The sequence below is a fragment of the Nelumbo lutea genome, chromosome 3 (genome assembly GCF_056320005.1).
Source record: "Nelumbo lutea isolate HS-2025 chromosome 3, American lotus-T2T, whole genome shotgun sequence".
NCBI classification, from domain to species: domain Eukaryota; kingdom Viridiplantae; phylum Streptophyta; class Magnoliopsida; order Proteales; family Nelumbonaceae; genus Nelumbo; species Nelumbo lutea.
The window spans coordinates 54,270,771-54,397,944 of record NC_142686.1 but is presented as its reverse complement, the minus strand read 5'-3'; the positions used below and the strand labels follow the sequence as shown (position 1 = coordinate 54,397,944).

The 127,174-nt window shown below is 37.1% G+C and overlaps 4 protein-coding genes across 10 annotated transcripts; all 4 read right to left on the bottom strand.

Moving 5' to 3' along the window:
* Positions 1–5,830: 5,830 nt before the first annotated feature.
* Positions 5,831–14,285, bottom strand: LOC148865032 (glycolipid transfer protein 1-like). The gene is made up of 6 exons (XM_088976352.1): positions 14,069–14,285; positions 11,063–11,224; positions 7,334–7,500; positions 7,005–7,140; positions 6,469–6,600; positions 5,831–6,124 (listed from the first exon to the last, which is right to left on the bottom strand). Exons 2-6 carry the CDS (start codon positions 11,210–11,212, stop codon positions 6,089–6,091), a joined length of 621 nt encoding a protein of 206 aa, XP_088832478.1. The 5' UTR covers positions 11,213–11,224; positions 14,069–14,285; the 3' UTR covers positions 5,831–6,088.
* Positions 14,286–21,411: 7,126 nt separating this feature from the next.
* LOC148865031 (rab GTPase-activating protein 22-like) lies at positions 21,412–74,779 on the bottom strand. Of its 6 annotated transcripts, none has more exons than XM_088979768.1 (11): positions 74,303–74,779; positions 73,865–73,960; positions 45,539–45,645; positions 44,810–45,063; positions 44,508–44,630; positions 44,320–44,408; positions 40,266–40,371; positions 23,191–23,288; positions 22,778–23,032; positions 22,606–22,689; positions 21,412–21,709 (listed from the first exon to the last, which is right to left on the bottom strand). In XM_088979768.1, exons 1-11 carry the CDS (start codon positions 74,414–74,416, stop codon positions 21,698–21,700), a joined length of 1,338 nt encoding a protein of 445 aa, XP_088835894.1. In that variant the 5' UTR covers positions 74,417–74,779; the 3' UTR covers positions 21,412–21,697. The 6 variants fall into 6 exon arrangements, with proteins under 6 accessions (XP_088835894.1, XP_088835896.1, XP_088835893.1 ...); XM_088979770.1 differs by having other exon boundaries at positions 45,542–45,645; positions 74,303–74,777; XM_088979767.1 differs by lacking the exon at positions 21,412–21,709 and adding an exon at positions 21,900–22,251.
* A 13,759-nt stretch (positions 74,780–88,538) lies between these two features.
* LOC148865030 (uncharacterized) lies at positions 88,539–90,810 on the bottom strand. Its single transcript, XM_088979654.1, has 2 exons — positions 90,598–90,810; positions 88,539–88,899 (listed from the first exon to the last, which is right to left on the bottom strand). Exons 1-2 carry the CDS (start codon positions 90,736–90,738, stop codon positions 88,675–88,677), a joined length of 366 nt encoding a protein of 121 aa, XP_088835780.1. The 5' UTR covers positions 90,739–90,810; the 3' UTR covers positions 88,539–88,674.
* Positions 90,811–108,367: 17,557 nt separating this feature from the next.
* Positions 108,368–110,952, bottom strand: LOC148865029 (epsin-3-like). 2 transcript variants are annotated; one of them, XM_088974320.1, is made up of 4 exons: positions 110,534–110,952; positions 110,011–110,133; positions 109,615–109,776; positions 108,368–109,125 (listed from the first exon to the last, which is right to left on the bottom strand). In XM_088974320.1, exons 1-4 carry the CDS (start codon positions 110,638–110,640, stop codon positions 108,525–108,527), a joined length of 993 nt encoding a protein of 330 aa, XP_088830446.1. In that variant the 5' UTR covers positions 110,641–110,952; the 3' UTR covers positions 108,368–108,524. The 2 variants fall into 2 exon arrangements, with proteins under 2 accessions (XP_088830446.1, XP_088830447.1); XM_088974321.1 differs by having other exon boundaries at positions 110,749–110,952.
* Positions 110,953–127,174: the final 16,222 nt, after the last annotated feature.

Here is a 127,174-nt window from a genome sequence, read left to right as displayed (position 1 = left end):
TAGATTGCCAGGTTGGCGGAGGTAGGTCGCCGAGTCGGTGGAGGTAGGTCGCCGAGTCGGTGGAGGTAGGTTGCTAGCCGGGTCTCTATTAGGTCACTCACGGTTTGAGTGAAACCCTTTTCTCTAATCAGTCAGAATTTTCTACCCATTGGACTCTCCCCATAATATACTGCAGCCATACAACTCACCTACGACCACATCAATAACAACATACCAGTACCACGCTATTGGTAGTTGTAGGCTGTAGTGTCTGATTGGTAGTCTTGTGGATGAATTCACATTTGTGCCCCACAACATATCCCAACTATGTATTGGGAACATCTCCCACTGACAATTTTGGGAGGTGCTTCCAATGCACGCTGAGATGTGCATGTTGGGCATTTGTGGGGCATCCTCTGTGGGGTGCAATGTAATTTCCTTGTGGATAGGATATTTGGTGCCCTATCTTATTTGCACTGGTGTAAAAGTATGGAAATGCAAATGATTGAGTGTAAATTCTGGTTTCAGATTTTACCCTATTTTGTTTGTTGATAGTGCAGATGAGGTAAAGTGAAACATGAAGCAAAGTAAAACAAAACTCATAGCAAAAGACAAAAGTAAGCCCAAATTTGCATTGTTCTCATATGCACTTTCATGCATTTGCACTGATTCAAATAAAATTGTAGAAAGTCTCAAACAGAACAAACAATTAATAACCGTTCTTTTAGGAGGGAAAATACTTGACTTGTACCACATTCGAGCACATGCATCCTACCATAGTCATTTTATACACTAATTTGAAGGTTTAGAGGTTTAGAGTTTAGATTTTAAGATTTAGGGTTAGGATTTAAGATATAAACTTAGAGTTAATGATGCGTTTGAAAATGATGCAAATGGAGTGTAAATCCCGCTTCAGGGTAAACTTGCACTCTAATTCACTTTTGCTTGTGTTTGACAATATTACATTGGAATATTGCATTTAAGTGGGGTTTTGGTAAAAAAAATAATCATATGCTATATGGAATTCGTGTTTGCATCTATCATAATTAAAAGTCTGTTTGGTAAGAAGATAAATTTATCAATGCAAAACTAACCAAACTTTGTGATACCGTTTTACACTACATATTTACATTCACACATATTTGCGTGTTTCCAAATGCAACCTAAGCATTTAAGAGTTCAAGCTTAGATCTAGAAATCAAGAGGTGATAGGACAGGAGCCAAGTATTGCACTGACTAGACAGTTTTGCCCTTTACACATGCAATCTGCCACAAGCCAACCATGAACCATATCATCTTAGAGATTAAGACAAGTAAGCACACCGTTAATCTGATTATTTTCATCAAATGAAAGTAGATTTTGTTGGAGATACAATTGTGGGTTGTAATTTAACTTACTAGAGTTTCGATTTTTGTTTACTTATATTGATTGCAAGAATCCATGGGCAACGTGACCCACCTCTTTGAGCCTCCAAATCCGCATCAATTTGACAAAGTTTGCTTAACAGTTAACACAATCACAATACATTGTTCTAGTAGGTGCTTGGCATCAATGTCTTTCTTCAAAAAATTGTGCCACATCAGTGCCATGTCTAAAATCCGTTTTTTTCCCCAAAAATGCATGATGTTTGGTTAGTCCGGAAAATGTTTTCTTATACCACACATTGGAAATCAAGGAAAGGTGTAGGTTAAGAAAACACCCTTTTTATCAATATCTCATTTTTTCTACTGTTGCTAGCAATAGTATGCTAACATGACATTGAAAATGCTTATGCTTCAGCAAGGGTAATGGTATGAAATAAAAGGCCCCGAAAAATGTTTTCTGAGAAAACAACATGCCCATGCAACACCATTTTCTAAAAAAAAGCCTCTCAGGAAGCCACATTTATTCCAAACACCACCCTAATTGAAGATGGAGTTTCAGACCACCTCTCCAATTCTGATCAACTCTATATAAAACATATCAGATCACTCAATAATTAATCAACCATTTTGGGAGCCCTCTTACAAACTTCTTTTCATCGTTCAGAAGACTTGAAAGATCCAGTTAATAGATCTTGACATCTTAAGTTAATGCGCAACTTCAGAACGAATATAACTATACAACAACCCATGTTATTTCTCCTCCCCTTGCTTTCCTTTCATCCTCTACCATGTCATGCTTTGCAACGATCTTCCTGTTTTGAACTCTTCCCTCCACTGGAACTACAACTCACCAGATCACCTACTGGCACAGTTTGCACACAATGAGATGGTAATCTTCGCTACTATGGAGCTTCAACACAACATAAGTAGCGTTAATCAGGTATGGCAAGACCGCGAGAGGGCCTGCATTTGGCGAACAGACTAGTGCCTCGTTCTTTCTCTGGAGACAACACCGGATCAATGGGATTTTGAATTTCTCGTCGGGTCAGACGACAATGACTAGAGCAGGGGATTCAAGAATGTCATGGAAGATTGTTCATGGGGTTGTGAATGCAGTCACCTGTGGTACCATGATGCCAATAGGGACCAAGGCAGCGGAAGGTTTTCTAGTCTTCAAATCCACTCTGGTTCTACCTCCATCTCATCAATTGTCATATTTCAGTCTACATGGTGTTGGTGGGTGGGCAAGCGGCTTAAATGCGTAGGGATGGCAATCTCCCCCCCCGATGGCTCCCCGGGCTTCCTGACGTCGTGGTGAGGTCGGGTATGGGGAGTGCTTTGGCGGGGTTGGTGTCGGGGATGGGGATGGGGAATGTAATCCCCGATATATATATATATATATATATATATATATATATATCTATATTATTTGATTAAAAATAACAATTTCAATTATCAACATTACATAAATTACAAAATCTCAGAGAGTAAAAAAGTAAAAGACTAAAAGACAAAAACATAAAAAAAACTCTCGAGGGTCTCTTGACTCTTTTCGACTACCACTTGAGAGACAGACAAAGAAGATTAGAAGAAAGAATATATATATATATATTATTTGATTAAAAATAACAATTTCAATTATCGACATTACATAAATTACAAAATCTCAGAGAGTAAAAAAGTAAAAGACTAAAAGACAAAAACATAAAAAAAACTCTCGAGGGTCTCTTGACTCTTTTCTACTACCACTTGAGAGACAGACAAAGAAGATTAGAAGAAAGAACAGAGGTGGCGGATGAAACTCAAAACCCTAGTACCCTATTCTTCTTCTTTCGTTCTTCCTTCTTCATTTATCATCGCCGACTGCCGTTGCCCGTTGATACTCTCTCTCAGGTGAGGCAACGCCACAATTTGCAAGCCCGCAACCACCCAACGGTCCTCTCTCTCTCTCTCAACTCAATGCTTTCGATTTCTGATTTTTGAAATCTCAAACAGATTATAAATGTGAGATGTTACAGATCTCAATCTACCTTAGTACAGATTTGAATCTACTCGCAAGTAGCAAGTCTGAAGTCTCTCTCTCAAACATATTTGAATCTACTTCATTACTTCCAAAGAGCAACTTTGCAAGTTCCTGTAAAACAGATCTGAGTCTTTCTCTCACAATCGGGGATTTGGGTCTCCAACGGGTAACTCATCCTCATCGGGGTCGGAGATGGAGGATAATTTCTTTCCCCAATGGGGATGGGGGATGATTTGGAAATCAGGGTCGGGGACGGGGAATGTAATCCTCGCCCTGAACCCCCTTTGTTGCCATTCCTAATCATGCCTGGAATACAGTGCCCACATACATATTAGCACAATATATTTATCATATAAAATGTAAAAATTAGATGTTTATGATTAATTGTGTAGATCAAAATTTTTGAACCGCCATTGACCTGGATGGTTAGACCATTTGGCCTAGGAACCATCCAGGCAAGTGGTTTCATTTTACCCCAAACCCGGTTTTTGAAACCGTTGAAAAAGTCAACAACTTGTTGATCCAAGCGATCGAACCGTCGACCCGTTCAATGGTTTTTTACCGGTTTTTATTTTTTTAATTTGTTTGTCAGAATAGATCGTCTATTCGAATCGGACGGTCGAACCGTCGACTTAAAATTGGTGGTCATAACGGTTCCGTTTCTAGGTTGTTTTTTAAAATATTGGTGTAGATCATTCACAAATGCATATGAGATATATTGAATCAAAAAGTGTGGTATGAACTAGTTTATACCACACCTATAGAACGCCACTATGCACATAATTTGTCCAAAGTTCAAAACAGATATGGACTGTGGTGTGGTGTAAATTGGTTCTTGTCACAGGATGTGGTGTGAACCAGTACACATCCACCAATTTCTCATCCACACTACTAGACCTGTTCATGGGCCGGGCTCGGGCCAGGTTTTTAGTCCCCATTAATGAAAATATGCTAGGCCCGAGCCCAAACCCGGCCCAACCTACGAGCCTATAACTTATTGGAGGTACACATCCACCAAGGTTCTATTTGTGCATGGAGGGAGCCTCGACCAGAAACTCTTTACCATTGATTCTTAATCCTTGTTGGAGGTTTTGAATTATGCGACGCCATTGATGGCCGATTTTAGAAGTGGCAGAGATTCAGACTTTACTCCCTTGCACTAGCTCATCTCTTTAGACGCTGTGCTTCTTCAAGAGAAATTCAACGTGCCTTAGGGTTTTCCCGACGGTTTCCTGACCTGAGAGCTAACGTATTGGACGGACTTCCCATCTCCGGTGTTATCGAGGAACTCCTTGATGGGCACATGGACTTGTCCGATATCTTTATCGCCAAGGCTTCGATCACATCGGAGTTCAAAGACGAGCATCAGGCAGTTCTGCTTTGCTGCCACTTCATCGAGTTCAAAGACGAGCATCAGACAGTTCTACTTTGCTGCCACTTCATCGATAGTGAATTTCATTAGGAAATTCCAAGGGGGACTTGTGCCACTGTCTTTATGGACGGGGATTTTCTGCTTTGACTGTGAGTCACCGGAGAGGGAAATGACGGCATAAACATCCATTTTGGAGAAAAGAATGACGTCCTTGAGATGACAATAATATCCAGGGTCTGGTATTCCATATTTGGATAAAACTTCAGAGAATTGTCGGTGATATCAGCGAAAATAGAGGAGAATATTCGAGGAAATATAGATTGGCTCAGGTCCTCATTTGCCCAGTGAATATGAGAAAACAAGCTCCTTTTTTCAAGGGCGTAGAGTTGAACAATCTGATATCTCCTTTATTGAAAATTTTCATAAGTTCGAATTTTATTTTGAAAATTTGAAGAATAATAAAGAAAATTATCGATATTTCATTTTTTTCCATTAAGTGACCAGAATACGACATAAAACCCATTACTTTTCTCTTTACACCTGTCTTACAAAAGCCCAGATCAGCTGACCACAAAACACATTGCTGGCCACGTTTTATATGCTTGTTTACTGGCTGTCAATGTGCTACGCATATAGCCAATGAGCTAAGGTTCAAAAAATCTTTACATATCAGCCAATATATATTGCGTCAGGCCCTTCCCGATACACCCTTACAGGGGTTGTATCAGGCAAGGGCCTGGTTCAGATGGCATCTAGGACTTAAACCGGCCCCTTCAAATCAAAAGAAAAAAAAAGTAAAAGCTAAAAAAAAGGGCCGATACTGGCCGACAGTATCGATACTTTGAACCTTACATACAGCTGTGTATTACGATTTACAGGCAATGTAACCAGCAACGGGATTGATTGCAAGCAAAATCTCTGCACACACTCTGAAAGCAGGGGCATCCAATTGCACATTGGGAACATCTCCCATGAATGTCAGATATATATGTACAGGAGATATTCCTAAATGTTGTTGGATGCCATGTGTGCTGAGTTTTTGCTTGCAGGAGATTTGAGCTCATATAACCAATCACAAGTGAACACATCAGTTTTCCATATCCCGCCTCTATTCAACGTGCGCATAGAATGTGCTTACCATATCAGTGCTCTTTCCAAGCACAACCAACTCGTTAAAGGGAACCAGGAAAAGAGAGTTATGCTTATGGTTGCGAAATACAGGATTTTTAAAACTAAGGTCTCTGTTTATCTGGACCAAAAGGAGACCTCTTTTATGCTTGAGATTGCAAGAAATACAGGATTGTCAATGGTAAGACCTTTGTTGTTCAGGAGCAGAAAGACCTCTCTCATCAGGAAGCTTTCAGGTCGTCCAAGCCAACACTAGCCTGTAGATAGGTTAAAATAATTATCAATATGATTGTATCATACCGTGATTACAAAATTCGTTTTCTAAAAGCATGCAGATAAATTTGTTTTTTCTCTATTTTTTCTTTTCCTTCCAGCCAACCCCATTTAGTTGGGAAGGCTTAGGGGGTGTTCAAAAACATAGTTGATTTTATTTTTGAAAACAAAAACAATTGCCACATCAGCAAAATTATATTGTATTTTCTGATGTGGCAGTTGCTTTTGTTTTCAAAAATAAAATCGACCATGTTGTCAAACACCCCCTTAGATGATGAAATGATGATAGCAGCTAATCAATATCACTCCTTTGTGATATATATCTTACCAAGAACTTGTGATTCTCTTCAAGAAGCGGAGCAAAGTTAGAACAAAATTTCTCAATGTCTGCGTTGAGATCACCTTTTCCCCCTATTACCTCCATGAACTTCTTCCTATCTGGAGCAAGTTTCATGGCAACCTGCAATTTCAGTACATAATAAGTACAGCAAAAATATCAAGTAATTGAAACTTTCCTTGGAACAATTGTGGCTTCTACAGCATGTTCCAAATCCTAATTACATCTCATGCCAATTTTTTGCAATTAGTCAGGATTCACATTCAGATGTTTTTGACAAAGAGGTTCTGGACAGATGGCAGCCTGATCAAGACACCTCCTTTATCAAGGCTTTGGACCAACAGTGCAAGCCAAAATCTTGACACTGGTGGAAAGAGGGAAAAATAAAGAAAGATCATTTCCAAGATAAAAGAAGCATAGTAGTACATAAAGGTTAGTATGCATGAATAAATGGAAAAAAATATATCTATAGCAGTTAAGTATTTAGAATATTTTCATATCTTATTTTCAGGCATAAGAAATATTACAGTGAAACTGGAACTGGCAAGCCATCCATGCCATTTTTTCAAGGTTTTGTTATAGGAATCTGTACAAGCTTGAGGCATGGTCCAATCTGCATGCTCCAGTAAGTTGCGAAACAGTTCCACCAAGAAATCCATTGCCCTGAAGAAATATTCCAATCATTCTTTAATTAATATGACAGCTAAACATATGTCCTCTTGCACTTGCATTCATGTATGCATAATGGACATGCATAGTGACTTCACCTGTAAGATTTCTTTTCCCGGGGAGGGGGAGCAAAATAAGTAATGACATCTATATGCAGAAACAAGCAAATACAGACACTATCTCCAACCTTGTTAACCAGAGAAGACCATTGGTGCAACTGGATGAAGCTTTTGCTGTCTTAGCTTCGATCTCTACTCGAACCATACTGTACAACAGGTTGAACTCTGAAGGGTTCGAAGAATATTTGGATTCCAATCTCTGCAAGAAAAAAAAATAAAGAAAAAACAAGAGATACATTCACATTCAAGTGTCGTGTTAGAAGTTTACTCTAGATAGATTAATAACTGCAGATCACTCTCAGAAATCCAATTTAGTAATGCCATAATGCCACTCAATGAAAAATCTGGCCTTGTTGTACTGAGTTAAAAACGTTCTTGACAAATGGTTTCAACCTATTTGAGCACCTAAGCAGAGCATTAAACTTGCTAAAAATTGGACAGCAGTTTTCAACTTATCTGTGAAAAACTTCATTGTTACATTCTGCAAATATATAAACATAAAGCACTTCCCCATCTTTCTACCTTTTTTTTTTTTTGCTTTAATGTTTTGCCACACCTTCATAATCAATATCATTGTTACTGTTGTAGTCGACATCATCTAAATCCACATGGATCCTGATTGGCTACTTCACTCTAGCTTGGCACAACTTTGTCATCTTTGGAGTAATTTCCTTACCCAGCTTCTCTCAACCCTTATATGTTGTCATCAAGGCACCAAACTCTATGCTTACAGTGGGGGGTTGGAGTAGTACCTAGAAGTAGAGAAAACTCCCATAATCAGTTAATTACGAATGTGAACCAGATATTTCCTAACTGCCTCCAAATTCACAACATTTGTTTATGTCAGCAGTCTTGAACAGGATGCATTGACAAAGGGTCTAGTATACCAACTCTTGGCACTTGGCACAACACTAGTAGACTCTCATTGATGAAACTTAAGACAAAAAGATTTGGGGAATTAACAGTAGTAAAGGTATTAGCCATGGAAGGAATAAAACAGAAAAATTTTTGAGAACCAAGGTCACTTCCTTTGAGGGTCTTAGGGGAAGAGTTATGGCCCTGATCAATGCCTGGTTATTGACTAGCAAGAAATTTAAAGCTATTAGCTATGGGAACCTGGATAGAAACCTAATAGAAGTTCTGTACCTCTGGTTCTACTCCCTATCTCAGTCCTGTCACTGAGTCTAGGCCTCATGATTTAATCTTGAAGTTTGACATGTTCTCTTTTTCTTTTCTTTTTGAAAGGTAAGTATTGAATTGCAAAGACAGGGAAACCCCAAAATGCAGCCCCATCAAGAAAAGAGAGCTGGTCGTGTGAACTGTTCACTGTTCACATAATTTACAAAAAGAGCAAACAGAAGAAAATCAACCAGGATCAGGGAGGCCAATGATTTGGCTCCACTGGTTACAAATAAAGCAGATGGAATGGAAATCCACTGAAGTCCCTCTTAAGTGCAGCTCATTTTACAGAAGTACAAGTGTCCATTGCCATTTGGGGGCTGGTGTATAGGGGGATTAATTCTCAATTCCAAGGGCATTGTGATTTGGGCTTTTGATCGGTGAGCTGATGCCTCTGAAGCTGAAATTAGAGTTCTCCTTGTGGGCTTGTGTGCTGCTAAATTGATCCAAGTCAACTCTAGCTTCCAGGTTTTTTCGTTTCTTTTTTATTTGTACATCATCTCATGCACATCCCCCCTATGTACTCAAAGAGTTACATAGGCAGAAAACTATCACCGAATAAGTAATCCCTGTAAGCGCCAGATTTAGCTAGACTGTTAGCTTCAGAGTTTAGCTCCCTTGGAACCCAACCCACGTGAGCATTCAAGGAGGAGAGGATGTCTCTTGCTTCAGCCAAGTAGTGAGCTAAGGCCCAAGGCCCACTGTCAGGATTAGTGAGCCAATTAATGGTATTGGCTGAATCTCCTTTAATGGTAAGATTTAATAAACCCAGGTCTCTTGCAATCCTGATGCTGGTTAAAGCTGCCATGACTTCAGCCTTTGTTGAGGAAGCTATCCCAATTGGCCCACTAAAAGCCCAACTGATAGTACCATCTCTTCAAGGTTTCTAAAGATGGACCATGGACATGCCAGCAACTTGTGGATGCTATTAGTAATTGGCATGCATGCCACATGCCAAGGTAATAATGGCAGCAACACTATGACAGAAGAAAGAGAACATTGGATGCTGAAAGCCATTTTAAGTCAAAAGGTTAAGTACTGCTAAAAGAAACTGAAACAGAAGGTTCCATGGAAATGAGCCAAATGAGCTGAAAATTTGTTTAGACCACATTACTGTGCAAACTCAAACAGCAATTTCACTAAAATACAACATCCGGTAGGAATTATAAAGCAAAAAATATCTCGTAAGAAATTTTTTTGAAGGAGGGTCTCTTGACTAGGATCTCAATAGTGCACATTTATTGATTATTGTGTTCAAGTTACAAAGCTTGGTTATCCTTGTATATAGAATAAGAAATGATGGGTTCCAACTTCCCACTCTTTTAATAAAACCACATTGTTTTTTCTGCTTTACTTTATAGCAGGAACAAGCTTACGACGGCATGTTGTTCACACCACCTCGTCTTCAGCTCTGAAAATATCCAAGGATTTGTTTGAATTCCATGTCATTTTGCATTAATTGATGCTTGTAGAGTAACACTTAGTTGTGTTTTTGGCACCAGTGCACTACCATTGCTATAGGTTTGCATTCTTTGTTTCCATCATCAAATCCTGCCACAATACCATGCCATCTTCATATCTCTTGGTATCTGTTTGCCTCCTTGCCATGGTATCACTCATTAGAGTAAGCTCATATTTTAGATCCAGAGGATACTCAATGATAAAATTGTCCAAGGACATGATGAGATTTCCCATGCAAATACAAGCTTTGATACTGAAACAGTAAGTATGTGTTTGGAACCGTGGACGTTTATTGACTAAATGTTTTGTACTTGATTTGTTTGGAAAACCAAGAAAAGCAATGATGAACCCGTTTATTGACACTTAGGCGCCGTTAGATGCTACATCAACAAAACTGTGAATAAACGCCTACCCATTGGGGGAAGTGCTAAAATGAAGCTTCCCCCAATGGTAGGCGTGCACGTAAACTGAAGTCTACTTTTGCAAGTCCATATGCGTATGGATTCACATAGTGGGGGGAATGCTGAAGTGGCACCTATCGGCCTATGTGGCAGTGTTTATTTAATAAACGCCCATGGTTCCAAACACCCAATAAATCAGTGGATCCATGATATGTAATGAGCCCTTGCTACTTTTTCTTATTAAAGGGAAAAGAAAAACCTTGTCTTTCTGCAAATTGTTAATGGATAAAAGATTATCTACATACTTATCAAACATGGTGGCAAATGAAAGATCTCTCAACCTTCTTATGCACACTGTAACAGCATATTAGACATGTAAAATAGCATTGAAGGAAATTAAGAAAAATATGTTTGGATTTCCAATATTTTTACCAATTAGTCTCAGAAGATTTGTCAATTTAATATATGTTTTCAAAGAAAACAGATTGATTCGTGTTCAAAATTAAATATAGACATTGAGGGAGAAAAATACCAAAATATGGCCTTTAGAAAATTACTCTAAAGTAAGTACACGACATCTAAAATGGAAAGGAATATTCTAGTACCAACAATAGATTCATTACAAAACAAAGGAACTGAAACAGATTCACGCTATCATATAGCTCTACAGATAGTACATTAGAGGATTTGAGATTGTTCTCAAGTCAATTATAGTTATTTGGCTCTCTAAACCAGGAGAAGAAGTATGATTCAGGCAATTCTGAGAGGGAAATAATAGAAAATTATACCTATAACAGGCAATATCAGTTTGCAGACATCCAAGAAAGGCTTGGTCAGCATTTCCCCTTCTTCAGACTTTACATGCTTCATTCCTTCCAGGGAGGGTGTAAACACAGATCCTTCCATTCTTACAATTTACTGCATAAATAATGAACATTGAAAATCAAATTTATTATTCTAGCAAAAGGTTCTGACGTATATGCAAACAAAGCAAGAAGATTCTTTGATATAGGCTAGGGCCATTATGGCATTACCCAGCTATGGACTTGGCATGATTCAAAGTATCAATACGCCCAATAGGCACAAACATGCATATTGGGTGTTTCAAACCCACATAACTTTTTTTTTTTCATTCTTTTGGTTCCTGGCCATCTGGGGTCTTGACTCTTGAAAGGGGTGTAGACTGGATATAGACCCAATCTTTGGATTTTTTTTTTTCATTTTTCCCCCTTTTTCTTGGCACAAAGTGGACGCTCCCAAACCAGCATTGTCATGCTTATCAAATTGATATTTTACCAGTAATGTCCCCTCAAAAACATTTTTGGGTATGTATTATGTTTATGCTACTGCTTAATTTCCGTTTTTGTATGACAACATGTTACATATAAGCACCACCCTGTCTAAAAACAGAAAATGTGTAGAAGGCCAAAGCAACAGGGTGAAACTAAAGTAACTGCTATGGGCCCGGAAATAGGATCTCGTCACGGTCGGTCCACGGGGAAAACCTCCTGTTTTCCCTTGTCCCTTCTTGATGAACCTATTTTGGTGCCTTTGGTGATTTGTTCAAGAGATCACCAACTCTCCTAACTCACTTCTTTAACTGAATATTCGATATCCTCATTCAATAATGGTGTCTCCTTAAATAGGAGATTACAAGAGTCCTAATCTTAGAGAGTCTCCTTGCTGAATAGGGAGACTTCCAATTCTATCTTGCTAAGGATAAGATAAGCTAATCCTAATCTGATAATAAGATAAACTAATCCTAATCTGATAATAAGATAAACTAATAATTCTAATCTGATAACTTACTAACAAGATAAGATAAGAGCAATAGAATAAGATAAGAACAAGCAAGATGATCTAATCTAATCTGGCGGTGGGTCAGGTTCCTGTTGCTGCCGGCGGCAATGGTACGTCTTTCCGAGGAATTCGTCCATAACATTACTCCCCTCTTGGACTACGAGCTTGTCCTCAAGCTCGAACTCTGGATATGTGGCTTGGAACTCTATCAATGGGATCCATGTGGCTTCGGCCGATGGTAAGCTACACCATTTCACCAAGACTTCAAGAACTCCTTGATTGAAACGAGAGCGGATGATAGCTTTAGGTTGGGGAATCAGTTTGCCATCTTGTAGGGGTGGCAGGGAGGGGACTTGGTTCGGAGGAACTCCCCTAAATGGTTTCAGCAAGGCGATGTGGAAGACATCATGAATCCGGCTGGTCTCTGGCAGTTCCAGCTGGTAGGCCACACTGCCAATCCGTCGTAGAACCTTGAAGGGCCCATAGGACTTAGGGCCCAGTTTCGGGGCAACTATACTAGGACTAGTAATAGTTGCTCGGAGAAGCTGTTGTTGCTGTTGTTGTTCATGTTGTTGCTTCTGCTGCTGCAGTTGTTGCTGTTGTTGGTTGTCTGGCTGCTGTGGCTAAGGGTGTTGCTGCTGCTGTGGACCAAGAAGAGTTTGTTGCTGCTGCTGTTGTTTGCCGGACGGCTCCGTCAAGTCTGGTCAGAGGCTGTTTGTGGTTACAGCCCCTTCTGGATTCCTCTCCCTGTTAGAGAAATACGATTCCAGCAAGCGTCGCAGCAGCTCCCGGACATCGTCTTTGACCTCACGAACCTCCCTGCTGGTTTCTACGAGCCTATGCTCCAGTTCGTGGACCCTGGATGATAGTTGCTGCAGATCTCCCATGACGACCGGCTCTGATACCAAGTTGTTATGGGCCTGGAAATAGGATCTCGTCACGGGTCGGTCCACGGGGAAAACCTCCTCTTTTCCCTTGTCCCTTCTTGATGAACCTATCTTGGTGCCTTTGGTGATTTGTTCAAGAGATCACCAACTCTCCTAACTCACTTCTTTAACTGAATATTCGATATCCTCATTCAATAATGGTGTCTCCTTAAATAAGAGATTACAAGAGTCCTAATCTTAGGGAGTCTCCTTGCTGAATAGGGAGACTTCCGATTCTATCTTGCTAAGGATAAGATAAACTAATCCTAATCTGATAATAAGATAAACTAATCCTAATCTGATAACTTACTAACAAGATAAGATATGAGCAATGGAATAAGATAAGAACAAGCAAGATGATCTAATCTAATCTGGCGGTGGGTCAGGTTCCTGTTGCTGCCGGCGACGATGGTACGTCTTTCCGAGGAATTCGTCCATAACAGTAACACATATGTTGAGCGAAACAAGTCAAACGTTTAAGTTAACCAAAGAAAGCCAACGTAGACAAACTGTTCAGGTTCATACAAGTAAACGGGGAAGATGGCAATTCTTCAACTTCAAAAGGTTTTCTTACAGGAAATCCTAAATAAACAAACATGCAATCAGAGGTGGAGAGACATAACCAAGAAAAAACTACATGAACAATCAAAAGCATCATAAACCTATACTGGTTCAATCAGATCTAGATATGATCACCCAAGTGTCTATGAAAACAAAGCTTCCGCCAAAGCAGAGTATTGATTTATAAAAATTAGACAAAAGAAGCGAAAAAGAACACAGATCTTCAAAAATTAGACCGGATCTAGCCATTTTAATGATTCAAACAGTTTCAGTACAGAAATATCAAAAAATAATTACGACCCTTCATGCAATTCCTACAGTCAAACAAAAGTAAGCACCAGAACACCTCAGATATAATATTTTAAAGACGAGTACATCATACGATCTCTAGTTCGGAAATATAAACAACAACAACATATAACAGACTAAAGGAAAACAGGGGCAAAACTATATTATTATCTCAAAGCATGCAAACCAGTTAACAATTACAACTCTGCGTTCGTTTGTCCTGTAAGGAAAAAATGTTATACGAATGTTGCAGACGACGCAGAACGATCACGGTGTTTAACAGATCCAAGAGGCTCCACACGAAGAACAAATAAGAGAGATCGGACCCTTCAATCTAAATATAATATAGAATAAATAGACAAAAGACGGACAATTACCCTTGATATAACTCGATAAACGACAGTATGATTCGATTCTCAATGAGAGTATATGGACAAATGCAGAACAATAATGGGAAACCTTGAGTCGAGAGCCCGATGAATCTGATTCTCAGCCAATAAAGCCTGAAAAGAAAGGTGCTTTAATGGCGAACAGAGAGAGAGAGGGGGTGTCACTGTTGCCTGGTTTTGAGAATAACTGTAACGTTGTTTGGAATCGAGTATCGACGGAGCGCCACAGGAGGTGGCCCCCACAATTGTGACAGCAGATTCTTTAACGCCAGATTGGAATCTCTTGCACACCATACCCCACCTTGTCCTTATGACACGTTCTATCCGACACCAATCCACGGGTAAAACTTTTTCGGGCACCATTTTCATCAATTGGGACCCTATTTTACGTGTTTTATGGGTATTTCCTTTTTATTAAAGTAGTGAATTATATTTATTAATATTTTAAATAATTATTAAAATTTTACAAAATAATTATTTCAAAAAATAGCTTTTTATTAGAATATAGATAGTTTTCTTTTCTCAAGATACATAGAGGCTTAATGATTAATCGAAATTGATAGAATGTAAGCATAAGTGGTTGTGGATAACCATTTTTGTATTTTCTACATTTTTTAGGAATGGATTGAAAATGGTGGTAGTGGGTTATGGATTTTAGCAACAATTTCTCAAAATTTGCCATGTGTCTAGCTTTCTAAAAAATGATAAGGCCACTTGTCTGAACGATGGTAGTGGATTGTTCACTTTAATAGCAATTTCTCAGAAAAATTGCCATGTGTATAAATTTGAAAAAGCCAGGTGTCTGAATGGTGGGGGTTATAGCTTGAAAGCTTTTCTTTAATTAATTACCACATACAAAATATGTACATCTAATATCATCATTATCTAAAATTATTAGATGTACATATTTAGATAATGATGATATTAGATGTACATATTTTGTATGTGGCAATTTTACATCATTATTAGTAATAATGTGTAAATTCTTTTCTATTTTTTATTTTTTGTGTATAAAAATAATTATTATTTACTACATTTATTTTTGTTTAATATGATGAATATTTTTAATAGAGATGTGCTTAAATATTTTTCTAAAATGATTTTTGTTTTTGTAATTTTTTGTGATTTTTTCTTTTAATTTTTATTATTTAATCATGATATCATGAATTGACTTATATTTGAATCAAATGGTTGAATTGCTTAACTACCACCTACATGAAAAAATAGTTTATTTTTGCGTCAGTTCTAAAACGAAAAATTATGGGTTTTATATTGTTAAAAATATTGAATGTAAATCTAGTTAATAGAATTTATTGTTGAGAAAAAAACCTTAATAAAAGAGAATTGAGTAAATACCTTAAATAAAAGACTTAATGAGAGGGAATTGAATGAGGTGAAAAGTGGTGGCTCAAGTCAATGATTAAAATATTGGTATCAAGTATCATATCGGACCGCTCATATACAGATACTGATATGGATACGAATACAGATACGTTTTGGAATCGCATGGATACAGACAAAAAATATGGATACACCAAAAAATGCATATAAATTCTATAAATATATTAATAACACTATATTTAAGATTAAAATAACCATAATTAATGTATAAATATATAAAAGTATACATTCTAAAGGTATACATGAAGAAATATACTACGGTTAATAGAGTAGGATGCATAGAAATCATAAAATTTTTTTGATAATGTATCAATCAAGAATCCTAAAACATATCATATATATGTTTTACAATACATGAATAAAGCTATTATTATGTTATTTTCTACTGGATTTCAAGGCAAATAACATATGCAACTATTATACATGAATTATTATATTGATTATTTTCTATTTTATAATTTTAAGTTTTAATATTAACCAAAAAGTCAACTAAGAATTAATTCTCAAATGTTTAGTTAACAATATTTTTATTATAAAATGTAATGAAAATATCATTTAAAATTTTATAAAAATATATAATATTAACTTAAAATATATCAAATATATTAAATTTTTTAAGATACACATCATATGCAAATTCATAATTTTTAACTACTAAATTAATTATTCCATTATTAACATTTTTTCATAAATTTTGAGATAAAATATCAAATTTTTATATAAATGCCGAATAATGGATTTGAAAAATTCAATTTATATTATATTCTTGAGTATTTTATAAATAATTTTTTATTTTTGTAAATAATATAATTTACTTTTATTTAATTCAAATTAAAATAGTAATTAATAATTTATTCTATTATTAATATCTTTATTTGTATAAATTTCTTGAGATTAAAAACCACTTTTTGATATAAATGTGGATTTAAGAAATTATTTATTCTAGTAGTTTACAAAATATTAGTTTTGAATATTATTTTTTATTGAGTTGGACACAAATGTATTTTATTTGTCTGCATTACATGTGAACACTAAAATTGATAAAATAATATTCTATTTCTCTCGTTATCATAGCTTGAAATGTGGTATAGTGGATTAAGAATGCGGATGAGGTTTTAGCACTGGGTGATTTGGGTTTGAATCACTCCAGTTGCAAGTCATAGAGCATTCGACTATCCCCTATAGCCGATACCGATACGATACGCACTGTATCGGATAGATCATATCAATATTTAAATCCTTGGTTCAAATTACATTTTTTCCCTCACAAATAGAGAAAAATTAAATTAAAAAATAGGAGAATTTTAGTAAAAAGAAGTCCCACAAGTTCATTCATATTTTTATTTTTATATATATATATATATATAAAATTTAGTTTTGCATTTGTATATTTTGTGAGTATGAAGGGGTGGCAACAAGCCGAGCTTTTCACGACTGCTCGAGCTCGTGAAAATAATATATATAATAATAAAAATATTATAATTATTAATTTTTAAATATAAAATAATATATATATATATATATAATTTTTATTTTTATAAAATATAATACGAGTCGAGCCGAGCCGAGCTCGAGCTTATGAACTTTTGACTCAAGTCGAGCTCGAGCTTATGAACATTTGACTCAAGTCGAGCTCAAGCTCAAGCTTAGCACTATTCAGCTCGGCTCCGCTCAAATCCACCCCTACTTTGTACTATCTAATATAAAACTTGTACTTTTTGCCTCATTTGCATTCATTAGTAATGCAATTTTTGTGTCCAATTTGCATTTCTCTCTCTTTCAATGGGGCTAAACAATTGAGGGGATTCAATCCTAAGTCTCCCTTTTTTTGATAGATATCCTAAATCTCCACTGCAAGCCTACAACCAAGAGAAATACCAACAAGTCAATTGACATCTTTGCACCACTATCTTCCTATCTCGACTCTCGCTTTCCAATAAAACATATTCCAACACCCTACGAACATTATGGCACTGCACATCTCACTATGAGATTGGGACCACCATAAAAGTGAGACCCGTTATGTATAAGAAATGCGGTGTCAGATCATGTTGGTAGGTGTTGGAACGTATTTTGTTGGCAGTAAATCCATATTCATATAAAGTGGGGACTGCATCATCTTGCTTCCTACTTCACTCCCAAACAAAAAAAAACCCTTCTCTTTCCTCCATTTTCTTTCATAAATTGGGGACTTACATTTTACTTTAAGACAATCAAATATGGAAAACAAGAAAAGTAGAATTTACAGTCAGCCCATTTGCACTTCCTTACATTGTAAATGAAAATTATGTTGCAAACAAACTAAACCTTATGGTCACGTTTGTTTGGGGTGGAAAATCGAACCTGGGTAAACTTTACACCCCGGTTCGATCTTACACATGTTTGGAAAGAGTGTAATTTTACACCGTAAATTGGTGTAAAACTGATTTTTGATTTTTTTTACACCAATAATCAATGTAAAATATGCATCAAAATTATCGGTGTAAAACTTACGTCTCTTTCTTCCTCTCTCTCTCTCTCTCTTCGCAGATCTAAACCAGCCTGTGATCTTTCTCTCTCTCTCTCTCTCTCTCTCTCTCTCTCTCTCTCTCTTCTTATTCTTCTTCTTCTTCCCCTTTTTTTTCTTTCTCTGTTCCGTCACTGCCGCTGCAACTAGTTGCAGTTGCAGCGGCAGATCTGAACCCAGGGCAGCAGCGACACTGACGGTTTCTCTCTCTCTCTCTCTCTCTCTCTCTCTCTCTCTCTCTCTCTCTTCTCCTTCTCTCTTCCTCTTCTTCTTCTTCTTCTTCTTCTTCTTCCCTCCTTTTTTTCTTTCTCCGTTCTGTCACTACCGCTGCAACTGGTTGTAGCAGCAGATCTGAACCCACCTCCGACCTTTCTCTCACCATCTAATTTTTTTTTTGTTCTCTCTCTTTCTCTTCTCCTCCTACTTTTCTTTCTTCTTCTTCTTCCTCTGCTTCCCTCCTCATCTGTGTAAATTTTCACAGAATTTACACCTTGACAATCAAACATGGTCGGTGTAAATTTTCAAAATCTACTGGTCCCAATTTCCATCGACAACTAAATTGGTTCATATTTCCCATTAGTGTAAAACTGTATTTACACCTAAAACAAATGCAGCCTTGTGGAAAAAATTTGTTACTTTTCTCCATTTATTAAGGATGTAACTCGAGTTGGGTTGGATTGAATGGAGAATTTGTTAAATTTTGAACATGCCCAAAATCAAACCTGAGCTCAATGTAGTTTATTTTCTTAGGTTGCCTCTAGAATGATTCATCAATAAATATGGAATGTTTAGTCTGCATATGATTTTTCACTTAGTAGGTGTCTGGCATCAATGCCATTTCCTTAGAAATTGGAACCACATCAGCATCACATCAGGAATCCATTTTTATTTTTGGGGAAAATTTTGTTGTTTGGTTAGCCATTTTTTGAAAAATGTTTTCTCAGACCAGTCATACCTTGGAAATCAGGAAAGATGTGGTCTGAGAAAATGCTCTTTTTGGTGTTTTCCCGTTTTTTCTACTGTTGCTAGCAAATAGTATGCTGATATGGCATTGAAAAATGCTAAAATGCTAAAAATTGAGCTTTGAGGCCAAATGAGAGGTTTGTGGCAAAAATAGCAGGCAAGGTTATGGTCTTTTAAAAAATTACACGAGAATTGAGTCACCCCAATCATACAACTGAATGCAAAATTATGACTTCCAGAAATTTGAATAGATTTTAGTTTCTTACTTATGACTTAGTGACTCGATTGAAGGGTCAATGATTCAATTGCTTGGGTTGACTGGATTTAAACTAAGTCAACGATTTTTTGTCAAATCCCAGGTTTTAGAAAAATCAGACCAATAATGGTTCCAATGGTTTGACCATCCAGGTCAACAGTGGATTGCAAATGCTAGTATGAAATAGGTTTAAACAAGTCAACATTTCTAATAACTGAGCAGCCTAAAACCGTTTTTGGCCGCAGATTCCCAGATCATATGGTACAACCATTTGGTCCAGTCCAAGTCTCGCAATCCAAAGTTATGACTCGAGAATTGAGTCACCCCAATAAGCTCCATATTGGGTGTATTATATCTATCTTGGGTCACTGAAACGTTAGATGCATGAATAAGGTTAATATCCTTCTTAGAGATGTCCTAGTAACTGAGACCTAATTGTTTGTTTATTTATTTATTTTTACTTTTTAAGGCTCAGTTTGGAAAGACTACAAATATAAACATGTACAGTGCAAATTAGGGGGTGTAAATGGATCGAATATGAATATGATTAGAAAATTTGATATTCAAATTCAAATCCGATTAAATATTCAAATATTCGATTCAAATTTGAATTCGACTAATTAATTATCTTAGGTAATTAATAAATATATAAAATAAATATTTTATTTATATAAAGTTTATAAATTATTTATATAATTTAATTACTATATATAAATTACATAAAACATTTAAATATTTTTTATATTATATATACAAATTAAATAATTGATCGAATTCAGATATTTATCGAATCAAATCAGGTCATATCCGAATTTGACCGGTTAGATATTTGAATTATCTGAATTCGATTCAATTATATCAAATCTCGAATTCGAAATCGGATTTTCGAATACCGTGACACCTCTAGTGCCAATACAACCATACAAGGTTTAGAAATACAATATGCAAGGTTTTGAAGTATACATATTTGTATTTATACTCTTCCCCAAGTGAGCCTTGTGTATCATCAAGTTGAAACACATGCAATTTTTTTTTGGTGTATCGTATGTATTGATACTTTGAACCTTGCTACTATTTAAGCTTGATAGATGTCCCTAATTCCTCGTATTTATTATATCACTCGATTCAAAAACTGATACAATCGTACCATACTTTGGACCTTCTAAACATGGATGTGTTATAGACAATTGTTTGGACAGCCATCTCAAGTTTAACAAAAAGAGTCTGTCAAGCTGTAAATTGAAAGTGGAAGTCTGGTATTAATAACAACTTAAAGCGATAAAAGGAAGGCTTTGGGTCTAGGCTCATGAGCTCTATGACTGGCCCATTCTTCCAATACTGGAAGATTCAAAAGGTTCATCTTTAATAGGATCAACTTAAGCCAACTTCTATTGGTCCTCATAAGAAATGAGAATGCAAAGCAACATATTGGTTGATCTAGGAGTTTCAGTACCGTATTCCACCCTAATGGGTCTTTCTTTGTTTTCTTTTTGCACTGTAATTTTATTTGTACTGGTGCAAAAGTATGTGAATGCAAATAATTTGAGTGCAACATCTGATTTATTTTTGTTTCTGCTTTCTTTTGTTGCCTGGTTGCATTGCAAATGGAATAAAATAAAACCTCAAGCAAGGCAAAAGCCAAAGCCAAAATGCTAAGTGATCATGCATAGTGACCTATGCATGCTAAGTGATTCAGATTAGCTGAATGTGATGGCTGTCTAGTGATCTATGGAGCCAATAATAACACCCCATGCCAGCCATAGATGCTAAGTGAGAGATTGAGTGTTATCATTGGTTCCACGGCCCACTAAACATCCATGCATTCAGCTAACCTGACATGAAACCACTGATAATGCCCCATGCCAGTGATAAATGCTAAGTGAGAGATTGAATGGTTGTAGACCCTATGTATTTATGACTGCTATGGGGTGTATATCATTGGTTCCACAGCCTGTTTAACAGCCATTGCGTTCAACTAATCCGCTCCCGTGTGTGGGCACGCACACCTTTCATATGTAATAGAACTGTATTTAATAGTTCAGAGGAATACTCATGCACTAGTTAAAAAGTTAGAACTCTAGTCTGCACTTATAGAATTCCACCAAGCTGATCATACTTCATAACCTGATGAACCTTCCCCTGAGAACACTGTCCTTTTCTTTCTCAGTATCTTTACAAAGAAAATTTCTCACAGAAGCTATGACTCTTAGGAGAAGTTTTCGGATAGGGTTCTCTGACATCCACAACATGAACAATTGTCCATTCATCTTTCTCAATATTTGTCTCTTTGTTGAGGATCAATTACTGCATCATCTACACATAACCAGAAGACAGATTCTATGTATATTGACAATGAAAAAAAAAAGTATAAGCAAAGGCTATATGATTGTGTATGTACTAAAATTAAATTGACTTAAAAATGTGATTAGCCTAGCCTAAATGGATAAGAAAAATACTTGTGACTTTATGTTAGTTGACTCACAAAGGGCAAAAGACAGTCAAATATGGCAAAAGTATACCCACCATTTTGGGGTCAACAATCATTACCTACAATACTTCACAAAATTGAAAAAGAAAAATTCTTATACAGGAGCTTTGAGCATGCAGAGTAGAGAGTAACTTGTGTGAAAAAAATATTTTCTACATCTGAGATGAAGAAACTTTACAACAAAAATTTGAGGAAAAAGAAAAACAAAAGAAGAGCTCAGCTATTGGAACACTACATCTGAGATGAAGAAACTTTACAAGAAAAATCTTGGTGACAAGCTCTGGTTCACAAAGCATCAGCCAATTGGGTGTGAGGATCTGGTTGGACAACAAATTTATGACGTCAAGCACCATTATCATTTCTTAGTCTGCAAGAAAAATATATGCTATAAATCTTAGTGCCGCAATTCGTGCATATAGGGTAGGGTCATGGTCTAAGAGCATGGATACATATTTTCCAAAGAAAAACGTTATAAAACCATATTTTCAAAATCTCCTAGATCGCGAACGGTAGGTGCACTCAGCAATTTATATGGTCGTAAAGGGCCCATCAAATAGGAAATTATCAAAAAAAATAGTACTTCCAGAAATTTGTTACTCACTCTTACACAACACTCTACTTAGCTCTAAACATCATTGAGGTTACCATTTAAATAAAAAAGATGAATAAAAGAAAAAAATGTCAAAATATTGGCACTAAAATTCATAAAGATAAAACTTACCTTGCTCAAATATTTTTTGTGAATCTTCAAAGCTTCGTTGCATGCCTTTTTTGCATCTAATTTTCCAGTTAATTCATTCAAAACCTGGATCATAAAGTTCCACTTTGAGACTAGAGCACATATGTATGTACATACATATACTGATATGAAAGGCAAAGAGAGGTGATAGGACCTTGAGAACATTGTCCAGACCCCTTGCCTCTCTCAACAGCTGCTTCTTCTTGGACTTGAGGATACCTGCAACGACAAAAACAGATAGAGAGCTGCTTTTGTCACTGAATCCGGTCTTTAAATTTTTCCTCTCAAATCTTCCATACTGTTTTAGCAGCTTGTCATTGCCCTTGGGTGCATTATTCCTATCCATAGCTGCATTTGGGCCTTCATACAAAGAGAATAGGCTCGGGTTGTACTCCATGGCCCACATCAACTGAAACCAATCTTTGTCAATTAATCAAATATGTAGCTATAATGAGAGCTTGTATAGAACTGAAGTAACCACATCTTATAAAGTTATAAGAGAATATATATGAAAAGTCCTCTGACATGGAAAGATATGATTTTGATTAACCAAGGAGAATCTATTACCTCCCAAAGGTACAATGCATCCACAAATGAGAACTCTCTTCTGAAAAGTACCATCAACATGCGGAATGCAAATATATACTCTCCTCCATCTAGATTCTCTGCCATCAACAACTCTCCATTAGGAATGGACCATATTTCTTCAATCAATGAGTTTTTTTTTTTTTTTTTTTTTTATCAGCAAAATGAATTCATTGAATTAGTATGAAGTTAAAGCTAAGTACAAAAGTTGGAACACTAAACTTTACACTTTTCCCAGAACAATCAATATCTTAACCCCCTGTTTTTCCAGTACATCTGCCCTCCCATTTGCAGTTCTGAATGAAGGATAAGATACTCATAAATGAAAGAATTGGGTGACCAATTGGTTGGAAGGACTCTTTCCAGGCAGAGCTTTTGTCTTTATCAAGGTTTTAAAAGGCTAAATGCAGAGGTGGGGCGGTTGGTTCTTGAAGAGGAGAGGCATAAGCCTCAAGGCGGTTTGAGGTGTAAACTTCAAAGTAAAAAAGATAAAAATTATAGATACAATCAATAACAATAAAGGCATTAAAAACATGAAATTGAAGTTTTATGTAATTTTGTGTGGTCATCTGATCTATAAATGGTCCAATGACCATGATGGGATCTCCTGAAAGCAAAAACCCTATAAACACTCTGCAAGCACGTGAATCCAACCACAAATTGGGAACTGGAATGGTCTATTCCTCCTGCCTGTTTGGTTCAGATGGGAATTGGAATTGGCTGAAATGGATTCCCATTCCCAAGGGAGGGAGAGGGAATGGTCATTCCCTCAAATGGAGGAATTTCATTCAACCAGGAATGGGAATAGGATTCCAATTCCGCCCAACCAAACGGTTGTAATTGTAATGGACCATTCTGATTCCAATTCCAGACCCCAATTCATGTTAACCAAACAGACCTAAACTACTAACTAATTAATAATTCCTGCAAAACCATTGTGAAAACTAAAAAGAAAATGAATAAGGTCCATTAGAATACATGTTGTGGACAAAGTTTCATTAGAATACTAAAAAAAAAGTAATTTGTTTGCTTTGATTTTAAAGAATGGGTTTTTACCAAAGAAAAGTAATTTATTTTACTTACCAAAAAATTTAAAGAATATGATGTCTGCTAACAAAAAGATCCTCTCGAATACCCATTAGAATATAGGATTTTGAACTGTTGGTATTAATTGTATTAATTAATTAATTAATTTGGGCATACTTGCTTACTACAAAGTACATACAACATCAACCATCTGTCACCCATCTAAAAACATCAAGATCTGCACTCTCTCTCTCTCTCTCTCTCTATATATATATATATATATATGTATATATATAAAGCAAGGTTGTCCACGTCACCCACCCTTTTCTTTCTGTTGTCAGTTGTTTATGTTTATGTATTGTTTATGTTTATGTATTCAGGTTTAGTACCATAAGGGTACTGTTGTAATTTCCTCTTTGATTACAATGTTCGGCTGTACTAGTATAAATAATAATAGATCATTCTTTCGCCCCCCAAGTTCAATAGGGGCTTTAAGTCCTCTTGGCACTCCTCTCCTCTCTTCCTCTCTTCTCTCCTCTTGTCTCTCACTTGCTCTCGCTCTTGCTCAACATGGTATCAGAGCAACTCGTCCAGGCCTGAAGGGTGGTGTCAAGCAAGTAGCAGATAGTCTTTTCATCTCCCAAGGCTGTATTCATCGAACTGCTAATCAGTTGTATTCAGTTCGACCCAGAAGTTGTAGAGACTTTTCATCTTCCAGCCCAAAAGTGGTATTCATTGTCGATTCGACTGTAGAGAGGCTATCATCCGAGGTTCGTAGAGGGAGTTTTTGGCTTACAGAGAGGCTATCATCTGAAGTTAAAAGAGGTACTGTTCATTTACTGTTCGGCTGCCCTACGGATTGGCTGTTTATTGATTGACTGTTCAGCCGATTGATGGACTATTGAGGGACTGTGTTTTTTTGTTTTAACAAAGTAGTTGTATTCAACTTTGCTTTGTAGTCCTTTACCCCTTCGATGGACTGTTGATGTCCTAAAACAGATTTTTGTATTGATCTCAGTCATTGACTGTTTGGCTACCATACCTGCCGATTAGGGGTATGGTGATCTTCACCTGTCTTTTTTCTATTCTGTTGGAGGGTCATATGACATCTATACAACTGTAGGTCATACAGACCTGATTGTGTACTGCAACTGCAGTGTTCTCTTCTTGGATTCCTACAAGACCGTAGGTTATACAACCGTAGGTCATACAGACCTGATTATGTACTGCAACTGCAGTGTTCTCTTCTTGGATTCCTACAAGACCGTAGGTTATACAGACCTGTTCCATAGGTCAGAAGGACCTGTTTCTATAATAGCCGTGTACGGAAGTACTCCTTTGGTTGTTTTTTTTTAAACCAGGAATCATGAGTAGTGGAGATTCAGCCTCATCTAGAGTTTCCTCAATGCCGAATGGAATGGGTGGGGGTGACCTATCCTTTTCTATGGCTGTTGTCCCTCTTGATGGTTTAAATTACCTAGAGTGGTCAAGAGGGATCAAGTTATACATCACTGCAAGAGGGAAGATAGGCTACATTAATGGGAGGATAAAAGAACCATCCTCCGGGATACTCTGACTTAACATCTGCCTGGAAGGAGTTGGATCACTACCAGAGTGTGGATTGGAAGTGTGATGAGGATGCTAAGAAGTACAAACAGATTGTCTCCCAGCAAAGGGTGTTTGCATTCTTACATGGTCTGAATCCTATGTATGAATCTATCAGAGTTTAGATTTTCAGCTCTAAGGATCTCCCTTCTGTTCAGGAAGTCTATGCTCTTGTGCAATCGGAAGAAAGCAGGAGAAATTTGATGAACAGCCCTGGTGGGGATGCTGTTGTGTTAGTTGCAAAAGGGGGTGTATCTACTGGTGGGGGATCTTCTTCCCGGAAAGGAGATCTCCAGAAAAAAACAGAAGATAAGGAAAAATTGTGGTGCACTCATTGCCAGAAACCCCAACACACCAAAGATACCTGTTGGGATCTTCATGGGAAACCAAAATGGGCTCAAGATCTGACTAAGAAGCATAGTTCAGAGGTGAATAAGAAGTACGGGCAGCAAAATACAAAGAAACATCACATGGCCAACATGGCTATGGTAGAGCAACATGGCTACTGTGACTCAGACACATCTCACTGGACCTGACCCGAGGGAGGACATTATGAATTCCTTCCGTGACCATTTAGAGCCCTATGGTAGAGCAATTCGTCAGATGAATACTCCTCCCTCAACCTCATTTGCATCTACGTCAGGTAACCCTGCCACTGCTTCCATGTTGTTTCTCACACCCATGACTCTCCATGGATCATTGATTCTGGAGCATCAAAACATATGACTGGTACGTCCTCTTACTTTCAAACCTATCACCCTCTTTCTGGAAGAGACAAGGTGAGACTAGCCGATGGATCATACTCTTCCATAGCTGGTCAATGAACTATCTCTCTTCCTCTTGGCCTTACCCTCTCTGATGTTCTTCATGTTCCAAACTTTCCCATTAATTTGTTCTCTGTTAGTAGTGTTACTAATTCCTTGAATTGCTCAGTGACTTTTTTCCCTTCTCATTGTGTGATTCAGGATCTGGCCTCGGGGAGGACGATTGGTAGGTGTCGTATGGCTGATGGACTTTACATGCTGGAGAATAAGGCTGGTCTTCATGTTATAGAGTCTATGAGTCAGTCTTATAAGAAAAAAGTCTATTTATGGCATTGTCGTCTTGGTCATTTGTCTTTTGAGTCTTTGAAAGTTGTATTCCCATAACTGTTTAAGTCAATGTCTGTCTCTGACTTTTCTTGTCAAACGTGTCAGTTGAGTAAACATTGTAGAACTCATTTTCTTCAAAGACATAGTAAATCTGAATCTCCATTTCACATTGTTCATTCTGATGTGTGGGGCCCTGTTACTTTACCATCTGAGAGTGGCTACAAGTATTTCATTACCCTCATTGATCATTATTCTAGATTTACGTGGGTATACCCGATGCGAACCAGGGAAGAAGTACCAAAAGTCATTCAAGATTTCCAGCGGATGGTCTTCACTCAATTTCAAACTGAAATCCAAATTTTCCAATCAGATAATGTAAAAGAATTTTTTCATAGTGACCTCAAGGAGTTTTTTGCTTCGCATGGTTCCCTTCACCGTAGCTCTTGTGCCCGCACACCACAACAAAATGGTGTGGCCGAACGGAAGAACCGACATCTCCTTGAAGTGGCTCGAGGTCTACTACTTCATATGAATGTTCCCAAACGGTTTTGGCTTGAAGCTGTTCTTTGTTCCACTTACCTTATAAACCGTATGCCCTCTCGTCGGTTAGAGTACAAAGCCCCACATCAACTTCTCTTTCCTAAGGCTCCCCTTCTTTCTATTCCTCATCATGTCTTTGGTTGTCGGTGTTTTGTCCAAAATCTATCTCCCACCCGTGGGAAATTGGACTCTCGTGCTATACCTTGCATATTTCTTGGTTACTCTTTCACTCAAAAGGGCTACCGTGTTTTTGATCCTGTTTCTCATAAATTCTATGTCTCCATGGATGTTTCTTTCTTTGAAGATGAACCTTTCTATCCCGTTTCTCCTCAGGGGGAGTGTAGATATGAGGAGAAACTAGTTCAGCTTCCCTCTCTCCCTGACCCTCCACCTTTTCGTGTTTTTCTCGTCGTCGCAAAGGCCAGCCAAATCCAAGAGCTGTAGAGAATCCGGAAGCTGTAACTCCAGTGCCACCAGACTCCTCGAGGGAGGATCATTCTCACTCAGGTATTTTAGCTCTCAATGATGTCCTTGAATCTATTGAAAATGATTCCTCTACTGCTAATGATCTTGACCGTCCTATTGCTCACAGGAAGGGTGTTAGATTGTGCACCACAAAACATCCCATTTCCAACTTTGTCTCCTATGAGAATATTTCACCCTCATTCCGTGCCTTCCTTACCTCTATTGACAGTGTCCCTATCCCTAAAAATGCAGCAAAAGCTCTTTCAGTTCCTGAATGGACAAATGCCATGAGGGAAGAAGTTAATGCCCTTCACAAAAATGGCACATGGGAACTTGTTGATCTTCCCAAGGGAAAGGTTCCAGTTGGATGTAAATGGGTGTTCACAGTCAAGCATTAGGCTGATGGAATAGTGGAAAGGTATAAAGCTCGCTTAGTGGCAAAGGGATTCACTCAAGTGTATGGAGTTGATTATGCTGAAACTTTTGACCCCGTCGCCAAGATGAATTCCATTAGAGTCTTTTTCTCTCTTGCAGCCAATCTGGATTGGGTTTTACACCAACTGGACATCAAGAATGCATTCTTGAATGGTGACCTTGAAGAGGAAGTGTACATGATTCAACTTCCTGGATTTCTAGCCCAAGGCAATGAAAAGAAAGTGTGCAAGTTGAAAAAGTCCTTATACGGGCTGAAACAATCACCAAGAGCTTGGTTCGGTAGATTCCATGTGGCAGTTCAGCAGAAAGGATACAGGCAATGTCAATCAGATCACACACTGTTCGTGAAAAAAGGAGAAGGTAAAATTGCTGCTCTAATTGTTTATGTGGACGACATAATTGTTACTGGTGATTGGGAGGATGAAATTCAGAAATTAAAACTTTTCCTTGCAACTCAGTTTGAAGTGAAGGATCTAGGACCCGCCAGATACTTCCTTGGAATTGAAGTTGCCCGATCAAAGAAGGGTATCTTCATTTCTCAAAGGAAATACGTCCTAGATTTACTTCAGGACACTGGAAAGATGGGGGTGAAGCCAGTTGACTCTCCCATTGACCCCAACCATAAATTAGGTGACAACAGTGGTGAATCACTTAAGGATGTGAAACAGTTTCAGAGGCTTGTAGGGAGATTGTTATACCTTTCTATGACTCGCCCAGACATTGCATATGCTGTTGGTGTTCTCAGTCAATTCATGCATGCTCCTAGGTCTTCTCATCTTGAAGCAGCAGAGAGAATCCTCCGATATTTGAAGAAGTATCCGGGTACTAGTTTGTTGTTTCAAAAGCACGGACATTTGAAAGTTGAAGTTTATACAAATGCAGATTGGGCTGGATCCCAAAGTGACAGAAAGTCTACTAGTGGCTACTGCACATTTATAGGAGGGAACCTTGTTACATGGAGAAGTAAAAAGCAAAATGTGGTAGCTAGATCCAGTGTTGAAGCTGAATATCGTGCTATGGCCCACGGGGTTGCTGAAGGCATGTGGATAAAGAATTTGTTGGGGGAGTTGGGTTTCCCAGTGACCAAACCGATAACTCTATTTTGTGATAACAAAGCAGCTATAAGCATTGCTGCCAATCTAGTGCTACATGATAGAACAAAACACATCGAAGTTGACAAGCATTTTATCAGAGAGAGTTATCACAGGCAAAGTGTGTACCCCCTATGTCACTTCTGAGAACCAGCTTGCAGACATCTTTACAAAGGGTTTAAACCTTTCCAGACATCATGATCTTTGTGACAAGTTGGGCATGATTGATATCTATGCTCCAACTTGAGGGGGAGTGTTGTCAGTTGTTTATGTTTATGTATTGTTTATGTTTATGTATTCAGGTTTAGTACCATAAGGGTACTGTTGTAATTTCCTCTTTGATTACAATGTTCGGCTGTACTAGTATAAATAATAATAGCTCATTCTTTCGCCCCCCAAATTCAATAGGGGCTTTAAGTCCTCTCGGAACTCCTCTCCTCTCTCCCTCTCTTCTCTCCTCTTGTCTCTCACTTGCTCTCGCTCTTGCTCAACACTTTCATTCATTCCCCCTTCCTCGCTTTCTCTTTTAATGTTCTCTCATTCCTCCCTTCACCCTATCCTCCTTCCTCCTTAACTCTCTCTCCTTTTTCCCTTTCCTCTATTCAACCCTCCCATTAAGCCAAGTAATCAGGGCTCTCAACCATCTCTAATTAGCGATGTCATCCTTTATCACAAAGGTTTGAAATCCTGATACAGAAGGGAACTTGCTAAAACTGAGATTCTGTGAAAATATGGATGCAGAGATTCCTCCCCCATTTTGGATCATTATACTGAATTCCCTTATATGGAAAGTGACAGAGGTAGACTATCCAAAAAGGAGACATCTTTATTCCCCTACTTTGGATTGGTTATCGTTTGTTTCTACCATTGTTTTGGATTGGATTCTCTTATACCAAAGAAACTGTGGTAAGAAACATAGGTTTTGATTTACATTTTCAGCTCTCTTTTCACTACAAAAACTGTAAGTTCAGAAACCATTTTTGTTACTTTTAATCAAGCAAATAATAAATGCAAAAACATGTTTTTTGGTCATTCACATGCTGGTTTTCATTTTAAAATGATGACCAGGATATGTTTCAGAAGCACTGTTGCACAAATACTGACTCAAAAGGTTAGTTCTATTATGTTTTAGAAAATAGGGTTGCAAAAAACCCATATATAGGTTATGGGCAAAGAAGATGATTTAAAATGAATCAAATGAGACCCATTTTTGAAAACTACTATTTCTTAATTGAATGACCCAGTTTTGACCCATATTGTACGATTATGTATTGTAGAAAGGTCCCACCAAGAGTCTTTGACGTTTATTTGCTGTATAAGTAGTCACCAACCACTGATTGGGTCTAATAACTTTGGTATCCTTGGCTTCCTTCTAACTTTTAAAATGGGCATCAATGGGCCAGGTGATCTGGGAACATCCTTAAATTCTATAAATGAGGCATACACATAATCATTACCATAAAAAAAAGAGCCATGGAGTCACTTTGTTGTCTAATTGAGAGCCAAGTTTTTATTGGGTTTATGTATCAAATTTTTGTTAATTATTGTATTAATAGTAAATATACATTAAGAATAAATTAATCAATAATCATTAAAATATTCAAATTTTCTGTTAGTTGCAAACAGTAATTAACAGCAATTAATATGAACCTTAGTTGTCAAATTGAGCACCAAGTTTTTATTGGGTTTATGTATCAAAATTTTCTGTTAGTTGCAAACAGTAATTAACAGCAATTAATATGAAACTTAGTTAACAGAAATTCAATTTTCAAAAGATTTTTTTTTCTTCATTAGTTTCGAGAATAATTAATAAACAGATACTTAATTGTTAGTATATATATTTTTTAATTTGGTGTTAATTTAGTAGAACTTTCCTGTTTTAACTGTTTAATTTTTTTTTGTTAATTAGTGTTAACAGTAATTGATTAAAAAATAATTTTAGTATAGTTTTTTTTTGTTAATTTGGTATTGATTTAGTAGAAAATTTCCTATTTTTACTGTTTAATTTTTTCTTATTTTAGTCCCCACAGTAATTAAATAACAGAAATTTATTTTTTAGCATAATTTATTTTCTAAGTTGGTATTTAATTGGTAAATCCTTTTTACTTCACTTAATAGTAAATAAATATAGATTTCTATTATTAAAAAATAATTATTAAAACATTCAATTTTTTTTTATTTTTATTTTTTATTATGCAAACAATAACTAACAGAAAATTTCTTTTAATTTAGTTTTAAACTTCCTTGGTACTCTGACATCTTCTCCCGTGCATTGCATGGGGCCTCACATTATAGAAATACTTAACTGTCAATTTTTCATCCATGCCTAAAAAAATTTCATAAAAGTACAATTGGTCTGAAAATTTTGGAAGTACTGTTTCAAGCTTAACACAATAGTTTAATCTAACAAAAATATATACTATCATAAAAAGTATGAATGAGGGTGTGGAACTTTTCTTGACTAAAATGTCCATATTTGTGTATTTAGTCAAATTTTTCCGGTACAAAGTTTGGTCTCAGTCTCTCTTTTGGTCAATTCTATGGGTGAATTTCCAATAGACGGAGCATGAAGAAGAAGACCAGAGATATCTTCGCTGGTCATTCATGAAGAACAAATGTTTGTTCTCTGTTATCAAAAAAAAAAAAAAAAAACATTTTTGTTCTTATGAATCATGATTTCTCTCTTCGATTGTAGCTTCTCAAAAAATGCCTTTCCGAATTCCATTCATTTTTTATTTTTCTTGCTTGTCACCTTTCCCTGATTATTCATTTTCTATTTTGCAGTGGCAACTGGTTAAGGCACCTGCCTTGTAAGTTACAAGGCACAAGGTGGAAGGCATGTGCCTTGGCTAGTCCAAAGCTTAAGCTTTGGAGATGAAGACCAAGGCTATTGAGGCAAGGCTTTTTCCGGCCGCTTCGTCTTGAGGTGTATGCCTCACGTCTCGCTTCTTTAGCCTTTTAAAACTATGGTCTTTATTGAGGATCATAGATTAATGTATGCCCTAGGTTATTCTAAATTGGAGATGAAGGGGTGCTCTCAGCCTCTCAGGTAGTGATTAGACTGTGGAGAGATGGGGGACACTGGGCCATTGTATCAGAGATGCTAGACCATTTGCTTCCAAAGGGAACATCCCATTCCCTTGGATTAGGAGATCAGCCAACAATTGAGCTGACTCCCTAGCTAGAGGGGCTCTAAAGAGTGACAATACTGGGCTTCTAACCTGCTAGATTACATCATCATAAGTTCATCACCACCACTATCATCATCCAAGCCTTATACCAACTATATGGGGTGGCTAGATGAATCCTATTTCACCATTCCACTCTGTTTATTGCCCTATCCATCATTAAATTATTGACACTTAAATCATTACTATTACTCATGTCCATTTTGGTCTACCCATAGCCCTTCTAGCCCCTTCAACTTGAAACAAATTACTTCTTATAGGTGCTGTTGATGTTCTACGTACATGACCAAACCATCTAAGTCTACTTTCCTGTTTATTGCCTACTGAAGCTAATACTAAATTCCTTTGTATCATATTCTTTCTAGTTTTTTTCCACTGATCCATCTCAGCATACTCATTTCTACGATACTCATTTTTTGGACATGTTTCATAATTGCCTAACACTCTGCTCCATTCAGCATAGTTGGCCTTACAATTGTTTTATAGAATTTTCTTTTTAATCTAAGTGGTATTCTCCTATCACATCAAACTGGATGCACCCATACATTTTTTCCATCCTATTTATGGGCAACATCCTTCTCGATCTCTCCCATGCTATGAATTATTGAATCAAGGTACCGAAAAAAGGTCATATTGAGTTTCTCTTGGTCTCCAATCCTAAGTATACTGTGATTTGCACTCCTATATTAGTAAATTTATATATCATATATTCTGTTTTAGTCCTATTTACTTTAAAGGCTCTTGTTTCTAAGGCATTTGTCCAAAAGATTAAATTTTCATTTGATCATTCATTAGTTTTGTTAGAATTGTTAGAAGTGGTTAACAGGGGCAGTATTGTCTTTTTCATGTTATTCTTTCTCTTACATCTGCTGCAACTTTCCTAAGGGTATTGTAGTCATTTCAGCCTTAGTAGAATGCTAATACAACCCGGGTCGACAGTAAGGAGAAGTGAACAGATTTCTCCTTTCTAGCCTTCCTTCTTCTCATCTCCTTTTCTTCTCTTTCCCTTCCCTCTCTCTTCCTATTTTCTTCTCTTTCTTTCTTCTATTCTTTTCTTCACCTTTTCTTTATTAAAATTGGAACATGGTATCAGAGCCTTGAGGTCGACTGTACTGTTCTCGGCACTGTTCACTCAACTTTTTGTGCCATAGGAATAGAGAATATTCTCTATTCTTTGTTGGAAAGGAAAAGGACTTAAGAGGACTGATCGCCCACTTGGAAAAGAGGCTTTAATGCCTAAAGTTGCAGTATTGTGTGAGTTGCTGGGGTTTTTCTAAAAGTCCTCTATTTGGCAGTTCGAAGAGGGCAGCTTTGTGATGTTTCGAGTTGTGAGGTAGGTGCTCCTCAATGTGTGGTGATTTTGTAGTGGTTTGTGTTGTGGTGACACCTTGTGATAAGTATGCAACCTTTCCCAAGTGTTTCTAAAGTAAAGGGCTAATGATTCTTGGTGTTTTTCCTAAAGAAAAAGGTGTGTTACAGTAGTTGCATACCAGCCTTTTGACAGTTTTCCTAGGTGACAAATCAGTGATCTTCTCTCACTCATGGCTTCATCAAAAGGTAGCACTAAACCTATAGTAGTTGTGCAATCATATTTCATGACTTCTCAATTAACTACGGTGAAATTCAATGGTACTAATTATATCCCATGGGCCAAGTTCAAGTACATCAAGGAGGGTCCATTGAAAAGTGAATCAAAAGGGTACAATGAATAGGTACAAGAGAATGCCCAAATTATGACATCACTTTGAAAATAGTATGGAGAATCACATTAGTGTAAACCTTCTTTCTAGACATGGCCAAGGAGATTTAGGACCATGCCAAGCAATTGTACTCTGGACAAGACAATGTCACAAGAATTTACCAATTGTACCAAGACTATTTTGAAGACTCAACAATAACAACGAGAACATCTAGATGTAGCAAGATTTTTATTTGGGTTGAGTTTTGAATTTGAACCAGTGCGGGCCCAAATCTTAGGGACCAGTGATCTCCCATCCTTGTCTGAGGTATTCTCTTGCATAAGGAGAGCCTCAAATCCACATAGTGATCATCCCCCACATTCAGAGAGATCAGCTGTGGTGGCTTCCAGAGGATGTTTTCCTATTAGACATATGCGTGGTAGAGGTGGAGGAAATGTGAGGGGTTTTGGCCATGGACCAAGAGGTGCACAAGGAGGTGGTAGAGAGTTTGGTGGTGCAAGTGGTGGTGGTGGTCGTAGTGGTAGCGGCCGTGGTTCAGCCCGTGAGTGCTCACATTGTGGACGAGAAGGTCACATAGTCAACTTTTGTTATGATCTTCATGGCCCTCCATCTTCCTAGGCTAACAAAGCAATGGTTGAAGGCGATTTTGGGAGTCTTAGTGTGACTAAAGATGCTCCTACTTCCAATGTTGGTAAGGATAAACACACAATCTCTATCTCACTTGAGGAGTATAAAAAGCTTCGCCAATCTGCCTCTTCTAGTTCTGCCACTACTACACTTGTGATGTCAGGTATTGCTTGTCTTGCTTCTAGTTCTTCACCTTCACCTTGGACAATTGATTCTGGAGCTTCAGACCACATGATTAGCTCCTTAGATATGTTTGTATCCTTGTCACCACCTTCTACCTCTCAAACCATTACCTTAACTAATGATTCTTCTTCTGCTATTATTGGTACCAATAATGTGTCTCTTGGTTCTGACCTTAGTTTACGCTTGGTTTTTTATGTTCCCAGGTTTCCCTTTAGTCTCTTGTCTATAAGTAAGCTTACTCAAACCTGTCATTGTTCAATAACATTTTATCCTTCATATTGTGTCTTTCAGGATCTCAAGACAGGGAAGACGATTGGTGGAAGTCGTGAAGTTGGAGGGTTGTACTACTTGGATGATCATGGCCCTCAGAAGGCTCTTCATTCCTCTCTTACACCACATCAGTGGCATTGTCGTCTTGGTCATTCTTCTCTGTGTGTTCTAAAAAAGCAAGTCCCAACCTTGGAGTCTGTAACTCAGCTAGATTGTGAGTCATGTCAGTTGAGTAAACATCATAGAGTGTCTTTTGTTCCTAGGGATGATAAGAGAGTCCTGATTCCTTTTGCTTTAGTCCACTTAGATGTTTGGGGTCCTAGTCGTGTATCATCTTATAATGGATTTAGATATTTTGTAACATTTATTGATGACTATTCAAGAACGACATGGATTTACTTAATGATCATTCAAAAATGTTCTCTATTTTTCTATCTTTTCATGTTGAGATAAGGAATCAATTTGGTGTATGCATTAAAGGGTTTCGTTCAGATAATGCCAATGAATACTTTCATAATAATTTTCGGTCTTATTTTGACTCTCATGGTATTATACATCAGTCCTCACGTTCACACACTCCTCAACAAAATGGTGTGGTTGAGAGAAAAAATTGCCATGTGATTGAAATTTCCTTCCACCTCGCCTTTCTCTCTTCCTCCTCGTGTGTTTGGTTGTGTGTTTTATTCACAAATTGGGTCCAAGCCATCATAAACTTGATTGTTGCTACGGATTTTACCTTCTTTGAGAGTTTACCCTATTTCTCTTGACGTGAACCTTCTCTTGCCTACTATGGAGGAGCCTATTCAACCATATCTATTCACAGTGTACTCTAGACGTGATAAACAACCAGAATTGTTGCCAGTAGGTGATCCAACTCCAGCTTTTGACATGCCACCAAAATCTTTGCCATTGACAAATCCACCATCCTCAGATCTTGATCTTCCTTTTTTCCCTTCATAAAGGTAAGCGTACTTGCATAGATCACCCCTTTCTCGGTATGTCCTTGGCTCACTTGTCTCCACATCAACGTTTCATTTCCCTTCTATCCTCTATTTCTCTACTGTGTTCTCTACAGGAAGCCCTCTCATCTCCTAACTGGAAGAAGGCGATGGATAAAGAATTTCATGCTCTTCAGTCCAATAATACTTGGGATCTCACTTCATTACTACTTGGGAAGCAGGTCATTGGTTGTCGATGGGTATATACAGTTAAACACCGTCAAGATGGCAGTATTGAGCGGTTCAAAGCTCGACTTATTATAAAGGGGTATACTCAAACCTATGGTGTGGACTATTCAGAAACCTTCTCTCTTGTGGCTAAAATAGGTTCTGTGCGAGTGCTCATTTATTTAGCTGTCCACTTTGGTTGGCCCCTATTTCAACTTGATTTAAAAAATGTGTTACTCCATGGTGATCTTCAAGAGGAGGTATATATGGAGCAACCTCCTGGGTGTGTTGCTCAGGGGGAGTCAGGAAAGGTGTGTCAATTGAAGAAGGCTATCTATGGGCTGAAGCAATTACCATGGACATGGTTCAGTCGTTTTAGTAGTATGGTGCAAGATTTTGGCCTGAAGCAATGCAGTGTTGATCACTTTGTGCTTTGTAGAGACTCATCATCTGGGAAGATCATTCTAGTAGTGTATGTTGATGATATTGTTCTCATTGGCAATGATACACATAGAATTGATGAGTTGAAACAATTCCTACAGCAACACTTTCAAACTAAAGATCTAGGAACCTTGAAGTACTTAATTAAGATAGCTCAATTGAAGTGGGGAATCTCTTTGTCCCAAAGAAAGTATGTTTTAGATATGTTAGATGAAACTGAGTTGTTAGGATCCAAGCCAGTTGAAACTCCCAATGTAAAGATGACTGATACTGATAGTCAGGGGGAGCCATTAGAAGACCCTACAAGGTATTAGAGACTAGTAGGCAAGTTGATCTACCTTACCATCACTAGGCCTGACATCTCCTTTAGTGTTGGAGTCCTCAGTCAATTCATGTAGAATCCAACAGCTACTCATTGGGATGATGTTATGAGGATGCTGAAGTATCTAAAGGGTGCTCCTGGTTGAGGGCTTTTGTATAAGAAAGGGGGAGATATGTCTCTGGTAGGATACTCAGATGCAGATTGGGCAGAGTCACCAATGGGCAGGAAGTCTACTATAGGTTATTGTACTTTTTTGTGTGGAAATCTCGTTACTTGGAAGAGCAAGAAGCATAACGTAGTTGCTAGAAGTAGCATTGAAGCTAAATCAATGTTTTAAAATGCGGAGGCGTGACACAAGGCGTTCCACTACCTAGAAGCGTGAGGCGTAGTTCAAAACGCAAGAAGCGTAAGCCTCCCAAACACAAGGAGGCGTTAGCCTCCTTAAGAAGAGGGGGGTTAGGAGGATGAAGAGAAATGGGGGATCTCATTTTTTCTTTATTTTTAATAAAAATGTTTTATATTAAGAAGAATAAAGATGCATAACATTAGTTGAAGGGGGGGGGCTCTTTCCCTTCCCTTTCTTTTCTTTTCCTTTCTTTTCCTTTCCTTTCCTTTTTTTTTCTGTCTTTTTATATAAGATGTGCATGAGGCATACACCTCTAGCATGCCTCATGAAAAAGGCACATGAGGCGTACGCCTCTTGCACCTGAGGAGTACACCTCAGAGGTGTCAGCGCCTCTAGCATACGCCTCATGGCGTTTTGAGAGCGCCTCGCCTGGAGGCGCGTCTCCAAGCGTATGTCTCCCACGCCTTTTAAAACATTGAGCTGAATATAGGGCAATGGCCCATACCTGTGAGCTAGTCTGGTTGAAGCATCTTCTTCGAGAGATGAATATCACAATTTGTCAACCCATTAAATTGTTTTGTGACAACCAAGCTGCAACACATATTGCCTCTAATCCAGTGTTTCATGAAAGGACTAAACACATTGAAGTTGATTGCCATTTCGTGAGAGAGAGAGAGAGACAAGTGGAAAGATTGTTACTCCCTATGTTAAATTTGAAGACCAAGTAGCTGATATTTTTACTAAAAGTGTGGGTCGCTCAAGGATGGACTATAATTGTAACAAGATGGAACTTTATGATATATATGCTCCAGCTTGAGGGGGAGTGTTCGAATTGTTAGAAGTAGTTAACAGGGGCAGTATTGTCTTTTTCATGTTATTCTTTCTCTCTTATATCTGTTGTAACTTTCCTAAGGGTATTGTAGTCATTTCAGCCTTAGTAGAATGTTAATACAACCTGGGTCAACAGTAAGGAGAAGTGAATAGATTTCTCCTTTCTAGTCTTCCCTCTTTTCTTCTCTTTCCCTTCCCTTTCTCTTCATATATTCTCTTCTTTCTTCTATTCTTTTCTTCACTATTTTTTTTATTGAAGTTGGAACAAGTTTCATCAATTAAAATAATGTCATCAGCAAATAACATGCACCATTGGACCTCTTGCTAGATTACCCCATTTTTATTTTGATGGGTGTATAGGGGGGCTGATACTGGCATCAGCTTGAAGATTCATTTTTATGGGTGTACTCCTTTATCATTTCTCTATAGCTACTTGTTTTATCACTACAAAATGGAAAACGAAAATAAAAGAAGAATTGGATGACTATAAGAACCTCTTTTGATCCACAAATGCTGATGTTCCAAGCTTTTATTTTTACTGCACTTCGGATTTTCATGGATTTAGATGGCACTAGTTTTAGACTATCTCCAAAGCAGCCTTAATAATTGTGATGCCCATAGTTGTCAAGGCGACCCCTAGGCGACAAGGAGCCCTTTGAGGCTCGCCTCGCCTAATCGTCAAGCAATTTTGTACTATGTATTATAAAATACTTTTTTATTCTTTATTTTTTGACATTATAATTATAAAATAGGCATTATTAAACTAAAATATCCATTTTGTATGTTTATATACTAATTTGTTTTTATTATTTTTTTATTTGTTAGGATTTAATCAATACAAACATTGCTAAATGCTGTATTGAACCCTCAAAGACTTTAAAACCTGAACCAATAAGTAAGGAAGAACTTAAAATTTTGTCTAATCAACACATTTTCTATACTTTAACATGAACTCTATACTTTTCTTATGAAAATTATGAATAGTTATTAAGGAAATATGGCTATGGTACCTAGGTCTATGTTCTTTATATAAAATCCATTGCCTAGGCGACTAGGTGACAAGGCGCCCCCCCCTAATGCCCAGCCTCGCCTTGGCGCCTTGAAAACTATGGTGATGCCAATTTCAAAAATGCATATCCTTTCTTTTTTAAAAACAAAAAGGTTTCAGGAACATCACATATTTCATTTTCTCAGATTTCCTGTATTTAAATGGGCCCTAAAATGTTATAATAAAATGATATCAAGAACACGAATATTTTAATTTGTGTGTCAGACATATGCCAGACAGATTCTAATGCAGACTAAGCACAAAACTCAAGGTATCCCTTAATGTGTTGCAAGGATTTATGTTTTTGTTGTATTTCTATCATTTCTGGACACATTTTTTATTATCAACTATAAGGATGTTTCAGGGTGTAGAGAGTTAAGCTTATGATGGGTTTTTTTTCTCAATTTCAACGCAACAGGATATGCTCCAAGTTTAGCAAAACAAGGAATTGAAATTCTTTATCTGATCAAAGAAAAAAATGAAAAAAAAAAAACAGAACACTCCCCAAGAATTTGAGAATATGTGTTCTCTGTAATCTCAGGCAAGTAAGCTTTTCCACAGTTAGGCCAACAGATGATGATGAAACATTAAAAACTAATATGAAGCTGCAACTGGTTGCAAAAGATAAAAAAAAAAAAAAAGAATTTCATTTTGGCTTCTATTAGGTTAGAAAAAGGCATACCAAGGTGTTGATGAAGCTTTGGATCAACCATCTTAATTATTGCTGCAAGTGCGTTCAGCTGTGATTGAACACCTATTGAACTTGCTGTAGCCTTGAAGTTTTCACGCTTTTCAGACAACAATTAACATGTGAGTCATGGTGAGTACAAGAGGCAGTGTCGAAATATAAGCCAACCAGATGGCACAGTGAACTCAACTAAAGAAGCTCCAACTAATTATGTATTAGTATCATTTCACCATAAGAGTTCAAAGTCAAAATAACAAATTTGAAACGATGGCATGCCACTAGAGAAATTTGTAAAAAATATCATTTAAAACCATAGAAAGGAGTTCTTATAACTTATAAGACCATATAGAATAAGGTTTATATGCCCAGCCAAGAAGTGAAGCGACAGAATAGAGAACCGGTGTATTTAACTCTGGAAGACAATGCTTTGAAATCTGGACTGGACTGGAAGAATTAATTATGGAAAGTCAGCCTGTAGCCCGAACAGTTTGAGTACGTATTATTGCAATTTCTCTTAACACCTGTTGAAAATCCTTCTTTATTAACTTTTATTATGGTTTTGTCTTCCTAAATGCATTTCCTTTTTTTATTTCATGATCATGATGGCCTGGCAACTTAAACTGAACCGATAAAAAATACAGTTTTTCCTATTATGTCGACAAGATGTTGACTAATGTTGACAGAATGTCAACTAATGTACATTAAAAATATAATATATTAGTATATTAAATTAATATAGATTATTCCATTAATATTTCTATTTAATATTTCAAATAAAATATTTATAAAAAAGAATTCACAAAATATAAAAACAAAAGAATAAATTAATTACTTTATAATATAAAACATAAAATATTTTTCAAGTAATAAAATATTAACTAGTTAGTACTTTTTAAAATATTTATTAAAATCAGAAAATGTTTATTAAATTTTATAATAAACCACATTCTACATTTAATATAAAAAATAGAATAAACTTAATAAATTTTATACTAAATCATAATTTATTATAAATTTAGTATTAAAAATCATAATAAATTCATTAAGTTTTATAAGAAATCAGAATTTATCATAATCTTAATACTACAAAAAGGAGGATCAGTTCATTAAATTAATAATAAAACAAAATGTATTATAACTTTAATATTTAAAAAATCAGAATAAATGTATTTCTATTTACTAGTGTGAAATAAATATATTAGAATTTATAATAAATCAGAACTAAAAATAAGAAAAGAAAATATCAGATAACCTTGTAAAAACATCAAAATGCATAATAAATCAGTAAATCGTCATTTACTAATTTGTTATTGATCTTAGTTTCTTAGCTTTATATAATGGTTGGGAATAAGATAATAGTCTAGAAATATGTATTAATGCTTCTTTTATCATTTTACAAAATATCTTTGCATATTTCCACATATTTCATAATATTTCCACCATGTCTCTAATTTTTACAATATTTCCCCTCGACATTTCCGACATATGTCCTATATTTTGGTAAGCGACATTTCCATCGACATCAACATTTTAAACCTTGATCACAGATCTTCCATAAAAAAGCCATCTGAGTGAGCCTTGCACAGGGAAGCAATTGAATAAAACACTTCTGGCCTCCACAAATGAAAAGGGAGACCTAGCAATCGAACCATTAATCTGTCTTCCATGCTGAACTTTTGGAAATTAGAGGTGGGAGACCACCTAGAAACACTTACTGTACCTGAAGCCAGCTTAACACAAATAGCATCAATCCCAGCCTCCAACACTACTAGCTCCAATAGGGCTTTACAGTCCTCAAAGGGAGTAAGAATAATGGTGCTGCTCCACTTCAATTCTTTTAATAACTCCTCACCAACCTTCTTCTAGTCCCTCAGTGGTACTAAGGTAGCCAGTATTAGCTTTTTTTTTTATGAATGCCAGTATTAGCTTCTTTTCCCATTCCTTCTTGGAGGCAAGACAAACTATTCTAACATTATTTGTAGCTTGACCCACAGTCACCACTCCAATAGTCTTCTTGAGAGGCCACTGCTCCATCTTTGTCAAGCCTGTATTTTTTCTCTTGTTTTTCCATACAAATCTCTTGGTACCTTGCAATCCATCCACCAAGCAAGCATATTCATTCAAAATGCTTGACACTCATTTCTATCCAGTCACCAGCTTTCCTTTAGGGAAACACACCATTTGTTTTTTCCTACCTCCAAAAAATTCCACCAGTACCAGAAATCTACCCTTAGTGTTCTCTCTTCTCTCTGCCACATTCCTCCTATCACCTTCCTCTGTAGACCCCATGCGTTCCAGCTTCCAATTCTTTTGTATAGGTTCCTCACAAAGGCCTTGAACCAGCTGGAAACCTTTTCCCCTATCAAAATCACCATAGCCTTCTTCATCTCCCTAATCTTCAGTGCTGGTTTTCCTTTCACCCTAAAGCTCTCGAACGGGATCTGTTTGCTTCAATTTTCACTAGTCTTCTCCCAGCAGCAATCTGCACAAACTTACCTCCAACATCCTCACTGGTCTTTTCCATGGCTCCTTCCTTCCTTCATGCCAAAAGCTCAAAAATATCTCCCAACAACAATGCCCAATTAGTTTAGCTTTTCCTGAATCTTGAATGCAATCCTCTCTACTTCTATTGGTCAGTTTCTATGTTTTCTTCACTTCCTTAATGATATCCAATTAATCAGATTTTCCTGAATCTTTAATGCAATCCTCTCTACTTCTCTTGGTGAGTTTCTTCATTTTCTTCACTTCTTTAATGGGCCCGATTCCAAATAATCGCATCTTCAATCTGGCAAAAATCTTCCACACTTGGACAAATAAAAACTCCAAACTTTCTGGACCACCTTCCTTGGCTGCAAGTTCTGGTACTGGCAGCTCTGCCTCGAAACTTTGAATTTGGCTGCCAATGAAATTCCTATGGGGTTACAATCTAGCCCTCCAATGAACTCCTGCCCTCCTTCCCCTGTTATGTGCTCCATCAACCTCTCTTCCTTCTTCCTTCTCTCGAACTCTTCAAAGGCCCTTCTGGCAAAAGCCTCACCACCCCAAAAAAACAAACCCAAAGCCTTGCCAATCTCCATCTCTCTCAACCAACATCCTTAAACCCCCTTTACCATCTTTCTCCCCCTCTGAAGTGTAAACTTGAATCATCTTCTTTCCCCAACTCCTTGAACTCTCCCTTTCCTCCACAGCTCCATTCCTCTCCAATTCCCCTCCTGAAGGACGTCCCTCAGACCTGATTTGGTTATCACGGCAAACCCCAGAAAAATTCTTAATGGTTGTGGCTCTCGCATTAACCCTCTTCTCTTAAATACTCTCTTGCATTTATTACTGGGACCAGCCCCAACAAATCCCTCTTTTAAATGCAAAAAAACCTGGGATTTATTCACTCCTCTAGGCCTCTTCACTACTGTTACCGACTCTTCGGCTGAACCTGCAACAGCTGTCTCCAACCTCCTACCCAAATCAACTCCAATCTTTCCAATGAAAACTTCTACTAAATGGCCACAAGCTCCAAGGTTGCAGTTGCATCATAGCTTCAAGCTTCATACAAGTTATTTTCAATTAATTTAATTCATGATATACAATATCAGTTCAATTTCAGTTCGTTTTTTAATAATATGTAATATTTTGTTCAACCTTAGTTTAGTTCACTAATGCTATTCAATATCCAATTCCAATCTGAATTCAATACAAATCTGATATAAGTTCGATTTGAATCCGAATGTTAATGAATCAAATTTGGATATAGTATATCTAATTCGATCCAATCAATCTGTTGCCTATTAATACAAACTAATATGCACTTACGCAATTTTGTGGATAAAAAATGAAAAAAGAAACTTGCAAATTTGTGAACTCACAATAAATGTAAAAACATTTTCTCCTGTATGAAATATGGATGCTTCAGAAAGTGAACTAAATGAAGCACCCATATTCACTGAAACAGAACCAATTCATGAACAAGGATTAAATAACCAGAATATGCATCAACAAGATGAATTCTTTTTTCCATCGATAATGTGAAACTGCTTGAGGAAAAACGTCCTACCATTCTTCGCATTACATGTTCAAAGCACCAAAAGGCATCTGCTTCATTTTCAAGAAGAACAACTGTAGGAGAGCACAGATCATTCATTCCTGTGTACGAAAGGAAATTTTCAAGTCCATAAGGAAATGTTGGTCAAATGCCATTTCAGTCCAACAATCAAATGACTGGAATATCAACACCTTACTCACCCTGACAGTAGCCAATTTCATTATCTATCCATGCGTACACAGCAAGGACATTCCAGAGTTTTGCAAGATTAGCTTCACTCTCATAGAATACAAGTGATCGATCTGTACGGACGACATCCAAACCTATATTCTCCAAAATTTATTAAACATCATGTCAATCACCATGGAAGTTGCTCAGCAACAATAACAACCATAAAGGCATCCAATACAACATAAGTTTGTTGCTTCCAATATGACCATATCTAATTATGAAAATCGAAAAGAGAACATAATCATTAGATCAAGGGTATAACATTGTATACCAATTTGATGCAAAGTAAGCTTCCATTGAATCACTTTCTGTTCCAAATCAGTATCAACTGCATGCTCTTCATGCTTCAAAGAAGCATCAGGAGTGGACGTTGGCACAGTATTGTCTTCTTGTGTATCTCTATTATTTGAAGGATCACAGATAGGTCGACCATCTGTAGTGATGATAGGTGCCAAGATGATTGTCCCACTACCAATTGTCGGTTCCATCTTTTGACACTCAGACTTCCATGTTCCATACTGATACCTAACATGATCAGTGCAATGTATCGGTAAACATGAAAAAAAATATCAGTACAAACATGACTTGGTAGTAAAGGGTAATGTCATTATTTTTCTCATTAAAGAGAATATAAAGATTAATGTCTATCTTCATTCAACTCAAATTGCAGAAGGAAAAACCAACAAAGTTTGAGGAGAAAAATGGCAAATGATTTGGCTTAAACTTTACCTCATATATGAGGTGGTAGAAAACATGATCAAGAAATTGTTACTACAAACACAACTTAACAGTAGAGGCTAATACCATTCTTTTTCTCATTAAAGATAAGCTAGAGACTAGTATTTATTTTCATTCAACTCAATTTGCAGAAAGAAAAATCAACAAAGTTTGAGGAGAAATACAGTGAATGGTATGCATTGAACCTTACCTCATCTAAGAGGTAGCTTAAAACAGAAAAAAAGAACAAACAGATAATCAATTGAAATTAAAGAAGAATTACCACCTCCGGTGTTGCCTGAGCTGATTCCGTTCATTGAAGGTGCTATTGGGATCAAAGCCACCCAAAAGGAACTCCCAGACTACCCCTTTTATTGATGGATGGACTCCCTGATATGAATGGCAAATAACTTATTTACTCTCTTAACTTAGGGACTGTTTGATAACAGTGGAAGTGGCTGAACTGAAATTACTTATTGCTTTGTCTTTTGGTGGATAAAATAATTAAATAATAATATTCAAGGATATAGTAATCAACACAATTTCAGCTTCATCAATTAAGAAGCTCACAACCTCCTTAATAACTTATTAACCATAAGACAAAGCAATAATTCATTCAGTTCAGCTATTTTAGTTGCTACCAAAGAGCCCCTGGTAAAACCAAAAAATATTATCAAAACATGCATAAGTACAACATATAGTATCCATGAATATGTTAACTGACTTGTTTGATTAATTCAGCAATGTTGATGATAAGATAATAGAATAACAGAAAGAGAAAAAGAAAGATAGAAGAGAAGAAAGATTAATTGGGAGAGTGAAAAAATTGCGAGGCATGTAGCTTTCCTCTTCTATTTACATTATATTACAAAGTAAATAACCAGAATACCCCTGGTTGTGTACCCCCATATAACCACATATATTTCAAAACTCCCCCTCAAGCTGATCAAAGGTATTGATCATGCCCAGTTTGCCTAAACTATGGTCCAACTTGGATTTGGAACACTTAGGTGAACATATCAGCCAATTGTATACCAGATTTGACAAATGGAAGACAGACTTCACCATAGAGATCTCTTTCTCATATAAAGTGGTGATTGGCTTTGTTAGTGTCGACTGTATAGGGATAGTTTAGTCTTTCTATTTATGTTTAAGCTGATGTGTAATGTTTATGTTAAAGTGATGTGTCCCATACTTAAGTAGGGACATAATAGTTCTTGACAGTGTAGCCGGCCAGAGATAGGTGAAAGAGGAGAGAAGAGAAGAGAAGAGAAGAGAAGAGAAGAGAGGAGAAAAGAGAGGGTTTGCAATGCAACAGTGCTGGCGGCGCCAGTGTTTATTTAATATATATAGGGCGACAGAAATAACAAGGGAAAAGACCCTTGTGCCCCTGAGTACAATAACAGACATAACAGAAATAAAAAACGAAATAAAAAACACTTTAATTGGACAAACAGGCCCTAACAACTGCAACTAAGTTATTCTAACATTATTCCAACACTCCCCCTCAAGTTGGAGCATAGATGTCAATCATGCCCAACTTGTCACACAAATCTTTGTGCCGCACATGATGAATATCTTTGGTGAAGATATCTGCAAGTTGCTCTTCCGAGTTGACATATGGTGTGCACACTTCTCCACTTTCAAATTTCTCTCTGATAAAATGCTTATCCACATGATTTCCGCAACCCCATGAGCCATCGCTCTATACTTTGCTTCAGCACTGGATCTAGCCACCACACTTTGGTTTTTGCTTCTCCATGTGACAAGGTTTCCTCCTACAAAGGCACAATAACCACTGGTGGACTTTCGGTCATTGACTGCTCCTGCCCAATCTGCATCAGTATATACTTCCACTTTTAAGTGACTATGTTTCTGGAACAACAAACCAGCTCCAGGAAACTTCTTGAGATATCTCAAGATCCTCTCTGCAGCCTCAAAGTGAGTTGTCATCGGGTTGTGCATGAATTGACTAAGGACACCCACTGCATAGGCAATATTAGGCCTGGTCATAGACAAATACAGAAGTCTCCCCACGAGTCTCTGGAACATCTTTACATCTTTCAAAAACTCTCCCTGTTTGTCTCCCATATGGTGATTAGGTTCAATAGGTGAATCAGATGGTTTTACCCCCAACTTGCATGTATCTTCTAGTAGATCTAGTACATACTTCCGTTGGGAAATAAAGATGCCCTTGTGAGAGCGGGCAACTTCAATTCCAATGAAGTATCGTAAGGGGCCTAGATCCTTCACCTCAAATTTAGTGGCTAAGAATTTTTTTAGTCTCTGGATTTCAGCCTCCCAATCTCCTGTGATCACTATGTCATCCACATACACAATAAGAGCTGCAATTTTACCTTCACCTCTTTTTACAAACAAGGTATGATCTAACTGGCATTGTTTGAATCCCATTTGTTGGACTGCTACATGAAACTTACTAAACCAAGCCCAAGGTGATTGTTTCAATCCATATAGGGACTTTTTCAACCTGCACACCTTTTGTTCACTGCCTCTGGCACAGAACCCTGGGGGTTGGGTCATGTACACCTCCTCTTCCAAGTCACCATTCAGGAAGGCATTCTTGATGTCCAATTGGTGAAGATCCCAGTCAAGATTTGCTGCCAAGGAAAGGAGAATCCGGATGGAGTTCATCTTCGCTACAGGGGCAAAAGTCTCTGCATAGTCCACTCCATATACCTGTGTGAAGCCTTTTGCTACCAGTCTAGCCTTGTACCTTTCAACAGTTCCATTAGCTTTGTGTTTCACTATGAACACCCACTTGCACCCCACTGGTTCCTTCCCTTCAGGAAGATCTACCAACTCCCACATACCATTTTTATGTAAGGCATCAATTTCTTCCTGCATTGCATCTGTCCATTCAGGTTTTGACAAAGCTTCTGCCACGGTCTTAGGGATGGGAACACTATCCACAGAGGAGAGGAAGGCACGGTACGAGGGTGAAACATGCTCATAGGACACAAAGTTAGAGATAGGATGATTAGTGGTACAAGATCTAACACACTTTCTCTTAGCAATAGGAATATTAAGATCATTGGGGACATGTGAATCAACATTTAAAGGAGCAATGGGAGCAAGTGTACCTGGCTGATGAGACGGATCTGCCTCGGGTGAATCCGATGATGTTGGTTGCATAGTGTCCAGCTCCACGGCTCTTATGACGACGATGGAAAACCTTGAACGGAGGAGGATCGGGTAAAGGAGGTAGTTGAATCTGAGTCATCGCCTGTTTCTCCTCAACCCTACTCTCCCCCTGAGGAGAAACCGAGAAGAACGGTTGACTCTCAAAGAATGAGACATCAATGGAAACATAGTACTTGCGGGCAATGGGATCATAGCAACGATACCGCTTTTGAGATGAGGGGTAACCAAGAAAAACACAAGGAATAGCCCGAGGGTCAAGTTTACCACGAGTAGGTGATAGGTTGTGGACAAAACAACGACACCCAAAAACACGCATCGGAATGGTGGACAGCGGGGCTGTAGGGAACAGGAGCTGATGTGGGGCCTTATACTCTAGTAGCCGAGAGGGCATGCGATTGATGATATATGTCGCACACAATACTGCATCCATCCAGAATTGTTTTGGCACATTCATATGAATCAGCAAGACACGAGCAACTTCGAGTAGATGACGATTTTTTCGTTCAGCCACACCATTTTGTTGGGGTGTCCTGGCACAAGAGCTTCGCTGAAGTGACCCACTCGAATTAAAAAACTTCGTGAGATCACTATGGAAATATTCCTTTGCATTGTCCGACTGGAAAATATGAATTTCCGTTTGGAACTGAGTGAACACCATGCGTTGGAAATCTTTCACAATTTGTGGCACTTCATCTCGAGATCGCATAGGATAAACCCAAGTGTATCGAGAATAATCATCAATCAGCGTAACAAAATACTTATAGCCAGCCGCAGTAGGTAGAGTAACAGAGCCCCAAACATCAGAATAAACAATATGAAAGGGAAATTCAGATCTTTTATTTCTTAAAGGTAAAGAGCTTCTACAATGCTTACTCAACTGACAAGTTTGACACTGTAACTGACTCACTGACAAGGACTCAAACAACTTTGGGAACATAACTTTTAACAACTCAAAAGAAAGATGACCTAAACGACTATGCCATAAATAGGTCTGACTCTCACTCAACGAACTTGTGGACTCAGTCGCCACTAGACCAGCATTATTCTCCAACACGTAGAGACCATCCACCATGCTTCCTCTACCAATCGTCTTCCCCGAGGTCAAATCCTGAAACACACATGAAGACGGAAAAAAGGTGGCTGAGCAGTTCAAAGAGTGAGTAATACTACTAATGGACAACAAATTAATAGGTAATTTCGGAACATGCAGGACATTTGGAAGAGTAAGGCCAAGTGGGAGAGATATGGTGCCTCGGCCAGCTATGGTAGAAAAAGAACCATCAGCCAGTCTTACCTTATCTCTCCCAGAGAGAAGGTTATATGTCTGGAACAAATTTGACTTACCGGTCATGTGATTTGGGGCTCCAGAGTCAATAATCCAAGGTGAATCAATAGTATGAGATGACACATGGAAGGTTGTGGCATTACCTGATGTAGACGCAAATGAGGTAGGAGTAGGCCCAAAATCCACCTGGCGGAGAGTCCTACCATACAATTCCAAATGTTCACGGAAGGAATTGATAATATCTTCCTTAGGGTCAGAACCGGGATGTCTCTCCTGAGTTACGGAAGGACTAGTCTCTGTCGATGCCAGATTAGCTGAGTTATACCTTCTTTGATTCTGCTGGCCTGGTTTCTTGCTCTGATCCGGTGCTGACTTCTTACCCAAATCCTGTGCCCATTTAGGTTTTCCATGAAGATCCCAGCATGTATCTTTAGTGTGTCATGTCTTCTGGCAGTGAGTGCACCAAAGCTTGCTTTTATCTTCTGTTTTTTCTGAGTGTCACCCCTTTTAAAACCACCTCCGACATTTGTATCTGAATTTCCCCGGACCGCTAGGGCAACTGACTCCCCTTCTACACCATTCATCACACTTCTTCTGCTTTCTTCTGACTGCACCAAGGCATACACCTCCTGGACTGATGGCAAGTCTTTACTACCCAAGATCTGTACCCTGATGGACTCATATGACTGATTCAACCCTAGGAGAAAGGCAAACACGCGTTGCTGTGATACAAGTGACTTATAGGCTTTTGCATCTTCATCACACTTCCAATTCACATTCTGATGGTGATCAAGTTCTTTCCATATTGATGTCAAATCAGAATAGTACATCGAGAGACTCCGCTTGTAGTTGATATATCTTGGCATAGTGTCTCTGCTCTGAATAGGTGGACTTCGCTTGTTCCCATATCTCACAAGCAGTTTCAGCCCACATAAAGGTCTTCCTTACTTGTGGCAGCATTGAAACCAAGAGCCAAGACATCACCATACTGTTCTCTTGGTCCCACCTATCATGCTCAGCACTTCCATATTTCGGTTCCTTTACTCTCCCATTGATGTATCCTATTCGCCCCCTAGCAGTGATGTAGAGTTTTATCCCCCTAGACCACTCAAGGTAATTCAGACCATCAAAGGGAATGACAGCCATGGGAAAGCTCATATCCATTCCCCCACTCACTCCATTGTGGCTCCCTGAGATTTCTGAAGTAGCAGAATTCTCAGTTGACATGGTCAAGCAGTTACTCAGTCCCACACACCAGATTTAGGACCCCTCCTTACTCCACAAAGCAATGTTCCACACAGTTCACACCCACACACTAAGGTTTACCAACCAGATTGTGCACAAACAGTACCAAATTCTAGACAAAACTGAGGTAATATTCGGCAGTTTCAGACCTGCCTATCAGAATTCTAGAATGGCTAACAGCCACTAACCAGCAGGAGAGATCCTTCTTGCTTATAGTCAACTCAAACCATTGAGAAGACAAGTCAGCATTGACCTACAGTTGTCTTAACACACCAACAGGATCACACGATCCAAGACAACTAGGGTTACACAAGTTCGATAGCATTCAGCCGCCCCAGATTCATAGGGTTTTCACTCGGCCCATGATCAAGGAGAGTAAAGAGGAGAAAAATAGAGGGAGAACTGTACCAGTCGTAGCTATTCTGTAGTCCAGAATCAGATTTCCTTTCTGCTAGTCTGTTCGACCTATTCTTTGGGTTGATCGATCTTCTCTTGACAGTAGGGTTGATCGGTCTGCTCTCTTTTAATCAGTATTCCTGCTCTGATACCATCTTGACAGTGTAGCCGACCAGAGATAGGTGAAAGAGGAGAGAAGAGAAGAGAAGAGAGGAGAAAAGAGAGGGTTTGCAATGCAACAGTGCTGGCGGCGCCAGTGTTTATTTAATATATATAGGGAGACAGAAATAACAAGGAAAAAGACCCTTGTGCCCCTGAGTACAATAACAGACATAACAGAAATAAAAAACACTTTAATTGGACAAACAGGCCCTAACAACTGCAACTAAGTTATTCTAACATTATTCCAACAATAGTCTTTTCTTTATTTAATAGAAACATATAAATATAACCTGGCTGACTAGAGAGTAACTTTTCCCTCATGTGAACCAGTTTTCTCCTTCTCCTTCATTCTCTTCTCTTCTTCTCTCTTCTATCTCTTCTAATCTTCTTCTAATACTATTTCTAACAGAATTCTAGTGCAGGTGTGAACTTTATCATGGTATCAGAGCCACTGTGACAAAATCAGATCTACCCAGAATTCTGTTCTATCGTCATTCAGCCTAGGGTTCTATAGTTTTCTTCATCATCCGTTGGGAGTGATCGCCCTTTCCCTTTGGAGGTTTTCATGCCTCCTGTCAGTGGTTTAGTGGGCGTTTGTGATGGTTTGTAGGAAGCCCTCTAATCGATGGTACGAAGGGGGCTGTTTCAGGTGGTGCAGTGGACAGTCGAGTGTCAGGTTGGTTTTTGGTGATCAAATAGGTGGGCTATATGTGTGTTTCAGTGTGAATCGAGTGGTTGGTGAGTTGCTAGTGCTATGGTGTGTATTCAAGTAGTTGTGTGGTAGTTTTGTGGTGCTGAAAGTGAAGAAATCAGCAACGGGTATTGCTGAAAATTGTGACTATAGGTGGTGAAAAGTGATTTAGAAGTTTGATATACGAGAAAAAAAAAGAGGAATTCAGATATGGGAGACGGTAGTGAACACAAATCTAGTGTTATGGTTCCCACCAACTACCTGAATGTTTAGGTGACTTCTATCAAGTTGAATGGGGAGAATTATGTGCCTTGGCCGAAATCTATAGAGAATTTTCTTAGAGCTAAGAAGAAAGTGAAACATGTAAGAGAAGAAAAATCTCTAGCTGACTCTCAAGAGTATAGTGATTGGGAACAAGAAGATGCACAGATCATGACCTAGTTATGGAATAGTATGGAACCCAAGATCAGTGTGAATTTCATGTTCCTAGATACAACCAAAGAGAATTGGGACCATGCCAAGAAATTGTACTCGAGACACGACGATACTACTAGAGTGTATCAGCTTTATCAGGAGTACTTTAATCTGCAACAAGGTAATCAGAGTCTTGAAGAATACTATGTTAGCATGAAAAACCTTCGTAATGAGTTGAATGTTGTAGAGAAGATGGGCCGAATGGCCCATAGACTGTCATTTCATGTTATGTTATGTTTCTCTCTGTTGTGGGCCTTATTCTGGGCCCATACTCTGTAATATTCTGTTTTTTGTATTTTCCTGCTCACTCAAGGGCCTCTCTGTAATTTGTCAAAGATTAACTTATTAATAAGATGTTTAAAGTGTTAGAGAGTGGTTATGTTCGAACCTCTTACTCTCTAACACTCATTGCCGCCAGCTCTCTCTTCTCTTCCTCTCTTGTTTGTTCATTTTCTGGTTTGCATCTAATCTCAAACAGTTCCATACATCAAGTGGACTGTTTTTCAACTTGGTATCAGAGCGGGCCATTGCTTGGCGTGTCCCTCATGTGGTTCTAGTTCAGCCAACTACATGAGGAGGTTCTAGGGCTGAAAGTTTACAGTCATCCGCCTGGTTCTTGGAGGTCATTGGAGGGTGCCCAAGTTTCTATACACTTGGAGAAGGGTTCGGTGACCAGGAAGAATCAGAGAGCAAGTTGTTTGGCCTGATTTGAAATCAGAGAAAAGGACTTTCGAAGTTATCTCAGAGAACAAGTGTTCGGCCTGGTTTATAGTACAAACCAGAGACTCTCTTGCTGTAAGTCTTTTCTCAGTCCTTTGCTGAGTTATTTTTTGTTGTTTGGGAGGACTATTAAAGCATTCAAAGCCCACAACATTCGGCCCACTGTTGCTGGACTGTTTTTTCTGGGTTGTTTTGGAAGTGCTATTCGGCTGATTATTGGACTGCCGAGCTGCTGAAACTGATCTAAAACTAAGTGGCACTAGTCTCATCTTCATCCCAGCCTCTTCTTGGACCTATACTGAACACCTTGAAGTGGTTTCTTCTAGTTAACAGTAGGCTGTTAACTACTGCACACTAAGTGTTCGACAAAAGGTCTCTTAAGAACTGTGGCCCTGTTTTCTTCTCTTTGGGACAACGGCTGTTGAGAACCTGAAATACCTTGTGATTGGAGGTTTGTTGGGTGTCCTTTAAAGGGTGAAACAGTAAAGAAAAAAACTACCACCGAACTGGACTGTCACAGTTATCAAGTCTGAACTGATTCTGTGAGCTAGTTGTTGTTGCCTATTCAGCTCAAACTAAACTCATCAAGACCCCAGTACCTTGAGAAACCTTTTAAAAATCCTAATTGGAGCCTTTACATGATGGTTTTCTCAAGTCTTGAAAACAAGAATGCTGCTGAATATGGACAGATTTTGGGAACCCCAACTGATTCTATGCTGGCTGTAACTACAGTTAAGCTTGATGGGACCAACTACTTGGCTTGGTCACAATCAGTGAAAATCCACATTTGTAGCAAAGGAAAATGGGGTTTTATTTCTGGGAGCAAGAAAGCTCCTCCAGAGGATGATCCATCTTATGAGAGATGGGTACAAGAAAACTACACAGTGATTGGGTGGCTTGTGAACTCAATGCAGCCACAGATTAGTCAGCATTATCTGTGGATGAACTCGGCTAAAGAAATCTGGGATAGTGTTGCAGAAACTTACTCCCAGAAGTTGAATGTTGCCAAAGCTTACAAACTGAGAAGTAATGTGAAGAATCTAAGACAGGGGGAGAAGTCACTTGCAGCATACTTCTCAGCCCTAAAATCTATATGGCAAGAGATTGATTTGATAGAGGCCGTGACATGGGATACCCCTAAGGATGCTGAAACATATAGGAAATTGGTTGAAAGGAATAGGGTCTTTGAGTTCTTGACAGGGCTGAATTCTGAATATGACATTACAAAGCAAAACATCTTGTCCAAGGAAGATGTTTCATTGTCTCAAGCATATGCTTTGGTCAGCAGTGAAGAAAGTAGGAGGCAAGTGCAGGTTCAAGGGGTCAGTATCAATGATCATTTTGCAAATATGGGAATCAAACCCAAAGGGGTTATAGGAGCTCCCAGTGGCACAGGAAAGAAGGAGGTGGTGTGTGAATATTGCAAGAAGCCGAAACACACTAAGGACAAGTGCTGGAAATTGCATCCCAGTCTTGTCCCTATCCGATTCCAGAAGAAGAATGACAGTAGAAAGACAGGAAGTGCACATACAGCCACAAGTACAGATACAGAGTTTGAATCTGCAAGTGCACAATTGGCAGCCATGAAAGCTGAATATGAGAAGTTTGGAAGGATGATCAGCCAGCTTGAAGGTGTAACTTCATCATCCAACCCTTCTGGAAGTCCAGCCACCACTGCATTTGCTCACTCAGGTATAAGGGCTTCTGCTAACCATGCATCTACCTCAGGTAATCCCAAGACCCCTTGGATCATTGACTTAGGTGCTTCTGATCACATGACCAACCTTTCCACTTTGTTTGTGTCATATGATTTGCTTCCTGGTCGTGACAAAATCACCTTAGCTGATGGTTCTCTTGCCCCTATTTCTGGCAAGGGAACTGTCAAGCCTACAGACTCTTTACTCTTATCTTCCACTCTTCATGTACCTAAGTTAAATACCAACTTGTTATCTGTAAGTAGCTTGACCAAGTCATTGAATTGTTGTGTAACATTTTTCCCTTCTCACTGTGTGTTTCAGGACCTGAAGTCTCGGAAGGTGATTAGGAGTGGCCATGAAGCGAATGGAATATACTTGCTCGACACCCCTGACCAATGCTTTGATCATCCCAAGAATGTTGCTTTTGGTTCTACTTCTTCAGAGTCTGTCAGTCAAATTATGTTGAGTCATTGTCGGTTGGGTCATTTACCTTTTTCTACTTTAAGTCATTTGCTTCCCAAACTGTTTAAGGGAGTCAGTGTGTCCAGTCTCAATTGTGAGTCATGTCAGTTGTCAAAGCATTGTAGAAAAAATTACCCTATGAGCAATAAAAGATCCTCTTTTCTTTTTCATATTGTACACTCTGATGTGTGGGGGCCTTACCACTTATCCTCTATGGGGGGCTACAAATACTTTATCCTGTTTATTGATGACTTTTCTAGATTCACTTGGATATACTTAATGAAATCCCGAGACGAAGTCCCGAGACTTGTGAGGCAATTTTATGAGCTTGTTTTAACTCAATTTGGTACCAGAATTAAGGTTTTCAGATCTGACAATGCAAAAGAGTATTTTGAGAAGAGCTTATCGTTGTATCTCTCTGAACAAAATGGAGTTGCTGAGAGGAAAAATAGACATATTGTTGAAGTTGCAAGGAGCCTTTTATTTGCCTCACATGTTCCCACAAGATTTTGGGGTGATGCTGTACTTACTGCTACCTATCTCATAAACCGTATGCCATCCAGGGTTTTAGGGTTTAAATCCCCCTTCAGTCTTCTTCATCCAAATAACGATCTCTTCCCAATTCCTCTTCGTGTGTTTGGTTGTACCTGTTATGTTCACATTCCAAGTGTGCAGAGACACAAGTTTGAACCAAAAGCCCACAAATGCATCTTCCTTGGTTACTCCCCCACACAAAAGGGTTATTGTTGTTTTGATCCAAAGACTGGCACCAGACATGTCTCTATGGATGTTACCTTTGATGAACTTTCTCCTTTTTATGGTTCCTCTCAGGAAGGACATTGTCAACAGGGGGAGAGTCTGTCACAAGTTTTTGCTCTTCCCCTTCCTGTCCCAGTTCAGTCTCTTGACAAATCTGTATCCTCACAAAATGAATCAAAGGAGGATCAACCACTTCATTCCTCTTGTCCTAGTGCTCCTATTTCTTTACCTCCTAGTCCTACCCATAATCCCAAAGTGTATCAAAGGCAGAGATCCAGGAATGAGCAAGTGGTTTCCCTTACAACAGATGAGGCTCATACCCTCCCAATCACGGATGAGATAACAGGTATTGCTTCAGCTCCCTTGGAATCCTCCTTCCCAGATCTTGATGTCCCCATTGCTGTTAGGAAAGGAAAGCGGAAGTGTACTGCACACTGCATTTCCAAATACCTTTCTTATGACCTACTTTCCCCTTCATATTGTGCCTACCTCTCTTCAGTTGCTTCTAACCCCATTCCTAGGTCTGTATCAGAAGCTCTTGGGATTCCAGAATGGAGAGATGCCATGCAGACTGAAATGGATGCTCTACATGAAAATGGTACTTGGGAGGTGGTGGATTTGCCTGAAAGGAATGATCCAGTTGGATGCAAGTGGGTTTTTACCATTAAATACAGGGCAGATGGGACTATTGAGAGGTACAAGGCCAGACTTGTTGCAAAGGGCTACACACAGACATATGGGATTGACTATCTGGAGACTTTTGCCCCTGTTGCTAAGATGACATCTGTGAGGGTTCTTTTATCTCTGGCAGCTCACTTTGATTGGCCTCTCTATCAGTTAGATGTAAAGAATGCATTTCTGAATGGTGACTTACATGAGGAGGTCTACATGTGTCTTCCTCCAGGAATGTATGGGAAAGATATGCAAGGCAAGGTATGTAAACTGAAGAAATCTCTTTATGGCCTCAAACAATCTCCTAGAGCCTGGTTTGAGAGATTTAGAGCTGCACTTGTTAAATTCGGCTATGTTCAGACACAGTCAGATCATACTCTTTTTGTGTAGAAAGGTGGGTCTCTAGCAGTGTATCTCATTGTGTATGTTGATGACATTATAGTGACTGGTGATGATGCCTCAGGCATTCTGGGCCTTAAGTCTTTCCTCCATACAGAATTTGAGATTAAGGATCTAGGGGAGTTGAGATATTTCCTTGGCATAGAAGTTGCCAGATCCAGGGATGGGATTCTTATTTCTCAGAGGAAATATGTCCTTGATTTGTTGTCTGAAACTGGAAAATTGGGTGCAAGACCAGCTGCAACTCCTATTGGTATGAGTCACAAACTTTCAGCTTCGGATGGAACTTTGTTGGAAGACAAAGGGGTCTTTCAGAGACTTCTTGGGAAGCTTTTGTACCTGTGCATGACTAGGCCAAATATTGCGTATGCTGTCAGTTGCATTAGCCAGTTCATGCATGCTCCTAGAGATACCCATATGGCAGCAGCAGAACGGATTTTATGCTATCTGAAAGGCTCTCCAGTAAAAGGAATTCTATTTGCCAAACATGGTCATCTGAAACTTGAAGCCTATACTGATGCTGATTGGGCTGGAAATATTGATGATAGAAGATCTACTTCAGGGTATTGCAGTCTGGTGGCTGGTAATGTTGTCTCTTGGAGGAGTAAGAAACAAACAGTTGTGGCTCGATCCTCCGCAGAAGCAGAATATAGAGCCATGGCACATGGAGTCTCGGAATTGTTGTGGCTAAGGTCCTTAATGGAAGAACTTGGGGTAGATCATGACAAACCCATGATGTTGTACTGTGATAATCAGGCTGCCATCAACATTGCTCACAACCCGGTACAACATGATAGAACCAAACATATTGAGGTTGATAGACACTTTATTTGTGAAAGAGTCTCCTCCGGTGAAGCGTGTCTTCCATTCATTACTTCTGAAGGACAATTGGCAGATTTTCTCACCAAGGGCATTTCCAAGGCAAGGCTTCAACATGACACTGGCAAGCTGGGCATGATTAACATCTATGCTCAGCTTGAGGGGGAGTGTAGAGAAGATGGGCCGAATGGCCCATAGACTGTCATTTCATGTTATGTTATGTTTCTCTCTGTTGTGGGCCTTATTCTGGGCCCATACTCTGTAATATTCTGTTTTTTGTATTTTCCTACTCACTCAAGGGCCTCTCTGTAATTTGTCAAAGATTAACTTATTAATAAGATGTTTAGAGTGTTAGAGAGTGGTTATGTTCGAACCTCTTACTCTCTAACACTCATTGCCGCCAGCTCTCTCTTCTCTTCCTCTCTTGTTTGTTCATTTTCTGGTTTGCATCTAATCTCAAACAGTTCCATACATCAAGTGGGTTGTTTTTCAACTAATGTGTACCATCCCCTCACTTCTGATGTTAAGATTCAGCAACAACAAAGAGAACAACTATATGTGACCAGAATTTTAGTAGGGCTGAAATCTGAATATGAACCAATGAGAGCACAGATACTAGAAGGGTCAGCTCTTCTGTCTCTAGAAGAGGTGTTTGCCCGTCTTCGAAGGATTTTTGTTGGGCCCATAGAGAACTCTAATATCTCTAGCAGGTCTGCCTTTGCAGTGACGAGAGGGAGAGGCCGTGGTGTTAGAGGTGGAGCTCAAGGAGTTCAGCCCGGTCGTAGTGGTAGCAGTGGATCCATGTATAGTCATAGTGGTGGTGGTGGAGCCATGTATAGTCGTGGTGGACATGTTGGAGGTCGAGATTCAGGGAGAGCCCATGGTAGAGGATGTAGTAATGGTCCGAGGAGGTGTACCCATTGTGGTATGGAAGGGCACACCATTAACTTTTGTTATGATTTGCACGGCCCACCTTCAACTTGGGCAAATCATGCAGTGGCCAGTGATGGTAGTTCAAGATAAGATATCCAACAAGCTGATCAAATGCCCTCTACATCTACGGATCTCTCCGGGACGGAGATGATGAGTGTCCCACATGATGAGTATGAGCGGTTTATTCAATCCACCTCTCAATAGAATGCAACTACTCTGCACATTCAGGTATGGCTTGTCTTGCATCCAAACCCACCTCCTAGATTATCGACTCTGGAGCTTCCGATCATATGACTGGGACTTCAGGTGTGTTTTCCTCCCTTTCACAGTGCTCCACGTCACATTATATTACCCTTGCAAATGGTTCCACATCCTCCATTTGTGGTGTTGGTAATGTTGACATAGACCCTTTATCCCTAACCTCAGTTTTATATGTTCCCAAATTCCCTTTTAATCTTATGTCTGTTAGTAAGCTAACGAAATCTCTTAATTGCTCTATCACCTCCTACCCCTCTTCTTGTGTTTTTTAGCATCTCAAGACAGGGATGAAGATTGGTGGAGGGCATGAAGCTGGTGGACTGTATTATCTTGATGGTGGTGGTGGTTCATCAACAACTCTTCAAACATATCTTTCTCCTCTTCAATGGCACTATAGACTTGGTCATCCATCGCTTAAAGCATTGAAGTCACTTATTCCATCGTTAAGTCGTCTTTCTGTTTTGGATTGTGAGTCGTGTCAGTTGGGGAAACATCATCGTGTTCCCTTTAGTCCTAGGGTTGATAATCGTATGTCGAGTCCTTTTTCTTTAGTTCATTCAAATATTTGGGGTCCAAATAAAATAGTGTCATACAATGGTTACAAATACTTCGTTATTTTTGTTGGTGATCATTCAAGGAAGACATGGCTTTACCTAATGAAAGAAATGAGTAAATTGTTTTCCATTTTCCAAAAAATTTATGCTGAAAGTGCTTGTGTTTCAGTTTTATTGTCTTCACTTGAGTCTATTTGTTTAGATCCCCTCAAACCTAACACAAGAATTTGGACCCTAACCCGAAAGGTTTTTTCACTTGCTCCTCTTTCTTCAAGTCCCTTTGTTCCACTTCTGCACCTCAGAATTTCCCAGTTAAAGAATTTTGGACTAGGCCCATTCCCCCAAAAGAGAAGACCAAATTGGTGCTTATCCCCTAATTGGTGTGTTCTTTGTAAATCTCAGAATTGGGGGGGGTGACAAGAGATAACTTATTTTATACAAACTATTTTCTGATCCACAAAAGATAACTTATTTTATTAGAATTAATTAAAGCAGTAAATAATACAATTTGATGACAGGGATGTCATCCCCAAAAAACTTTCAAGCCACAATTACAAAGAAGTCCAAAAGGCTAACAGGTTCCCAAGCCCAAAGTAAATCAGGTTACAACTTTGCCAAAACAAACTAGGTCTGTCAGCTCCTTGCTTTGCCAAAATATCTGTGAACCCATTTGCAGTCCTTATCCAGCCAAAAGTAGAATTGAATCTCTTGGATAGGGTGTCAATTTCCCTGAAAGCATCTCTGTATTTCCAAGGAGCCGAGCTGAAATTCTTGGACCAAGAGATGACCAACTGTGAATCTCCTTCAACTCCCAGTTCCCTTAACCCAAGTTGTACTGCAAGCCATAATTTCAGCCGGGACTGAATCTCCAAAACCAATTGGTCCTGAAAACAGGTCCACCACCACTCCTTGGTGGTTTCTAAAAACACCTCCTATTCCTGCCCTTCCTAGATTACCCAATGAGCTACCATCAAAGTTCGGCTTTAGCTTGTTAATAGACGGAGGTTTCCAAACAATTCTTACACTTTCTATAGGTCCAACTGTTTGTGCCACTTCAGTCCAGGACCTTATTTTGTCATTTGTTGAGAATTCTCGAAAAAGATCCAAAGTTTTGACCCAATGTGTTGTTCTTACTGTTATAGATTCAATCAGTTCCTCCTTTGATTTGCTCTTCTCATTAAAAATTCTCTAATTTCTTTCTTCCCATACAATCTAGATCAACATTGCTCTTGTTGTCCTCCACATAACTCTTCCTCTCTTCTATTGCCTTAAGAAAATTGAGTTGAATAAGCCTACCACATCCTGTGGGGGGTTCCCATCTACAACCAAACAGAGAACAAACGGATTTCCAAATACAAGACACAAAAGGGCAGGTGAATAATAGTAAATGAGGAAGGGTCTCACCATTTTCCTTGCAAAGGATACATACATGAGGAGAAGGGAACTTATTTGGCATTCTTTTCTATAGAAAGTCATAGGTGTTGATCTTCCCAAGGAACACTTCCCAACAAAAAGCTTGTACTTTAGGAGGGATAGGTCTGCACCAGATTTCTTTTACTAGGAAATTTTCCCCCAAGGGTTCTGACAAGACAAGATGGTTAAAACAGGAAGCACAAGAGGAAAGACCATCAGGCGAGGGGAACCAAATTCTTCCATCTGGAGAGTTAGGGTCCAGAAAAACATTTTCCAGCTTTGACAGTAAGACAACAAGGGAATCACACTCATTATCTCTCAAACCCCTAAAACCAAAATCCCAATCTAGACCAAGTTCCAAGGGTAAACCAAATTTTGAGACAGCTCTGCCTTGTAATTGGATAAGGAGAGTAAGGAAAATTGCAGTTTAAGCGGCAGATCCCCAATCCAAAGTACATTTTAGTCCTGTGGAGATCTAGGATGTGAACCTCCTATTTCTTGCCTTTTGTTTTGGTGCCAATTGTGTATTTCCCCATTTCATATTTTAGGATGAGGTCTTTTCAAATTTTAGGCTTTATTTTTTTTTCTAAAGAAGGTAAAATATTATACCGCATTGCCACTATAGAAAGCTAAAAAGTACATCAACCCATGTATAATGAGATCCTGTACATTGGGAATATACAAAACAAAGAAGTGTCATCCAAAAAAAGATCCAACTTGTAAAATAGAACTATGTTGGATGCCCTGAAATATCCTGTATACACCCAGCCAAGAATAAGGCAAACCTATGAAATTACTTTTAACTTCCTCTAAGACAGAAAACCTGTAATCGAATATACAATTATTTCTTTCCTTCCATATTGTCCGGATGATGACAGCTGGGATAGTATTCCATAACAATTTACCCCTGCCATTCAGACCCTTGGTTGTCCTTCCCTATAGAAGTTGAAAATTTAACTCTGGAAAGCAGAAATGTATACCAAAAAAGACAAAGCCATTGATGAAAGCTGATAATAGAAGCCACAATGTATGAAAAGATGATTTGAGGACTCAGGGACATCCTTACAAAATGGAGCAAAGAGTACTAGACAAAGGCATCCCTCTTCTTGACAGTCAGTCTTTGGTTAGGCATTCTTTTTTTTTTTGAAGATATAAAAAACTATTAAACAAAAAGAAGACACAAGGAAAGGTGATATGCAATCATCCGAAGGAAAAGAACAATCCAAGGAAAACCCAACAAAGATAAAACAAAAGCCAACCAGCCAAAACCATCCCAACATGGCCAACCCCTCGAAACCCAAACCCCTTCCAAAAATATACAAAAACGATACAAAACAACTGACTGAATACGACCCCAATCATCAAAACAAACAATACCAACACCTTTACAAGACCTCAAGCACCCACAACCACTACCCAACAAGAGACCCAAAACAAAAACCAAGCCCCCAAATGACTCTAACTCAATCAAAGTCACTTTTATGTTTTCTTACTATATTGTTGAGCCCAATGCCCAAAGGAGCTCCTTTTATCCTTGCAAACACCTTTGATGCAGCTATCTGCTATTGACTTTTTCTATTTTTCTGATCTCTACATCTTCTAGTTGTGTTTAAAGTATTAACCCCACCTCAACCTTTTCTATATCTTTTCCTTTTGTAAGTATCAACCCCACCCCGACTCTTCCTTCTTACACTCTCACTTCCCCCTCCCTCATTCCCTGCTCCTTTCTCCCCTTCTTTCTCCTCAACTACACCATTATCTCCTTCTCCTCCTCTGTCCCCTCCTAGCTCTTCCTCTTCTCTTGTTTCCTTCATCCCTTCAACCCCAATCATCTCATCTCCTTGAATGATCTCCCTCTCTTCCTTGACTCTAACTTCATCTCTTTCCTGCACAGTCCTAATCACCTCTTCGCTATTCTCTTCATCCACGCCGTTAGAGCCTTCCTGAATGTCTCCACTGTCCCCCTCTTTTTCCTATTGAAGACCATTGTCTTTGATTAGGCATCTATCAAGGGCTGCAGTCCAATTTTAGGCTTTATGGAGATTACGTATAATTGTTTAGGGACCAATGGATCCTTCTGGTAGTGATTTTGAGCAGAATAGTGACTTCAATCTTGTTTCAAGTGGTATTGGGAGACCATGAACATCAAGGTAACCACTATGAAACTTGATGGGTCCAATTATTTAGAATGGACACAATCTACACATATGTATATCGGGGATTGTGGGAAGTTAGGTTACCTCACTAGATCTGAGATAGAACCAAAATCAAAACACCCAATATAAAACAAGTGGATGTAGGATAACCTTATAGAGACGTCTTCGTTACTGAATTCTATGCAACTGCATCTAAGTAGAAGCTATCTGTGGATAAGAATTGTACAAAACATGGGATGGTGTTTATGAGATATTCATAAGCTTTAGATGTTTGAATGAAAGGAGAACAACCTTAGATGAAGGGATAAGTCTTTGTCTTTATATTTTCTACTTCAAAGTCATTATGGCTGGAAATTGGTCATCTTGAAATTGTAGTGTAGGAAGATGCTAAAGATGTTGCAACTAATAAAATGTTTCATTTGGTGAGGTGCGATTGGGTTTGTAGGGAAAAGAAAGAGGGGGATTTGGGAATCAAGAGGGTGAAGCTTTTAATCAAGCATTATTGGAGAAGTGGGTATGGAGGTTTGAGCGGGAGAGGGAGGCTTTGTGGAGGAGGGTAATTGCGAGCAAATATGGTGTGGTGAATTTTGGGTGGGATCCAAGGGAGGCATCTTCTTCTTAAGGGGTAAGTGTTTCGAAAGGTATCATGACATTCCAAGCTTCAGTAAAAGCTTTTGCTACAATGGAAGGTGGAAGATGGGTATAGTATTAGATTTCGGAAGGGTGACTGCTTAAATGTGGGGAAGCTTTGTGAGGTCTGTCCTTAGATTATATAGGCTGAGCAGAAAGAACATCACCATTGGTAATAGATTTGAATGGAGGGAAGATGAGGCGTGATGGTACCTCCTTTATGTTTTATTTCCTGGTAGCTGAACTGTGGATGATGCTTTGTCACCTGCTGCATTGTACCTTCTCATTTAATGAATTTTATTTTTTATTTATCTTTAAAAAAAAGATGCTAAAGATGTTGCAACTCATAGATTCCTCAGCTTTGTAAAGTATGATTAGTATTCCAGGGACAAGATCTTGTTTTGGGAAGACATGTGGGCCTGCAAGCTGGCATTTAAGGATTATTTTCCTTCCTTGTTTTCTGAGAGATCATAAGCCTGAATTGGTGACGAACTTTTTGCAAATCCTTGATAATGTCTGTTTGAACACGTCAAAATCCGATAGGCATGTTTGGTGTCCTCATCCAAAAGGGATTTTCTCTTGTGCCTCCTCTTCTTTATGCTCTTCTCCCTCTCTCTAGCTCTTTACTTTGAAAGAGTTTTGAAGTAGACCCATTCCCCCTAAAGTTGGTACTTTCTGCTTGGAAGTTTCCCATGGGAAGATCAATATTTTGGATATTTTACAAAGAAGAAGACCTCTTCTATGCTTGACTCCTAACCAGTGCATTCTTTGCAATTCCAATGGAAAGAGTTGTTACCACCTACCGAGGGTGGGCCTTGGCGTAATGGTTGGGTTGCTCCATTGTGACCTGGGTGACCAGGGTTCTAATCTTGGAAACAGCTTCTCTATATGTACAGGGGTAAGGCTGCGTACATCTGTCCCTCCCCAGACCCCACATTGGCAGGAGCCTCATGCACTGGGCTGCCCTTTAGAATTCTTACCACCTACCAAACTCCTATCCTTTTTCTGCAGGCATTTCAGAAAGATTTTGTTTCTCTTTATTTGGGTGCAGGTAGACCTTGCCATTGGAGATGAACAAGATTTTTGACCCTTCCACATTTAGTTGACCCAAGAGAAGAGGGAGAATTCTTTGGAGGTGTACAAGGGCAGCACTGATTTGGATCTTTTGGGAAGAAAGGAATACTAGAATCTTCCTTCATAAATAAAGGAGTGTGGAAGTGGTGATGGAATGTGTTAGAGTCGATTAGAGAGGGGTATTTTGGTCTTTTCCATTTATGTATGGTGTTAGCTGTATGTCTCCTCATATGCAGCGGCATTTCAGTCTTTTGAAATTTATTTTTCAAGGCTAAGTATATGGTCGACTGGGCTAGACGAATAGTCTATCAGTTCGACACTTTCTCTTCCTTCTTCTTCTTCTTCTTCTCTCCTCTTTCTCTCTCTTCTCTGTTTGGTTGAAAACTTTCATGGTATCAGAGCGCCATTATTAGAAGTCGACTGCAACTTTCTCTCTTCTCCTTCTTTATTTCCCTTTTTTTTCTGGTGTGAGAAATCTGGGTTAGAGAAGAAACCCAGGTCTCTGTGGCAACATCTAGAATTTTGTGGCAGTAGGGTTTCTGCAGCAATACCTAAGGTTTCACGACAGTAGGGGTTCTGCGGCAACTTTTTTTTATGGTGTGAGAAATCTGAGTTAGAGGACTATGAAGAAACCCAAGTTTCTGGTTCTGGTGACAGTAGACAACTACAGCAGTTCAAGTGAACAAGAAACCCAAGTTTTTTTTTCTGTGTGGACTGCTGTCACTATGTATGACAGCTGTGGTGGTCGAGTAGGTGTAGTGGGGTCTGAACCCTCTAATGAGCAGTTTCAAGAGGGATTCTGGGTATTTTAAATCTACCTGTGCGCAGATCAGTGGAGTTCAAAGTGGCCGAATGCATGCTAGGGCAAGCTAGTGGTGACTTTAAGTGTGTTGGTGTGGAAGTTGAAGGACAGTAGTGTAGTAGCTGAAAGTTCTCTTTTTTGTGTGTGTGTAACGGGCAGAACCAGCTTCGTAGAGTGAAATGGCATTGGTGGGTGATTCGAGTGGTGACCAGAAATCGAGTGTGATGATATCCTCTGATTTTTTAAGTGTCCAAATGACATCCATCAAACTCAACGGTAAAAAATATGTTCCGTGGGCCAAGTCAGTGGAAGTGTTTCTGAAGGCCAAGAAGAAAGTGAAACATATATGGGAGGAGAAACCGAGTCCTGAATCCCCGGGTTTTAGTGATTGGGAGCAAGAGGATGCTTAGATCATGACGTGGTTGTGGAACACTGTGGAGCCTAAAATCAGTGTTAACTTCATTTTTTAGATACAGCGAGGATATATAGGAACATGCCAAGAAACTCTATTCAGGACAAGACAACACTACAAGGGTTTATCAGCTTTATCAAGAATACTTCAGTTTGCAGCAGGAAAATCAGACTCTTGAAGAATATTATGCCAGCATGAAAAATCTTCGGAATGAACTTAACGTCTATCATCCCTTAACCTCAGATGCTAAAATTCAGCAACAACAAAGGGAACAACTTGATGTTACGCGGTTCTTGGTGGGACTGAAAACAGAGTATGAACCTGTCAGGGCACAAATATTGGGAGGATCTGCTCTCCCGACTCTAGAAGAAGCATTTGCCCGTCTCCATAGGATATCTCTTAGTCCCTCAGAGGATAAAATAACTTCCGAAAGATCAGCACTGGTTAGTACTCGAGGTGGTTCTTATGGACAAAGAGGAGGTGGCTGTACAGTTAAGGGGGGCCGTGGTAATCCTATGGGTGGTCGTACCAGTGGAGGAGGTCGTGATTCAGGGGGAGGCCATGGCAGAGGAAGGGGGAGCACAACAAGGAAGTGCACACACTGTGGAAGAGGACACACAGTTAACTTTTGTTATGATTTACATGGCCCACCATCCACATAGGCTAATCATGCTGCTGTTGGTGGTAGTGAAATCATTGATACTCAACCAGCTGATCCAGCATCTTCTACAGTCACAACTACTTCTAGGAGGGAGATGATGAGTATTCCCAGAGAGAAGTATGAGAGATTTCTTTAGGCCACTTCACACCAGAACACTGCCACCCTTGCTCATTTAGGTATAGCTTGCCTAGCATCCAAACCTTCACCCTGGATAATTGACTCTGGAGCCTCTAATCACATGACCGGGACTCCAGGTGTGTTTTCCTCCCTTTCTTCAACCTCTACATCAAATAATGTTACCCTTGCTAATGGATCTACTTCCCCCATCTATGGTGTTGGTAATGTTACCACTGCATCTCTATCTTTGTCTTCTGTCTTATATGTTCCCAGGTTTCCTTTTAATCTTATGTTTGTTAGCAAACTAACCAAATCTCTCAATTGTTCTATCACATTTTATCCTTCCTCTTGTGTTTTTTAGGATCTAATGACGGGGAAGAAGATTGGTGGAGGGCATGAACCTGGCGGATTGTATTATCTTGACGGTGGAGGCTCTACAGTTATGCTTCAAACCTCCTTGACTCCTCTTCAGTGACATTGTAGACTCGGCCATCCATCTCTTAAAGCTCTCAAGCTTCTTGTTCCATCATTGAGTCATCTGCCATCTTTGCAGTGTGAGTCGTGTCAGTATGGGAAACACCACCGGATTTCCTTCAGTCCGAGAGTAAATAGTCGTATGTTAAGTCCTTTTGATTTAGTTCATTCAGATGTTTGGGGTCCAATTAGAATTGAGTCATACAATGGTTATAGATATTTTGTTACTTTTGTTGATAACTGTTCCAGAATGACATGGCTTTATTTAATGAAAGAAAAAAGTGAATTATTTTCCATTTTCCAAAACTTTCATGCTAAAGTGCGTACACAATTTGGTGTTTCACTTAAAATTTTTCGTTCTAACAATGGTAGAGAGCATTTTCTTTCTTTCTTTCAACAATACCTAGAACAACATGGTATAATTCATTAGACCTCTTGTGCCCACACTCCTCAGCAAAATGGGGTAGCTGAAAGAAAGAATAGACATCTACTTGAAACAGCCTAGTCTCTTCTTCATCGCATGAATGTTCCAAAACGATTATGGAGTGATGCAATCCTTACTACTTGTTTTCTCATTAATCGCATGTCCACGTTCATTCTTGATGGTCGTTCTCCATTCTCTATCTTGTTTCCTACTTTGTCTCCATTTCCCCTGACACCCGGGATCTTTGGGTGTGTATGATTTCTTCAGAATTTTGGTCCTAGTTTAGACAAGTTGGATACTCACTCTATTAAATGTATCCTCCTTGGCTACTCTAGGACCCAGAAAGGGTATAAATTCTACAATCCTATTACCCGGAAATCCTTTGTTTGTCCTGATGTTACATTTTTTGAATCAGTGCCATACTTCTCTAGTTTTGATATCTATCCTTTGCCTACGGAGGTTCCTCTTCCTCTTCTAGTTGATGATTCCATTCCGATGGTTCCCCTTGTGCCTGGGTCTCCCCCGGTCCCATTATAGGAGCATCCTAAACGACCACCAATTCGTCAAGTGTATACTCATTGACAGGGACCAGCACCTCCACCACCTTCTACTCTGGCGGCAGATCCAACCTCTTCCACAACTGAATTGGCTTATGATCTTGACCTTCCTATTGCATTGCGAAAAGGTAAACGTAGTTGCACACTTCACCCCATATCCAATTATGTTTCTGTATCTCACCTTTCTGCTTCCCATCGCTAGTTTATTACCCTGTTGTCCTCTGTATCCATTCCTAAGGATGTTCAAGAGGCTCTTACATCGCCAAGGTGGTGAAAAGCTATGGAAGAGGAACTCCCTACTCTTCATCACAATCAGACATGGGAACTCGCCACTCTTCCCCCACGTAAGCATGTTGTTGGCTGTAAATGGGTGTATGTTGTTAAGTATCTACCGGATGGAAGACTGGAATGCCTGAAAGCCCGTTTAGTTGCAAAAGGGTATTCTCAACTTTATGGTGTAGACTATGTTGAAACATTTTCTCCAGTTGCAAAGATTGGCTCCGTCCGTATGTTAATTTCCTTAGCTGTCATGCATGATTGGCCTCTATTTCAGCTTGATATTAAACATGCCTTTCTCCATGGGGATCTTCTAGAGGAGGTGTACATGGAGCAACCACCGGGGTTTGTTGCTCAAGGGGAGGATGGTAAGGTTTGTAAGCTCAAGAAGGCAATTTATGGGCTTAAGCAGTCTCTCCATGCTTGGTTTGGAAAATTTAGTGAGGTGGTGAAGGAGTTTGGAATGAAATAATGTCAAGTTGATCATTCAGTATTTAGCTATGACCCTATGGCCGGGAAGATCTTGTTGGTAGTTTATGTGGATGACATAGTCATAACTAGTAGTGATAAAGTTAGGATTGAAAGATTGAAGATCTCCTTACAAGATCACTTTTAGACAAAAGATCTTGGGAAGTTGAAGTATTTCCTAGGTATAGAAGTTGCTAGATCAAAGCAAGGCATAAACCTCTGTCAGTGGAAATATGTACTTGATCTGTTGGAAGAAACAGGGTTACTAGGTGCTAAACCAACTGAAACCTCCATGGAGCTGAATGTGAAGTTGGGAAGTGACACAAGTGAATTGTTTGATAATCCTGGAATGTATAGAAGGCTAGTGGAAAACTGAATTATCTAACTATCACTAGGCCTGATATCTCATTTGTTGTCAGTATGGTAAGTCAGTTTACGTAGAGTCCTCGGGTACCTCACTTGGATGCAATTCTTAGGATTGTGCGGTATTTGAAAGGGGCTTCAGGTCGTGGGTTACAAACCAAGGGATAATCTTGAAATAGTTGGATACACCGACACAAACTGGGTTGGATCTGTATCAAACAAAAGATCCACTACAGGTTATTGCACCTTTCTCGGAGGAAATCTTGTGACTTGGAAGAGCAAGAAGCAGATGATGGTAGCAAGGAGCAATGCAGAAGCAGAATACAGGGCCATGGCACACACTATATGTGAACTAGTGTGGTTGAAGAATCTATTGTAGGAAATTGGGTTCTCAGTAAACAAACCCATGAAGCTATACTGTGACAATCAGCCTACAATTCACATCTCATCCAACCCAGTTTTCCATGAGAGAACTAAACACATAGAGGTAGATTGTCACCTTGTAAGGGAAAAGGTCATCAATGGTGTGATAAGGATAGAGCATGTGAGAACAGTGATCAATGGGCAAATATGTTCACAAAAGGGATGAGTTCAGGGAGAGTGAGCTACATATGTAACAAGCTAGGATTATATATATATATATATATATATATATATATATATATTCTCCATCTTGAGGGGGAGTTTTAGAGTCGATTAGAGAGGGGTATTTTGGTCTTTTCCCTTTATGTATGGTGTTGGCTGTATGTCTCCTCATATGCAAGGGCATTTCAGTCTTTTGTAATTTATTTTTCAAGGCTGCTGGGTTAGACAAATAGTCTATCAGTTCAACACTTTCTCTTCCTTTTTCTCTCATATGCAGGGGCATTTCTTCTTCTTCTTCTTCTTCCTCTTTCTCTCTCTTCTCTATTCGGCTGAAAACTTACAGAATGTAATTGTAACAAGGGTGATTCATTGGGTAAAGACCTTAAACATTTTCTCTCCCTTCTCCTTTGATGACATTAGGAGAAATTGGGGCTTAGCGACAAGAAGTTCTTCAGAGAAGGAAAAGATTATTCCCTTTGGCCACCACCTGACGAAGACTTTATTGAACTAAATTTTGATTGGAGCAGTCAGGGTAACCTAGGCCCTTTGGTTGTTGGGGTGTTTTCAGGAATAGAGAAGGAATTATTGTTGCACTATATTTGGGACCAGCACGTGTTGGAGATTCAATTAGAGTTCAACGTCTTGCTGTACTCCAAGGGGTGCAGCTAGAAAAACAATTGAATTTTGGTAATTTGGTCATTAAAGGAGATTCTAAGTTGGTAGCAGGTTGGCTAAGGGACTTGATGGCAGTGCTATGGACTTATAAGGAGGAAATCAAAAGATTCAAATGGATCATAAGTATGGCTATAAGAATTGGATGGGAAAAAGAACAGCTAATGGGATGGCGTATTCTCTAGCCAAACAAGGGGTTAATAGGATTCAGTTGTAATTTGCTGCTTTGTTCAGGGAGAGGTTGCACCTTGTACCTCTAAAATGGCAAACAGAGAGATTATAGTTGACTATAGTAAAAATAAAGAATTATGTACAAGATCTTTTCAGCAATGACATAATTCATCATTCAAAAGGAAAAAGGAAATGGTGTACACCATGGAGATCTAAGAAAAGAATATGCAAGGTCATCCCCAAGCTGAAAAATCTTTACAGCTACACAAGGTTCCAAAGATAAGGATGCAAGCTATGTGTATAGTTTTGAATCCTGGTGTAGCTAGATCAAATAGCAATGGCTCTTGTATCCTTAATATCTATCTCAAATTGATAATGCAAGGTAACAGTAGTAAATGAGTTTCATTTAGAAGGTTCCGTAACCTTCCCTAACCTCTCCTAAATTATGCACCCCATCTAATGGCATTAACGGAGAAGTTCCTTGAAATGGCCTCTTTGATCAACGAGAAAGGCCAGGTCTCCACCTTGGTAGAATTTGCTCACAAATAGGTCTACTAAAAATCTAAACTATGTCTCCCATTCTATCCAAATGAAACCATCAATTGCAAAAGGTTGAAGTCTCTTACTGGAATACCTATAAAACCTCCCCTTAGCCTCCTCCACAAAATCATGCCAGGAAGCAATTCAGGTGCATGTGTTAGGAACCAGGCCAACCCAAAATCTCTTCTTGTAAACAAGCTAGGCCCACTGCAGCCATGTCTGAGTTTTTTTTTGGATCAATAAAAGGAGATTTTATTAAAATCAAGTTCAAGTAGTACAATAAGATGGGAGTTTTTTCCATCCCAAAGACAGCTTTATAATTTATAATGTTGCCCAAAACATTTGGTGCCCATCTCTCCCTTGTTTATCCAGACCATCCACCATCCCATTTGTTGTTCCTCTTACCCATTTAATGACAACATTCAGCTCCCTCGTTATGCTTAATATTGCCTGAAAAGTATGTTTGTAGATCCACGGGATTTGAGAGTTACATTTTGTCTAAGAAATGACAACCTGAAAGTCCCCTTCCACCTCCAAGTTGTTGAAACCAAATTACTTAGAAAATTTTAAACCATGGAGTAGTCCATACAGCTCAGCTGTTAATGCATTACCATCTGACAAGGATCCCAAAAACAAGGCTAACACCTCTCCTTCTGTGTCTTGGAAGACTCCACCCAATCCAGCTGCATCTTGATTACCAATATAACTTCCATGAAAGTTGACTTTAACAAAGTTGGTTGCTGGGGATGTCCAGTCCATTGTTACTCTTTCCTTGACCTGAGCCAATAGTTCCATTTCCAAGTTCTCAAAATGTCATTTACTGAGAAAACTTGGAAGGGTCTTCACCCAATGTGCAGCTTTAATTTTAATCGTGTCAAAGATCCCACCTCTGCTCTACTCTTTTCAGTGAAAATCCTCCCATTTCTTTCTTCCCAAACTGTCCATAACATGGCTGTCCTCTCTGTTCATCACCCACATCAACTCTAACAAAAGATATGAAAGATGGATCCTCCGTGAAGAAATGATTTTGTGATCAAGTTCTCTCTATATTTTATGTGAAATGATCATATCAGTCCATTTAGACTTAATAAGATACCACAGTTGACTTGTATTTTTCATCCATGGGACATATATTCAACTTGTACAATAGAACTGTTGTAAATTTATCTATAAGATAGTCAAGAAAACCTTGTCCCAACTATACAGGATCAGCCACATGATACCTGTTCCACCATTCTGCGCTGCTCAGTGCCATATCCATTGTTAAATTATGGGTCCTGAAATCATTTCTGGCTATTTTAACTCATGTCCTTTTTGGCTTGCCCCTAGCTCTTCTAGGCCCTTCAACTAGCAGCAGATCACATTTTAAAATTTGGCATGCTTCCCACCCTAGTAATAACTAGTTATTGAACAAATAGGGAAATAAAATTGAATAAATTGGTACAGATATTACTTTCTCCTTTTTCTCTTAAGCTGACAATTCATTTCAAAATTTAATGGGAGAACTTTACCTGCATAACTATAGATTGGAACACCACTGGAACTATATGATTATCATAGGACCTTGGAAAATGAGAAAGGAAAGAGTGCATGAACATTTAGTCTTAATAGCTTTCCAATTAGTATCTTCATCATGCATTTAACATGGAAATTCATTAAAAAATGGAGTTGTTTCTGCATATGGTCCACATTCTCTCCAAGTGTAAAAAGTAAAAGAGTAATAAGAAAGATCCATAACTTCTTTACATTCTCAAACTCCAGTGTTCTAATTGCTATATAGGAGAATAAGTTTCAAGACCAGCGACAGCAATTGCACAATGTCTCAACATACTCTTCCCAGTACTAAAATATCATATATAGAAGCCATACATCATTCATACTATTTGAACATGGTATATATCATTGAATATTTTGATCAAGATCTCCAAACAATGTAACATTGCTAACATGATTTGTTTCATGTAATAAGTTGCAGCATTTGATGGTTCCACTTTAGACCAGAACTATTCCTTGAGCAATTTCTAACTGTCTATCTCAAATAATGTATCTGCAACCAACATTTTGTTATTCATTGGGTTTCAGAAGTAAGGCATATAACTAAATAACTCAAGGATGGGAATACTTACCCCACGTTGAATCCGCCTAAGAACTTTTGCTATATCCAATTGACCATCTTGTGAGAATGCAGAATTCCACTTTCTTGCACTAAGAGTCTTACCAGCCTATGGAGATAGAAGGAAATAACACAGCCAAGAACAAACAACCACAGAAATAGTCAATTATAAGAACTCAAAAGAAGACAAGAAAGGCATAAACAGATTACATTTTATAAAGAATAGAACCCCGAATCTATTTTTCCTACAAACTGACGATTATAATTTTCTTCCTTCTATATTCTGCTCCTCATAAGCAATCAATGACATGCTTCAAGCAACACTAAATTCGAATGTCTAAGCACAGAAACCATAACGATAGAACAAGTAAACCTTCTCCATAATGTGAACGAGAGAAATCTTATAGGCAGCATTTCGATATATAGAAGAAGAAGAAGGAGAGACACGAACCCTGAGCTTAAATCGGGTTTTCGGGACGTCATCTTGATATTCTGGTTTAGTCGCATAGAAAGAATCAGACTCCCCTGAATCTACAACTCCACAACAAGCAACATCACCACCCATTTCAAGTAAACACCCAATTCACTTCCAAATTAATGGTTTCAGCCTTCCAGGAAACCAATTGCAAGCAACCCAGAGGCTCAAACCCAAGATTTCTCAATATTTCACAAGCATGAAAGGACCATCAATCCTCATAACTCGAAAACTTGAATCTTCGACAGCCTAATTGATTTCTCAGACAACCCAAATCCTCAATCTTCAATGCGTAAACGACAAATCCTAGGAGAATCAATAATTTATGAGCGATCTCCGGAGCATAAATTGTAAACCGTAAACATTCCTTTTAAGGTTCGAAGGACGGTAGGAACAAAAAAATGTAATCAGTACAGGAGAGATGAAAATGGGTGTCAGGCGAACCTTCTGAGCAAGTGATGAACGTATTAGTCGGGCTGCATTCACTCGTTCCGTGTGGGTCCCACGCCTATACGTTGGAAGTGGAAGTGTGGAACTAATCGTCGATTCGTCAGGTGCAGCCGTGCAGGGTTGCAACTTGGGCGAACTCAATCTGAGCCCGGTTCGATGCACTGGTTGGGTTAGGTTTATCGGGCCTGGGCCTGAAAGGTGGGCTTTTTTATTCTTTGTTCGCAAGTAGGGTTGCAACTTCGACAGGATTAGCCCAAATCCGGCTCAAAATATTATAAAATATGTATTACTAGCGGTGATTCGTTCAATGCATGCGATGCTGTATTTCTATTTTTTTACATATAGAATAGTAGAAAAATATTTCCTTTTATTTTTTAGTTATTAAGTTTCAAACTTTCATTTTCATTAGCTTATATATTAGGAGAAGCACATAAAACAACTGTTATGGCTCAATTGATACCTTATCTATTTAGTTGTAATAGAGACCTGGGTTACCTCCTATTCCAAAAAATGTGCTTTAACATGAGATTAATAATCAAGCTAAAAAAAATAATTTCAAATTGAACTGATGAAGATAATCAAAATTCACATTTAGCTCTTTCTTACTACATTTTATTATTGAACCTAAACAATCCATTAAACAAATATATGTTAAACTAAATTAATAAAAACAAAGTGAAAAGGCTGAATCCAAGGGAAAGAAGCAATGATTTGTTTAGATTGGTTCACCCCATGTATTGGTGGGCAAATTTGGGTTTTTAGACAATAATTTGAGTCCAAGTTAAAGTTCATATTTAGATTTACCCTTAATCTAACCCAACCCATTTAATTTACACCCTACTTTATTAGAGAGAGCCAAAAGGGATTAAGGGATATTTAAGAGAAAAATAAGGGTTTAATGGGAAAGGGAGATATTACAAACATTCACTATTAAGGGGTGTGTGTGTGTGTGTATGAGAGAGAGAGAGAGAGAGAGAGATTTATTAGAGAATAAATATGGATTTTATTAGAGAAAATAAAAACCCATGAGGTTTTTAATGATTAAAATAAAAATAAATGTGCACATGTGTGAGAAAGGAGAGGAGGAGGAGGTACGTGTGAGCTCTGTGGTGAGAGGACCCTCACCTCCCTTCTTTCCTTTTTCTCTTTTATATATATATAGATGGGTGTTATATTGTAAAATTTATATATGAAATATAAAATATAAATTATCATGTAAAATAAATATATACAAATGTATAAATAACATATATATAAATATTTTTCACACACACACACACACACACACATATATATATATATATATTGCAATATGTTGAACCAAACCTTGATTAGTAAATGTAGGTGCCGTTTAGCAAGTCCTTTTAAAAAGATATTCTAGCAACCTAGATGGCCAAAAGACATTGAGTTTTGGGGTCTAGTATTTAAAGACAAAGACCGTTTGGTAAGTGGCTCAATCTATTAGGCTTTTAAAAATGCAATTAGAGGCTATCTATCACACAGAAAGACCAAAAAGCTTCATTTGAAGCTTCTCAAAATTTGGTGTTTTTGGTCTACTTGGGTCTTTCCACGCACATGTCTTCTCATCTTTTCAACTTTTGGTTACCAAACGGAAAATGACCAGTTTTCAATCTTCCAACCTTGTTGAAGCCCAGAAGACCGCACGGAAAGACTTGCCAAACTTCACCATAAAATAGGTTGATTCCAGCATTGAGATTTGTGTTTATACTATCACAACTAGTATAAGACATTGTAAATTTATGAGTATAAAATTGAACTAAGTTTCCATCATTTTATTTGTACAAATTTGCATTTACACTAGTGCATGCACTTTTGGGAGTGCTTATTGTTTTTAAACAGCCTTTTCAAAGAAGTGCCTATGAATATGACCTTGTTAAATGAGCAACTTTTGGGTGTTTGATGTAATGTTTTAAATGGTTTTTTCTTTATAAAGGCACTTCTTATGGGTGTAAATTGGGATGGGACACGTGTCTACCATTTTGTGTTAAGCATAATCTACACCCCGAAGCCAAGTTGGGCCTAGAGGTAAGGCCTGCATCTCATAAGGGCCTATGCCAACCTGTATAGGTGTAACACTACTTTATTTAACCATTGAGTCTAAAATTGCAAATAAACAATATAAAAGAGAAATACTTTGTCAATATTTTTTAAATTTATTTTCCATTACCTCAACAATAGTTTGAAAATGTTCTTCATTACTATGTTTTGAAAAACAAACAAACAATAATTAAAAATAATTGATTGAGTAATGTACATGAAGTTGGGTAATAAATACCTGAAAAATATTGGCAACAATATAAAAATGTAAAAATCTTTTTATACAAATGACAATTTCCCAATCATATTCAATTATGACATCATTGGTTATTATTTCATTGTAAAATATGGTAAGGATATCCCCATTTGGGATGCAACTTTCTAACACAAAATATGTGGAATTCCACCTATGTTGAACATCTAACATAAATTTTTTATATTTATTTTCTATATTAAAGACAATTTTTTAAAATCCTATTTTCTTAAACTTGAATATCTAAAAAATAAAATACAATTTCTAATTTTTGAATTATGTATTTAAATAATATTCAAATCGTTTTAAACATTTAAATTTAAAATATGGCATGCACTTCTAAAAAGAAATAATTTTCCTTTCAAATTAAAATAGGTTTTAATTGGAATCTTAAAATACAGAAACATCATTATTACTAGCCAAAACTAAAAAGGGTAGCATAGTGCATGAGCCTCCTACCAATGTGGGGTCTAGGGAGGGACAAATGTACACAACCTTACCTACACATACAAAAAGGTTATTTCCAATATTTGAATCCTGATCACCCAAGCTACCATTACCAAACCTAATAAAAAAATTTATTTTCAATACAATAACTATATATAGTATTTAAAATACTATAAAAAATTGTTGAGCCATAATGCGGTAATTCAAATCTTGTAAAACATAAAATTATTTTGTAAAATCCATGATTTATCAATGAAATGCCTAGTGACACAAATATATTCTATTTAGAAATCCAAATATATAAAATAATTAAAATTATAGAAGAGTTAAAAGGGTATAATTAAATTTTGTTTATATGAAGGAAAAATTTAATGAGCAACCATTCTAGAAGCATCTCTAGAAACTTTTCTAAAGGTAGGATTTACCATGGTTTTGAAAAATTAGACTAGATTAGACAGTTGGACTAGTTAACTCGAGAATTGATCATAAATCTAGGTCCGGTTTTAGACCCCAAAACCATCTGGTCTAGGATTGGACTAAATAGTTAGACCATTTGACCCAGGAACCAATGGACAAAGTGCTTTAGTTTCTATGTCATTTTTTTTAAAACATGGAATTTACAATAATTGTAAAAAAATTTCAAACCATGAATCATCAGAAAAATAAATATTGTTGTTCAACATGTATAATATATCTAGCTAATGCTTGTCTCATTTTTTCTTGTGAATATTAAAAATTGTCAAATGAAGTATATGTGTGTAATTTATGTTTGAGTTAATAACTTTGTTGTATATATTTTTTAAATGTCTACTGCTACCATACTTAATTTGGTAACTAAAATCCTTTTTGCAATTTTTGCAAACTCTCCCATACCTTTTTAGCATCAACTTCTTGTATTGTGAAGTAGCCATACATCACTAGTTTTTTCTTGATTTCCCTATAATCACTAAGACCAATATTAGTAGTAGTAGCACTAACACCAACATCAATGCTTTCATACCAGGATTAGGCTTCATTGAAGTCATGGCAATAGGGAAAGTGAATCAACAATTTTAATAAATGTAAAATATTAAAACACCAAAGTTTAGAACAAAAGAAAATTGATTATTTATCTAATAAACTAGTTGGTATCTCAACTTGATTTCAACAGTAATAAATGTAAAATATTAAAACGCCAAGTTTAGAATAAAAGAAAATTAATTATTTATCTAATAATCTAGCTGGTATCTCAACTTGATTTCAATAGATGAGCTTCTAAGCCTCCGAAATTACAAATGTAAGACACTTGAGTAAGGCTCCTCCTTGTTGAAACTTGAAAGAAAGTTGAAAAATATTGATATATCCAACATTCTATTGTTCATCAAGTTTTAAAAGGAAGGCATATGATTAAACAACTTGAGGATGTGAATGCTTACCCCACGTTGAATCCACCTAAGAACTTTTGCTATATCTAAATGTAAAGTTCTATTTTCCTACACTAAGTCTTACCGGTGCATGGGGATAGAAGAAAATAGTGCAACCATGAACCAACAACCACATAGGTAGTCAATTATAAGAACTCAAAAGAAGACAAGAAAAGCATAAGCAGCTCATATTTCGAGAAAGAATAACATCATGAATCTATTTTTCCTACAAATTGATGTTTATAATTCTTTCTTCTATATTCTATGTAGCATAAGTAATTAATGTCATGCTTAAAGCAACTATAAATTGGAATATCTAAGCTCAAAAACCATAATGACAAAATAAGTAAAGTTTCTCTAGAATTTGACCAAGTGAAAAATCCAATGGGCAACGTTTCGATATATCTAAGAAGAAGAAACATGAACCCTAAGCTTAAATTGGGTTTTTAGGACATCATCTTGATATTTGTGGTTTAGTCACATTGAAAGAATTTGACTCATCTGAATCTATCACTCCACAACAAGCAACATCACCACTCATTTCAAATAAACAACCAATTCACTTAGAAACTGATGGTTTCAACATAGCCACACATTACAAGTGGAACGAGTTTGAAGAAAACAATAGCTTCTCTTGATCTCTAATTGACAGGATATATTGTCAAAATGCAACTTGGGCAAATTCAATATGAGTCTGACTCGATGCACAAGTTAGGTTAGGTTTATTGGGCTTGGATCTAGGCCCAGTTCTAAATGTTTGGGCTTTTTTGTTCTTTTTTTCTCAATTAGGGCTACAATTTGAGTCAAGTTGGCCAAACCCATCCCAAAAAGTAGGGTTGGGTTGGGTTGAAGTTTGGGTTAAGGAGTTGAAAAATATGAAGTCAACTTAACTTTGGGTTGGCTTAGGGTTGAAGCCTTAAACAACCTGACCCAACCCAAACTTAACTTAACTTCATATTTGCATTTATAAATGTTATATAATATATTAGCTTCATTAATATATTTATACATAATAAGTACTTAGCTTCATGTAAGCACTTTATATATATATATATATATATATATATATATATATATATATATATATATATATGCGTGTGTGTGTGTGTGTGTGTGTGTATTCACTATTCATTGTATGTACATATATGCAACTATGCATCCATCAAATGTAAATATCTATATTTTTGCAGTTTTTCTCAGCAAGTATTTATGTATATATGTGTTTATATGTTTATAAAAAAATTTAAGTTTAGAGGAATTCTTTTCGAAAACATAATAATCATGTTCTTTTTACACATAATGATGCTAATATTGAATTAACAAGAACCCTTAAAAGTATTGGAAATAAGTACACTTGACAAAAGGAAGTAGAGAAATCGGGCCAACCTATAGAAATATTACAATCAATAATAAAAGAAAAAATTATTAAAAGTAGTAAAACAAGTAGAATTATCAAAAGGCTCCTTCTACTTAGGGATGATCATTTATGACCTAGCCTAGCCTTGTAAACCAGCAAATTTTTTATCCCAAGCAACTATTTTCTTTTGGGATAGGCCTAACTCAAATCCACACCAATCCCACACATAATAGTATAATACATACTGGGCATAGGCTAAGTAACCCCTAAGCTCAACTTGGAAGTTATATACACATATGATAAATTTTATATATAATATTTAGATAAAAAATTTTATATAGATATATGGTATATAATATATTAATTGACTAAAATATTTTTCTATAATTGAATAAAATTAAATAAAAACTTTAATTTAAAAAAAAACCATAGTTTTATAATTACCACAAGCAAGTCTACCCTTGTCCTAGGCCTAGAAAAATATATTATCAAGTTCAAGATGTGGGCCAGGTTGAGGACAGACCACCTTAAAATTGTTAATACTATCAAAATCCAACATGAGATCTTTTATTTTATTTTTTTGGTTCATTGGGCTGAACAATGGGGGTTTCCCATCACCGATATGGATAACCCCCAAACCCATGTCGTAGTGGAATCTGATCCCCAAGTCTTTGCTAGAATGAGCCAATAGCCATACTAATTAAATGACCCATTAGTTGGGTGGCACGGGATCAACTTGACTCATGTTCATCTATACTTTTACTTTAATTATATTTCATGGGCTCCTTCCGCTTCAATTTTATTTAATAAAGTCCATCTACATAGCTTGAGTGTCGACTAGTAGAAATAAAAAAGGACCATTAGACAACTATGGATCAATGTGCAAAGCACCGACCCAAACACATGAAGCAACTGTAAATGCCATCATGTGTTCCTTCACTTAGATAATTACTAGTCAAGACCCATTTAATGCATGAGCTTTGTTAAATGAAATTAAAGTAGAAGTATAGATGAACATAGGTCAAGTTGATCCCAAGCCACCCAACTAATGGATCGTTTAATTGGTACCACCATTCGTTCATTCTAGTAGAGACTTAAGATCGAATCCCATTGCCACCAAGGATTTGGGGGTTCTAGATATGGGGGATGGGATACCCCTAATTGTGTAGCCCAATGAGCCAAAAATAAAAGATTTTGGGCCAAATTTTGATAGTGTATTAATAGTTTTTATAGTTGTTTGTGCACAACTCAACCCACATGATAAGCTTGATAATATATTTTTTGGCCTAGGATGGGGACATGCTTACATATGTTAATTATAAAACTATGATTTTTTACAAACTAATCTTGTTGTTAATTTTAACCAATTAAAAAATATAAAAAAAAATTGTTATCTATATATTTATATATTTTATCATACATTTATATAATTTTTTATTTAAATGTTATATATAAAATTTACCATATATGTATATAACTTCCAAGTTTAGCTTAAGGGTTGCTTAGTCTAGGCCTAACAACCCTAACCTGTATTATATGTGGGCTTGGTATAAATTTGAGCTGGGCCTAGCCTAAAAGAAAATAGTTGCCTAAGCTCAAAATTTTGCATGTATGGCCAAGTTGGGTTTGTTAAGTGAAATTGAAACAAATGGAGCCCTTTGTGTCCAACCCAAACATTATGTGTGGGTGTGCATGTGGCTTGACGTAGGCCCGAGCTCAAGTTAGGATGAACACAAAACGAAGGTCCAAGCCTGGAATTTTTGGGCTGAGCTGAAAGTGATCACCCTAATAATCATTACCATTTAAAAGTATTAGTTAGAACCAATTCCATCTATTCAACATATTGGTACCCATGGAAATCCATTTTGAACCTTGACTAGATGTGTTTGATAAGAGCATGAAAAGCATAATGCAAATTTGGCCAAAAAGTATGAATGCAAATTTGGTTTGGTTTGCATTGATAAATTTTGTATTCTATTTATTGTGATGGGTACAAATGTGAATTTCAAGATTGGAGTCTATATATTTTACATTGACCAACTTTGAGTGTTTTGCTCCCGTTTTGAATGTAGTAAATGTTAGAAAAATAAATTTACTTTCATTTTGAGTATAAATATGTATCTCATCAAACAACTATTAAGTTGAACCAGAGTACATATTTGCCTCGGTTTTGTATTTATACTCTTGCCAAATGCAACCCAAGAAAAAAAATTGATATGATATGATATAATATACCATTTTACATCTCTCTCTCTTTCTCTTTCTCTCTCTCTCTAAGACTGCAAGGCAGAATTATTTTTGTATAGGTTGTGTTTGTTTGCGATGCAAATGGTAAACCAAGGTATTTATGTACCCTGGTTTGGATTTGTGAGTGTTTATTTGACATGCAAAAATGAAATGATTAAGATGTCAAAAATGTGTTTTCTGACATTTTTGTATGTTGAGAAGAGGGCATTACTGTACCTATTTTTTTTATACATTTTTGTAATCTTCTGATAATTGGTGTGTTTGACCAAAAGTTTAAGGCATTTAATGGTGACTCACACTTTGCACCAATTTTAAACAAATATGAAGAATGCAAAAACTGAGTTACACTGTGAACCCACTTTGCATTCTACATATTTGCATTTGCATCGCAACCAAACACAACCATAAGAACAAAGTTTTGCTTCCAAAAAATGAAAATGAACTTTGTACTCAAAGTTGGTTAATGAAAAGTAGGTTGATTTTAACCTTGAAATATGTATTTTCACTCTCACAACAAAACAAAACACTATATTTATGAATGCAAAACCGAACTAGGTTTGCACCCTTTTATTTGAACAAATTTGCTTTTTACACCAATGCATGCACTTACACTTTTACTAAAAGCATTTAAAACTAGGTTTAGGTGTTTTCTTAATTAGTCGGGATAGGTCTACCTGACTTGGCCTAGACATGATCCATTGACAGACTTAAGTGTCATTCTAGTGATTTCATTGCAAAGGTCCTGCCTAGAAGAAGAGGTGCTTTTGGTCTAATTTCATAGAATTAAAGGGCTTTGTGGAAAATAGGTAGATTGTGGGTCAAATTTTAATTGCCTATGAATGTGTGGAGGATCTGAATAGAACAAGGAGGAAAGAGATTGTGTGCAAGTTGGACTTAGAGAAGACTTATGGCATGGTTGATTGGTCTTTTTTTTTTATGCAAGTTTTAGACTATTTTTTGCTTTGGGGAGAGAGAGCGTAAATGGATCCTACGTTGTATTGAGACTTGTCATTATTCCATCGTGATAATGGAGTTGTAGTGGATCACTTTCTGGATATTAGGGGAATTAGACAAGGGGACCCCCTCTCTCCTTTCCTTTTTTACTTTGATTGCAGAAGTTTTGGGGAGGCTAATTGAGATAGTAGATTCGAGAAGTCTTATGAGAGGGTGGAGGGTTGGAAAAGACAATATTCCTATCACCCACTTATAGTTTGTTAATGATACAATTTTTTTCTGTGAGAGGAGGATGTGAGATGGGACAAAAATTTGAAGTTAGTGGTTTAAGTGTTTGAATAAATGTCAAATATGAAGGTCAATTTCAATAAGAGCTATGTGGTGGGGATCAATATGGAGAAGAGAGATATAATGGAGAGGGCAGAAGCTTTGGGTTGTGTGGTGTCTCAATGGCCTTTGAATTATTTGGGGATACCTCTAAGGGATAGCTCAAGGAAAGAGAGTTTTTTTAGCCCTGTAATTGATAAGTTTCATAAGAAGTTACACTCTTTGAAGAAGAATTACTTATCTCTGGGTGGCAGAATTACCTTGATTAAGTCTACGTTGGCTTGTTTGCCTACATATTACTTATCAATTTTTAGGATCCTAGTGAAGATAAGTAAGGTTTTGGAAAAGATGATGAGGGACTTCTTATGGGAACCAAGGGAGGAGAGGAAGGATCACAAAGTGAATTAGGAAATGGTCTCTAAAAGTAGGGCTGATGGAGGGTTAGGATTAAGTAACATTCAGAAGAAAAATGAAGCTTTGTTGGGGAAATGGATGTGGAGGTTGGAAGGTGAGAGGGATAAGTTGTGGAATAGGGTAATTTTGAGTATTCATGGTTAGGTAGATGATGTTGGGACACTAGGACTTTGGCAAGGTCTATTGGAGCCTGTCTAGAAATTTATACATGCCATTCTTCCTTATTTTTTGCAACACATCAGGTATGACCTTTTCTTTGGGAATTAGGTAAAATTTTGAGAACACATTTTGGTGGGTGAGGTACCTTTGAAAGATCAATTTCCTTCCTTGTTTTCCCTCTCCTGGTATAAACACAAGGTTGTGTCTATTTTTTTTGTTCCTTTTCAGTCTAACTTTGAATTTGATAGGGATCTAGGGTTTAGAAGAGACTTAAGGGATGTAAGGTTGAAAATTTCATGATTTGGTTAAGATGGTGTTGGATCCCTTTGAGAGGGATAAGAGACTATAGACCCTAGTAGTCCTTCTTGTCTTCAACTAGTAGTTTTGCACAAAATTTTCCAATAAAGGATGTTTGGGGTGAGCTGATTCCTCCAAGGATTGGAGCCTTTTGTTGGGAAGCCTTCTTGGAAAGGTGTAATACTTATGACTTACTCTAAAGAAAAAGGCCTTTTTGGTGCTTGTCTCCAAATTGGTGCATTCTTTGCAAGGCTAATGATGAAAGTTCTTACCATTTATTAATTTTTTACTCCTCCGTTGTTGTTGTTGTTATTTGAGATTGATTTCTTTCCTTATTTGGTTGCAATTGGCCCCACCACCAAATATTCAAAGCTTGTTTAGCTCTTCATTCCTTTGATGGCCAAAGAAAAGGGTAAGGATTATGTGGAGGTGTGTGGAGGCTGCTATTTGCTGGACTTTATGAGAGTAAAAGAATGCTATATATTTTTCTGAAAATGAAAGAAGTAAAGAAAGTCTTATTAAGGTAATAATAGTTAGGGTAATGCATTGGCTAAAATCCTTGGATATGTTTGATGATGATTCTATGGATGTGTTGTTGAATAACTGGATGGAAGTGGCTAATTCTGTTCTACTTGCTCTTTTGTTGGTCCTATATGGTCACCACCAGCCTATGGCTTTATAAATTTAAATTTTGATGGTAGTAGTGAGGGAAATCTAGGTCTATCAAGTGTAGAAGGGGTCTTTAGAGATGAGGATGAGAAGGTGCTTGCAATGTATTCAGGTTCCATTGGGGTTGGGGACTCTCTTAAAATTGAGGTCTATGTTGTACTGATGGGTATAAGGAAGACTAAGGAACTGAGTATACAAAAGATAGTTGTTGAAGGGGACTCAAAGCTAGTGTCAAGTTGGTCATAGAAGGAAAGTGGACTTTGGAAATTTGCTAATGAGAGGAGGGAAATTAAATGGCTAACTAGGGGGTTGGAAATCCAATTTTAGTGGGTTAAGAAAACAACAAATGCATTTGCAGATGCTTTGGGAAAGCAGGGGGCAGGAAGGGATCACATGTTTTGGGCTATCTTGTAAGTTTTTTCTTTGTTGTCCTCTTGGAGAGAGTTAAGCCTTTTTATCTCTCTTTGGAGTGTTATAACTATATTTTTTTTATTAATCTAATGGATTCCTATTATTGATAAAAAATGATCTTGACCAACTTTCTATTTCCCCATTGAATTAACTCTGAGTCATAGCTAAATTAAGGTGCTTCTATTCAAAAGCATTCTTTTGGATTTTCCCATAATGTGAGTGATTAAATTAAACTTGGAAAAATTGGCAATGATTTGGTGGATTTCCCCATAACTTAGAAATAGGATTTATTTTTTTCTTCTAAATTGGCAAGGGTAAGCTCCTATTCTAATAATAAAAGAGTTGTAGGTATAATCAGAAATTATTGATTCAAAAATTAATAGAGGATTACCATTTAATGTTTTGACCAATCAAAACCCTTGTAAATTTTGATATATACCACCTGATTGGTTATGACTTTTATGTTACAGGTTGAATGGTTATAATTTTTTCTGATATCATAGTCAAACCCTAACTTTATGTTGTGCTTTTAATTTTAGCCATCACTTTCCAGTGATGGATCCTCTAAAGATTGAAAAATGTAGATATCTAAGCATCCATTTTTGTTGATGCATGTCATGTGTGGACTGGATCATATGACTCCATTGTACTGGCACGCATTCTATTGATGTAATGTGTGTGGCTATCTTTAATTTTGTTTCCCAAAATCAGTGAAACCAATACCATGTTGTAGGACCGAGATTCTTGGGAATACCACCCCCAAAACGAAAATTGGTTTGCATTGAGGATGACATCAAAGTGTTTGGTAAGTGGAATTGATTCCTCAAAATTGATTTTTTGAAGTATTTGGGAAATTACTGATTTTTCCAAAAATGCATTTTGTAAAAATCTTCGAATAAATGTGCAGGTATTTGCATTAATTGGTACTAGCAAATTGGCCCAAATTAACATTTTACTTTGCTTCATACTTGGGCTTTTGATCTAGGCCTATTCAAATTTTGACAAAAGCCCAACCAAGCCCGCTCAAGTTGCACCCCTAATTGGCATCAACATATCATTATCATATCGCAAATCACTTTGAGAACCCAATTCTACTAGGAGAAGTTGTCTCCCTCAGCTTCTAGAATCACCCATAGACATGAAAAATTAAATGAGAGTTACCGATTCCACTACAGAATTACTCCCCACTTCTCAATGGATGGATTCTTCTCACTAATTACTACCTAAATTCTGATGACCCAATAGTCAAGATGGTCACTTGGCACCCCTCCAAATAGGATGCATAAAATTAAACACGCAAAACTATAAGCTCTCCCTGGTATGACCATTGAGCCTCACATGCACCCTTCTCCAGATTTCCTACTCACTTTTTCTACCCACTCTCTACCCACCGTGAATTGCAGCCACACATCTCTCAATTCATAAAAGAGATGTGTGGCTCCAATTCATGGCAGGTAAAGAGTGGGTAGGAAAAGTGAGTAGGAAATCCGTAGTGTCTCTGCCCCACCCCTGATTCCCTCTCTAATGTATAATATGCAATATTAAAAAAGTTAAGAAAGAAAAAGAAAAATTACTACCTAAATGAATAGTTAGAGATACCTCACTTTCAAAATGACCCGAGGAGAAAGATCGATCCTAGCTAATGACTTTCTTTATACCCTAAAACTGGTTCCAACGGGATAGCCCATCCCTCAACCCGTAACCCCCGCAACCCAGGTGTAGGCGGGATTCGATCCCAAATCTCCACGATGACTAGCAAAAGACCTTACCAACCAGCTAATTGGCACCTTGCCACAATTTCGTCCGGCTTTCCCCATGTTGGAGCACTCTCCAAATAAGACCAATTTAGTATCATCAGCCTGAATAACTAGCATTATGCCCAACCTCTAAAAATCTCCTATTCTACTATACTTACTGGTGCTTAGGGATGTCAGTGGGTTGGGTTAGGAGGTAAACCTGCACTGACTCGACACTATTGGGCTAGGGTCGTGTCAGTCTTAATCGGGTTTTGGGCCAATTTGGGTTTAGATGAACCAGTACTGACCCAACCCATAACACTGCAACCTTGAAAATATCAGTATATATGATATCACTTGGATATAGATATGTAGACATAAGGCGGGGTGGGGCAGGTTTCGGTACCCCCTCTTCATCAGGTCAGGTCAGGTTTGTGTTGGTGTCATGGTTTAAAAAAAAGACTGAAAATGGAATAGTTCTAGCCATCAGTTTTTGGGTCGATGGTTTGACCATCTAGTTTGAATGGATGATCCATTTTGACAAAAAATTAAAAATATAAATGACTAAAAACCGTTGAATGGGTCGATGGTTCAACCTCCTGAGTCAATGGGTCATTGACTTTTTCAACGGTTTTTTACTAGGGACCAGGTTTGGGGTAAAATGGAACCAGTTGCCTGAACGGTTCCCGGGCAAAACGATCCGACCATCCAAGTCAATAGCAGTTCCAAAACCATGATTGGTGTTACTTTGGATAGATCAGGTTAAGATTTAAACAAGCCCATACCAAACTCGACCCATTGACAATTTGACATCCTACATATATAAAAGTGAGATTTATTTCATTCATACCATGGTCATGGATACTTTTACTTTTTGAGAAAAGGAGATATGACCTTATCATCTAGCATGAAAGAGCGAAAATATATACCTACGATCAGGTAGGAGCCTTTTTTTTTTTTTTTTTTTTTTCCGAGCAGTGCCAACATCATTTCTTGATTATTATGCTTGCATGAATGAAGAAGACCACTGTTAACTCAAAATACTTTGATTGTTTCTGATGAACTTCTGAATGACAAGTTTATTACAAAATGTTCTCAAAATACAAGCACTCACCGACTTAAAGAAAAAATAGAAGATAATAACACCAACGTTGGTCCATTATTATCTAAAGGAGCTTGGGTGGGTACTTGATTGCATTCTTGACAAGCTTTTTAGTGACAGCATCTCCAAGATCAATGCCGCATATATCAGCAAGCCTGATAAGGTATAACAGTACATCAGATAATTCTTCCCCCAAATGTTCCTTGTCTGATTCCTCCCAATTTGGTAAGCCCTTAGGCACCTCACCCCTCCATTGGAATATTTCTGAAAGCTCCCCTACTTCACCAACCTATGCATCAAATGACAAACATTATCCAACAATGCTAGAGAAAATGGATATAAGACAAATTATGATACTGATATCAAAAGTCATTATTCTCCAAATGAAATAAAATAAAATAAAAAGGAAAATAACTTCATACTGATAATCACCATATCAACTCCCCAACCATTTTCTGGTTTTCTATTAATCTAGAAGATGAAACAATACCCAAACAGTCTCAGCTGCTGTGGAAGTTAGCAGGGATTGTTGATGTGTCAGTTGCTTTTGCTTTGAAAAACAAAATCATATGCAACTTGTGACAACAAGGCATGTACAGCAGGCTACGTTGCTGACGTATTTACTCATGATTGGCTTATATAGCCCATTGTACATGCCTTGACTGCACTATCATCTGAGATCAGATTAGCACGCACAGAGGGTGCCCCACAAGCGCCCCCCACATGCACATTTCAGTGTGCATTGGGAACATTTTCCTACTTGTCACGGGGAGATATTCCCAATACACGGATGGGAGGTGTTGTGGGGTGTCAATATGATCTCACAATATTTGGGCCAAATCATACATATTAATTGGTGAACATCCCCTATATCACAAAGAAAAAAGACAAGAGATAACATATAAAACCTGTATTTCAAAAAATTCATGCTGAGGGTTTGTGATTAAGTCATTGGTGAAGAACAAGGCTTGTGGTGTTATCATTGCTTGTTAATCTATATTTAGAGTAGAGAAACTGAGAATACCGACAGTCCATGAATCTGATGGACTCTCTGTTTTAGCCACACTGTCCAACCGTTTGAAATGAATGAGATGAGATGGCCGTATGATAGAGAATAAACTGTGGCCAATTTAAATAACAGTAATAGTAGTAGTAGTAGCAGTGGCAGCAGTTTACATATAAATAATTCAACCCTAGCTATTTCCTTAAGTTTTTTTTTCAAAGAAAAATAGAAGGTTTATAAGCAAACTTCAGCTTTGAGCCTTTGACATGTCCCCCACTCCACATTCCAAAGCAGTGGAAGCCATCCCTTTTCACAACTCACAAGCTTGAATTTTTGGTCTGTTTTGTTAGGAGAGGGGATGCAGAAACCACATGGGAAAGGGAGCATTGGAAACAGATAGATAGTTTGATCAAGTGATGAAAACATACATAACATGTTAGTGAAAACCAATTTCTCCTTTAGCCCCAACACAAGCAATAATATAAATAGTAATATTAATATTTATGATAACCTTGTCACCAAGAAAAAAAATAATGGTGAAGATAAAACATCAAGGCATGCAAAAGATCAAGTAATTGATATCATACCTAACAAAATTATAGTTAATTTGTTTTGTCACTTCATATATTTTTCTTTTTAGACATGGACATGATGATGTTGCATGGTTTTAATACTAAGATATTTTTCACATAAGATCATCATAAAAAGGAAAATACCATTGAGAGAGAGAGAGAGATCTAGAGAGAAAGAGAGTAATAGGTGAACAAAAAAATAAGGGGCAATCAATTGAGAGAGCATGAAAGAACAAGAGATGAATGGATTCAAAATCCTAGAGAGAGAGAGAGAGAGAGTAATAGGTGAGAAGGCAATCAATTGAGAGAACATGAAAGAATAAGACATTAATGGATTCAAAATCAGAGAGAGAGAGAGGTATTATTCCCAGTCCTCTGAACTAGATGGAAAACAAAGAGATCACAAAATTACCAATGCAAGAAGAAGATTTCTAGGACTATGGTATTGTTCCCAGTCTCTTTCCTTGGCAAACTCTTCGAGCTTTCTTGAGAGGTCCTTTAGACCTACATCCATTTCCTTCACCTCTTCACCCTCTTCTTCTTCTTCCCCCATGCTTACTTTCTGTGGTGAGAGAAATATGAGCCAGTCTCCTCTAGCTTTAAAGGCCAAAATTTTATATATTTTGATGTACATCAAGTTAAAATTAACAAAGCAATAAAAAAAAAAAGAGTGACGAAAGTGGGAGAAAAAGCCTGAACCATAGTTTACGCATAAGATTCCATCCCATGCATGGCCACCTTAATCATCTATAAATTAAAAAGGGGGACATATATAATATTCCAACTAACCTTATCTTTATAGTGTTCGGATCTGCTGTCAGCAAAAAGCTTCCTAATACGTTAATCTAGAACAAGGTATCCAATCACACGTTGGGAATATCTTCTCATACATGAATATTAAATACAAGCACATAAGATGTTCTCGATATGTGACTGGATGGTGTGCTGTCAGTGTGATGTTAGCACGGTTTTTGCTGAACAGATCCATCTCCATGGTTTGTGTGATTATTGACCAAGGTTTTTAAAATCAGACCAGACAGGAAATCATTTTAGGGATCAGTTATCTAGTTGAAGGTTCAATCATCCGATCCGAACAGATGACCCATTCTAACAAAAAAATAAAAAAAAATAACAAAAAATAACCAAAAACTATTATCCAGATTAACGGTTTGATCATCTGAATCAACTGTTTACTGACCAAATCAACGATTAATTTTGAGGTGAAACGGAATGACCAGTTTCCGGTTTTGAAAATACTGTTATTGACAATACCCACTTAAGAGTTTTCTAAACCAGTCTCTTTTTGGGTATCCAATGCTAATTATTTACTCAGATTATAGTAGATTTGCCTTTAGAAGACCAGGATTGCAAGGGTAATAATTCAATAAGGGTGCTTGCATCATAAGCTATGCCTTGTACCATCGAATTGGAATCCACTTTACAGGATTCTCTTTGAACCCTATCATACGGAAACTTGACACGATTCCATTAATTAGGGCTGTTTATTTTAGTCTTTGTAGGGTTGACCCATCACCCACTGGCCACTGCTTTAGTTTGAGAATAAAATCAACACCATGGATGGACAAGTATATAGAATTAGAGCTCACAACCACATTTAATTGAATTGGACGAATAAAGCTGGGTGTTGCTATAATTTTCTCTATTGCTATGGCTTTGAACCCTAGTTCTCCTAGTTATAAAAAGATGGGCTACTTGTATAAAATAGTATGAAAACTAAAACCCAAAAACTTTATAGACCCTAAAAGTCTAAACCCTAATCCATTATCCCTCCTAGCTAGGATTTTAGATGAGGAAAACCACTGACAGAAAGCGAACTATGACTAGGCTTGGTGTCTTAAAGCACTAATCAAAAGTTCAGATTCACTAAATTAATTTGGATTTGCAAATAGATGTGATCTAAGCATGTTAGTCAAACTCAGAATTTTGAAACCATCTGGCATCTGCAACACCACTTCCCCTCGTTAATTCTCATCTTCTGCTAATTACTTGTTTATTTATTGGACTGGAAAACAGCTAAGCATTTCAACTTTCCCCTATCTTACTTCTTCCTCTTCTTTCTCCCCCAATGTTGATATGTTTGGAGTACAATCTCATTTTTCTCCATCCTTATTTGACAATCTGATCACAACGTTTAAAAAACTTAAAAACTCACTAAGATGCATGCAGGATTGCTACTTTACTGTAAAAGGTGATGTCAACTTTAATAGAATATAGCACCTACCCTACTCAATTCAGGAGAAAGATGATCATTCAAAGATGCATTCTTATTATGGGTCATATCTTATTGTCTGGTATATTAAAATGGAGATAATTTGTAAGAGATTGGATAGAGACATCCCCAGTTGAATCCAATGTATTCAATCTACAGTTAACACTGACCTGTCAAACTGGTCAATGCCACCCAGCTAGATTTCATCCCACACTGCAAGTAAGAACCGTTGATCTGGTCAACCACCTGGTGGCATGCAGATCGATTGAAAACCTGAACTGTTTGAAACAAGTAACAGGTCATGAGTAGACATCTGATCTTCTCTTCTTTGTCTGCTATTCTATTCTTTGTTTGTATTTTTAGTCAATAATATTCTCATTTATCACAACAAGATATATTCCTTTTATAGAATTTTCTTTTTTTTTTCTTTTTTAGATATTTTTATATTGTAATTGAATTGCTAAAGCACCACTACCATCCAAGATCGATTATATTACAGATCGATATTTTTATCTAATATGATTTGATTAATATATTATATTACAGATCTATTGCTAAAGTAAATCTATTTTTTGGTTGGTTTTAATTAAAAACAAGGTTTTCGAACTACTGTTGACCCGGACAGTTGGATCATTCAGCTCATGAACCGTTCAAGCAACCAGTTCCATTTTAACCCAAACCCATTTTGGTCAAAAATCATTGAAAAAGTCAATAATCCGTTGACTTAGGCGGTCAAATCATTGACCCGTTCAACAGTTTTTGACTGTCGGACCATCGACCCGGAAACCGGTGGCCAGAATAATTCCGTCTTCGGGTCTTTTTTTAAAACATTGATTAAAAACATAGGTCGAAACTTTAAAGCAACAAAACATGGTATTTGTTAAGCATCATGTAACATAACATCTCTAGGAACATTTGGATTCATACATATATAGAATTTGATTGCCAAAATGCCTCGGGGATTAACCAATCAAAACATTCCAGACCATGTTTGGCTGTTGATGTTTCAATGAAAATTTTGAAGAGATCTAAGAATTTCTTTATTTATGTTGGTTGTTTAGTTTCTAGCAAGGTTAAAAGTATTGATACAATACTTTCGATGCAGGGCATATCGTTTTCATATTCATAGCCATGGATACAAGATATCCCATGAGTCATGCATTTTAGAATAATACACCTCTTATTGGGCTATATTACGATGTATTGGTGGATATGATCCAATATGCATCGATACATAAGCATATTAGTGCCTAGTTTGATGAAACCATATATTGATTGTTTATGAACTTTAATAAAAGTTTAAAATTATAATTATAAGAACTGAAACAAATAATTTAAGATTTAATTTTCTCCAAAAATTTAATAAAAACTGAAATTTATAAAAATTATTTATTTTATCTACCTTAAATGATTTAAATGTTTTATTTTAGATATAAATTATGTGTTAATAGTGAAAACATATTTATTATTTGAAAAATAGAGTTATTATTTATATAAAAATACTAAATAAATAAATAAAATTTCCCAACAAAATTAATACAAATGAAATAAATAATTCTAAAAACTGAAATAAAGTTATACTTATACAAAACTAAAATAAACAATTGTAAAATATTTTACAATTATATGATTCAAATGTTTTATAAATAAAATAAAAAATTATATGCTAAAAATGAAAATATTCATTATTGAAAAATAGAATTATTATTTATATAAAATTCTAAATAGATAAAATTTTCTAAAAATTAATAAAAATTGAAATAGAGTGTAATTATTGTATGATGTGTATATGCATGTTCTAGAGTACATGGTATTGTTGATTTTAAAGTTTTTCTTTATATAACCTATTAAAGTGTTCATTTGTTATACACTTATACCTTATTCATAGATAATTCAGCTTTATATTTATGTGATTTGTATGCATTTTTCTAGCATACCCAAATGTTTCCAATGTGTATTTGTATTTATATCTAAGCTATTTGGTACCAATACTTTGATGCTTGGTTTTTAGACAATTTCTATGATGTTGAAAGGGTAAAATACTATAAAAAGTTTGACTAATCAAATAAACTTAAAAGCATCACAAGTGGCAGGTTGTTCAAAAAGGTTCCACTTATTCCCCTAATACTAGCTTGCATGTTATGTATCAACTCAATGGTTCACCTATTAGTCAGCAAAAGAAAGGCCTAATTTGTTTTTTTTTCTTCTTCTTTTTCTTTTGTATTTCAAATAGAAAAATAGGGACCACAATCATGAAATTTCAAGCATATGACCTATTTACCAAAACCATATATATATTCATATATATAGAATTTGGATCTTGACCGTAGGGTACTTGATACTTGAGCCCATATATGTAATACATCTTATATATTTTATAAGAAATAATATATCATATTAAAAAGAGTTCTTGAAATAATAATTGTCACATGTCACTTTGACTTAGTTTTGTTTATTTTTTGACTTACATTATTTTGTTTTATTTTTTATATAGAAGCATTCTTATATAGAAGAATTTTGTGTAATGTGAAATGATGTATTCTTGTGTTGGTTCTTGAATGTTGTTGGTAGACAATGAATATTCATCATGTACTTCAATATTGAACTTAAAGCTTTTTTAGTCGATACTACTATTAAAAGTGTGAATGAGGTGTAGATTTTTGATTTTTTTTTTTATTAAAACACCCTTATTTTTTAAATTTGGTCTCCCTTTATTATGTGGGTAAAAAATATAATTTGAAGTACTATTAATTTCCACTTCATTAAATTCCCTCTTAATAAGGTATTAACTCTCATTTTCTCTTCTTAAATACTTTATTTGAAGTACTTTTTGTTTTTCACCAATAAATTCTACAAATTAAATCTATATTCAATATTTTTAATAATTTAAAATCAATGTTCAAAACCAACATGTAAAATAATTAAATAAACCACCCTTTTGTTTGAATGGCAAGTGAATAGTTCAACTATATGTGTCAAATGAGTTAACCAATGTTCTCATAGTTAAATAATAAAAATTTAAAAATGAATATAAATATAAATATTACAAAATTATAAAAATATGTAAAAATTTTAAACACATCTCTAATATTATCTATTTATCATATCAAACAATAATAAACATGCTAAATAAAAGTATTTTTATTCATATTCAAGTGCTAGATCAACGGTTCAACCTTTTAGGTCAAATGGATCAATCCATGATATAATAATTTTTTTAAAAAAGATAGATAGAAAACATAGTAATTTTGTAAAAAGAATTTGGGTGCATCTTTAATATTATGTATTCATCATATTAAACAAAAATAAGTGTGATAGATAAGAGTTAATTTTATCAATGGTAGAAAGAGAATTAAAAAGTAAACTAACATAAAAAGAAAACTTTTTTTGAATCTAGTTGATGGCCAATGGTCCATAGGGAGGCAAATTAGGTGGACTTAACTCAAGTTCGAATTTACCCAACTCGTAATGTTAGATAGGTTAGCTTCGTTTTTAGTCCTCGACTTGGACTAGGCCTAGGCTCAAAAGTTTGGGCTTTTTTATTTTTTAGGTTGGGCCCAAGCCTAGCCCTTAGGTAACTAAAGTCAAGTGTGACTGTGTGTATATATATAGCACATATTTGCATACATACATGTACATGCAATTAATTATATACATACATTTTATGCCAGATTATGAAACGGGACTAATTTATAAAACCAAATCAAAGACTAACCCAAGTGCATCAAATTTCAATGCAAGTTGGGCCCAAGTTAGACAAATCAAGCTTGACATTGGTTTAAAGCCTTAGGTCAAATGCATAAGGATGGGTTTGGTTAAGATTAAATTTAGCCCAACCTAGTTGACTTACACCATAATGGTCCAATTTTTTGAGTAAATGGATTAACCAATGCTGTCATAAGTAATTAATAAAAATTAAAAAAATAAATATAAACACAAAAAATAAAAAAATACATAAAATTTATAAAAAAATTTAACACATCTTAGATATTATAAACTTATCATATTACAAAAATAATTGTGATAAACAAGAATTAATTATGTAAATGGAATAAAAAAAAATTAAAGTTGCCCAAAAATGAGATTGCCTTTTTCAAGTCAATATGCCAAAATATGATGTCATAATTATATAATAAAAATTCAAAAAATAAATAGAAATAAAAACATAGAAAACACAAATTGTCTATAAAATTTGTGCATATACCTAATATTATATATTTATCACATTAAACAAAAAAATAAAAATGATAAATAAGAAATATTTTTATTAATAATGAAAATGAAGTATAAACTCTAAATCCATTAACACAACATGCTTTGATTATTGTTCTTTACAAATGGTTCTAATAAGATTATTGAAATTATTAATATTATTTGAAATTGTCACGCGCAACACATGTGCATATTTACTAGTGTATTAAAGATTCACTATGTATGTTGGATGCTAAGTAGTGAGTAGTTTTTGTTTTTAATGATTTTTTGGTACTACCTGACTTGACTCGTTTAAACATTATAGGGTGAAATGACTCATTATGGGCTTAAAGGCTTTGGGATGGAGTAGGTTTGGGAAATTGGGAGGAAAAGTCAAATGGGCTTGGGATCAAGGGTGATTAAACAAGCTTGGGAAATTGTCATGTGCAACACATGTGCATATTTACTAGTGTATTAAAGATTCACTATGTATGTTGGATGCTAAGTAGTGAGTAGTTTTTGTTTTTAATGATTTTTTGGTACTACCTGACCTGACTCGTTTAAACATTATAGGGTGAAATGACTCATTATGGGCTTAAAGGCTTTGGGATGGAGTAGGTTTGGGAAATTGGGAGGAAAAGTCAAATGGGCTTGGGATCAAGGGTGATTAAACAAGCTTGGGAATGGGAAGGGCAACTTTCATGGGTACCCTACCTATTATCATCCCTAGTAGAAAGTAATAGTCCACCAATATATAGTGAAGCCTAGAACTACATACTAAACACTAAAGACATCCCAAATCTAGATAGAGAAAGTTGTCCAAGCAATGATCATCCAACCACATGTTGCGGGAAGAGAAGGGAGGAAGGTTTTTATAGATCACATTTTCTGTTGCATTGCTTTCTTGTGATCCCCAATAAGGCTGCATTTGGCATTCCTTAAGGATTTTCTCCTTTTTGTAATTAAAAACTCAATGTTCATAGGGGCATTTTTTACTACAAAAAGAAAATAAGTCCTTAAAATAACGAATTCCAAATGCAGCCTAAAACTTGGACACAATTCCAACAATTGCTTTAAAATTGGGTAAAAGACTAATACCTCAAGATTTCTCTTGAATATTGAAACACCCCTTCTCCTTTCAAATTAATCTTATATCTCCCTTGCCAGATGATGCCAACAGACAAAAACCTTCCCATCCATTGGCACTCCAGTTAGTTCCATTTCCATGTGACATCATGTTCCAATTAATTTTTAAAAGTCCAATTTTACCCTTTCCCATTTAACTTGTTCACCATGTCTAAACTTAATTAGAAGGGGAATTTATTGTTTGATCCCGAGCAGAATTCTTTGTGCCTAGGATCATAGTACAGGGAAAAATGTTGCTTGGGATCAAATGGCTATCTCCATTTTAGTTATTTATAGTCATCCACTGATTTAGATGGCTGTCTCAACATCAGCTAAATCATTTTCAAAATGGTGAAAATTATGACATAATGCCTTTTACCCAGTGAATCCCTTATTCCCGCCAAACCACACCTTCACTATGTTCATTGTCTTTCCAAGCCTTCTGTCATCAATCTCATCATCCTTCTCATCGATGTTCTCGCTTACCATCTTCATCTTCATCAAGCTTCAAACTGTCTTCGTCCTCATAAGCCCATTTCATCATCATCATCATCTAGTGTATTGAGTTAGAATTCTTGTGTTCTGTGTGGGATTTACAATTTTCTTCCTTCTGAGTTCAAAAAATGTTACTTTAGCTTCAAATTGTTATCCCAAGTAGAGAAAGGAAAACACATCTCTGATCTCCAAATAATTTCATTGTTCTCTCCTCTTCTCTCTTGCTCTTTTCTCCATTTTTTTTTCTTTTGTTGGTGATGAATACAGAGTCCCCTTCATCTCAGGTTGTTAAGGGTAATTAGCAAGAAAATTCATGCAATGCGTGGGATGAATAGAAATTTCTTAAGTTTGGATTGACAAATTTGGATTTTGACATGAGTTAAGAAGTGTGTGGATTTAATGGGAAAGGGTAGATGTTACAAACATTTGATTATTGAGGTATGTATGTGTGTGCGAGAGAGAGAAAGTAGTCGGCTTCCGACTGAATTACTCATTCACTGATAAAGGACAAAGCAATTGTGAAATGGCTCCTACAATTGAAATTCAATCTTAATAAAAAATTAGTAGCTTCTTGTCATTTTAAAAAACTTGCAAGGTTATACTTTAATTGGTGACAAAATTATGCAACTTGATTTGATGCCATTAGAAGATTTTTTATTAGACGTTGTCTAATAAGCTAAGTAGTAAAAGTTTATTTTCCTTGATTTTATGTTATGGTTGCATTTTTTTTCCTTAAAATGGATGAAGATCCCTAACCTTAGCAAAGAAAAAGAGAAAAAAAAGAACATAAGCTAACTAACACTGAGAATTAGGGGGTGCAACTTGGGCAGCCCAAACCCAAGTTTGGACCAATCCATCCCAAATTTAGAAGGACTGGGCTTGGATTTTATTGGTCCTAGGCACAGGCAGTTCAATCCCAGTCAAATTTTATTCAATTCTAATTAGGGCTGTTTACGGGTCAGGTTGGGTCGATTTACTGATTTTTTCAACCTAAATGACTTGGTCGGGTTACCTGTAATTGAAATCGAAGCTGACCTTGCGTTAAGCAAAACCAACCTGGTTGGTTTGAGTCGGGTTGGGTCGGTTTGGGTCAGTTTCGACTCTAAATTCAAACATGATAATAAATTGGTAGATTGGAGAAAGAATACTGAAAATTAATGTAAAAAAGGACACCTAATTCTATTAGAGAAAGAAGATTGAAATTGGTAGGGGGCGGACCAAGTTAGAATAGAAGTTATCAAGAAAATAGAAAATCAAATTGTATTAGAGAAAGAAGGCTGAAATTTGTATATTTCAAGAAACCTATTAATCTAAGTAAGAAAATGACACTTAATTCTAATTGTAATTGGTTGCCTATTTGGTGTAAAAAACCATAAAAACTAGGATCCTTTGATTCTTTTCTTTAAACTTTTCCAAAAAAAATCCTTGTCTATTTGTCTTACAATACTTGCCATTAATGTCATTCCTAACTAAAAGACTAGAAATTAAGTTAGGTTGTAACTAGATAGAGACAACTTAGTTAAGTAGGAACTAAGTAGGTTGTAAATACTAACTAGGAACTAACTACTAACTACTAAGTCAGTTCGGTTTGGGTCGGTTTCGGTTTTCACATATGAAAACTAAAACTGACCCAAACCATCGGTTTATGAGTTTTTACAACCTGAAACCGACCGGTGCTAAAGAAAACCCAGTCGATTCAGGTTGGGTCGGTCCAGGTTGGTCGGTTTGGTCGGGTTGGGTCTTCTTATGAACAACCCTAATTCTAATCCAGTATAAACTTGGGCTAATTACATACATACATACATGTTGGGTCCATCTATTTTTGGATAAATTTCTTAAACTATCCTTATGGTTTAGCTAATTGACTAAATGTACACTTACCGTTTAAAAAATGACTAAGGCTATTTCTATTATTTTTGACAATTGATTAATATTTTCCTTACCGTTAGTGTCCGTTAGCAGAAAGACAAAAAAGACTATTTTACCCTTTATTCTTTTTCAAATTTTTAAAATAAAACAAATAAAAGGGGAAAAAGATACTGATTCATCAAAACCCTAACCTTTCAAACCAGAAACCCTACTCTGTGGTGAAAGGAATATGCTTCAGTGATACCATAATAGTAGATGTTAAAGCAGAATCAGTTCAAGACTGTCAAGATCACTCTTGTCATACCCATATTATTCAGATTTCAACCCTCCAACACCTCCTTCCGCCACACCACCCTAAAATTTTGTTGCAGGAATATGTTTCCCCAATAGACAAATGATTTGACCCAGAATTACTAGAAGCTATTCAGCAATTGGCGAGTCTTTCCGACAGAGAACAATTTTATTATGCAAACACAGATTTCTGCAACCCACAACTAGATGCCAGCGTTGTTGGCTAGGATTGGGTTCTGTAAACCCAAAACAAATCCGCACCTGCGTTTCTTAATAGTGTTTCTGTGTGCTTTTTTTCTTCTTTCGGGGTATCATTTCAATATGGTTTCCCTGTTTTCCTTACTTTTGCAAAAGAGTCTATGTGTCTGTATCGAGGCCCCAACTATTGGGGGTTTGGGGAAAAGGCCAGTCGTTTTGTCTCACTGGAAACCCCATCAACTCAAATTCAACTAGCACCATATCTCTCCAAACTTATGAGTGAAGCAAAAAATTTATTGGTCGAGAAGATGTCGCCACTCCTCTTGTCTTCATGATTCGTTCTAATCAAGCTTACAAGGCCATCGGAGTTGCTCTTTTTGCTTTTATTTTGAAAATTCTTTTCAAACCCAGATGGTGCTGGTGCCGGTGCCGGAGACATTCCGAACCAGTGAACCAGCCGTTATGTGGATGCTCGTTCCAAAAATCTGGAGATGCTGACTGTCCATTTCCAACTGCGAGAAATAGATGCCAGTGCTAGTGCGTTAGAGCAGATGCCAAAGGTGACAATGAGATATTCTGTCGGAGTCCGTGCCAGTGTTAGAAGTTATAATAAGGATAAATTGAGTATTTTTGAAAGTTATAATAGTCATATGATATAAATTTGAATGGTTTATAATGAAACATTAATAATAAGGGAAGTATTAATTAATTGTTAGAAATAGTAAAGATAGCATTAGTCAATTTTTAAATTATACTTAATCAATTAACTAAACCATAAGGGTAGTTTAAGAAATTTACCCTTTATTTTTTAGTAGAAGTTGGGCCTATATAATGGCCTAAATTGTTTATACCAAATAGGTTTAGAGAATTTTTTTAATGCATAGGGATGGACTTGGATTTTGGGTCCTGGGCACAGGCAGCTAAAGCCCAATTACACATCTCTAGCCCAATCCAAACTTGGCCCGACTACGTACATGCATGCAATGCATGCATACAGCATACATAATAGGTTTAGGGCAATTTTTAATGCACTAGACTTATTAGGCCTAAGTTGAGTGTGTCAAATTTCTGTTCAGGCTTGGCCTAGGTTGGAAATATTGGACTTGACGTTGGCTTGAGCCTGGGTTGAAAATTTATGAATCAAGCCTTAAGCCCAACAGCCTGAGGATTGGGCCTGGGTGACCTTAACCACGGCCTAGCTTTCCCAAGTTACACCCCTATTGACCAAATGCCAGGTTTTAGGAGAACCGGATCTTGAATCAAAGTCGGGTGACAGTTTGGTGCCTTTTCTATTTCTCTATGTCCCGATTCTGTCTCTATTATTGCAATGAGGAGGGATCTCCTGTACTGTATACATTCGAGAACATGGGCATTCAGTTGCATATTAGGAATATCTCCCTTGAATTTAGCATGCATGGGAGATATTTCAGATATACAGTTCGATGTTGTGTATGCAGAATTTTTACTTGTAGGAGATCCAGACTCATTATTACATCTCACCTTGACCAAACAACAGGCTCTAGCAGCTAGGAGCTATTACATAGATACTCTTCGCTCTCCTCTGTGCCTATGAAATCTCATTGAGCTTGAACAAATCTAAAGGTTCATGGAAATTAATGTCCACCGCTCAGGTTTGGTCCCACCACGGAACGTGAGTGACATCACTCGGAATTTTCAGTACTCACAAAACAGTGCTCACACCATACTTACAACTATTTACAAATGTGTATTGGGAATATCTCTGTAGTTGTATATTTTTATTTATAGGGAGATATTCCCAATGCAATCCGATCTCCATTTTATTTAATTTACTACTTGTAGATTCTTGTTGTTTCTTTTGTAATTCTGTTAAGCTTTTATTTTATTTTATTTTATTTTGTTTTAATTAAGTGAGAGAGAGAGAATAACTGACTAGCTGTAACTGACTAGCTGAATCTGATTAGGAATGCAAATGGATCATATTGGATTCAAATCAGGATATATTCAAATTAGATCCAATAAATTATAAGTATGATCTGATCCAATCAAATCTCACAAATATTGATTTGAATTTAAAAATGTCGGATATCCGAATCTTACCTGATCTGTTGTGCTCATACTATAATAAGGAACATGCAATTAACAGATTGGAGTCCATTTGCACTGGGACTAATTAGCAGCAACCATCAGTCCATATTAAGCCTTATGCCTATGTGATCAAGACCCAAATTAATTCTGCCAGATTATGGGACACAAGTCCATAATGACTATATGTGCAAAAAGCATACTATTGCAGCATCTAAAGAGAAGACGAATCAATGTATAAAGCAATTAAAAGTTAGGAATTGGATGCCAAGAGATGAAGAAAGGCACTGACAGATTTATAGTGATAGCTAGTGTTTCAAATTTCTTTGGAGTTTGGAGAATCTTTATCACTGATCTCTCTCCCTCTCTCTCTCTCTCTCTCATGTTATCCACCATTTTTCTTTTTCTTGGTTGCGAGGAGACTAATATATCACTAGCAATTAAGTTTTTTATGGTGATATCAGGCAGAGAAAAGGTATCACAACTTCATATGGCTTTTATCATTGTGTGATCAATCGATTGATCACAGTGATGGAGGGCCAGCTCGAGACCCACCGAACCAACTGGCACCAGCTCAAGTTTAGAAAGGACTCCTTATGCTAACCAACCTGCACCGGATGATGGTGGACATCGAACAGTGGACGTCGAAGGCATTGACATCGGACGACGGGCGTCGAAGGCATACTGAAGAAGAGTTCGAAGTTGCTTTACAAGTCACATTTCCTAGTTGTTTTACAAGTTCGAATTACCTAGTTATTTTACTCTACAAGTTTACCAGTGTTTAATATAAATACTTCTGTTTCTGAGCTTTAATAACACACAATAATTTCTTTTATCACTTCTCTCTCTACTAAGGCTCTACGCCTAGTTCTTTTCGTGAGGCTTCAAGTCCGAAGCCAACTCGATCATCCGGGTGCTTGTATAGTTAGCCCGGTCGAGTACATTGCGCTGCGTCAGGTGGTATCAGAGAGGGAATTCGCCCAGTCAGATGGCAAACCAAGATGGTAGAAGTCGCAACCAACCCCGTGACGGAGATCAAGGGTTACAAGTTGTTTGAAGAGCAGCGAACAACCACTCGTAACATTGAGCAACAGTTAGCAGAGATTGATGGACAACTATGGACTTTGTTGCGGGAGGATATTCCAAGGAATAGGGATAATGCATTGCACCAAGCCGGGGGAGACGATCACGGTAGGCCAGTAATTGATCCCATACCCAAGAACCCTAGTATTGATGATGATAGCGACGACGAGCTAGAGTTCGGCGTTGCTCCAGTTATTCCCGATGATGGTAGGACTGGTAGGAATTGGCGAAATCAAGGCAATTTTAATCATCGTCGGAATGATGATGAGTTTAAACTCAAGGTGGATATCCCTACTTTTAGTGGAGATCTGGATATAGAGGGCCTTCTAGATTGGATCACCGAGGTTGGCCATTTCTTTGAGTACATGGAAATTCCGGAAGAAAGAAGGGTGAAACTAGTAGCTTTTTTATTGAAGGGAGGAGCATCTGTCTGGTGGGAACAAATGAGGGAGACTCGGATCAGAGAAGGAAGAGGTCCAATTCGAACGTGGAGACGCATGAAACAATTAATAAGAGGTAGGTTTTTGCCTCCTGATTATGAACAATATATGCTTGAGTTATATCAACGATGTGCACAGGGAACAAAAAGCATGAACTAGTACACCTCAGAATTTCTGAGATTGGCTAAAAGGAACCAGTTGTCAGAAAGCAACAATCAACAGGCAGCCTATTATTTGAGTGGTTTGAAGCCTGTTATTCGAGACAAGATTGGAGTCCAGATGGTTATGAGTGTGCAAGAAGCGAGGAACTTAGTTTTGAAGGCTGAGTTAATGTTCCAAGAGAGGACTCGAGCCGATAGTTATCGACGGTATAGCGGGAATGACAAGGGCAAGCCAACTCAAGGGGTACAACCCCCCCACCCGCCGAATGTAGCTAACACTAGTAAGACCGCAACAGGAGGAAACACTCAAGGTAATACTTCAAACCCTCCTAAAACCATTAATCCCTATGCAAAACCTACTCCTTTTAAGTGTTTCAAGTGCAATGAAGTTGGGCATAGGTCTAGTGATTGTCCCAGGAGAAAGGCAGTTAACATGGTGGAGAGGGATGAGGAAGAAGTTGGTGATGACGTAGTATATTGTGGGCCCGATGGAGAGGACGAAGAAGGTACTTATGAGCATGAAGAGTACACGTGTGTTGTGAGGAAGCTCATGCTATCTCAGAGAAGTAAAGATGACACACAATGACACCAGCTCTTCCGCACTAAGTGTACGGTACAAGGTCAATTGTTTGAATTGATTATTGATAGCGGCAGTCAAGAAATATTATCGGCGGAGATGTGGTGAAGAAATTGCAACTAATTCCTGAGAAACACCTGAACCTTTACACAATTGGTTGGATCAAGGAAGTCGGGGGCGTACGTGTGGAGGAACGTTGCAAAGTTCCATTCTCTATTGGTAAGTATATTGATGAGGTTTATTGTGATATTGTGGATATGGATGCTTGCCATATTTTGCTTGGTAGGCTTTGGTAGTTTGATGCAAATGCCAAACACTTGGGTAAGAAGAACACATACCAGCTTAAGAAAGAGGGTGTGCGCTATAAACTGTTACCTATGGCGGAAAAGAGCCAAACCAAGGCTTCAAAGGTAGAGGAGATGAATTTTCTTACCATAACACATCGCCACTCTGAGTTTGTAAGGGTGTGTAAAGATACCCGCAAGGTCCACTTACTGGTTATAAAAGAGGAGAGTATGAGTGAACCACTAGAGGAGAACAAAATTCCAATGGAAGCGCAGGGACTGCTCGACGAGTTTCATGATGTAGTTCCTGACTAGTTACCCAATGAGCTTCCACCCATGCGAGACATTCAGCACAACATTGATTTTGTTTATGGTGCTAAGCCTACCTAATCTGCCACACTACAAAATGAGTCCTAAAGAGAATGAGATTTTATAGGAGAAGGTAGAGGAACTATTGAAAAAAGGGCACATCCAAATTAGCATGAGTCCTTATGCGGCACCAACATTATTAACACCAAAGAAAGATGGGAGTTGGAGGATGTGTGTTGATAGCAGAGAAATCAACAAGATCACTATTGGCTACAAGTTTCCCATTCCTAGGCAGGATGACATGCTTGATCAACTTGATGGGGCTGTGGTCTTTTCCAAGATCGATCTTAGGAGTGGTTATCATCAGATCAAAATCCATCCCGGAGACGAATGGAAGACCACTTTCAAGACAAGAGATGGATTGTTTGAGTGGTTAGTCATGCCTTTTGGACTAACTAATGCACCAAGCACTTTCATGAGACTGATGAATTAGGTACTATGCCTTTTCATTGGTAAATTTATTGTGGTATATTTTGATGATATTTTGATTTATAGCAAATCTATTGATGAGCAAATAGGACATATCCGAGGGGTATTGAGTGCGTTAAGGGAAAATAAACTATATGCTAATTTAAAGAAGTGTACTTTTATGAGCGATAGTTTATTGTTCTTGGGTTTCGTTGTAAGTAATGATGAAATTAAAGTGGATGAAGAGAAAGTGCGAGCCATTAGGGAGTGACCAACCCCAATGAACGTCACCAACGTAAGGCATTTTCATGATTTAGGGGCTGTGTTATCACAAGAGGAGAGACTGATTGCTTTCTTTAGTGAGAAGTTATGTGAAGCTAGAAAGAAGTGGTCCACTTATGATAAAGATTTTTACGCTGTTGTGAGAGCATTGAAGACCTAGGAACACTATTTGATTGCTAAAGAATTTGTCCTCTACACCGACCATCAAGCTCTAAAGTATTTAAGTAAGCAAAAATAGTTGATGAGTGATCTGCATGCTAGGTGGTCTGTTTTTATTGATAAATTCCCATACAAAATTGTGTATAAGGCTGGACAACAGAATACAGTGGCAGATACTTTGAGTAGATGTGTGGCCTTGATTAAGATTCTCAGTATCAAAATTGTGGGCTTTGAATGTTTGAAAGATCTGCACGCCCAGGATGAAGACTTCAAGCAGGTTTGGGAGAAATGCATGAACAGGCAGCCAACGGGTGATTTCTACGTACATGATGGATTTCATATGAAGGGAGACCAATTGTGTATTACTTGCATATCCCTTTGCGAGAAAGTCATTAGAGACTTGAATGGTGGCGGCTTAGCAGAACACCTCAGGAAGGACAAGACGATTGAGGCTGTCAAGGGGTGTTATTACTGGCCTAAACTGAGAAGAGATGTGACCACTATCGTGAGTGGGTGCTATATATGTCAGACAGCTAAGGGACAAGCCCAGAATACTGGTATTTACATGCCTTTACCAGTTCCTACTGCTATTTGGGAAAACTTGTCTATGGATTTCGTGCTGGGCTTGCCAAAGTCTCCACAAAACATGGATTCCGTCTTTGTGGTTGTTGACCAGTTTTCCAAAATGGCACATTTCCTCCAATGCAAGAAGACCACGGATGCGACAGCAACAACCAAACTATTCTTCAGGGAGATTGTCCGTTTGCATGGGGTGCCTAAGACCATTACGTCGGACCGAGATACGAGATTCCTAAGTCACTTCTGGATGACCTTGTGGAGGCTATTTGACTCGTTATTAAATTTCAGCAGTACAGCTCATCCGCAGACTGATGGGCAGACATAAGTGGTAAATCGAACTATAGGTAACCTGATTCGCAGTATTTGCAGAGAGAGGCCGAAGTAGTGGGACATTGCCATTACAAAAGCAAAGTTTGCCTACAACAATGCAGTTCATAGCTCTACAGGTAGATCCCCATTTTCTATTGTTTATATGAAAGTCCCTAACCATGCATTGGACTTGGTGAAGCTACCCAGGGTATCAGGCCTTAGTACCTCAGCAGAGCAGTTGGCAGGACAGATTCAGTCAGTACAGGAGAAAGTACAACAGAAATTTCAAAGGACCAATGCGAAGTATAAACTTGCAACTGATAGGCATCGTAGGTACTAGGTGTTTGAAGCCGGTGATGAAGTCATGGTGTTCTTAAGGAAGGAACGTGTACCTGTCGGGAAGCATAGCAAACTACAGTCTCGGAAGTACTGCCCGTACAAGATTATTAAGAAGATCAATGACAAAGCTTACGTAGTGGACTATCCAAACCACATGGGTATTTCCAAAGCATTTAATGTTGCTAATCTTCATCATTATTTGTCGGAAGTGACGCTTCCTTATCCTGATCATGACTCGAGGTCAAGTTCTATCCAAGTGGGGGAGAATGATGGAGGGCTAGCTCGAGACCCACTGAACCAACCAGCACCAGCTCAAGTTTAGAAATGACTCCTTATGCCAACCAACATGCACTGAATGATGGTGGATCGACCGGTGGACGTCGAAGGCATTGACATCGAACGAAGGACGTCGAAGGCATACTGAAGAAGAGTTCGAAGTTGCTTTACAAGTCACGTTTCCTAGTTGTTTTACAAGTCCGAATTACCTAGTTATTTTACTCTACAAGTTTACCAGTGTTTATTATAAATACTTCTGTTTCTGAGCTTTAATAACACACAATAATTTCTTTTATCACTTCTCTCTCTACTAAGGCTCTACGCCTAGTTCTTTTCGTGAGGCTTCAAGTCCGAAGCCGACTCGATCGTCCAGGTGCTTGTATAGTTAGCCTGGTCGAATACATCACGCTGCTTCACACAGCCAAGCAACAATAAACAGAAACTCATTGGTGATTGATTGATCGATGAGAGAGATGTTTTGTTCATTGCAGGTTCAAATTGAGGTTTTTATATACATTCGATCACAAATCAGAGGCATACTGAAATAGTACAAGACAAATGCACCATCCAAGTCGTCGTTCCATCTCAGAGCTTCTCATCCAAACCGCCATTAGTATCCTGCAGAGAATTGACGATTGAACGTCTTCTTCACCACCTTCCCAACATCCGACAAGCTCCTAAAGGTCACCTTCTTGCCTTCTAACTTTGGTGAACTACCGTCTTTTAGTTTCGAGCAAATTCCACCAAAAAATCCTTCCTTTCCTTCTTCTTTATATTCCTCCTCGGGATCAAGAAGTGAGCCTGATTCCTCAATGTGAGAGTCCCAGAGATGTCTTCGTTCTGCGTCCTCATTATTAGCTGCAGCTGGAAAGGTACTGGGCTTCTCGTCTGATGGTAATCCTGCTTGAGAGTAATTCTCATTCAGATTCTTGGTTGGTATTAGCAGTTCATCTTTGCTCAGAAACTCATCTAGCTCATGACATGTTGGACTACTGGTAGAATATGAGCCAAAAGATGAAGTGCTGACTTTTGCAGAAGAAGATGATGATGGAGATGATGATGATGAAGAAGAAACCACTACATTTCCAAAGCCTTGGATCTCCTTACTTATCTTCAGTGCCTTGAAACGTTCTTCTTTGAGTACTTCTCCTCCTTCCAGGAGTTGCAGTATTCTGTCTGATTTCTTTTGCATGTTGTCACCCCAATTTAACCTGAAAAGAGACAAGAAAGGAAAAGCTGAGGCTCCCTTTGTTTGTTTGCAGTGCAATTTCATTTTGCACTAGTATAAATGCATGAACAGGAGTGCAAATGAGAAGAATATAAATTCTTAATTTCTGGTTCATTTTCTATTTGGAATTTACTGCTCTATGTTCTATTTTAGTTCATCATCTGCACTGCAATCAAACAAATTGTGGTAAAAGCTGATGAAACTAAAACAAATTAGAATTTGCAATCCAACCATTTGCACTCCCATACTTTTGCACTAGTGAAAATGAAATTGCAATGCAGACAAACCAGACCTAAGAGAGTTATATGATTTGAAACAAAAAATTTCTGCAATTCCGCATCCCTGTTTTTGAGTGGTTCTGTACCATAAAAACGCTTTATTACATTCAAAAGCTTGCCCGTTTTTTAATTTTCCTTGTGTGATTTTACATGCTCAATGTAATTGAATACATTAAATAAGGATGATCAGTTACCCTTGTTCATCGATGTGTTTAAATGTTCCAAGCTCTTCAATGACATCTGAATCACATTGGAATTCTTCAGCAAAATCTTCAGGTCCATGAGTGAGTAAGAATTCAAGCAGAACCAATGATTTATAAGATTGCCTCCATTGCTTCCAGTCAATCGCATATAACCTGCAATGAAAAGTTTATTCCAAGGCTAAGTTACAAATCTTCACTGATGAATGATTATTTTAATTTCCAGTTGTAAGCATGGATTTCAATTTCAACGCCATGCATGGAAGTTGCTCATTTATTACAGAATTGGATCTGATAAATACATTAGACTACAACATAGGGATGCTAAATTATTGTATGTAGTACCTCCTGTGATTCTTTCAAAAGAAAGAAAGAAAGAAAAAAGATTACCTCCTGTGAAGAACATCAACAATTCTCCAATAATCATCAATGCCATAGGATGCCACAGCTATTCTAGTCATGGTTCTAGCATCAGGACCCCATGGATCATTGTTGGTTGCTTCCTCCGCCAACCTTGAAAATGAGAAAGAAAGCACAGATAGTACCCAAAATGGTATGATAAAAGAAATAAAAGCCATTAATGCTAGCTTTCCTTCCTGCAAACTAATTGATCATCAGTTGGTGATTGAATCACTACTTCTCAAATGATTATTAGATTGGCCAAAATCCATCTCATTAGAGAAATTACCCATCAGATCATGGATTTAATTATAAAAAGGAAAATATTAAAAGAATAATCAATAATGGAAGGAATAAAATGTTCACATAAATAGTTGCAGAAAAGTTACAACTAAGATGATCGGTTTAATGCTGATTCAAATGGTAGGTTCACCTATGGATTGGTTTTGTTCTATAGTGCAAATACTAGTACATTCATTCATCATCATTTAACATTAAAACTGCATGCACTTACAATTCTGCCTTAGTAACGTCAGTCAAGGTGAGCCTGACTGTTTTATACTTCTCTTGAAGGAATGAAGATGCTTGCTTCTTAATGTCACCTAAAGACAAGCTCTCCATTTCTGTTTAAAGGGCAGCAAATTAAATTATAGAACTCTAGTTTCTCATCGATCAATAAGAAGTAATCAAGCCAAAATTTTTCTTGGTTGTCCGGTTCCACCACCTTACCTAAAGATCCAATTATCTTGAAAAGAAACAGAGAGACCTAATGTCAAAAGCCTAGTTTTCCAAAATTTCAATGAGAAATAATGACCCAAAACCCAAAATTAGAACAGAAGACTCGATTAGAATCTGATCTTAAAGAATCACGATTATGGCATCTAAAAATATGAAAATAGTTGCTTAATGGATAGCCATGCTTTTCGTCCGCACAAGAAAGGAGCAGGATTGATTGAACCATTCAAATAGAAATTAACGAATATCTGAGAGATTGACCAAGTACATGCAAGAAATTCTCATCAACACTAGTTTCAGGCATGTAGGCCCCATATTTGGTAGTTTCACGACCACTTACTCATTTGGGGTTCAGAATACTTTTGAAGGATTGAGGATTTCAGGAACCCAAATGTCAAATTCTGTGACCAAAAGAGAGACTATTCTAGTTATTATGATCAAACTCATCCATTAATTCATAGGCTGCTTGAGGGAAATTACTTTTCTAATTTTATAAAATGCATTGGATGCATCTCTCACTGACCTATTGGATCTCATTGGTTGATGAAATTCTGCTTTTATATATGTGGTGTGGGAACAAAATATATAGTGGAATGGAAGCCATTTTAGTAATTCTTGAAAATGAACCCATTTCAACTTAATTTTCTCAAGAACCTGAAATAGATACATTATTAGTAATTCTTGAAAATGACTTCATTCCCAATCCGGATTAAGCTGCACTTGATGACTGTGTTAGGAGCTGTCTAACCTATAAAAATCTGGACTTGTTGGCTGACGTGGGGCGCTATTATTGGTTGAACAGCCCCTTACAAAGCCATCAAGTGTAGCTAATTAATCTGGACTTGTTCATTTCTTGCTAGTCCGAAGAAACCCTAGCTCTTTTATTCACACCTCCCTCTCCCTCTCTCTCCCCCTCTTGCTTGTGCAAATAAAGAGAAGAAGAAAAATCTCAGTGAGGGTGGAATTTGGAAGAGATAACAAAGCTCAACTCATTTTTTATTCAACAAAACAGCAAAAGGGCAAACTAACTTCGTTCCAATCACCGATAGATAGCCATGAACGTACGCCATTAAAACAATTAACTGCAGACCTAGAAAAGAAAGACCCAGTTAGAGAAAAACCCTACAAACTCTCACTACTTTGATCTTCAATGAGAGACCTTCTTCTTCCCCTTCTTAAACTCATTGTTGCTCTTTCTAGAGTCGTCGTCATCGATCACAACTACTTCTGGCAACGTATTTCTGATATCTGCAGCAGTAGCTTTCTCCAACTGCCGTCCCTCCAGCTGACCGAAATACGGCTCAGTATTGTGGAGAAAAGCTACCTCCTCCCCCTCTGGTTCAACTCCGGCTGCCTGACTCGACATTACCTCACCGTAATGCCACGTCGATGGCTTAAGTTCCAGCTTTAACAGTTCTTTTAGAGCAAGGGAGAAGTTTGTCTGCTTCAGACTGGGATTCCCGGAAGCAACGTCGGGCAGCGGGGGAGCGAGAGAGAGGTTTCTCCAATACGGCATTACCTTATTGTCACTCCCCATTGATAGGGTAAGCTCCAGACTCAGCGGCGAGAGATCCCGACACTGTAGAGAAGCAACCAGCTCAGACCCTGGAGGGGAGAGAGAGAGGTTTGTCTGAATAGGGATCATCTGACTGTGGTCCACCGCTGATAGCTTAAGCTCCTCTAATGGTATCGAGAGATCAAGACTAGTCTGTGCTTGAATGAGCTTAGTGCCACGTCCTGCGTTAGAGCTTTCTCCTCTTTCTCTTTGTGGGTATGGTGAGGCACCAAAGGAATTGAGACAGTTTAATTGCTGGCTCTCCCTCTCTGACCATTTCTGATATGCTCGCAATAGCGAACTGCAACAGATTGGATCAGTTGGACGACGCAGGCCATGGACTGGGCAACGTACATGCAAATAGCTAGAAGAATTTTTCATGGTGAAAGAAAATAGAAAACAACAAAAACAGATTTTCAGGGGGTTTTCTCTTAAGAGAGAGAAAAGCATTGGAGGACAGCAGATTATGAGCTTTTTTTCCTTAAATGTGTGTGGAAAGATATGTCCAATCTAATTAATGCTAGTTATGGTTTATTCTATGAGAGCTAGAGAGTGAATTAATTGTTCTGTAACCTTCAACCAAGAGAGCCAAAACCATCGAAGCTTCAAGAGCCATTAGAATTAACAGGGCTTCTCTAAGTTTTGCAACTTTGATTGATAGGAGTATAGGACCCTTCTGAAACGGAGTACAGGCTTGAACAAAAGAAACTTTCAAAAGCTTAAATCAGAATTGGTGTCATTAGAAAGTACGTAGAGCAAATGGTCTGAATATAAATGGAACATGTTTCTAATATTGTGTAATGCATCCATTAACCAAACTTCCTGAGTTTATATATACAAAATTTTTAACTGCATAGAGAAAATGAGCGAATCGTTAATTAAATTTTATTGAAGCCCTAAGGAAAATTCATTCAATTAGTGAATTAGATCGCCTGATGTAATACGGAAAGTAAACAGGTAAAAAAAAACTTCAAAGAAAATAACAGAAGTCAAATTTTTGAAAGAATAATTATTCACTAAACAATTAAGAGAAATTTGATAGCAAGACAACCGTCTTAGTCTTTCCCTATCTATTCTTTATATAGGCATACACCCTTATGTCTCATGATCTTAATATAAAAACACTCCATAATAGAATCCTACTAAAACTCCTTAGAAAATAAAATTATAATCTAAGAAAATACTATAAAATAGAATCCTTTGAAATCCTTAAAAAAAGTCCTAATTGAATATAAATTTGAAATAATACTATCTTGATAAAAACGAACTAAGATGGAAACTCTGAGATGGCGCCGTCTTAGTAAAAACGTACTAAGATAAAATTTCTGTGATGATGCTATATCAATAAATATTTACTAAGATGGGCCAGTGGCGTCATTCCTGTTTTTTATGTGTCTTGGAATGACCCCAACTTGCATAGAACTTATTGGCCTTCTCCTGTACTGCATCATACTCTCCTTATATCTACTAAGAGGGGTTTTCGAAAACCAACTTTATAAATATTTACCCAGTTGGTCTGAATCACGTATTACATCACCAAAGTTATATCTCATCAAACTAAGAGTGATGTCTACACTAATTAAGTTTATGGGCCTTCTGAAAATTGTTGAGTTTGATACTACGTCAAATTATATTGTGGAATAATGTAATTTGATAGTACGCAATTGTACATTCTCCTAAGCAATGAATTCTTGATTTACTAATGTTATGCACTAAAATAGAAAATTTGTATCCAAAAGCTATATAATTTGCATAGAGCCTATGTGTGCTCCTTCCGAGCACCCCACTGATGGAAACCCAAACAGCGTTTTACTTAAAGCTTGCTTTTTTTTTTTTCACGTTGATGGTGAAGTTAAATTAATTGATGAAGTGCTCAAAGAATGCTTGCATCACCCATGACCCTTTTGCAATAATATAACTATATGAAAATTCTATGGCATATATAGAAATATATTTTGTGCTACTGATGATCGATGCTAATGATACGGTAGACCCTTGTAAATATTACACACTCCATACTGTGACTTTGCACCTTTAGTTGCATTTGCAACATTTGCATCTCTATATATTGCATTAGCTCAATCTAAAGGAAGCAAATTACTAAAATATGTTAAAAAAATTGTAGTTGTTCTTTTGGTGTTATTAATTTATATTATTTTGAGTAATTCATTCCAAAAATTTGTAATTTGTGTTTTATTTGAATGAGTTCACATTTGTGCCCCACAGCACATTCTAACCGTGTATTGGGAATATCTCCTGTATTTTCCATTGGGAGATGCTCTCAATACATGGTTGGGATGTGCTGTGGGGCACTTGTGGGCGATGTGAATTCTCTTTGAATAGGCCAAAACCTAAATAAAGATTTTGTTCAATAAAAATAATAAAAACACTAAGGGGATAGAGTAAAGTGCACATGAGGCCCATTGACCATAATACAAAGACATTATAGTTCCACAGAGTTCAAATCAATGTCCCACGGTACACCCTGGCTGTGTATTGGGAACATCTCCCAATGATGACATCATCATTTCTGATATTATCATCGGTAGATATTCCCAATACATGTCAGGGGTGTTCTGTGTTGCAGGGGGCTGATTTGATATCAGTTCCACATGCCAATTCTCTGTCTCCACCTTGAGACTGAAGTGGATCTCAATTACAAAGTCAGCAATATATAAATTGATTTTAGTACTTTCGAAAGCAAAAAGAGACTAATTTTCTTTTAGTGAACGAAAATGATTCTGCAAAGTACCACTCAAATTATTAAAATGAGAAAATTCATGATGCAGGAAGGACATAGTATCGGAAGTGCTTTGAGCAATCAAAATCCACTCATGAATTTTGATATGTAGTATCTGATTGGCTACCATGTTTATGATATTAATTGATTGGTAAAAAAATTTTCAAATATCATATCTTTCAGATATCATAGTGGAACCTATTAAAATTTACTCCAATTAATACATTCTACCTGCAAATCAAATTGTAAAAAATACGTGATCCTCCCGCACTTAAACAGTTACAATAAATGGATTTTTTTTTATTGCATTCACTTATAACTTAATAATTTAATAAGACTTCTTTCCACCATGATTTAGTCATTAGAAGGCCAAAAGTATTTAAAAGCATTAGCTTCATTATGGAAAATTCTACTTAATTAACATTGAAGTTAAGACTTAAGAGATACTATGGAATATATATAGAAGTGAAGATATGATATGAACCTAGAAGTTCCTGTATTTTGATAGATAATCTAAATCTACCACATCATCCCTGCATGTGGTAGAAATATGTAGTTGTCCAAAAATAAGTCCAACTGACCCAATTTAATAAGACTAGGGGTAGCAGAGAAAGATGGAGAAACTTTGTTAGATGGATCTAGGGGTGTAAGTGAGTTAAGCTACTCGTGAGTTATTCGAACTCGACTGTTGATTTTTAATCTTTGCATGTGAGTGCATTGGCAGCAGGATTGAGGGTTTCAAATATTTTTCAATTGATTCACTGATGAATCATCAATCATGGTTTGAGAAACTAAATACTAGGGTTAGGCTCCATTAGTTCTGTATAGAGAGGATAAACAACAAGGGTGAAACACATTCCAATATTAGATAGATAGATAAATAGATAGATTGCCAAAGTCGAATCTCAAGCTCAACTTTGACTTAATGGTAATTGAGTCAAGTCAATACTCGAGTATGTCAAGTATATTCTCGAATTGAGTTGGACCAAGTTTGAACCAACTTTTGAGTAGTGAGTTTTTTATCAGTTGAGTCGAGCTTGAGTAGTGCAATGTATAGACTCGTTTCAGCTCAATTACACCCCTACATGGGTCAGAAATCGAATATTCTATTGATCCATAAGTATGTAAGATATTAATCTTCTTCCCTAAACTAATACTTGAAATTTTAAAATATTGACATTTTGACCAATTTACCAACTATTGGAGACTACAAGGGTGATTTGGTAGGGTATACCCCATCAAAAAGTTCCCAACTATATTCCTTCTATATGTTGTGTTATTAAATTTTTAATAGCCAATATTTTGCATGATCATGGATTTAACTGCTTTTAGTAAATTAAAAATGTAATTGTAACTCTTGTATTCTAAGAAAAAAGAGTTTTTATAATGAGGAAGATTATAACTCAAAAGGTGTGAAGGAAATGCTTTATGCTGAACTTTGTAGTAGAACTTTTCTAAGAAGATTTCCAAAAACATACTTTCTTACATTGTTTTCAAAATCAGGCCGGACTGGAAAAATTGGGAATCAATCACCTTATCGGTTCTATTTTCCTCCAAAACCATTTTTTCCTTCAAAATCGTTGATTTTGGTCAGCAAACCGCTGAACTGGTCGGTTAATCATTTGAATCGTTCGAATGGTTTTGACCGTTTTCCAATTTTTTAATTTTTTTAATTTTTTAATTTTTTTGTTAGAATGGGCCGGCCATTTAGGTCGAGCGGTCAGACCATTCGAACCGGTAACCAGACCCCTGACCGGTTCGGTCACCCGTTCATTTTTAAAAAGTATGCTTTCTTATAAAAGATGAACAACAACCAATAAAATTATTATTTTTAAACACCCAAATTTTCATAGAAAATCAAAGCCCATAGAAATGCATCTTTTTATACGATATATAATTAAGAAATTTAGAAGGAAAAATCCACCATAGACAATTTACAAGGTAAGATTACTATTGAATTTGATTCTATTTCACTGGTTCGTATGATTAGAGATCTAAACAATCCACCATAGACAAATAAAATTTGGAAGATTTGGATTTGAAAAGTATATATGAAGAAGTAATTTGTTGCAAGTTGAAGGACTAGAAGGGCTAGGGATAGACAAAAAAAGACATGAATAGATGTAGTAAAAAATTATTTAAGCATCAAATTTAACAAGTATATGATGATTAAACAAAATGGAATTGAAAACAGGATTCATGTAGCCAGCCCCATATAGTTGGGATAAGGCTCGCATTGTGATGATGAGAAAATAGATTTTAATTCTTATTTAGAGAGGGACTAAATTTCAAAGTGGGGTATTTTAGTCAAAAAGAAGTTTTGCATGTTCATTCAATCTTTTAATATAGGGTAAATTATAAATTAATACCCTATCGTTTGGGGTGGTGGAAATTACCCTCCTAAATTTTCAAATTCCAACAATGACCCCCTCTCCGTTAAGTTGAGTGACAAGAAATTAATTTATCAAAATACCCACTCAAGAAAATTCTATAAATAGAAAATTGCAACAAAAAATATAATAAACTTTTGGAAACCTAGAATTACAACAAACACAATATCAACTAAGCGTTTAACAAATAGAAATAAAAAACACTAAAAATCATTGAAAAAAGGGTAGCTTGAGAATTTAGAAAAGTTTAAATAGTCACGTGAGAATATTTGTCAAATTAACTGATAGAATGCTAATGAAGGGGGATCTTTGTTGGAATCTGAAATTTCAAGGGGGTTTTGTCTTAACTGATTATTACAATAATCAATAATTTACCCATTAATATATAGTAGTATAGCTATAGATGTATGACGAAAGCATGAAAATGCATATCTAAAGTGTGAACAACAATTGACATTTGTAAAATAAAGAGCTTAAAAGTAATATTTTTCTATAATAATTGTGTAAATGTCAATTTTATTATTTTTGTAATTTTTATGCTGAAAGAATTAATAATTGAATGGAAGAAAGCCCAAACATAAGTCCAAGAAACCCAAACCCAAGTTCCATGGCCCAAGTATGAGTGTTGATTCGTTTCCCGCTTTACTCTGAACAGGGTCCGGTATTTTGGGCATATCTTTTTCTACAAATGTCAAAATTCAATGATTCTTGAGGCTATGAACATCTAAGAGATAGGGATACAATTCATCTGTTGATAACTTTCTCTAAATCAATTTATATCTAAGCAAAAATTGGGGGATAAGATGAGGAACCGGGCTAAGCAGATTGAGAAGCCTGACAGCACAATAAAAAGGAAAAATCTAACCTAAAAGGGGGACGACTTGCAGAGTTTATTTTAGCTTTATTTTTTTAGTCTTTCACAAAGAGGGGATAATGACATCCAAGCATGGCTAAAGCTTCAACAAGGCTAGGGAGGACCTTGATCGATGAGTTTTACTTGTTATTTTACTTTGATTTCTTGAGAGATTTCAATGTTTAATTTTGATCTTGAGACATTTCTTTTATTATTTTGATAAACCCTAAAATTATATTCTTCAATTTCCATATAATATTAGCCATGCTCTTTTTATGTGCAATTTGTTAGAAAACAATTGATTGGGTAGATTTATTTTATGACTTGATCATTGACTACAATACTGTCAATCTGATACATTGTCATTCTTGGGTAGCTTCTAAGAATAGATCATTATGTTCTTCATTGAAAATTAATTCTCTCAGAACAAATACTTTTGTTCTTGTCGTGGGTTTCAAAGTTATATTTTCCGATTGCTTGTTTGGGATGTGAAACCTGCACTTGAGAAATGAATATGAATTGTTATTCACTCTTAGCGATAACTCCTTTTGTTGGTTTAATCAGCTTCTCTGTGGATTCAACACCTAAAGCTGCACTTCAATGACCACTTAGCCAAGGGTAATAATTTTGGGCAAGACAATGTATTCTGATTTTCTATATTTTTTTTTATATTTCTATGCATATAAACTCCAAGGTTTTAAAAACGGAAAGGGACATGGAACCGTTCTGGGACCAGTTCCCAGTTTGAACGGTTCGATCGTTTGGCATGGTTTTTAAAACTGACCTGGTGACCGAACCGGTCAGGGGTCCGGTTACCAGGTCAAACAGTCCGACCATTCGAACCAAACACTCGGCCCATTCTAACAAAAGAATCAAAAAATCAAAAAATAAAATATGGTTCGAACGGTTAACCGCCTAGTTCAGCAGTTCATTAACCAAAATCAACGATTTTGTGGGGAAATCCGGTTTTTGGGAAAAACGGAATCAGTCACTTGACCGATCATCGGAACGGTTCCCAATTTTTTTGGTTCAACCATCCGGTCCAATCCAGTTTTGAAAACCATGTCTTCTAGTTCGAACAAATGGTCCATTTCGACTTAAAAAATAAAATAAAATAAAAAATGACCAAAAACCATTGTACAGGTCAATGGTTCAATTGCCCAAGTCAGCGGGTCACTAACCAAGTCAACGGTTTTTTGCCAAAAAGCAATTTTAGGTTGAAATGGAACCGATTACCTGACGAGTTCCTAGGTCAACCAGTCCAACCGTCTCATCCGGTCCAATTTTCTAAACCATGAATAATTATTATTTGTCACATTTATATTTGTCCATAGGAGTTAGTGACCAAAAAGAGAGCAAAGTCTCTCACAATGTGGCATAAAAGAATGATCATAGATTTAATGCCCTTGCAATTAGAGAAAACAATAAGGTTGATCACCAATAATGGAAGCCTTGTATCAACATATTGCTCCCTTCATTGGTTGGATCTACTATGGTTATTGGTGATAAGGAGTTGGAATCCCCTCCTATTTTTTGTGAGCCTACTCCTCTTGTTACTACTAACAAATGATTGGCCTTTGGTTGAGATACAAGATGAGGGAGAACAAGATTCTCAACATTTTGCCTCCAAAGCCGATGATGGGATGGAGGTTCAAACAAAAGAGGAGCATAAAAAACACAGTATCACAATTCATACGCAAGAAGTTGTTTGTCGGAATGCCTCTATGATAACTAATAATGGAAAGGAACACAAAGAAGAAAGGGAACAAAGAAGATGCATGGTGGAGTTAATATAGGACCATCTACAAATGAAGTTAAAGTAGAATCAGTTGAGATTGATAACGTTTTTTCAAGATGGCACCTTGGTGAAGAATCAAGAAACTTGTAGTGAAACGCAGGTCCCCATAGAGCCCATAATGGAACAAGATAGTAGAGTTTATGGTATTTGACAAAATGTTGAAATGGAGCCAAAGAAGGGGAAGGAAGATTGAAACAATGAAAGCCTTTGGGATAATATTGTCATTAAACCTGTTCATGGACTGGGCTGGGCTCAGGCTTGGCTTTTTCTAAAATTTGAATGGGCCTAGCCTGAAGCCCAAGCCCGATACACAATGTAAAGTCAGGCCCAAAGCCCAGCCCTTGAACAAGTCTAGCTATCATTAAAGAAATTTCAAAGGTGATTGAGTTTCCAATTAATGTTCTTGAGGACAATTGATTAAAGCAATAGAAATGCAAAAGGTATCAACAAAGTGCAATGATCAAAAGTCAGAATTTTCTTTAGCCCATTGTGAAGGAAAGATGTTGGGATGATATGGTAATTGAATTTTGAAAACCTCTTCAAAGACTCATTAGAAAATCTTGTCAAGTTAAAGTATATATAGTGTAATCCTGATGAGCAATAAACAATGAATCTTGTTTGTGTAGCCATTCCTTCAAGGAAAGATAATCACATTGATGAAAGACTTGTCAAGAATGGTACATCCAAGGAAAACAAAGATCCAAACCAAGAGTGTGCAAAAGTGGAGAAAAGGAAAAAGAATTGTAGGTCTAAGAAAGATTGGGAGATTGATGCAGTATAGGATTCGGACCAACTGAGTAAATATTTACAAAGTTGGTTTTCGAATAACTATCTTAGTACATATAGGAGGAAAATAGTATTTGATGAGGGAGACTATGTTTGGGTCATTTTAACAGAGAAACGTATACTGGTTGAGCAATGTGGAAAGTTAGCGCCAAGGAAGATTGGACCATGTGAAATAGTCGAAGTCATCAATGAAAATGTGTGTAGACTATAGCTACCCAACCATATAAATACCCATGATATTTTCAATGTCAAACACTTAGTACCTTATGTTGGCAATTAATCAGATGATGATTTGAATCCAATGACAGATTCTCCCCAACCCAGGGAGGATGACGTAGTACGGAAAATAAACACGTTGAGAAAAGATTCAAAGAAAAGAGTAGAAGTCAAACTACCATGAAGAAAATTTTTTCACTAAATAATTAATAAAAAATTCAATATCAAAAATTGTCTTAGCCTTCCCTAGCTACTCTTTATATAGGCATACACCCTTATACCTCCTATTTGATGATACAATATAGAAGAAGGCCAATAAGTTCTATGCAAGTTGGGACCATTTCAAAACACATAAGAAGCAGAAATGACGCCACCGACCCAACATAGTAAATATTTATCGAGATAACATCATCACATGGTTTCTATCTTAGTTTGTTTTTACCAAGTTTGCGCCATCACAGAGTTTCTACCTTAGTCCATTTTTACCAAGTTAGCATTATTTCAAACTTATATTCAATTAGGACTTTCCTTTTGAAGGATTTTAGTATGATTCTATTTTAGTGTTTTATTAGATTAAGATTTTCTTTTTTAAAGAGTTTTATTAGGATTCTATTATGGATTATTTTTAGATTAAGAATAGGAGTCATAAGGGTGTATGCTTATATAAGGAGTAGTTAGGGGAAGGTTAAGACAGTTTTTGATATTGAATTTTCTCTTAATTATTCATTGAAGAATTCTTCTTCATGGTAATTCGATTTCTACTCTTTTCTTTGAAGTTTTTCTCAACGTGTTTCGTTTCCGTACTACATCAGAGATAGTACCCAATAATTAATCAAAAGCAGTTCGTAGATCATCAAGAGTAAATAAAGGCTTCCATCCCCATTGTTCTATTGAGAATCTTTATTCATGGTAATTATAAGCTAGTAACTAGACTCTTTGCTCCTTGTGTAGCTTTGAGGGCCAAGTAACAGGTCCCCCATCTAAGTTTCTTTGATGATCATTTAATAAACCTTTCTTTTAATTTCTTTTTCTTATAAAATGTGCCTAAATGTTTCTACAAAATTTATGTATCTTTTCTTTTTTTCTTTTGTGTTTTTAACTTTTTTAGTTTTTATTATATTATGATATAAGAGGTTGACACATTTGACTTGAAAGTTAGCTCTCCGTGCTTATTGCATGAATGAGTAGATAACGAAATGTTGGTCATATTAGAAATGCATCCACTTTCTTACTTTTTTATTTTTTTTGCAATTTTTTGTTTTTATTTCTTTTTGTACAAAAATAATTCTTATTTTTAAAAGCCATAAATTACTCTAGGTGGAGGGTGGCCAAAAAATAATTCTTCTTTTTCATACATATTTTTGTTTATTTTTTCTAAAAAATTTGTGTTTTTCGTTTTTTGAGTTTTTATTATTTTTTAATTAATATTATTTAATTATGACATCAAGAGTTGGCACACTTGACTCAAAAGGTTGAACTATTAACCCATCACCTAAATATTAAAATAATTTCATTTTTGGGTTGGTTTTAAATTTTGTATTTCATTTCCATCAATTATTATTTATTACACTTATTTTTCTTCAATTTTATTAATATAATATTAGAGATGTGCCCAATTTTTTTTTTTTTTTGTAATTTGTTTGTATTTCTGTCTATTTTAAAAATTTTATTACTTAACTATGACATCATGGGTTGAATTGCTTATCCACAATCTAGACAAAACAATTTCACTTTTGGGTTGCTTATAAAAAAATGGGTCTTATATTGTTAAAAGTATTGGATAAAAATCTAATTATAGAATTTATTGGTGACAAAAAATACCTTAAGTAAAGATTTAATGAGAAAGAATTGAATGATGTAATAAGTGAGAATTCAAATTACATCTTTTGATGTCACAATTATAGATAGGTCAAATTCAAAAATAAAGATATTTTAGTGAAAATTCCATATCCTTATTCATACTTTTCATATATAATAATAATAATAATAATAATAATAATAATAATAATAATAATAATAATAATAATAATAATAATAATAATAATAATAATAATAATAATAACAATAATAATAATAATAATAATAACAATAATAATAATAATAATAATATAGTAGTATAATATAAATATGATGTGTACATATGTCTCAGGGCTGTTAATTAAACAAATTAATGCCAGGTGTAAGGAGTTGATGGTTCGTGAGCGTAGAGATCACATTATTGAATACTAACATTTATCTAGAACGTCACAAATATGGTTTTCAAAATTGGACTGAAAAAACCAGGAATCAGTCAGGTGATTGGTTCTGTTTTACCTAGAACCGTTATTTCCCCAAAAACAATTGATTTAGTCAGCAAACCATTAATCCGGGTATTCGAACCATTCAACGGTTTAATGGATTTTTATTTTTTTTAGTTTTTTTATTTTTTTTTAGAATAAACTATTTATTCAGTTTAAATGATTGGACCGTTCCAAAAACCAGACCCCTAACCGATTCATTGTCTGATTCGATTTTAAAAACCTTGATCACGAACTCTTGTAATGATTTTAATTAGTACCTTCCAAATATATATACATTCAAGGTAAAGAGTAGTAAAGCAATCTCCAGTCTCCACTACCAGTTAAATATCCTTGATTGCGCCCTATCCTGGACCATCAACGTTGAACTTATAAAACGCTTAGGGCTGGAAATTTCCAGCTAATTGGAATCGTCACTTAGAGAGACATCTTAAGTGTACACCTGAATACTTAGAGGGATAATAATTTTAATTTATCACCTGTTGCACTCATTTTCTGCTGTTTTATGCATGGGTGAAGTAGGCATCTGGAAAAGGCATTATATTCATATGGATACGGAACGTTACACTACAAGAATATCGTGCCCACTTATTATTGTAATTAGATATTGATAAGGCACAACTGGAGGCGCAATGCATGGTGAAGAAAGCTAAGTAAAGGAAGAATTAGGGGTGATCATTTTAGTCCGGCCTGGCTTGGCTCGTACAAGTTCAGTTTGGAAATTTTGGATTTGGAATTGGGTTTTGTATTCAGGCCCAGTTTAGGTTTAGGCCCACATCAGGCTCATAAATTTTAGAGCTGGGTTTGGGTTTAATACTTTAAGTTCGGTTCGGGGCCCAACCCGCATATATTTAAATTTATACATTTTGTGTATAATGTAGACATATGTATACATGTTATTTTACATCATATTATATATTTTATATATAAATATTATAACATGACATGTATAATTTATATTATATGTAATATTTTATATTATATAATGTATAAAATAAGTTTATATGCATGTTATGTCATTTAATATATAGATATATAATATTTTATATATGAGTTGCATTGGCCCGGAATCAGGCCCAGCCTGACCCGAGCTCTATAGACTTGGGCTAGGGCTTATGTTTTAGCCCCAGAACCCCGGGCCAGGCCCCTAAGCTATAGCCCTTATAATAAGTGTAAAGTCTGGCCTAGCTCAGCCCATGATCACCCCTAGGAAGAATCCCAAGATGGTTGGGAGTTGGGAGTGCAAGAGCAAGGTCCCTGAAGACTTAACCATTTTCTGACCGACTCTAGACATTGCTTTGCTCTTTGCACTTTGCATTGTAGCTAAATATCAAGGAGAGAGAAGCACAAAATGCCTTAAACTAATATTGAAATTTTTTAGGTTTGATATGAGTTCCATTTTAATTTAGGGAAAATTCTCAATTGGTACCCTATACTTGGGGCCTAGTGCCACTTTGGTCCTCAAACTCTAATATGCGACAACTCAGTACCTAAACTTTTAAAACTTGACAATCCAATGTCGTTTACTAGCTGTTAACCAGCCGTTAAGTGACATTTGAAAAAGACACAAATGCCCTTCAAGTGTTATTTAACTCTCCTTATCAACCATCTAAGCGTTGAAAAAAATTAACAATCCCAAATCTTTGCTTTTTCCATTCAAGAAAAGTGGGGTCACGTTTGAGTGGGCATTCTAGTGACCTCAACTTTCTTGAATAGAAGAGGTAAGTATTTGAGACTGTTAATATTTTGTCAATATTTGTATGGTTGATAAAGAAAATTAGATGACACTCAAAGGGCATTTATGTCTTTTTCAAATGTCAGTTAACGAATGGTTAACAGCTAGTTAACAACAGATGCTAGATTGTCATGTTTTGAAAGTTCAGATACTGATTGTCGCATTTTAAAATCCGGAGATTAAAGTGGCACTAGGACCAAAGTACAAGGTACTAATCGAGAATTTTTCCTTTAATTTAGTTCTATTCTTAAATTCCAAATCTTATAATATAAGAATTATAAATTAGTCTATATTTATGATTTTTTTTTACAAAATAAAACTATTGAGGGCTGGCTAGGGTACGTTATCTACAAAGAAAGCATGCAATATAAAAGGCAAAGGAAGTAAAATGTGTATTGTGTGGGCTGGGTGGGTGGATGTGTGTGTTTGTGTGAGGGATAAGAGCTTTTATCACCTCTTGCACTCATTGATCTCTGCTGGTTATCTTGGGGCAAGTAGCTAGGTAGCTGGAAAAAGCAATGGTAAGTTTCTTTTTGGAGCTCGAAGCAAATAGGTTACTTACTAAGTAGAGAAAATAACATCTAGGCAACCTGCCTTGGAGAGTGAGAGGAGGTGGAGTGGAATAGAACTGTAGAAGTGTAAACCATGATAGGCAATGTGTTTGAGATACCGTAATATCTCTTGACAGCAGCCCAGTGGGTCAGTGGTGGGAAAGTGTAGATACTGACGCACTTTATTCACAAAGAAAGAAATATGAGTAAGTAATGGTTATGTACTGGAGCATACAACAATTCTTTGATATTCAAAGAATTAACAACCATGGGAAAAGTCAAAGGCTTAGCTTCAGCCATGTTAGCACACTTCAAGATATTCAAAATATACCTCCGCTACGTAAGAATAATACCATGGGGTTGTTTTGTAATTTTCATGCCTAAAAAATGATGAGTCGATCGGAGGCAATGTTTTTGAACCACCGTTAACCCGGATGGTCGGACCGTTCCGCCCGGCCAGGCAACTGGTTCCGTTTTATCTAAAACCCGGAATCTGGTCAAATACCGTTGAAAAAGTCAACAAACTGTTGACCCGAATAGTTAAACCGTCGACTCACTAACCTGTTCAACAGTTTTGACTGTTTTTTTATTTTTTTATTTTGCTGTCAGAACAAGTCATCCGTTCGAACCAGATGATCGGACCATGACCTGAAAACCGGTTTCCATAACAGTTCTATTTCCGAGTCATTTTTTAAAATGTTGATCGGAGGTCCTTCAAGGCAAAGGACAATGAGGCGAGAGTACCAAGCTCCTCATACAAAGATTTATTTAGCTTACAAACATGGTGAGGTGAAATCGGGTCTTCAAACCCCTTTGATTGTCGTACATAGATTTCTTTGCTCACAAACCCATTGTTAAAAGCATTGTCAAAGTCCAATTAATTGTCTGTGAGGCCATCCAAGAACAGTAACAAGTGCTAGGATGGTCCAAATTTTAACTAGTTTAACCACGGGCTAAAGTTATCCATGAAATCCATCCCTAGAACTTGACTGAAACCTTGAACAACCAATCGGACTTTACAACGACCAATGGATCCATCAGCTCGTCACTTGAACTTGTAGATCCACTTGGTGCCCACAACATGTATAAGCAGTTGGTAAGGAATCAAAATCCACGTCCCATTTGTTACAAGAGTATTGAACTCGCGTGACATAGCCTCTTACTTGGTTCTGTGATGTCATCATGGAATGTAGCCAATAAAGCTTTGGGGAGTGGATAACGAACAACTATGCATGGTTCAAAATATCCGCAGAGGCGTATCATTACTTAGATTAACATGGAAATATTTTTTTTTTCAAATTTTGATTTTTAAAGACATTTTTTAATGATTTTTTTACTGAAATAAACCAGAATCTCAAAACACCTGTAAATAGATGTATCAAGACCAAAAGATACGATATCGTATCAATACTTTGAACAATGAACTATGTGAGAGCCGGACCAAAGGGAGCTAATCTGGGAACGGATGGAGGAGGAGAAGAGGAGTCATCAATGCTGGA

Coding starts and splice junctions, on each gene's coding strand:
- LOC148865032 (XM_088976352.1), bottom strand. CDS start 11,212: ATGGAAGGATCTGTGTTTACACCCTCCCTGGAAGGAATGAAGCATGTA. Junction 7,501..11,062: donor ATTATTTCCCTCTCAGAATT/GCCTGAATCATA, acceptor TGAATGTGAATG/TATCTCTTGTTTTTTCTTTA. Junction 6,601..7,004: donor TTGCCAGTTCCAGTTTCACT/GTAATATTTCTT, acceptor CTGAAATTGCAG/GTTGCCATGAAACTTGCTCC.
- LOC148865029 (XM_088974320.1), bottom strand. CDS start 110,640: ATGGAGAGCTTGTCTTTAGGTGACATTAAGAAGCAAGCATCTTCATTC. Junction 110,134..110,533: donor GACGTTACTAAGGCAGAATT/GTAAGTGCATGC, acceptor CTCATTTTCAAG/GTTGGCGGAGGAAGCAACCA. Junction 109,126..109,614: donor AAACACATCGATGAACAAGG/GTAACTGATCAT, acceptor GTCTCTTTTCAG/GTTAAATTGGGGTGACAACA.
- LOC148865031 (XM_088979765.1), bottom strand. CDS start 74,416: ATGGGTGGTGATGTTGCTTGTTGTGGAGTTGTAGATTCAGGGGAGTCT. Junction 40,372..44,319: donor AACATGTAATGCGAAGAATG/GTAGGACGTTTT, acceptor TTGTCTGAAAAG/CGTGAAAACTTCAAGGCTAC. Junction 23,033..23,190: donor ATGCATTGTACCTTTGGGAG/GTAATAGATTCT, acceptor GATTGGTTTCAG/TTGATGTGGGCCATGGAGTA.
- LOC148865030 (XM_088979654.1), bottom strand. CDS start 90,738: ATGGGGGAAGAAGAAGAAGAGGGTGAAGAGGTGAAGGAAATGGATGTA. Junction 88,900..90,597: donor GAAATCTTCTTCTTGCATTG/GTAATTTTGTGA, acceptor TTTGATGCATAG/GTTGGTGAAGTAGGGGAGCT.